The following is a 144179-nucleotide window of genomic DNA, read 5'->3' as shown; positions in this document are numbered from 1 at the left end:
AGTCTGCATTTCCTTTCTTCTGCTGGAAAAACAGAGACTTAACAAAAACAAAAAAGCATTTGCATATTATGCTCAACAAAGTACATTTTGTGAAGTCATTCATACAGTTCAGAGAATAATAGCATCAGATGGAACTGTACTCCAAATTTCAAGTCCTGCAAAACAATTTAGTTTGGGTTTTGTCCTGCAAAACAATTTAGTTTGGGTTTTCCCTCCTAACACTTCCCCGTGGCTGGAAGGAAAACAGACTCCCTACATCAAAAAATGCTAATTTGGTTAAAGGGACTAGAACATATAGAAACCTGGGGCTAATCCCCAGCCATTGCAGGAGATGTACTTGGACAGCAGATTGCTGTTCCCTCCTGCTAATGGAAGTGCTAATTCAGAGTGCTCTGAGCGAGCATCCTCTGCCAGCACAGCCCCAGCCCAGCAGCCCCCGCACCTGAGCAGAGCAGTTGCACTGCGTGTGCTGCAGAGGCAATTGGCAGACGTGTCACAAACCTGATGTATCACAGCTCTGTCAAAATTTGAGGCAATTATCAACTGGAGACACAAAATAGATCTGACTGGCAGGAGCGTTACCCCCGCACTTTCACACCTGCCAGCAGCAGCAGCTCTTTGCCACGCCGTGCTTCCCACCACACCGGGGTGCAAAGCAGAATTCAGTGATCAAATGCAAAGTGCTTTGTTACACACAAAAGTCAATAAGCTGCGCAGAATCCTTTAAAACCTACACAAACAAATTGCATTTCATAACTGCAAATCCTCTGCGCAGAGGATATTTTCTAAACCTGTGTGTGGTTCTATTTAGAGTTCTTTCTTCTCTCACATTCTTTGATCTGCTTATCACACCTTTTTTAAAAATAAAAAATGAGGTTTGGGATCAGTATGAGACTCTGCTGACAGTCACAACCAAAGCACTCTGTACAATGCAAAAAAAAATTACTCCCTCAGAATAGTTGTTTATAATGTTTACACAGTAATCATTGCTGGAATTTCAGCATTATGGTATATTCATCATAGCCTGACTTAAATTCTTAGACCTCTTACCCTAGGAAGAGCCAGGCTGTTGATTTGCTTTTTGGCATTTCAGAAAGCAGCCTCACAATACAGAATTTGTTTCCTGTTATTTAGCTATTGTTGAGAAGTCTGAGAGACGATGAATAAGGGGAAAGAATAGCTTTTTGCAAGGTGTTGGTTTTCTCCTGTTGGGAACTGAGGTCTTTTCTCTCCTCACTGTATCTGTGGCAGGTGCCAATCACACTCAGTCAGACTCACAGGATTCATTTTAAAACTCACATTCCCAAGTACAAAACTAGGGAGAGGGGCCTGGGGCTTTTTTTAGCAACCAACTCCTTTTTCCATTGCAGTTGTCAAAGAGCCCATCAGAAGGGAGGGATCCAAGAGTGGCCATTCCAGATGCTAGAGGGAAAACCAGTATACCCATTTTTAAGTAAGAAATTGTTCTCTCTATTGCTTGAAGTGTCTACCACCGTGGGAAGTAGAAGAGTAATGATCTTTTTGTGGAGAAGGCTGTGCTAACACCTAGAGTATGTGATGGCAGCTTGCTGTCCTTAATCATAGAGCAACCTTGAATATTATATATCCTCTACCACTTCCACTCCTAAGCAGCCAATATTTTTTAGAAGCACAAGTTTCAGAAATTAAATTAGCAATGGAGTGTGGAGAGATATGGCCAATATCCTCTGAGTGACTAAAGCCGTTTAGCACCCGGGTTTCATTTCAAAGTAGGTTAAATAAAAAGGTACCCAGCACTATCCTCATCCCTGTGCCTTTACAGTCTGATATGTTCTTTGAAAAATAGCATTGCATCAGAAGAATGCAGCATTTCTCTGTGCTCCGTGCACGTCGGCAATTCAGAAGGAATTACTAAATATAACATGTAGGAAGACAGCACTAAAGGGATGTACAGGTCAAGGAGCTCTGTCCCTTGATATCAGAGACAACCACATCATACAATCACATTAATAAATTGATTAAGATCCTTCTGCAAAATAGGTGGGGTTTTGCCCCCAAAATCCCAGTGAAAGGCTTTCCAGAACCTCACCTTTTAACTGATTAGAAAGCTGCTTCTAATTTCCATCTCAAATTTATTCACAGCCAGTTTATTACCAATTTGTTCTCGTGCCAGCACTGTCCTCTAGCTGAACCAGCTCCTTTCCCTTCTCTCCCTGGTATTTACTTCTCCGATGTATTTATAGACAGAAATTCACATCCCCTCTCCACTTTCACTATGCTGGGATAAGTATGGAGGCAGTCCTGATGCTCTGATGTAACCATCACTGTGTCCACCCTGACATCATTTCCATGGGGGATGGTTTATTGAATCCCCCAAAGTCACCACCACACTCCAGAGAAAAGCCCACTGGTACAAAAAGTGACCATTTTTCCAATTTCTTGGGAACACTCATCTTGTATCACATTTGCTTTTTCACTCAGAAGCCTGAAGGAAACCCCTGAGGCTCTAGGAAGCTCCTCTGCAGTTCTACCTTCTACAAGTCATGGGATTCTGGCAGAGATATTTTGTCTTGGACCCCTCTATTTTCTCAGTGTAAGAACCAAGTGCTCAATTTAAATACGAAATTTTATTTCCTAAAGATTGTGTCTGTCAGACTTTTACCCAAAAAGTCCTGGAAGAGCTGCAAGTAAAGGCCTCTCAAGCCTCTGTCACTCAATGCACAGGAGCTGCAAAGCTCACCTGGCATGGGGAGACACCAAGGGACATCACACATGGGAGCACTTGGGGCACCATGGGTTCACCTTGACTCTCTGGTCTGAAATGAGCTGGGCTCATATCCAGGGACTCATTTCCTTCAGCACCCAGGATGGGGCTCTTTCTTTCACCCAGAATCCTCTAAGGAGGTGAGTACCAAAGAACACATAACCCTTGGTGCCTCAAAAACCACAGTGCCACATTTTTCCAGGTCTCACTGAAGGGAAGTTGGAAAAATCAAGAACTGCAGTAAAACCATTTCTCCTCTGCCTGGTTGTGCAGTGGATCTAGGACTGGCTGGAATATGACATTCCCTCAGTTAATTGTGGGGTTTCCAGCTCACAGCACTGCCATGGGGAAGCTAAACCCACACACAAACCTTTCCAAGCTGAGTTTCTACACAAACCAGGCCTCAGGCAGATGAGATCCAGCAGGGCAGGAGAGCTGCAGGAGGAGGAGGAGGATGGGCTTGGCCCTGTGGCTCGTGTTTACCAGGATTCAGTCACAGCTTGTGGCTGATGCTTCTGTATTATTAGATATAAAAGGGTGTTGATTGTTATCAGACATCAAAGGATGCAGCACAAATCATCCCATCAAAGCGTCCAATCTGAGCATTACCATCTGCACTGCCACTGCTTGCAAATCAAACAGGCTGTTTTCAGCCCTGTCACGACTACCACCTATATTCATTTCTCTCCCAGAGATTCCTGTAATTCTGCACGTGCTTTTTACTCCACGGAGAAGTACTGTAAAACTTCAAGAAGTCCACCTAATTTCACTCTTATTGCTCGTTTCCCTGCTGGGAAAAGGGGGAAAAAAGGAAAAAGGAGGAAACTGCCTCTCTGATCTTTACAGATCCTCAATGACACCCTTTGTGTCATGTCACTTTCTCTTTTCTTTAAATCTTTAATATTTATAGTTTCTACCATTGCAGTCTTTTACAAAAATAAAGCCAAGCTTGATCAAATGAAGTCAGTGACCAAGACAAAAGGGTCATGCACAGTTTAAATGGACTCTTAGACTCCTTCCAGTGCTTGTAACTGAAGAGGCCTTCAGTGGCCTTAGGACAAATTTATGCTATAACCTCCAGGCCAACAGATAAATAGGAAAAAAATGAGCTGAAAGATTTAATGGGTTTGGGCCACATCCTCACACACTGGGAAATAGCTGCTGTGCTGCACCTGAGGGGACTGCAGCCTCTCATGGAGGCTGTGCAGGTGAAAGATTAGACAGTGGAAATTGGTACAGTGACAGCAGAGACAGCTACTCCTGGCAAGATTCCCTCCACTCCCCCTGTTTTTAGTAATTCAGCCCCATAAATGTGAAGGGCAGCAGAGCTCACCTGCACACGAATGCTACAATTCATGGGTGACACCTTTAAAATCACCATTCTCTGAAATACTGTCTGTTATCCACACATTGGTTGTCTGAGGTGGTCTGGATTTGGGTTTTTCTTTTTTCCCATTTCTCAGTGGTATTTCAGACTTGTAACTAACCGAGTAAGCAACAAAATAAGTTGTTTAAAGTATTATAATAAAAATCACATTCTCTGAAAATAACCTAGGCCCCAAGGGACCAAAACTCCAGAGGATTCTCTATCTGAGGTCTGTTTTCTCCTCTCCTGACCTTGGCAAATGCATGCATTCAATGTAAGTTTTTATAGAAATATGTGAATAGTTTTAAATGAAACTTTCTCCAGGAAAAGATTGTCCAGTCACAGGGGAAATTTCTGATGTAGCCAGAGAGACTCAACCTCAAAATAGCCAATAATGTGGGAGTTCAGACTAGGTCACAGCCTTTGCTGTTTGTCTTCAACAATACCCCCATCATCAAATTACTCATAGAGGAGGATTTCTTTTAGGGGAGTAAGAAGGGGGGGATGTGGAGAGAGCTCATCCTAGTGCAGAAGAGGAGAAAAGCACTGATATTTTGAAATAGAAGGCAGAAGGCAAAAAGGTTTTTAATCTAGCTACACCTCATGTAGAAGGTGTAGCTAGATTAAAAGGTGTAGCCTGCTTTAGAACTGAGTTAAGTTTCTAAGCTTCAATCAAGCACCCAGGTCTGAAAAGGAATGTTCACATAAAAACATGTGTCATTTGGTCTTCCTGTCCCAATTCCACGTCTGTCACGGAGCACTGCTGACAATCAAACACACCACAGTGTCACGTGCTGTACCAGAGCTGTCTGCTGAAGTCTCTGTGTTCACTTTCTTCTCAAGCACAGACACTACTGCTGCATATTAATAGCTCCAAATATGCAAAATTCTCTTTTCTTTTGAATAAATTATTTTTCAAGCCTTGTTTTTCTATTCCCCTCAATTTATTTCGTCTAGATAAAGATGAGACAACTACAACTTCTAATTCATGTCCCTTCCTACTTTGAATAAAAGCATTCAGAAGTAAAATTTCAGTCTTAACAACTCGCTCTAAGAAGTTGACCACAGCAGGAATTTTGTGAGCACAGCAGCTGACCCTGCACACTGCTGGTGAACTCCACAGTGCCTTCAGGAAATGCTACCTGTGCAGGAGGCCAAACAGCAAAATTGCAGGGAAAACATTAAAATATTCACCTCGCAGCTATTAACATCAAAGGCATTTCAGTGTCAGAGCCTGGCGTTTCTCAATAATGAGGGAAAAAATCAGAAAACGTTCCTGTTGGTAGATGGACACCAGCAGCAGCCGTTTGAGGCAGTGTGCCAGCTGGACTGAATTCAACTCTCAGCAATGTACTCAAAAGAAAAGTAAGATTTTAAAAATGATGGGTTTTCTTTTTGCATTTCTATGCATTTAAAAACAAAAACCAAAACCGAAAAAGCCCACAACAACACAAGTTGAAAGACAACTGAGGTTTCATTTTCTACTTCCTCACAGCTGTCTCCACTAGGCAGAGCCCATCAGCCCTCTGGAAACACTTCATGTCTCTGATTGGACTGGAGGAACTGTCTCCTAGATTTGTACAAATAAATAAAGATTAAGCATTTGGTACTTTCCAGCAATGTCCCCTAAGAACATGTTTTCCAAAACCTGTAATATGCACCCCTAGATTAAACATGTCCCATCTAGATGTCCCTCACCAGCCAGGATGTGGGAATAGAAACTGAAACATCCTTCCATCAGCCCCAAAAGCAAGCTACAACAAAGATTATAATATCAATATTGAACTTCACAGACTGCCATGAAAATTCCAGAGCATGACCCCAAATTCTGGATGAGAACTTTGATACAGAGAGTCTACTCTTAGTCAAGAGAGATAATATCAGGTTTGATGTTTGCATGCTAACACCTTTTGTAAGCACTTAAATAGTGCTTAAAATCAATGCTTAGCATGCACAGGGAGGAATCTGCCTGGGAAAACTTCCAGTCGAGGTTTGGGGTTTTTTCTTCCTAGCTAGAATCACTTTAAGTAACTTTGATGCTTCAACAATGCATTTTCTAAACAATTTGCTTGATCTAAATTGGAGGCATTATGTTACAAACGAACCCAGTGATTCTGATGTAACTGATACAGTTTTCAGGCATTTAGCTTTGTTAAAGCCCAACTCCCTCCATGAAGCAATTAAGGCCATTTGTAAACCTGAAGAGCTAATGTAGAAATTATAAAATTAAGGCTAATGGACTCAATTATAATAAATGCATGGGTCAGCGATTGCAGCAATTTCTCAGCCCTTTCTTTATGCCTAGGTTCAGCTTAATAACACACTCCATCTCACAGAGCTGATGGCATGGCAGAATCTGAGCTCCAGAGTGGCTGAGAGGGCTGGGAGAGACTGGATGGCTCCCTGTGCCTCTGGAGATCACCTGCAAGCCTCACCCAGGGAGGGTCCCAGGACCCAGCAGCAGCCCCCATCCCCAGCTGCAGGAGCTGCAGGAGCTGCTCCCTGGAGGAGAAACTCCTCACAGCACACACAGACCTCCTCTCCCTCACCTCCTGCTAATTTTAGAGCATGTCCACTTACATTGACTAGGGTTGCATTTTTTTCATTTCTTCTCCTTCTCTTGCCTGCCGTTTCTTTGTAGTTCCAAAGACCTTGGTGATTTCATTCTCCTAAACACATCTGCTATTTCCCAGACTGAAGTCCTCAAAATCCTTTTCGCAATGTCACACTTGGTTACTGAGAGTGTTTTGAAGTGAATAGAGGGGTTTAGCTTCAGAGACTGAACAGCAGGGGATGATTAACACTTAGGGAGCAAAGCTGTTTATTGTGTTTTAAATAGTGCAGAAGAGTTTGGTTTTCAAATTGGCTCTAATTAGTGTAATGTACTTGGGCATGTGCACACCTGATCTCTACTTCACGAGCACCGAGGTCCTTACCAGACTACAGAACAAAAGCACCAAAATCCACAGCACGAAAGAGCAGCTGCTTTTTCCTTCTACAAAAGCCTGCTCAGGTGGTTTGCATGGGTGAGGAGGACACAGGCACTGAGCTACCCTCACCAGCTCTCAACAGTCATCCTCAAAGTGTGAGTCAGGCAGGCAGCAGGCTAAATCTCCAGTGGGTGCTGGCAATAGCACAAAAACATTGATCGAGCCTGGCTCTTCCATCCTGCTCTTCACACTTGCTCCTGAGGTGCTTTCCTCCTGGGATTTCGAAGCACTATTTGCCTCTTGCTGCTCTTAGTAACACATGATGCAGCAAAAGAAAAGCAAAGCTGGGGGCTTCAGTGCTCCCATCTTCTCCAGCTGCCTCCAGGAAAGACATTTCAGGATGCAATTTGCTTGCAAAAGGTGGCCCTGGCTGAGGAGACAGGCAGGTGAGAGCAGGCAGCTGGGACACCTGATGGTCACACCCAGTTCTTACCTCATCTCCTCTGCTCAAGAAGGGATGCTCTGTCTGAATTCACAGCTGAGACTGCACACCACAAATACCCCCAGAATCCCCCACGTGAAGGTGACTGAGGCACCCTTGGCGTTACTCAAGAGGCACTTGCTCTACATGTTCATCCAATCCTTTCCTTACATTTCAAAGAAGTTTCTGGAAGAAGACTCAGAAGCAAAACCCTTACCCAAAACAGCTGCAGGTTGTTTGTTAGCAACAACATCTCTAACCTACACCACCACAGCCATAATGAGAGGAATATTGCAATATCTCACCAACAATAATCCATGGAGTTTAAATAAGATCTGTCCGTAAGCAGCACACCATCAACTGTATCTATTAGCCCTACAGGTACCTGATAAGAAGCAAATTAAAATAGTGGAGATCAAAGAAATGGGAAATTATATTTAGCTGGCTCATATTAAATAAATTTCTTTACTCAGGCTCACTGGAGACTGATGCTTAAATTGCTACAAATGGAACTGCCATAAAGACAAAAGAGATTATTAAATCTTTGTGCCAATCATGGGGATATAGGGCCAGAGTTCTGCATTTTGAAAGCATCTTTCAAGCCAGGGAGAGAGTGAGTGAAAGATATGAACTAAATCTAACATTAAGACTTAAAATACCTTTTGGTGTCCATTCAAATCATCTGGAGATCTATTTCAGACGTGCTGTCTAAAATGGCAACAACCTTAAAATATACCTTTGAGAGAAGGAGGCAAAATCCACACAGTGCAATCTAAAATTATGTAACATGACAAAGCAGCCATGATTCTTTAAAAAAAAACCCAACATGAATTGCATTGAATGAGTTGAATGAAATCCCCAGCCCCTAGATTTATCCAGGACTGTCAGGGGTCATGAGATATAACTCTCACTGAAAATGGGACCGTGTGGTGGGGACAGCTGTCCCAGCCTGGAGGTGTGGGTGTGCAAGGTCAGTCCCAGTGTCACAGGTGCCACACATGGGAACAGCTGCACAGAGCCATCCCTTCCATTCCCTGGAGTAAAATATGACAGGTTAGACAGGCTTGTGTAATTCAGGACTGACGACCACAGGCTGAATAAATGTAAGAGACAAAAAGCCAAGTTGAAATTCAGTGAGAAATAACAACTGGCAAGAGCTCATGGTTTTATACCTCTGAGTCCAAATACTGGGAGGAGGTAATGGAGCAAGAGAAAAATTACTGATTTTTTACAAGAAAATACTTTTTTTTACTTGAAAACAAGGAAGGAAAAGATATTCTGAATCTGGCTTAATGAATCCCTCCAAGCTTCCTGTATGCTACAGGAATAAAGTAGACATTGCAGATAGGACTTGACATATGTTAAATTTCCTCCTTTGACAGAGACCTGAAAAATACAGAACATCTGCACAGCTTTATAGTGATATTATCCTATACTCCTAATGGCTGCTAATTATCCTAATGATCCAGTCCTCTCTGTAGATTAGAGATGCACTACGTGATTAAGGTATGGCTGAAAAAGCCATCCTAAATTGAAATTAAAAGCCAAAAATAATGCAGCGTATCTCATTTCACCATCACCACTGCCCAGCACAAATACAAAAAAGGCAGCTTTTAAACCTGAGCACTTTTATTGGGGAAATCTTGTCCCTGGACTCTCGCTCTGGTGGCCAACAGGGAAAGATTGTGGAGGTGACTTCTCTTGAAAGAAAATAACTGTAAAATCCTGATTGAGCCTTTTCTGTCATTCTGATGGAGCTGAAACCTGGCATTCCTTGGTCCCTTCTCCCCACCCTCAGCCTTTCATGGCTCAGCATCTCCCCATGGTGGGAGCACACCCATATTTTTTGGAAACTCAAATCACGCCATCACGCACACGGCTTCTGGGATGGTGAGCACAGCAATTATTTATCCTGTGGGCCCTAAATGATGTACAGAGCAGCACAGAGTGCGTCATACAGTGCAGCACTAATCATAAATCAGACTAAAATAAATTAGTGCTATCTTTTCAACTGTATCAAATGTGTAGTTATTCCTTTCAGATACATCGTAGGTCTTTTATCCAGGGTAGCATCAAGGTTAAAATGATTAAGTAAGTAATTTCATTAGCAATGATAAATGTTAACGATGATAGAGAGTGATTTTGGATGCATTTCACAGAATCACAGGATGGTTTGGGTTGGAAAGGACCTTAAAGATCATCGTGTTCCAAATCCCCTGCCACGGGCACCTTTCTCTAGACCAGGGTGCTCCAAATCCCATCTAACCTGGCCTTGAAGCCAGGGATGGGGCATCCACCTGTGCCTCTGCCTCATCCCTTCCCAGTGAAGAAGTTTTCCCTTCTATCTAATCTGAACCTGTCCTTTGTCACTTTGCACAGAAGCAGGTGATGTTTATGTGCTATCAAAAACTGCTGTTATGTGCAAGTAACAAATACACCCAGCACAACTTCAACACAAACATCTTTCCAAGCCAAAGTTCAACTCTCAGATTTCACATTAGAGATGCAGCACGTTAACACAGCACAAAATTAAATTACTTTCTGGACATGCAAATGCAGTCACTTGAGTTAAACTCTGTAGAATAAAGATGTTTCCCCAGGGATTGGGAGCAGGTGCTGAAGTGTGCATGGACATGCTGTGCTGTCCAGCATCCATTGCATGCCCTCTGTTCCCCACAAATCCTGAGCTTCAGTCTCCCTGGGATGTGTCTTTGCTCTTACAGGGGTTTTCATCAGCTGCCTCAAGCCTGGCATTCCTTTTCCTCTGCCAGCAGTAATGCTTCCCCCTTTCCTCACCCCTTCCTTTGGGGAGCAAAGGGGCAGGGCCAGGCATCAGGGCTTCCACTCAATGTCTGGCACAGAGCAGTGAGGTGAGGAAGAGAGAAAGAGCCTTGAGCTCCTTTGCTTGCCACCTCTCTGGTGAAAACACCTCTGAGTTGTTTTGTGCCATTAGAAGTCCCTATCAAATTTTGTACCACCTCCTGCTTGCACTGCAGCACAGACAGGGATCAGCTTAAACAGAGGAAGGAGGAAATAATGTGTGCAGACATAAATAAGGAGGTGCTAACATTCAGAAGATTGTTCTCCTGAAGCCCAATGATCCCTCTGGAAGAGGCAGTGCTGGCTGGGAGGGGCAGAGCACAGCCTCAGGAGGAGCCAGCTCTTCACCCCAGCAAAGCTCTTTGGAAGCAAGGAGGCCAGGAAATGCTAAAACCCTGCATGGGGGATTTATAGTTAGGTTAATTTGCTTATTTTTAGCCCTCCCAGAGTTAACATCAGACAACACTTGTCCAAAGCAGGATCTGTACCAACAGTGAGCCCCAGTCCTGAGGCAAAGCAGCAGGGTCTGAGCTGTGGCCAGGCTGCTGCTGCAGGGACAAATTCAGCCCCAGGGACAGGCAGGGGGCTGGTACCCACAGGGTTTTCCCAAAATCATGCAGGCACAACAGGGTGGAGTGCATCACTGCATTGAAAGCACTTACAGGTTACTCTGCACCTGTTTGATGCCGTGTGCTACAGAGCATAACAACATTTAGCAGCTGCTGTAAACACTGTGGTAGAGGTCTTTGAAACAAGTCCAAACCTTCTGAAAACTCACCATTTCCCATGGTTAACACTGCATTAGAGACACTAGGCTTGCATTATTCAAGATTCCCCGCTGCATTTTGGTTCTTATACACATTTATTTAGAAGGAAGAAAAGCGTGCTACTCTCTGCACCCATGTGTGACCAAAGTGCTTTAGCACTTCAACAGAATGTAAGAGTCTCCTAGCAATGCACGCTTAAAGGCTCAGAGCTGATTCAGGTTAAAAGCATCAGGGGAAGGAGAAAAAAATCAAACAAACCCCACCTAATGTGTGTACATGAAAGCGCTGACTTCCAGAGCATTCAGAACTCAAAAGCACGGAACCAATTTTCTCCAAAAACTTGGAACTCCCCAGTGAGAGCTATAAACAAGCTAATTTGACATTGCTAGCTCCAGCCAGCTTAGACTTATGAGTGTGCACATATTTTATTCTGAAGTTATGGGAAAAACATATTTTCCCCATGCTTGCATAAATCAAAAACAGCTGAACCAATTTAGCTTAAATTAGAAAGAGGGGGGTGGGGAAGGTGAAGAAGGAAGAAAGAAAAGGAGGGGGGGAAAAGGAAAGACTAAATACAAAATCTTCCACCTATGGGGGAGGGTGAAAAAAGAAATCCCTAATAATCAGGAAACATTCAAGATACACTCAACAGCTCTGTCTGCAGTCCCACAGAGCTGGCAATTGAATGTCACTGCACAGTACCTGGTGATGGGGATTTTTTATGCTCATTTTAAATGAAAGATCCCATTAGTGCTGTAACTCCAATGCTAGCTGGAAAGCAACAGCAGGGAGAGGCTGAGCTTTCCACAGGGATGTGTATGCTGGCCAGGGCAGCACTCAAACCACACACTGCTGCCTGCAGGGATCTTGGAGCATCAGGGACAATGTCCTCTCAGGAATTTCAATTTTTCTTCCCCTAATTTTGGTGTTGTGTTCCCACTCCCACCTCAGGCCCTCTGCCCATCAGCTCACCCAGCACATCCTCCTTCCCCCAGCAGAGCCACTGCAAACTCCAAAGGAGTAAACACTGAGGATGAACTGCAGAGAAGTGCAGAGCTCAGAAAGAACCAAAATAAAGTTTAAAGATTATCAAGCCACTGCCCTGTCCCAGCACAGCCCCCACCAGCAGGTGTTACAGCCAATTTCAAGTTTCTGAGATGCTCCCTGTGTGGCTGTGCCCTCTTCACTCCCTGTATAGCTTCTCCATAAAAGTCTGCAGTGCTGCTTCCAACTCTGACTCCTGACCTTCCCTGAGCCCTGCCCAGCTCCCTGAGGGACGTGGGGATGCTGCTTGCTGTGGTCTGCCAGTAGCACTGAGCACCCTGGTGCCCTGCAGCAGCTCTGGCTCTGCACAGCACATGCACAGGAACAGCCTCTGGCATGTCAGCCCAACAGTTATGGTCATTTATAGTGCATGTCTACAGCATCTGTTTAGCTAGTTTGCTTATAAATAAATTTGGAATATCCACACTGCAATAATCCGCCCAGATTTGAAGGAATTTAATACACAAAATGCAAATCAGAGAGTAAATGAAAAATTAAGTGACCGTGAGAATCGGTTTTTACCATGCAGAGCCAGCTTCAAAATAAAAATGAGAATCATAATCCTACTTTACATATAATTTTCTGCAGGGTTGTGTAATTTACAACTTACACAAAGCAACAGGAAGATTAAAGACATCTTTTGAATTAAAACTAAAGCACTGGGTAGACTCCCTGCAGTAAGAGTTTATTGCACCCTATGCAGCTCTGAGGAAGCTGAAGTGTGTTTGTCCAGGGAGCCGAGGGTGGTATTTCCAACCCATTTCCTTGGGGGAAGCACAAGCAGCAGGTATAACCCATTCCCACTGATCCCCCTGCAGTCTGGGTGCCTTCCAGGAGGATTCCTGGGGAGGAGCTGCTGGCTCTTGCCCACCCTGGACCTCTCTCCTTACAGGCTCTGTGCCTCCTCCCCTTTCTCTGCTCCCTTACCCACCTGCCCCAGCTGGGAAGGAGGGGCACCCACAGCACCTTGTGGGTTGGAAATGCCCCCATCCCAGTCCTGGGAATGCCCTAAAGCAGCTGCTCTGCAGAGAGCTCTTCTCCCACTGCGCTCTTACACAGCTGTCAAGAGGAAAGAGGCACTTTTCAAAAATTCCAAAACAATCTATTAATGTTTCTGGAAAAAGTATGACTATGTGAGATCACGTAGCAGAGAACAGCTTCCGTTGGGGCTTGGGTAATTTCTCTTGGTTAATGTTTTTGTTTTTTTTCTTTTCATAAACAGATGTTTAGAACAAAACCATAAGAATAAAGCACCATCAAGATGGCAAACTCCTCTGACTTATGAGTTAGGGGATGCCCCAATTCTTTCCCCACCAATGCCTTCAAAAAGCTGAAAGAGAAAGAAGTCCAAAAGAGAAGTCCACATCTGGACATAAACCACACACAGTTTTATTTTTAGCAGTATTGTGACTACTCGTTGTAAAAGAAAGCAAAGCATTAAACAATTAGTTAAGAATATTAATCCATACAATGAGCAAGATGTACATCACAGATCTCCAGTGATCCAGGAAAGATTGCCCAGGATGCAGTCTTCATTCTACTGGATAACCTAGTTTCCATTCTCCATAGCCCTTTTATCTCAACTCCAACTTTAGGAGTCCTCACAAAAATGCCTGGGTCTGCACATATATGTAAAAACTTGTTTCCAGTCTAATTCCTACTCTTGGTGGAGCAAAGCATTGGAAATAAGAAGACTTCCCACTACTTTTGAGGGCAAAGCACAGCACTGGAAAAGGATCACCGAGGTATTCTGTGCAAACTCATTTTCTCTTCCCATGTTTTGCTCCTCACAGCAGCAGGTTTATCAGCCTGTGCCACATAAACTTGATTGCTGTTATTTCTCTGGGTTCAGAGTCCTTAAACTATACTTTAAACCTACTGTCAATGATTTCACTGTATTGCTATTCCATAAGCCATTAATCACTGGCAATGGCAGTCTGTTTGATGGAGTGAAATGCCTGCAGACAGTTCTCTCTGTGCAGCTTGCACCTCTGCTTTTCCAGGCTTTTTCCAGGCTTTCCACTCTTCCAGCTGGTGCCTCTGCAGCCCAGCTCCCCAGGGCAGGACAGAAGAAGGGGGTCCCAGCTCCTACTGCTCAGCCCCAGCTCCAGCAGCAGATTTGGCATTTCCCTGCCACCTCTAACAGCCCACAGGTTCTGGGAGCACAGCACAGAAATACACACATATTAGGATACTTTTCTGTGGGCAAGCTGTACTGGAGGAGGAAACCAAACCATTTACCAGCAGTTCAGTTCCAGCACAAATCATAGTCCAGTAAAAAAGTTTTACTGGACACAGCAATTTAAAAACATTGCTTGGATACAGAGAGTGAAGGTGCTGTTGCTAAGCCCTTTATTTCCTTGGGCTGGCAAAAATCCACATCATCCTCCTCATCAAAAACTGGGGATGAGGAGGAGGGAGGGAGGGAAAACTAATAAATACATTGAGACAGGCCATTCAGCGTTTGGGCCTTCAGTCCTCATCATTTATTACACTTTTTTCGCCAGTCTGAGTACTGGATACAATCTGTAGCTCAGGCAGAACACTTGAAATTACACCTATTCTGTACCTACTTCATTTTCCCCTGTCCCTTGCAAAAGTACTCCATTCCTAAGGAAGCATCTCATAAAAGACAGGCACAGTCCTTAATTCAAACACGGTGCAATTGTAACAGCTCTTTAGTATTCATAATTAATTTTTGGGGAAAAAAAATCATTCTATTATAGATGTACACAGAAGAGTAAAACCTATAATATGAATGAGGACACAGCACATTAAAAATGTAAATTAAGAATTAAATAGCAAAACAATGGAACACTGCCAATATTTTTATAACCATACAAATTGCTCATCAGTATCCAGTGTCATGTTGGCAGATTTGTTAAACAGGGAGTATAAAGCCAGAGACAAGATGATAGACTATCCTTTCTAAAGGATGTGCTCTCAGTGCTGTCCTGCCTGTTGTGCATTCTGTGCTTTAAAATAGAGAGGTGAATGCACTTGGAGCATGAGTGATGTGTTAGGAGAAGGAGGCTTTTTTCCCTAAGTTGTGAAAAATTAGGCTGTCCTACTTCATGCACATTCATCTCTAAGCTTTTTTCATCACAAAGTAACACTCCCTGTTACAAAGCTTCCCAAAAAGCACTGTTGTCAAAACATAACTATACAGTCCTTTTTGTTTCAAACCATGTGGAGTGTAGTGAATGCAGTATTTTTATGCCACCACCATCATGCAGAGCACTTAATTTTCTACACCAGAAGGTCAGAGTTCACCAGTAAGATCTCTATGTGGTGTATTCCTGCTTCCAGTTCTCCCCAAGGAATGTTTGGACACACAGCGTTTTGACAGTTTGAGTGAAACTCTTTGCTCTGAGACTGTAAGGGGGATGATCACCTCAGGAGGAAGGCCACCCTCCTCCCCATCACAGTGACACAGGCTGGGACTGCAGCTCCAAGGAAACCAAAGAGAGAAAAGGAAGCATTTATGTCTAAAGATTTCTACTAATAAAGCAGGAATTTGCTTAGCACCCTGAAATATTTTGCCTCCATATCACTGGTATAACCAAAATCCCATTCTTTTGGAGAGCAGAAAGTTTGGGATTTCAGCTGTGTAACTGGAGCCCTCACATGACACAGCTCTGCACACATGTGCCCATTTCCCCTTATCTAGGAATGAACAGCAGAAAACTATTTTATGACCCAGACACTTTCTGATCAGCACTTTTTCACAAGGGTCAGCACTCAGTCCTAAGGGCACAGTGAATCCTTGTCATGTAGGATGATATCCTGATTACAGTGAAAAAACAGCCTTGTTTTAATAAATTAAGTAAATTTTAATGTGAACTACACCACATATCCAGGTGACCAGTATAGATTCAATGTTTTAGTGCTGACTGTCACCAATTTACTGAGCAGCCATGTATTCCTAACCACAGCAATGGCCATGTGAAGAAAAAAAATGGGATGGATCCCAGTACTGCTGGAGTCCTTCCATCCATCTCCCTTCAAAGTGTAATGCTGTTAGTCAGTGACAGCATGCAGAGGCCTCACCCTGCCCTGGGGGATGTCACTTTCTGACAGATGTCCCTCCCTGGGACCCCTCCTAGCCCCCCATCTCTCAGCACCCCTGGCACACCCAGGCAGAAGGAGTTTGTACCCAACCAGCCCACTGTGACTGATCAGTAGAGAGGGAAATATCAGGTGTTCATAATGTGAGACTGATAAACAATTCTCTGAGATATACACTGATGGCATTTTAAACCCCAATGCAAACACTACAAAATTCACAATTCTCACTATATCAAAGCACACCGGAAAATGGATGTATTGCTTTTCTCTTGGAACTCAAATTTCTATATTATTAAAACAGTTTGGGAGATGGGAGGAGGAACCTGATAGATTTAAGGTTTATACTTTTCTCCTAGTACATTGCCAGGAAGATAAAATATTTAGTGGCTTCATATTCCCTAACCATATTTTTGACAATATGCTTCATGCTCTATTTGCCACAAAAGTTGTGACACTGCAGTCAGTCTTCAAAGAATAAAGTATGCATTTGTCATGGCAAAAGATCCAAAAATCTCATTTTTTATTACCCTGCCATTGGTTAAGTCAAGCTCTGATAATTAGGATATTGGATATTTATGAGGAGCTATTCTGCCTTTATTACTGCTTTAGGTGCCTGTTGACAGATGCAGCAAGACAATTTACATTGATGTGTGAATTTGCCAGTATTTCAGTAATAATATCCAAGTCAAAGTCTATTAGAAAAAAGGTCTATATCTCACTCTTGGAATATATATTTCCAATTAATTCTGGTTTTGTAGCATTTCCTCTGGCATGCTGTCATTGAGGGTTTCTATCATTTGTTTGCTCTCTGATCGAATAGTAGCTCAAAATAAAGTCCAGAGGGTAACTGGATAAAAGCAGGTTATTAGATTAGCAAGGCAGAATGAACCACTACAATCTCCTGATACGACCTGCTCAATAAACACGGGCTGGAGGACTCTCCCTCTGAATTGATCCCTGCTGCCATTACAGCATGGAGGAAGGAGGGGAGGGAAACTCCTTCCCTGCACCAAACCGGGCCTTGGTAGAGACTTGGTGACAGAGACCAAGTCAGCAGGGCCTGGGCAGGTGAGAGGGAAAGAGCAGCCCAGTGCCGGCCTCTTTTCCCAATGCACTGCCTCAGTGAGTATTTCTGAAATTTCACATAAACTAGGACTGAACTCTGCTTTCAAACATTCCCTCCAGTTTAGAGGATGCAGGCTGCTGTACCTCTCACACCATGCTCTCTCAAGCTGCCCCTCATCTCCTTGCAAATGCAAACAATTATTTTTCTCCTTTATCCCAAAGATTCAGTCTTACTATTGATGCTCTGTGATAAAAGAGCACTGATCCGTTCCCAGTTAATCTATGTCTATTCTACAAGCAAATGGTTCAATACTTCCTCTAATGATCTGCACATTTCAAATTTTTGAATGCCTGAGAAAGCTCCAGCACAAGTTTATGGTAGCAGAACCATAAAATCAAGCATGGAGCAATATATAATTGCAGGAGACTATATGCTTGAGACCACTGATTTAGGCAGAACCGAGTAAAACCTCAGTGCCTTCAATTACTCAGGCACTTGAAATGTCCTGCCTGTCTCAAGCATTTCCAGGGAGGAATGAGGCAGAAGGGAAGCTTTATCACTACAGCCTTGGCATTTACTCACAACAACATCCTACACCTCTCCTGCTTATTGCCAACAACACTTCAGTGGCTTCTGGAAGTGTTGCACCCCCAGAGACAAAAGGGAAATTTGACCCTCACAGCTGAAATCACTCAAGGACCTCATATCACTCAAAAAGAGTCTGGGAAAAAAAAAAAAGGAGTAAAAAGCAGCTTACTCTTGGTGCTGAGCCCTCAATGAACCTCTGGAGGGTTTCTTTGTGCTAAGGAGGAAAGGGTGCTGCAAAAGGAAGGTGAAAAGCAGCAGTGCTGACTCCTAAAGTGGGAAGCTCAGGGTAATTTATTCTAGCAACAGCCTCTCTCTCCTCTTCTCCCCTTCACCAGCTCACCATTAATCCGCCAGGTCCTCCTTAGTCAAGGTGACAGAGGGAAAAGAAAGTTTTAAATCACATGTCCTTCCCCCAGCAAGGCAAATGAAGGCCGACCACTCTAAATAATTGTGTTTTATTAATAGGATATTTACAGCATTTAATGATGCTTTGGCATTTTCGGTAATAGTCAACACATTTTTTTCCCTAGAAGACTTTTAAATTAAGCCACATTTTTTGTTTTGCTCTGGCTTCCACTTGAAACACTCCTCTGGGTCAGAGATATTTACAACATGGATGGTTAGAAAACAGCTTAGAAGGAATAGGCAGGTGAAGAATAACACTGCTTCTAACCTGAGCTTTAATAGGTTTTCAGAGGGCTTTAATACATTTTTCCAAGTGTGATAGTGAGTATGCTCCTTTGGCCTCGCTGACACCGTGCTCTGTCAGGCGAGGCAGGTGAAGGGGAGCAGAGACATAGAGAAAGCAAAGAGCACCCTTTAACCCGGCCATACAAGTCATATTTGAATAAGCTTTCCTCAGCTCTCAAGCTCTATCAAGTCCTCAAAGATTCTCCAAGCAAGAGAAAGAACAGAGAATGTAGGAAAGGAAGACCCACCAGGAGAAAGCCCCACTTTAAGTGATTTGGTTTATTCATAACAGCCAGCCCTACCCTGGCCACACAAAGGACAATGCAAGGGCTCTGTTATTGCTGCCTCTCTGTAATATATTTATTTTTGATTAATTTTACTGATCACATAAGTTATCATAGCAAGAGAACAGATTTTGTTCTTATGCTGTCTCTTCACCTTCCATTGACAGGAATAAGATGGGCAAGCCAGAAGCTGTGGCCAGCGTCAGAAAGTGTAGTCCTTAACCAAGAAAACATCACAAAACTAGTGACAAAAGCAGATTTCATGTGGGAGCTTCTAGAACCCAACGATAGTGCAGCAAATGCATTGCAGAGATCAATAAGGAGCAAATAAAGGTGACACAAAGCAAAGCATCACCACTGGGACTCCACCTGCCTCCTCAAGGCTGAAGCACCCATCAATTGCAGGGCATCAGGAAGATGCCCAAATAACTTTCCAGTGAGTTACTGCTTCCCGAGGTCCATGATATTACACATTAGGTGCCCAAATTGAAGGAAGACTGGAATGAGGTTAAAGCTATTAAGCTTCAAAGACATGGGAAAGTCTATTCCCAAATCTGGAGGAAGAGCAGGAGAAATTAAAAGGAATAGAGTAGAAGTTGTTTCCTATGAGTTTCTCTCCTGCAGAAGTACCTGTGGAAGGTGAGGTTGTAAAGGCTCCTTCTAGTTGGCAGACAGGATTTTTCTCCTAGTATGAGAAAAACCAATATAAGACGTGTTTTTAAATGAAGTAATTGATTAAAGTTAGTTTTTCTTTTACACCTGATTAGACCAAAAAGCCACATCTGATAGAGGTTTGACAGCACTTGGATCTCATGAGCAGCACATCGATCGGCTGCATGTTAAATTTAACAAAATAAAGCCAAGTTCAGAGCTCTGCAGACATGCACAGCAAGGAGCAGGGCTGCCAGAACACCACCTGTGGGTGAGCAGTCCATGGGGACCACATCCCTGTGCTCACACATCCCTCCCACACCTGGGAGCCCCAGCAGCCCTCTGCTCTGCTGAGCTGCAGCACGTGCAGCCCACAGTGCTGGTTTTGTTGCTTTTATGCAGGCAAAGATATACGTGGCACTAATAGCTAAAGATTAGCATAATTTCTCAGTATTCAAGATTGCTGTCTTATGGCTCCCAGCTTCCAGAGGGAAACTCAGCCTGCAGCCATGAGATACGCCAGGAGCAGTGGATTTTGATAACATTCCCAGTATTCAGGCATGAAGCACTAATGTCTTCTTATTCGGTGATTATGCCATCTTTTGTTGTAAAATCCTAGCTTGCACTTACTCAGCACATCTGTTGGACAGTTTGTGCCCTGCCTGAGCCCACCCAGTGGGAGCACCAAGGCCACTGTAAGCCCTGAAGAGCTCATGCATAAGAGATTTTGTCCCTAGTTTTGTGATGTTTTCTTGGTTAAGGGCTTGCCTGGCTGTGACTACACTTCCTAACACTGGCCACAGCTTCTGACTTGCCCATCTTTTCCTGTCAATGGGAGGAGAAGGAACAGCATTAGAGCACAGGGCATGAGCCATCAGGTGCCTCCTGCAGGCCCCCAGGCTCTGCAGAGCTGCAGTGGTGACAGTGATGGACCAAGGTCTCCAAGGCAAGCCAAACATCCACCCGTTCCTCCAGCAGGAAATTTGCAATCCACCCCACGAGGCATGGGGCAGAAACTGCTTAATTCTGCAAGGAGACTCAATCATTGCTGGGAGGTGCCAAAATTGAGCAGACACAAGCTCCTGCAGCCCAGGACTCAGGCTGGCTGCTGCTGGAGGCATTGGAGGGAGGGAGAAGCAGGCAGCACCGGCTCAGGCTTTGCCTGGAATAATGTCAGCGTTTGCATTTAACCCCTTTCTGACCTCTGTGTAAAATGAAGGTGCCTGGAAGCAAAGCAGAAATAGTAATGAAACAGTTCATTGCTCAGTTCACACTAAGCAAGGACATCAGAAACTTCCACTACAGAAGGCAGCAGCTACAGTCAGATCAGTCTGTTTGATGTTTGAATTAGAGGTTAAGGGCGGAGGAAAAGGAGACTCTCGTTGTTTGTGATAAAACTCATCCTTCTCTCTGGATACTGCTAAGCCATCCCTGGCAGGGATGGACTTTCATCCCTGGCTCAGACTTCTGAAGAACAAATCTTTTTGCATTTTGAATGCACCAGATGGTATGCCTTTACAAAAGTGGCCTCCAGGGAAGATACCTCTAAAATCCCTTCCTGCAAGGACTTCGCTCTCTCCCGCCTCCCCCCCAAATCACTCAGTCCAGGCTCTGTGTAATGTGGGACAGAAGCATCTGCCTTTCCTTTGGCAATTGCATTGTGTTATGCTATTAAGAAATATGCCCAATCTGCCTGCTTTTCAGCTCAGTGTATTGTACTTCTCCTAGATTGATGGATACCTCAGACCAAATAGTTCTGCATGGCCTAGGCTGGGGTAATTGGATTACATTTATGTGAAACCCAGACATTCTCAGGGGTGATTTTCTTTTTCAGACTGCCATTAGAGTCCCAAGGAAACAAGTACAAAAGCCTAAACTAATCTCACATTAAACAGGATTTTTTTTTCTGATCGAGTTGCGCAGGGCAGTTGACTTTTAATAGGAATTCCACATCTAAGAGACTAAAAAAATCCCCAAACTCCTAACCTCAAGGAAAGGACTTCAAACCATGAGAAATGAGGAAATCTGCATTAATGCCCACACAAGTGCTCGGGCTCACCCTGCTGTGCCCATGGGTGCTGGCAGCTGGTAATTCACAGAGTGGCAAAATCCAGGGTCATTGACTCTACTGTAACAAATAAAACACGCTTACAAAGAGTCTGCAATTATTATCACAATGACGTGTAAGTGTCTGAGGCACAGGGAGAAGGCACAGCTTGAAGAAGGTCACTCAGTGAGGCCACAGAGGAGCTGGGATCAGAGCCTGAGTCTCAGACCCTGAGGCCAAGGGCAAATGCATTTATGGCTGGCAGGATGTGCTGGGAAGATAAGCTGGCAAGTTACTGGCAAACTCCCTGCTCTAACTTTGCTGTGGCAGTGGAAGAAGGAAAAGCCTCAATCTTGACCATAAAAAACAAATATATTATTTTATGTTTGTTTGTTTGTTGTGTTTGTTTATGTTTGTTATGTTATTTCACTCACATTTTGAGTGAAATATTTTGTATGGCTGCTGTGGCCAAGGGTTCATTTGGATGGGGCTGCAAGGACACACAGGGCACAACCAAACCTCCCCAGTGAGAAAGTGCAGCAATCACTCCTCACTCCCAGCAGAGGGACATCCTCACAGCACCTGCGTCTGCACCCTGTGCCTGGCCCAGGAACAAGGGGATTTCTTTGAACTCTGTGATTTCCAAAATGTAAATAACCATTTTGTCCTCTGACAGGATTTTGTTAGTATTTCCCAAGGGAGAAGATATTCTTGCTTGAAAATACAATTCAGAAAACAGTTTCAAGGCTACTCTGAAGCAGAGGGGAGAACATTCTTTCACAGACATGAGGGGTATTAACTATTTTCCATTATCTTACTAATTGTCTCATAACATCCCAGCAGTGTTTATTTTTCTTAGTGCAATGCAACTGAATTACATCTGAATGGGGAGTAATTAAACTAGTTAGCTCTTTTTATTTTGTCTCCCTTGCAGACACAGACCTAATTTGGGTTCATCTTGAATGCTGTTGCTATAATATGAGCTGTACTTGGAGCTGAACAACAGAGGACGTGGAGTAGTTTAACCTGCAGGGCAATCTGGGAAAAGAAACACAGAAAAATCCCAGATAAATGGAATCAGAAAGGCTCCTCTGATTGGATTAGTAACTTTTCCTTCGAGCACAAAACCTTCAGCAGGGAAACTATGGATTGTGTCTCAGAAATTAGCTAATTTGTAGGGTTTTTTTTGCCTGTGCTCACAGCCTAGACCAGAAGCAGTGATGTAGCCTGCAAAGAGGGTGATCGGGGGGGGGGGGATGGACCCAGAAATGGATGCAGGGATCTCACAGAGGTGTCACAGAAGGCAGCAGGCTGAGGGCAGCTCCAAGTCCCCACTGCAAGGCACTCTGCACAGCCTCCTGCTGGGTGCAGGCAGCACCAGCCACCAGAGCTCAGCTCGGATCAAGCCACAAAGAGGTGTTGATGAACCAGGGCTGACACTGCAGTGGAAGCTCACTCTGCCCCAGTGCTGGGAAAACTTCTCCTTCATCTCCCCTCTCCACAGAGGCGCTTTCTGGGTGTGCCAAGGACAAAGGATCACTCAGTGAGTGCCTGTGCTGGCTGAGCTGCCCCACTGGCACACACTCAGTTTGCCTGCTGTGCCTTGGGGCACCCCCAGCACTCTCCCAGACTTTTCCTTGTGAGGGTGTGACATCTTTCAGCCTTTTGCCTCTTGGCATCACCGAGTTTGTCACTCAGTCAATGGCTGATGTCATTTTTATGTTTGGGGAGGAAATTAGTCAGAGCTCAAGAATAACACAGCAGTGATTTCTGGTACCCCACATGTACCAGAGAAATGACATTATTGTGTGTTTGTGGGAGTTAAAATGTGTCACCACAGACGTGCCACAACCCTGAGAGCCCCAAAACTGGGCTGTGCCCTCAGTTCTCCCTTCTCTCTGCCCTAGATGGGTTTGCTATTTATGGGGTGGGAGGAGCAGGGCACACCTCGATTGTAGATTCTGCCGATAAGAAAATACCTTTTGGCTTTATCTTCTAGACATACTTGAGGCTTCCTTTTCCCAAGTGATGAACTATTTTGTGACAAATCTTTGTGACCAAAATAGCTAAACAACAAAATGGTTGGTATAAATACCTCTTGTTTGATGAGGAAAGAAACCCACTCCCCACCCCCCATCCCTTTACTTCCTTCTCCCTCTCTATAAATTCCTGATCACTCCACACTCAGCCCCACTTCAGATAGTAACAGGGAATAGAGAAACACAGGAGGAAGGACAGGATGAGAGCTAAAACACTGAAGAAATGGAAGAAATTACTTCTTTCGTAGGGAGATTTTTCTACCAAAAACAGACAGAGATTTTTTTTTCTTTTTTTGGGTTTTAAGGACAGCCCTTGAGCTCAAGCCTAGAGCTTAAATGAGAATCAAGGAGAGCTGGTTTTAAATCAATCTGTTAAAATCCCTTCCAGAATAAGCTGCTTACATGGTTTGTACAAGTCAGGTATAAATGGGAAGAAGGAAAATCTAGCACTGGAAGTCATAGGAAGAAGCTTGTTGGACCGTGCATACCTTATTAAAAAAACAGGATGTAGAAAGTAACTAGCCCAGCAAATTGCTTTTGGTTTAAAAGTGGTTTTCTAAATTTGCTCCAAACTGAAAAACCCCAGTTAATTTAAAACATTCTTCTTCAAACCGAGCAACTAAACAAACTCAGTCTTACATGGTAAAGATATATAGCTTGGTATCATTAAGAATATTTTCTGTAAGAAATAGAGCAATATGACAGTGAATCATTGACAAATTTACCTATAGATCTGTATTATGACAAGCATAAAAATCTATCTACACTACAATACAGCCCTTCATAATAGGTTTTGATAGCTGAATATATAGAAGCTGTCATGAATACAAATGGAGGGAAACCTGCTTTCCAGCTATTCTGCAACACAAATCTTTTTGTGTGGCACTGAAATAATTTCTGCTGCTTTTTAAAAGAAAAGAAAAAGATACTGGGAATGTACTTCTTTTTCCAGCTAAACCATTTGAAGCTGTCATCCAATTTTTCTATAGCAAAAGCACAGAGAACCTGAGGGCAGAGTCCCTGAGTATAAGGGCTACAAATTTAGCAAAGTTATTGCTAGGAAACATGTTTATTTCACAGGTGTAAAGAACAAAACTTATATTGTTAAATATAATTGTAGTGATGGTGTCATTGGGACAGAACAACTTAAGGTAGGGGTTGGGGGAATTAAATTTAATCCTATTTAATTTTATTTTGGGTGAAGAAGGAAGAAAAGAGTTTGCTACTACTGAGCACTGAGAAAACTGCTGTTCCATAACTGTGAAGGGCTAAAAGTAGCTATCATTTTAGAGCCCTAATTACAAGCAAGTTAAATAAAAAATAAGCCTGGTCATACTGTAAGCAAAATATATACATACACTTTGGTGTGTGGTGGTGAGGCATGGAAAAAGTGTTTTAAAAAGGAAAATCTCCACTGGTTCCCCCAAAGAAACAGAGGCAGCTGGACAGCAGGATAAAACTCTGAAGTTGTAAAAGCTTTAGTTGAACTCAAGATCCAGACTTATGAAAGGAATAAAATCTTTACTATGCTGTGGACGGGCAATTTCCCATAAAGAAAATCTTCTCCTGTCCAGTGCTTTAATACTTACTGTGTTTCAGATTATCTTCATCTGTAACCCTTTAGAAGTAATACAGCTTTATGAAGCTGGCACCTCTTTCTCTAACCAGAGAATTAAAAATTCCTCTTAGGCTGGGCTCCAAAACCAGGGTGCTGACAATATTGGCCCTTCCTCCATCACACTGTGCACCTGACACCTCTGGTCAACAGACTTGGGGCTTTTTCAGCCTGCTGAAACTGTCCTGCCTGCTGGAGGAAGAGCACAAGAGCCATAAAAAACCCTGTTACGGCTGGGATGTAAGAGAGAGCCATAGATTTCATGCACATAATACATTCCTGGCTTATGGAGCTTTATAAGCTACAAAGAGGATGCTGTCTTTGGAGCATAAAGTGGTGGCAGTCACTTTTGGTCTTACGGGCATCCAAGGGGAAAACAACCTCTGTCAAATTGAGTTGGCTGTCAATTGGCTGATGAGAAGCTCAAAATTACCCAAAATGTGAACTTCCAGCCCAGAAAGGCCAAACCACATCCTGGGCTGCATCAAAAGAAACATGACCAGCAGGGCAAGGGAGGTGATCCTGCCCCTCCACTCCACTCCTGAGACCCCCCCTGGAGCTCTGTGGCCCCATCCCCATCCCAGATGTGGATGAAGTCCTTGCAGTGATTCCAGGGAAATACACAGAAAATCAAAGCATTTTGGTTTTCTTTGTAACTTGGTTTAGTGCTGGGTGTCCCTGCCCATAGCAGACAGTTGAAGAGAGATTGTCTTTAAGGTTCATTACAACCCAAAACATTCCACAATTCTATGAAACCACAGCTTATATAATCACATTTTCCACAACTAAACTATTAAATTAAAGGCAAGGAAGACTTCAAAGAAATTCTCTGTATTATCTCCAGGTACATACCCATACACTGCTGTTCAGCCAGCTGGGGAGAAATAGAGTGCAGGTAGGGAAAAAGGAAGACCAGTCTTCAAAAACTGTTTAATTACTCATTTTTGGACTCAAATCAAGTGCCATGAGTAAACTGCATGCCTTTATCCCATTTAGAGATCCCACGTGTTTGTTCATTGCTGATTGACCCAGAACTGACATATTGGTGGGAGACAAAGAAAGGAGGGGAAAGGAGAGAGAGGTTTCAGCTTAATTTCTTCACATATGGATATCATGGGCTCAGAAACACTGCACTATTAGCATCAGATGATGGTCTTTTCAAAGGTTCAAAATATCTGCAGCAAGCATTAAAGTCACACACCACTCCCAGAAGTGGCTGTTCCTGTGAAGAGAGGTGTGCCTGAATTAAACTGTGTGGTTTCTTCATTCTCTTAATTCCATCACGTTCCTTTGCACATGAAACTGCATATTAGGAATTATCCAACTCAGGATACTCTATGATTCCATAAGGCCTACCCTCCACATGCCACAAGATGTTTACCCTCCTAAATGCATCAAGTTTAATGCTCCAGTGTGTCAGAATGTGCAGCTCTATGAGCAAACAAAGCTGCAGGCTCTCCCTGTGTTACTCCAAGACACAATCAGACAAAACAGACTCGCCCAGGAGAGCTGCAGTCAGTCCATTTGGAAATGCGACTGCCCATCAATGACAAACCAGGGACTCCATAAAGCAAACAGTTGGGCTCAAGATGGAAAAAAAAAAAGCCTCCCAACAGCTCCATGCTCAAATGAAAGAGAGGAAGTGCTTAAAACGGAAGAGTCTCATATCTAAAAGAGATAAAAATGAAGAGTCTTCAAATGCAGATCAGGGAGATGAGGTTTTGTAACACTGCCAAGGGAAAAATACAAACGGGCTGCACTTCAGAGCCTCAGCGCAGTTCTATTAAGGAGTTTTCTTCTGAGAAGCAAAGCCTTTGTCTAGTCTAATCTGCAAATACACAGAAGTTATTTTTCCTCTGAGCAGCTACAGGCTGGTGCAAATAATCCTCTTCATCTTCCAACACCAGCATCAGAGGTGGCTGACAATGAATGTCTACCAGCAGCATTCCTTGCTACTCCAATCCATCTGCCTTTGACAGCTTACTGCAGCTCATTTTCATCTAGTAACCCATGATCAACATCTTAAAAACTGCAACACATGTTGGAGCTCCTGGTAATCATGAACTCTTCAGACATAAATAATTGTTGTTACAATGAAGATTCTTGCATGTTCATTTTCAGGAAATGCTAAAACTCGCTACACAGTTTTCATGGAGCCTCTGGTTCTCTGAAGCAGCTGGGGCACTTTTCTATTGTAAATAAACATTTCTTATCTAGTTTCAAAATATTTGGTACATGCACTTAAAATGTAACTGCTCTGTTAATAAACATTAGAGGAGATCAGCTTTATATGTCAAATTTCCTTCTCACCATTCTTTCTGGCTTTATGTAGATTTTGTACATTTTGACATAGAAATTATTTGTTCCTGCCTGCACAGTGCATAGACAGCCCCTGGTCTCAGACTGGGCTCCAAAACACTGTTTTGTGATAAATAAACTTCAGTTACATCACTGAAATACCCACATTTATATAACTCAGTACTGCTCCTGCTAATTCAGGAGAGACTGCCCTATGTCATTGTTCTCAAAATCTGGTGGTTCTAAATGAGGAGCATACAGGTGCTTTGAATTTTTTTAGACTTGTTATTATGGCATAATAGGTTGTTTGCAGATTTAAATTTTATTCACGAATTTTCTGCACACCTGCAAAATGCAGAAGATTTATTTTAGCTTGTCTTTTTACAAGTGGTCTGAGGATGAAATGCAACTTTGCCATAAAGTTCACCAGCTGCAGAATTTTTCTTCTTCTGTCCCATAATACTCCTTAGATGAAGTTCAAGTGCATTAGCAGGGAAGTTTCAGAGCAGATTCTTTTTTTATTTTCCCCCAGCTTTTAAGTGGTGTATGTTCCTCCCTGGGTACCTACACAGAACTTGCAAATAATAATGAGAAGCTGTGTGTGTCTGTTCCTGTGGGAAGGTAAACCTGATACTGAAACTCTGCTCTGCTAGGTGCTCACATCAACAGTTTCATTTGTTTTGGCTAGAGGTGTCTATGATTTAGTCATTAATCCCAAAATAGAATTTTTGTACTGAAGTGATAGTTAATCTAAAACGGTGCTACTACATTTAAAATAATAATATTGTGTTTAAGAATCTCATAGTTTGTTTTCCTCCACACAAAATTTTACATGCCTTTGGGGACAGCTACCAAGCATGAGGAAATAAAGTGCTCCCAGCCCAAAGAATACTCCAATTATACCTTAAATTACGTAACCTAGTGAGTAACTTCTATCCAGGTTAAAGGTATTGCTGTCCGACAGCCAGCTCATTAAAGAAGACACAACAAGGAACAAGCCTGAAAAATCTCCACACCCTCACAGCTCCTGAACACCTCCAACTGCAGCCACAGTCAGTTCACCTTCCTGCCTCTCTTTCCACACCCTGAGTATGGGTGGTTGGAGAGAAAAGATGCAATTTTTGCAAGGATAGACCTAGAGAGAGCAACTTAACCTGCTTGGCATTGCTAACAGCACAGCCTCTGCAGGCAAGTGGGGAATAAATTCTCATTAGCCCAACATAACAGGTAAGGCTAAAGCATACAAGTCACTTTACAATGATCTGCTGGAAAATAACTGTCAGCCAAAGCACCCTGATCCAGCTGGTGTCACTATACAGCCAAGTGGCTTCACCCGTGTTAAATTTTATATGAAAAACTGTTTTGTTTTGCTCAAGCTATCAATTTCTAATTTAATTATGCTGAATATTGAATTCTACTTGTGTAAACACAAATTGTCAATACGTTATTTCGTGCCTAAGGATTTTAGGTCCTTTCCTGTAAGACGATGCATCACGGTTTATTGAATATCTATAGCATTGACCAATTTTTCTTCTTTGCCTGTATACCAGAATTACTTATTGTAAAAAACTTAATTTAAAACTCAGATGATGACAAAGATATGTCCTCAATGTTATTTCAAGGATATGCTTAAAAAGCCCCCAAACTTTTAGCAATAAATAAGTTGCATGTTCATGGGATAGAAAGCAGAATAATTACTCAACTGCTTTAAATAAATTGTGGTACCCTAATGCTAATCAGCTTTAGTAACCTCAAAAAAAGGGAAGTGAATGTACATTCATTTATATTCATTAACTAGGCAGGTTTTCTATTTCAGGAAAGCAGAAGGGTTATCATGAGACTTTTGTTTCTATTCCTCCCATAGAATATCAGTCTTTGGATCAAAAGCATGATGTTTCACTTTAAACAGATTTTTTCATGCCTCAGAATTTTCTCCTCAAAACCACATTGAGCAAAAATGATCAGAACCATCGATACATTAAAATAGTAGGAAAATTAAATAAAGAAGATTTGAACCCTAGGGACACTTGGCTTTCTCAGTGCTGCTTCAAGGGATAAAGAATTTGAAAATCATGATGTAAAGATGGCAATTATTCCTGACCTGAAATGACTTGAAAGCAGAGTTCAGTAGAGTTCAGTCAGCAAGGTTTTTGTCACCCAAAGTCTGAAATGCTTCCAGCCCTACTGAATTCAGTGTGATGCTCTCCAGTGAACACTGACAAGCATGGTGTTTGCCCCACTCTCCAGACTCTTGGGGCATTTGCTGGGCAGATCTCTTCCCAAAAGGTGCTTGATTCTGCTTAAAGACTAAACCAAACAAGGCAAAAACCCAAAAACCCACCCTGCTGCTCAGTGAGAGCAATGTGGCCTGAGACATGGCAAGGTAATTGGTGAGAATGGCAACTCCTAATCAGTCAAATAATGTAAATATATAATACATCATGTAAATATGTTCATATACACACATCCGGGGTATCTGAAGACACAGACCATTTCAGCACTCCCTGGTGCCAAAAAATCACATTTTGTGGCCACGTGAACCCTGAGACATGCCAAGGTCAAATACCACAACTTGTACAGACTTAGGGAGGGTTTGCTAATCAGTGCCACTCAGAGAGTAAAATATTCCTTCAATAAGGGAAAAACTCAGGTCATCTTGGCTTCTCTTGAGCCATTCCATTCTGACCAACTGCTTTCTTCTGCAGGACAGGCTAGTGGGCAGGAGAGGCAGGAACACACCATAAATTTACTTTCAGAGTGAGAAAAAACCCTTCCCAATGACTGCTTTGTGTTCTAAGGCAAAGGGAATGAGAAAACGAAGCATCACAAGATGTAATAGAAAAACACATATTTTCCTCTTGTCTTTGCGGTTCTTAATTTGGGGGGTGGAGGGGTGCTGTGTTTTGGTTGGTTCGTTTGGTTTCATTTGGTTCAGGTTTTGGGGTTTTTTTTTTGTTATTTTTAAGGCAGTTCTTCATTATAATGTAGCAGAGCATCCTGCTATGGATGAAGCCCAGTGGGCAAGGGGTCAGGCTATCAGTTTCAAGTAATATAAGACAATTCAAGTGAAAAGTGATATATCTGAAAGACAGAAAATAAAATGCAGAGCTTTATTACCAAGAAGGTGAACCAGAAAATAGCATACAAAGAAATACAGGCAATTCTGTAGTAAGAAGAAAGGGAAATTCACCTAAGCACTGCCATGGACAGGAGTCCCAGCAGGGGCTCAGACTACATAATGAGAAGGACTGTTCCCTAAGACTACTTGGACCAACATCAAATACCTTTAATTTCCACTGATGCCTATTAAATTGAATTAATGCAGTGGAGCTGTCTCATACCCCAAGAGGCCCCTGGCACAGGTGCCAGCTCCAAGAGCAGAGCATTCCTGTCTGATTTCCACTGCCAAGCAGAAACATCAGTTTCTGGCAGGCTTGCAGGAGCCCACTGACACTGGCCACGCAGTGTGGGCAAGCTGCTTTCCTCCTGACATCTTAACAAATTCAGGAGCAATTCTTCACCTTGATTGTTAAAGACTAAAACCAAAACAACCGTAATCAATTACAGCATTCAAGGCCCAGGAGGAAATTTAAAAACGAGCTCTCAAGGTCAGGGATTCAGTGGAAATAGATCCTTGCTGACAAGAGGCAGAGCTTCCCTGAGCTGGTGGCTACATTTGCAGGACAGCTGCACCATGTGCATTTTCAGCATGTCAGAGAAGCAAACAGGAACACATGGAGCTGATTGGCAGCAAACAGAAGGGTTAACCCTCAATGCCATGACAGGACTTAACCCAAATAAGGTCTATGATATTGAGTCTGAAGGGAAAAGAAATCAATTCTGGTTCCCACGAGTAGGATTTCACCACTTGATTAGAGAAAGAAATGAATCTTTAAAGCATACTTACAGGAAAGGTATTTTCCATTTGCATGAAAGATGGGGATGGCTGCATCCCAAGTTAATGAAATCTAGTCTTCTGTGCCTGTTTGAGGATTTCATCTATTTGAATTATGCAAATATCAAATATACCTTCGTTGTATAAAACTTCAAAATGAGAACGCTATCCATAATATCCACAGGGGCCAAAATTATATCCCCACTTCCCAAACTTAACATTGTTTCATTGAAGGCCAGAAAGAGGTTGTGAGTCTGTCCTGCAGCATTGTGTTCCAGCTATGACAGTCAATTTAGAGGACATTCCTGCCTGTCAGCAAATAAACATTAAAGTCATTTCAAATTTCACCTCCATTTGATAAGGTTAAAGCAATTCTCTGGTGGAGATAGGGGCTCAGAGGCAGGGTTTTGAATGGTAGTCATCAGGCACAGGGAGGCTGGCAGCCACGTGGGCTTGGAGGAGGGCACCAGGGCAGCCTGGCACAGTGCAGCAAGAGGAGGAGCAGCACAGGGATATCTTACCCCTGATTCAGAGACCAGAACATGCAGGAAATGCTTCCTTCACCTACAGGCTGAGATCTGGATGTGCACCAAGGGGGACCTGTGTGGTCCCAGCCCACCTTTCCAAAGTTTCCTTTTGGCAAAAGGTATTTGAAAGATATCTGAAATGTTCAGCTTGCTTAGGCTTGCTGGACCTTGCAAACCTCAGCAGTCTTCCAAAGGAGGATACAGGGTCACACAGGCCACACCAAGGAGCACCAAACATGACTTTTCCATTCCAACCTTTTCCTTCCAAACCAGCAGAGTCCTTGGCTTTATGGCCAGAAATGTGTCTCCACTCCTACACAGGCAGCCACACCACAGACCTGCAGAAATGATCACATTCTGTACCCCAGAAACTGAATGAGTTCAGGCTCAGTCTCTGCTTGGAAAACTGTCCCTGGCCGTGTCCTCCTCATGATTAGAAATTTTCTCATTTCTGTCTGTACTCATTCATGGCCCCTATAGACCTATTAGTTCTTGTGCCAATGCTCTCATTTAGATCAATGCAGAGAACATGGCAGTATTTTGTAATATCAGAGTGTTTGCACTGTAGGACAATGTTTCCTAAATTGTCAATATGTTCTTAGTAATAGAAAAGAATGCATTCAGATGTTGGCTTGGACCAGGAGACAAATAGAAAGGGGACATTTGAATTCCAAGTCGCTATCAAAAAGCTTTTTAGAATTCAGTAGACGTGTCTCTGAGCAGGAGGCAGGAAAAGGGAAGGGAATCCAGCCAATGGAAAGCTTCAGTCTCCAGACATTAACTTTAAACAATGAGTTCCCAAGGCTGCCTCCAAGTACACCAGGTGGGGAAAAATTTCCAAGAAAGGGCACAAGGGGAGCACTGAAGGCAAGAAAAGGGAATGCAGTCACAAACCTGCACAGGCACAGACACTGCTCCAGCTGAGGGGGGATGGCTCTTTGTGCCCACCAGACCAGCAGTTTCAGAAGAACTTCCTCATTTTGCTCTTCTATTGCTGCGTTTTGGTTGGTTCTTTTTATAGCAAATCTATAGTCAGCATGCATTTAAAGCTCTTTAAATGTGGATTTAACCAAGTGTACTACAACTTTCAGACTCCAGTCTCTAAGCTGAAGAGGAGGGTGTGCAGGCTGGAGGGAACATTCTTGCTCTGCAACTGTAGGCAATTGCAAACTGCTTGACATAACCTGACTTAAACAGGCTGGGCTCCTTGGGCAGAGTCTGAACATGCTCAGCCTGCCAGGCTTAACCCACTGCACAGTGAGATCAGGCTGATTGTGCCCAGAGTCACTCTGCACACATCTGTTTTTGAATCCCTTTTGCACGGTTTTCTAACCAGGGTACAAACCAGATCTTCCTCTTTCCTTGGCACTCACTGCCCCACTGTACTTAGAGATAAAGCCAGCTGTATTCTTCTGTTTGCTACATTAAACAATGCAACCTCTTTTTAGCTTCTGTGAAAGATCTGTCTCTCCATGCTCCAGCCACCTTGGTAGCTTTTTTCCCTCCAACCTCAATATGGGTAGTTACACATTGCATTTTTTTCAAAAGTTCAAGTTTAAAAATAAATCTATTCTAAACCATTAAACTTCTGTAGCTAAGTTACTCCTCTAGAATCATCATCTAAGATTTCAAAAGTTTGTGTATGTCTGAAAATGCCAATATATGCTTTTACACACTTTGGCAGAAGCTGATGCCATCATTACTACCACTAAGGCTTAGGTGTTTTGGCTTTCAAGACAAAACAACCCCTTAAACACCATCTTATGAGCACCTGTGACAACCCATTTCACCCATTTTAGACAAGCATTTCTTTCAAGCAATCAGAAAGGTCTGTTGAGTAAACCTGTGACAGAAAGTCAGAAGGCTTTTAGCAATTTCACTGTCTGAAGGACAAGGGCAAGCATCAGCGTGCTTTGCTTTTGACTTCTGTTTGACCTTCATCATACAGTGCTGGTTCTTATCTCTTGGTTAAAACCTGACATGTTAAAAGTTGTGTTCACAAGAAAGACTGTTTGAATATCTGTGTACTCTGGTGCTGACATACTGCAGCCTTTAGCTACCTTCAAAGTTTTATTCTGATTTTTGGTTCAGTCTTAGCAGATTTAAGAATTCTCCTCTATAGATGTCTTTAAGCATTACTAAGAGATTCAGCTGGTGAGGACCTTCATTCTCAGTGTCTTTATGGGACAAATGTCAGCATTCTTTTCGAACTTAGGGAGATCAAAAGTTGTCTTTATTGGAGAGAGGGACAATGTGAGGCACAGGAATTATAGCATCAGCAAGTACTAGAGCTTATCAAACAAAACACACTTTGGTATACACATAACAGAGGTAAGTAACACACCCAGAAATTAACACCTTTTTTTCTGGAAAAGTTTACATTTTAGGGACAGAAAGATGAGGGAGAAAATAGCCAAAATTTGAAGGAGAGCATTTCAATTCCTTTTTTTTTCTTGTCTGCACAAAATGTTTGTTCTACCATCTTAAAAAGCTCATGTTCCTGTTCCTGGCTGAAGGCAGACAGATGACATGCCTGGTTTTGCATATACAGAAAGTTTCATATTGAAAGCAGACATACTGGGACAGACCTAGGACTCATCTGCCCATTTATTTCTCTCTGTGATGATCCCACATAGAGATCTACAGGAGAAGGAACCAGGGATTTTTCTGTTCTATTCACACCAAGGTCTTGGCAGCCAGCAGTATCAGGAGTTTCTAGAGTGGAGATTATGTCTTGTTCTTGTCAGCACTATCCTTCAAGGTTATATTTAACCTCTTTTAGGATCTCATTTTTACACCTGGCTTCCACAACAGCGGGCTTCACAATTTAAATTTTGTGCCTTAGGGTAAAAGGACTATAACAATTGCAGTTACAGCACTCTAATAGAAGGCACAGGTATAAACTGAACTCCAGGGATTTGGGTATGAAGGAGCAATCAAGAAAGTCTTCTAATATTTCTTCAAATCAAAATCTTCTTCAGCAGCACCATAGCAGACATACCACAAAAAGTCTGGGCATGAGGTGGCTGCTCATTTAGCTGTGTAAGACAATCATTACACTGAACAAAAAGCAAGCTGGCAATAATATATGGAGGAGCAAATCAAGGTGGATTTGCAGAAATGCTGCATGAGCAGGGACAGAATATTTACACTACAGTCTGAAAGGGGCTGAGCTCTTTTGCAAGGTTCAGCTAGAGATTGGAGCAGATGCTGCCTAATCAAACATGGGGAAAGAAAGCCATTTACACTGAGGACAAGGATGGATGGCTAAGAAATGTTATCTTCTCTAATGAACCCCTGTTGTTTTTATACTGATGATTAAAGTTTAGTTTCCTGCTAATTGTTACACATGTGCCCCTGTTTGCAGGTGGTTGTAAAGCGCTTTCGGAGCACTCACAGAACTCTCCCTGCATCTTTCTGTAACAACATCCACCTGCTGATGGATCCCCAACTCTAACCTCATATCTGCATTTCAACTTAAAATCCTTATTCTAAAAACTGATAAGAACAAAAATGCTGGGAGCTTTTAAGAGGGAATTAATGCAACAATGAGGAGCTTACAGACAGCTTAAGAGGAAATATGGAAAAGTTAGCTCATCACAATACCAGACCTCTTTCTCAGTTTCACCTTTCCTTGAAAGTCACAATTCACAAGATTAAAAGGTTCTTGGCAGACTCATTTAATCCATAATATTCTGGCCTTGATATTAATCATCCATGAATAGCAGAGATCAGAAGGATAACTGCTTTCTCACCTAAGCAGTATGAGCTTATGATACCCTCAAAAAAGGCTGAAAAACTGCTACAGCACATTGTGCCAAACAGAATCTGAAATCTTTGTTTATCTTCAGTGGTTTAGGAGCTCACCTGCTACAATGAAAGGGAAGAAGTCTTTAAGATACTGGTCAGTTCTCAGTTTCTTACACAAATGTTGCCTCCAGTAAACCAAGAAGTTATGTGGGATAATCACAGAACCATGGAATTATTTGGGTTGGAAGGGACTGTGAAGCTCATCTTGCTTCAACCCCCTGCCATGGACAGGGACACATTCCATCAGACCAGGCTGCTCCAAGCCCTGTCTAACCTGGCCTTGGACACTTGTCCAAGTCCCTTTGGAAGGCATCCTGTCCTCCAGGTGTGCCAACCACACCACTCAGCTTGGTGTCACCTGCAGATGTGCTGAGGGTGCACTCAGTGTGACACTCTGTGTCATCAAGATAATAAATCACAAAATTGAAAGCTTTGCTAACAAATGCACAGATATTAAAGTTCTTCCCCATTAAAATTCACAGGCTTGCAATCATTGTTAAAAGATAATGGCCCCAACATCAGATAGGAAAACAAAAGATTTAATTACAGGAACCGTGGTATAATTTGAATATGAAACAACAGAGGATTAGATAACACATTTAGCTTTCACAGGTGAAGATTCCAATAAATTATCTGTGAACTTCCCACAAACAACTCCTACCTACTGGAACTGGGGAGTTGCAAGAGCCATCTACATTTGAGATAGCATCATGCTCAGAAGAGAGAGCAAGAAAAGAGAGAAAAACTAGGAAATTAATGCTTAAGACAGTATTCCCTTGACCAAAGAATAAGGGCAGTAGAAGTCAATCCACTTCATAGCTGTAGCAACATCTGTGTTTCTCCACTTTGAGAGAAATAAATCTTCCTGCTTTCTTATCCACTCTGAAGAAAAAGACATTTCCCAAGGCTTCTACTTGTAAGAAAACGTGTCTTGGGGAGTTTGCCACGATACAGAGTGTATTTTTCAGAAGCCGAGGTGACACAGCCTGTCCTCAACTCCAAAGGCAGCAGTCCCCTGCCTGTTTCTTGGCTCAGGTTGCACAGTGAGGAATATTGCCTGAACTTCCCTAATTCCTTCTCTTAGCATTTACCTAGGAGTGCCAGAAGAGCCGAGGGCCACTAGGTTTATTAACTACAGCTTGTAAGAACAAGAGAGAGAGATTAATAACATTAAGTTTAAGGTCAACATGGGTAATGGTCCTTAATGAGGCTTAAAGACTTTGAAGTACTCCAGGAATCTTAGCTGGGCACTTATTCCCTGGGCAGCACAGATGCTGAAGCATAAAGAATCAAAAGCTGTAAGTCTCCACAGACCAGGTGAAATCCCAGCTTCAGATCAGGTAGAATCCCAGCTTCAGATCAGGTAGAATCCCAGCTTCAGACCAGTGGAATCCCAGCTTCCATGTAGGCATCAGGTGAAAGACAGAAGTGTGACCACAACTCTAACAAAGCACCAGTAAAGCACTCTTTGTCCTCATGGGCTTCGCAGGCAAAACCAGCACTCAGGTGTCCCGAGAGACCCTCTCTGCCAAGGTATCACACAAGGGGAATTATGGAATTATGTGAATTACATTAGCAGTGAATCTGCTCCTCTGACTACAGTGAGGTTGTTTTCAAAGCTGCAGACTTTTCATGCTGAAGCAATTTTTAAGTACTCTAATGTAAAGTGTAATCACACATTGATTTTTCCATTAAAACTACAAAAATCTTAAATACCTTGGGGGTGCTGGCCTCAATTAGTCCCTATTCTTCGATTCTATTTCTCTTGGTGTTGTTTTGCCATCCCTCTGTGTAGGAGGAAAGGAAGAGTGTCCACTTATGCTGAAAGCACAATCTCCTATTACATGAGTCCAGTTAAAAGCAGGAGTAGATAAATTGCTTTCTGTACAATAGGGAGGAAAATTATGCTGGGCTCTCCCCATGTTCCTTTTTAAATTGCTGTGTGGGAAACCTGAACATACAGATGTCTGGATTTTGGAAGTTTGCATTGAGTCTATTTTACTGTGTTTTTTGGTTTGTTTTTGGTTGTTTTTTTTTTTTAACTGACAGAAATTCCCCTGCTCTTCAGAGGAGCTTATTTGTACACAATTGCCCTGAGAAGCCATCATCCCTCAGTGCAGCCTTCCCATTGTCACCTGTTGAATAGCTGAGCTTCAGTTTTGTGCTACCAGCATTCAACAGCACTGACTGGTTTTGCCACTGACACCAGGTTAATGCTTTTGCAGAGAAGAGGAAGACGAATTTTACCAAACACCAGCAGGAGAATAATTTGCTTTTATCACTTTTCCAAGAAGCAGGACCTAAAAGAAAAAACTCACTAGTTACAGGGGGTGGATGGCCCATACACCAGAGTGGACAGGCCCTGGTCTGTTGGTCTAAGTGTCCACCCATTTCAGTGCACTGAGCACTTGTCTTGTGGAATTCAAAGCCCTGCTCAGGAAAACATATGGATGGAATGACCATACAAAACACAGAGAGATTAAAATCATATCCAGTGTACTCATCTTCAGACATGTCTGCAGCCTGAAGAAAGGCAGCTCGATGGAATGATTAAAGAAATGAACCAAGAGGAGTGAATGAAAATGCGTTTAAAGAATGTGGGCTGGAGCTGTGTTCTGGAATATCATAAATTAGGTTATTCTTTTCATTTTTGTTCTATCCCTTTAGCTTTTTTAGTAGGGAAAAACCCAGCCAAATTCCAGCCTATGAAGAAGCATCTAATTTTCCTGTAACAGAAGTCTATTGCCAAATTACCCTGTGCCTGAGTCATATCTAGATGACAACCATGCATTTCTCACAACTACTTGAAGTACTCTGAAGTAATTTGCTTCCTGAAATTTGCCAAGTGCCTTACAAAGTACACTTCTTCAGTGATCTTTGGAGAGGCTATTCCTACACATAATACCTTTATTCTGAGCAGAGCATTAAACTGCCACCAGCAGTACATGGGAAGAAAATGGTGCTCCATCTGAAGTTCTAAGAGATCCTTTGAAGCTCTGAGTCAAGGTTTCATCTAGATTCAGCTAACGGCTCAGTAAAGCTGGTCATGGTGTTTACAGAGGCTTTGGTGCTGTTATAGAATAGCCTGGCATTGCTTTAACAACAGCCACCAAAAAAGTGCCATGGCCTTGCTCAGGTCTGACTTCCTCCTGCCTAGCTTTTCCAGCCCTTCCCTTCTGCCCATTTTCTTTTTCTTTTTTTTCTTTTCCACTTAGAGAGAGGGTCTCTCTTTCATTCCATGGCTCTCACCAGAGTGCCAGTAAAGCCTCTGGCTGCTCTTGCCCTGTAAAGCAGACGTGCCCTGAAGCTGGCTGTACCACACCCACATTTCAGGAAACACCACTGCCACTGCCTTCAGGTTGACACTCAGTGTATTTGACACACTTAAATGTTACACCACATAAAAAAAAATTAAAAACCACTACACTGCCTTTCTCAGATGAAGGCACTGCTGTAAGTTACAACAAATTCCCTTGCCTGCTTATTAAAAGAGCTGTAGGATATCTGCTGTCCAGGCAAAATTCATCCTACATCAGATAGTTCCAAAGCAGAAAAGTTGCAGTTCTGTAGAGATGGGAAAGGGAGAGCAGTGGGAATTTCCTGCCTCACATGTCCCAGGGGGGCTGATGGTGCTGGGGGGTACCAACAGGGCCTCCAGCTGGGCAGGTCCAGCACCAGCTCTGGCTCCTGCAGACTGCTGCAGCTACAGCACTGCTTTAATGCACCTCCACCAACACTTCCATAGCAGCCAGACCACTTTGATATTTCTCTTTTCTGGATGGACCATCTCAGGAAGGACAGATGTTTCATCATAAATGGGAGATTAAAAAAAATGCTCCCCAGATGTCAACTGGCAAAGCCCCCACCATGCCCAGCAGCCCCACTCAGCAGATCTGTGGAAACAGAGGAGTGCTGCTCCAAAGGGTCAGTTGGAAGTGTATGATACCAAGAAAGAGGATGTAGCAGCACAAATGGACTCTTATTTCAATGTCTGTACTGTGGTAGGCTTGAGGCTGCTTTATGCAAACTGATCAAGGCTTTTAGCAGAAGCTCAAACTGAAGCTGCCAAGGGAAACATGACAGAAGCTTTAGAACTGACCCCATTTTCAGCTGGGATCATCAGAACTCACTTTGTTGTAGAGTCAGGCCCAGTGTGATGGCAAACCACACAGCTGGTTTTGTACAAATGTGCTCCTGGACAATGACCAGATTGGTGCAGCCATGGCCAGTGACCAGGCTCTGCTGCTGGTCCTTTCCCTCCAGCACTTTGTGTAGAGGCCCATCCCATACTGCCAACACTTCCTAAAGACTCTTAACTTACTTTCCTAAAGATTCTTAACTTACTTTCAGCTATGGAAGCATTCTTTTTTTTAATATTTATAATTATTGCACTAGTTGGAGCTGACTTTTACAGAATCCTTCCTTTACATTTCCTTTCTGTGTTTGCTACAATCCACTTATAACCTTTATAAGATATATGCCCTCCAAACCCACCCTTTCTTGAGAGCTCTCTGCCACAGTTCAGGGGCCTCAGCTCAGGTGTTGGAGCAGCAAGAGGTGCCCAGTGACACCATTTAGATGGCCACTGCCTTCATGGCCATAGGAGAAAAACAAGATCAAGTATCCACAAAGACTAAATTGATCCCTGTCAGGGTGGGTCAAGCATATTAAGAGGTTTTAATCACTGTTAAAAGCTTGCATTTCATGAAGGAGCCAAGTGTTTTCAGACTCAGTTCAGCTACCCAATTTCTGCCGTGGTGTCATCCCATCTAGAGCCCCTCCTGCAAGCATCAATACCATCTATGGCAAGTAATCTTTCACTTTCCACATTTACAATTAATTTCCATCAATGTTCTCGAGTGCCACGCAATAACATGACACTAAAAAAACATTAGTTCCTCCTGGTGTCATCCTCTACTTAGCTTTTTCTCATAGTCAGATTTATGATTTTAATCTCTGTTTTATAGAACTTATCACTTTTAACAACCAGAAGAAAATGCTAAATTGTTTTTATTGCTGTTAGATGTACAAAGACGTGATGCTATACACTGTCATTTACATTTCACATTAAAAGTGAAATATGCTCTGAATGTGCAAGTATTGGTTTTAATTTGACCCATCTGTTAAATGAAAAACAAAGAGGACTTCTAAATCACAATATTTAAATTCAGCAATTTGTAAACAATTTATATGTTCATTTCTTCTGGGTTAAAACTGCCCTAAAGCATCACTATTATGAAATCTCCAAATTAAATTGCTTTGCATTGTTCTCAGAAATGCATGCCAGAGTTTCTTCCTCCTCAGTATATTAATTTATTCCTCAAGCCAAGTAAATTACCAAGACTTGTATTAAGAGTCTTGCCACTGAAGTAATTTTGGGGAATTCACACAAGTATCTCCTGCCTCCAGAAACTGAGAATACAGTGGAAGCGTCAGATACACAAGAAAGGGAGGAAAAGTCATGGCAATTTATCTTCTCCTCTCAACCTAGCCAGGATTTGGGTCTTAGGTTTGGCTTTAATGCTGCTGTGGTAATGTACAAGGGGAGGGAGAGCCACACATATCTAAGGATCCCCCAGGCAGCACTTTAAGAGCAGATCCCTTTTTCTGCTTTGTGCCACAGATGTGTTCAGCTCCACTGCTGAGCCTGAACCCCAGAAATCTGTACTGTCACTAGAGTGAGGGACAGAGAGCTCTTAACAAACCACCAATGGGGCCTCTCCACTCTTGTGAGAGGAGATGATTTCTTCATTTCATGGCCTGACACAGACCATGGCAAAAGCAGGACTAGATGAGGAACCAGAGGATTCTCGGGGGGAAAAAATATTAAAAACGAGGAAAAAGTAATACAAAATCTAATCTACTTAAAGTTGTAGAAGTGGACAGATGCACGAATTTCAAGTCCCTCTCTGCCATATCAGTCAGAGCACCAAAAAGCAACACAGAAATACTGGGTGTACTGTGCATTCCTACCCTAGATAGTTCATTTGTTATATCCAGCATCACAATAAGCGACCCAACAAAACAGGAACTAACAGTAATGCAGCCAGGACATGATTAAGGGTGCCTATAAGACTATCAACAAACGTGGAGACTGCATGGATCACTGCCCAGAAAGATTCCAAGCTGGTGGAATGACAGCTCGATTAGTTTTTTGTCTGATGAATGTGGCGAGAGAGATCAGAATCAAACATAATTTCAGGGTTACAGGCCTTCAAATAAAACCAGAGGGAAAAAAAAATTCAAAGAGGGCAATGGCAATTTGTGAGACCAAATCAACTCTCCAGTCCAGCCTCCTTAATGCTGAAATGCAACACAGCCACAACTGCTGAGGCTGAGAACTCTCCAAGGAGCATCCTGAATTAACAGGGAAATGCCTTCAGAGAGAGACAAGCTTGAGATCTTGCAGGACAGTCTTCCCTCCCTCCCATCAGCAGCCTTACTAAATACACTCATATTTGTAACTTAGTGGGAAAACATCCAAGTAGAGCTATTTTATATCCAGGCAACTGTTGCCTATTGCTACCCCAAAGGTCAAGCTGCAACAGCCTGTCACCCATATTGCTGCATGTAGGCATGTAATAAAATCCAACAGAAATAGTAGACAGCAAGTGGATTTTTCCTTCTTTTTCCCTCCCACCTGTTCTAATGGCAAAAAGAACCAAAAACACACAGAAACATCAGGATTCTTGAAATGTATCATCGCAACCAAAAGTATCATCCCTCATTTTGTACCACTTTCAAACCCTTTGGGAGAGCTTGGTGAGAAAAAACCTGAGGTTTCTGGGCTTTCTTCCTAAGTGGAAAGGGGGTAGGGGAGGTAGAGCAGGACATGGTTCTTACCCAGGAATAAAGTGATCTGTCTCCTGGAGCTCTTGCCCTCCGAACTTTCACTCTTCCTTAGGAACTGCTCCTGGTGCTTTGGTCCACCCTCCACTGCCAGAGCCCCCTTCTTGTGGATCATCAGGGCTTTCATCATGCTGTGGCACATGAAGGTGACAGAGCCCAGCACGACGATGTACACAGCAAAGGCGCTGAAGACGCTGGCTTGAAACAGAGCCCACTTGGAGGAGAGGCAGGTGCAGATGGTCATGTTGTGCTTCAGCTCAGGAATGTAGTGCCTGGGAGTAGGCTTGACACAGGAACTCGTTCCCTGGTAGCCCTCGATGGTCTCCAGGGGGTACTCCGTGCCCATGGCGAAGGGCAGGGGCAGAGCCACGATAAGAGATGTGCCCCAGACAAAGGCGATGAGCAGCTTCACCGTGCGGGGTCCGGACACGGCCTTGAAGCGGAAGGGGTGGCAGATGGCCACGTACCTCTCAAAGCTGAGCGTGGCCACGTGCAGCACGGTGGCATAGCTGCAGGCCTCGAAGAGGAAGTAGTAGAGCTTGCAGGCAATGTTGCCATTGGGCGTGGAAAAGGGGCTCCAGATGGCACTGAAGAACTCCACGGGCATGCCCAGCAGGATGACCAGCAGGTCGGAGCAGGCCAGGCTCACCATGTGGTCAGTGACCTCCTTCTGCAGGTAGCCTTTCCTCTGCAGGATCCTGGTGACTTTGATGGTGATGCTGTTGCCCAAGAGGCCCGCGACAAAGATGCAGATATAGATTAAGGCCAAGGTGATCTTGACCCACAGAGCCACCTCAAACTCCGGGACATGGCTGTGGTCAATGAGAGAAGAACAGTCTGAAGAGGGAGTCTCTCCTGCCATGAGCAGTCCCAGGGTGGAGGAGGTGCTCTCCTGCCCTCTCCAAGTTTCAAGCTCACAGCAGACAGATCCTTCCTCACCTTGCCCCTCTCCCCGAGCCACACATGTCCGAGCAGTCAGGTACAAGGAGTGTGTCTCAACCAGCCACACCTGTGGGGTTTGTTGGTTTGTGAGCAACAGCCTCTGAGTCAGTAAGTTAAACAGGAAAGTGTTTCAGCTCTTACCTTTCTTTATGGCAAACACCTCTTTCTCTTTTTGTATTCTCCTCCTCCTTTCTCCACAGGGTGAAGCCTCTGTTCCCCAGCCCTTCACTGTGAGAGCTGCTCTGCTTTCCGTGCTTGCCTGTTCCCCAGCAAGCAAATCAGCTTTTGGTGCTGGCCCCAGCAGAAGTCAGAGTCTGCGTGGTTATCTCTGTTAACCATTAACCAAAATCTTGGCTATCCTTAGTCACTGGCAGCACAGCAGGTTTCGAGAGAGGAAAAAAATAAAAAAAGCAAGCCCCTCATATCTGAAAGTCACTTCCTGTCACAGGAAGAAGTGCTTCTCCTAAAACTGTGGTTTGGTTGTCAGTCTGAGTGTGTGAATGGTGCTGAGGAGAAAGTATCTCCTCATGAGTTTAACATTCCCTGGGCTTCAGAATTCACTGCTGTGTGTGTTACTGCCCACATGCTTCACTTCTTCACATTTCCTTTAATGAAGACCTCGCATCTGCAGTGCTGGTTATGGAGCCTGTGCAGCCACAGACTGATTTACATCAACAGGAGCTTCTGGTTTTCAGCTGCTGCTAATGAACTGGTAGCTTCTTAAAATAACTGCTTAGACAGACTCTAAAGAGGCTTCTCGGAAGTTATAAAATAAGATGAGCTCTAGATTTAGGCACGTGGATTGTTTCCCTTCAAATTTCCATCTTCTCATGTAAGATAACAGAAATAACCAAGTCGGTAATCCCAGCTGTGCCAATGCTTTCAAATAATCTGCAGTGGCAGGGATGCAAATGTTCTTCCCCCTCCTGTGTCTCACCCCAGGGGGAAAGAATTTAATGCAGTTTTTAGTTTTAGTTTCAAACCATAGCACTGAAGGCTGCCGAGGTAACCCCTGGAAATATTTAATTAGAGGATGTGTATATAGATTAGGAAACCTTTAAATTACAATGCAAAATGACAGTACAGTTTTTGCAGCTGTAATAGAAAGAGGCCCAGTACAGTGATCCACTCCAGTGCCAAATCTAAGAGCAGTGGGCTCACAAAGTGATTTTTATTAACTAGACAAGCTCATGTGACCCTTGCAGCTCATGATAAAAGAGAAACATTAGGAAATTGTTATTAAACAGTCTCCTCACATCCAGTGGTTATCACTGTACCTCAGCAGCCCAAGCACACAATGAACAAAAAGATGCCCCAAACAGGATAATCAGCACCTGTTTCTGTGCATCATTTATGCACTTCTGTTTCCGAAAAATCACCTCAAACCTGGCAGAACTTCAAGCTGTGTAGTCCCAACCATCTTTCCTTACGTTTGATAATTCACATTTGTTCTGCTCAGACAAGCTTTCTATTATTACCCCATTTCTTTCACTTAATTTTACTTTATAAAAGTGTGAACAAAGATTACATATGCATGACTGAATTGTGGAAATGAAGCTAATTAAAATTTGCTGCTTACCATCAAAAGGGAAAAGGGAGAGAGAGAGCAAAAGAGAAGGCCCAATAGGATTAGATCTTCCCCTTTTTTCCACACCAATTATAAAATGCAGAACACAATTTTACGTTTTCAATATTATCTTTAGAACATACACAAAGTTTATTAAGTTTCTCATAAAGAGCTGGTGCCACAAAGGGGATAGGAAGGAAAGAGACAATTGTGGATAATCATAGATGGAAACCATTAAAAATCAAAAAATCCTCCATGGGTTACTGGACTAGATAAACCAGGAGTGAATATTCCAGGGTAAAATGCCTATTGTGGGTGATTACAGAAAGATATATCTTCCTGGAGAGAGGCATTTCTCCACAACTAAATAATCTTAATGCCTCTTTGTGGCGTGAAGGTTCAGCTCTCACAGTCTTTACCCTGGTGGATCTCATACTGGTTTATAAATTTAGCATTTTTGTAATGGTCCCAGCTTAGGCAATTCATTAAGTTTTCCGTGAGATTTTGTAGCAGTGAATACCATGAGTTAATTTCTGTGTTGTTGCCTTTCCCATAGTAGTTTTGAAGGTGAATGTGGAGTTGTACCTGGGAGAACACTCCAGGGAGTCCCTCCTGACTCCATCTGTTGCAATTGCACACCATGACTTCAGCTGCTGAGGAAGAGGAAGCAAGAGCATTACAGAGAAAACCCACTGTATTTCCTTCTCAAATCATCACCCATGGATGCAGAACTCTGCCAATCACTTGTCAGCCCCTTGGTGAGAGAGCTGAGCCTCCTGGGGATGCAGATCTCACAGGCTCGGGCTGCAGCTGGCTCTGTGTGCCTCTCACTCAGCCACTCCACGCTCACACAAGTGTTTGCAGTGATGCAGTTGTTGGTAAGAGATCACCGAGAATGGAGCACAGAGAATCACTGAGATGGAGCACAGATTGTTGCTGCTGTAGTGCAAAAGGTGATTTTTCACCTTCAGAGATAACAAAGCTGCTGTGATGGCCAGCCCCAGTCTGTTATCCAGCAGAGTGTACAAGGTTTCTCAGAGGGTTTTTTGCTTTCTTGCCTGGTCTTTGGACACCACCATGGTGAAAAGCCTTTTGGGGCAAAGAAAGCAGAGCTTTGCCACCCATCCACTGTGTGAAGCTCCCTTGTGCACCTTGCAAAGCTCACCCACCACCTTACCCCCACCGTGCCCGGGGACCAGGCATCTCAAACTCCTGCAGAGGTAAAAACCGTCAGGTAGCAAAAAATCCTAGCTGGATTGAGCGTCAGAAAAACAAACCCGTTGGGCAGGTGCTGTTGCATTTGGGTAAGCAGATTAACCCTTTCCAGCCTGCAGGGCCAGGCTGCTCCTGCCTGCCCAGAGCCCTTCCCTGCCCTGTGCAGCATCATCACCCCTGGTTACTGCTTAAGAACCGCCCAGCACAGCGCAGGGCTGCTCTGACTGGCACACAGGCACTGCCACACTCCCGTTATCTCTGCAGAATTGTTTCTCGATAGCTGCGTTGTGAATATGCAAATCCACCTTAATTGGCTACGCTAATCACACTGCTCCTACTGGTTTCTGTTCTCGAACTGTTCAAGCTACTTGACAGGAACAAAGGAAATATCTCGGTTTCTTGCTTCCCTTAGCTTAAAAACTCTAAAACCTAAATGAAAAATGAGAGCTAGCTCAAAAGCAAAGAAAATGAGGCTGTGAAAAGGATTAACTTTTTTTCAGATAAAAACACATTGACTGTTTTTTTCTTGCCAGTCTTTACCATTTCCCATCTCAGCGAACCTCTTGTCCCCAGAATAGCTGTGATACCTTTGTCTTGCCAGTATTTGTTTAGAGAAAGTGAATCCTGGGCTTGTTCGATTCCCTTTGAAACACAAAGTAAACAAAATGAGATTGCTGTTCTGCAGTGACAGCTACTGTGATCTGCACAGGCAGAGGGGAGAGTGCTGCGGGAATGAAAGGAAGAAGCAACACAGACAAAAGTGAAATGTCCGAGTGATTTGAAATGTTTTAAGAAATCAATTTGCTTAAGACAGCCCATGTTGGCTTTGTAAATGATTTTTCATTAGAAATTTAAATAATTAAAGACAGCTCTCAAATAACTTGTGGCTTCTTTCTGTTTTCTGGAATCTAAAAAGCCTCTTTACCCTTAAGATCCCTTCCTATTCTTCTGGTGAGTTATTCTTGAATAATATTTTTCTCATTTGGAAGATTATTTTGATGGTTAATAATATAAATAAATACAAGCTTTTTGTGAAATTAATTTCTTATTAATTTCCCTGTGAGTCTGGGTTTGGGTGAAACAGTTTAATGACCATTGTGCTGCTAACTGTTTGGCTCCTTTTCTTCTGGCAGCATGAGAGGCTGGGTTATGTGAGCTGGGCAGTGGATCTTCCACGTAACCGGAACATCCATAATGAATTCTGATGGAATTAGATTACCTCTACAAAGATGGCACGTGGAAAGTTGGCATCTTTTATTCAGCCATGTGCAGTGCTACCTGCTGTAATGCCATCCTCTTGGAGCAGTGTATTGTGAGTGTTTGCTTATTTGGAGGACAGAGATGGGATTTCAAGAGTGCTTCCAGGATACACAGTGAAAAAGACCTCTGCTCCAAATAATTCCATCTAAATAAAATAGATGAAAGCACTTCTCTGCTTGCAGTGTATTTTACAAATTGGCAAGCAACATGAGAAGAAACTGGGCACAGTGAGAATGAATGGTTTCTCAAAGATACAGAAAATCTGTGCAACACTTGAGCCTCCTCACCAATACACTGGATTCCTGCTAACTTCCTCTCATGACCTGCAGCCCCCAGACTGCTGAGCAAGAAATGCACTTCCACAGGTATTCACTGGCTGCTCTGGTGCTTTTAACTGATGTTAATTCATGGTAATTAAAGAGTACAGCACCAAAACACATAACACAGTCATATCTGGAACTGTTGAACAATGCACCACCTGCTGTCTGATCTCCCTGGTAAATTAAAGGCAATAAAGCTGTTCCAAATCTTCACTCAATTGCAATGCTGTCTGAAGTAAACCAAATGCACCAGGAGGTCTGTGCTTTGCTGTGATTAGGTGGAAGAGCACTTTGCCTGGCAAGGAAGTGAAAGGGTCAATGTTCCACTCTTGGAGTAAGGGAAGAGATGCCCTCCTCTGTCCCTTGACACAGCAGGAGGTGTTAGAGCCTGAGGAGAGGCCACCAGTCCTGGCCCCAGCTGGAGAGCAGCTGGTTAGACAGGCTGGAAAATGCAGGTAAATCTGGAGTGAGATGGTCATTTTTGCATCATTTGGGCATAAGGCAGCAAAGGAAATGAGTTTATTTATATCCCAGGCCTGACAAAGGAGCTGTAACTTACAACCAAAACAAATACATACATTAAACCCAGATCCCAATAATCACAAATCAACTGTATTGAACTCATATTCTGAAATATCAGTCAGATATTTCTGACTGATATTTCAGTCTGAAATATCTGACTGAAGCAGATATTTCTGAAGCACAGTGGCACCAAACCACAACATTTGGTTCAACAAATCTCAGTCTTGGGGCACAATCCCCAGCACACTGAATCAAATCCCATTCTTCTCTGTGTAACTTCTAAACTGCCACCTTGTCCAGGTAGATATTAATGGCTGCAAAATACAACTCAAAGCTTCTATTTGAGAACATACTCAGTTCCTTATGCCATATTTTAAGTGAAATTCTTCTGTGCAGTTTACTTTTCCAGTTCAACTTTTAACAGAGGTTCACACTTTTGGATGCTGCTATGCTACTGCCCTAGAAAAAAATCTTGAGATTTTCTTCTCTGAATGTGGCTCATTGCTGAAAGCGACAAGACAGAGAGAACTTCTGGAAAAATGTGTCTCACATCCTGAATTCTCCATAATTTTTAAAAAAATCTGCAAGGTTGATAATCCATGGAAATGGTTGTTACATGCAGGCACCAAAACACTGCAGTTCAAAGCTCATGCTTTTTTTTTCTCTACCAAACCAACAGAGAATCTTCTTTAAAATGTTGATGGTTTAATCCCAGTCTCCTGAAAAAAATCTCTTTACAGAAATACTAAGCCTTATCATTGAAAAAAAAAAGTAAAAATTATCTCCTTGCTTGCTCCTTGTGCTTGCCATTTTGTCACTGTCAGGACTTGCACTCACACGCCCAGCTGAGCTATTATGGAATAATTTTACCTCTTTTCAGAGCTCAGCTGATGAGGTTTAGCCTGAAGTAAACCAATGGCAGCTTTTTGACCTGATTCAAAGGAGTCCTAGCAGCACATCACCACAGCAAGGGCACTCCTGCCACCCTGCTCCTTCTCATCCACAATACATATAATTCAAAATATCCAACTTGTCATTTTAAGGATCTTGTGTTTTACCGTTATGTAGCTCATTCCCTTACAGAAACATCAACAAATTCAATTTTAAATAGCTTGTAAGAAAAAAGGCAGAGTGTTTCACCTGTTGCTGTGATCTGGGCTACAACAGGTACCAGCAATCACTGGATACAGCAGGAAAATTAATATTATACAGTAATTTATGCACCTATATTATACAGTAATTTATGCACCTAGAAGATGCCACACATAGGTTTCTATAAATAAAACATGTAAATTCTTACAGAGATGAAATCTGGCCAGAATGCAGGGCTTCAGTTCTTGTTCTCAGCAAAAACATGAGGTGAATTTGGCTCCAGGATATTCTATCACCACCAGCTCAGTGTTGACTCATGGAGGATTGCATTTTTTCTTCAGTGCATTTTAGCTGTCATTGAAATGCAGAGGCAAATATTAACAGTGTAATGGGACTGTTTGGCAATTTAGCACAATATTGATAAATGCAAATCAAGCAAGGAAAATATAAAACAAACAAACGTGCAAGTGAGGTTATCTAAATTTAGAGCACACACTTTACCTCGGAGTTAAGGCTTGTATTGCTTGCAGTGCTTATTTCTGGTGGCCCTGCACAGTGTGTGTGTGGCTCATCATTTATGCTTTGGGCATGCACTTATGCTCACTTTATCCGTGTAACTTCCTTTATTCTGGAAATGCTTCTATTCAACAATGACATGGGAAGTGGCTGCTCACTACAGATCTAAATCCTGAAGCTGAACAGGGAAAACAGGAAATGGGATCCCAAACTGTTTATTTCACCTGCGTTTATGTGGTCCTGCATTCCCTGCAAGCGGTTGTTTAAGCACAACAGGACATACCTACGATCAATAAATTGTTATGACTCCACACACCAGGTAAGTAGAGCTCTTCTGTTTGGGAAAAATACAAAAACACCTTTGTCTCTAGCGAACTGAGTGCTTTTATATAAATTTTGAAGCATGAATTATTAAGTTAACGTGAAAATATTTAGTTAAGCCTTTTTTTTTTCTCTCTGAATCTCTAATTCTCTCCCCCTCATCCCCACCCCTGTTGACAATAGTTTCTATCTTTGTTCCATGCCATGCTATTCCCACTAAGAAAACATATGCTTTGAACAGCTGGAAGTGCCAACCTGCTGCCACAAGGCCTGTTGTGACACCTGACACTGTCACCCCAGGACTGCCTGTTGGCACTGAAGATCTTCCTCAGCGGAACCAAGGCCTGATTGATGCCATGCTAAAGAAAATGTGCAAAATATTCCTGTTGCCCTGGGAGTCTCTCTTTTCTCTGTTGACAAGAAGGGCTCCCAGCACAAGCACAGCATGGAGGCAGCATGTAAAAATCTTTGTGAGTGCATCAGCTGACATATCCCACACATTTTGTGAATGTTTCTTTGATTGCCCAACTGTTGGGTGACTTTTCTTTGTTATTGTAGCTCCCAGTCTTAATTTCTCTTTGATTTAAGAGCCATCAGGAAGAATCACTGCATGCAGAAGCCAGCTAGCAATACAGACTGCTCAAGAGTCATTACAGGCCATCCATTCAGATGAAGAAAGGGCTCGGGTCTAGGTCAAAGGAAATAACTCTTCCAGAATGGACTCGCCTGGTTTCCTCCTAAATAAACATTTGATAAGGAATAGAAATTATGCGGAGACACTGTCCACAGTCCACAGATAGTCTCTCCAGATGCTACCCAGAAAGAAGGAACTGGAATTTGTAAAAATATAAAGTTTTAACTCAGACTTGTGTATTACCTACAAGAAGGAAAGGCTTTCTAGGGCAAAAAAAGAAACCTGGAACTGTCAAACATCAACCAAAATCCTAAAGGGACAGTAAGTCATGAAGGTCTTCTAGAAAATGTTTTGTGTGTGTTTGCAAGATTGGAGTTGGTCTTGGGTTTTGTCTGCATGTCTACATAAGCAAAGTTTAAAAATGCATTTGCAAGCTCTGTGTGAGGCTTGCATGGAGCTCTGCAGGTGGGTGACTGACTCAGGAACTCTGCAGCTCCACTGCAGCTCCACTGCAGCTCTGGAGGCTGCACAGGACTTACAACAGACCCCACTCCAATTCTCAGCACTGGTCTCCAAAACAAATTCGTGGTAGAGGACCTGCACCCAAGAGTACACTTAGAGAGACAGAGCTGAAGGGCACCTTCCACACAGGAGACCTGGAGTGGGCAGGAGAGTGCAGGTACATCAACATCCTCCTCTCCTCCATGGGGTATATGTACACAGCTTGGCAAAGGAAAGGAAATAAGGGAGCAAACCAAGAGACAGGACTGAGGACTGGTGAGTGCCAGAGGATAATTGTTCTTTTATTTAGATCAGGCTCCACAGCCATGCAGTGAGAAACTCCTGCCTGCTGAGGCTTCTCTCTCCTCTTTTGGCCCTGAATTGACAAAGTCTCCTTCTACCAACACTGAGGTCAAGTCTGACTGCAGGGCTTGTAGGAAGCCCCAGACTGGGGACTGCTGCTCTGAAAATTATGTAGTGCTACCATAAAAATAAATGTCAGTCTGAAATCTAAGTACTTTACATCTTTAACTCCACTGTGTGAGGAATTCAGTGAGAAGGAGCTGAGGAACCACTAAATGTGATCAAAACAGCCATTTTGCTCTGTTAAGTGAAAATACAAGCTCCTTTATTTGCTCCCTTTGTTACTGGCAGAGATAATTTGCCTCCCACTCTGAAACATTTTGGAATAGAGTATCACACCCATTGTCTGTGCTGTGTAAAGCACCATTGTTTCACTCCCTCTCTGATTGCAGCATCACTTGTGCAGACTGCTGTTTCCAAGGCATTGCAGCTCTTTCCTGGAAGCTGTGAGAAATGACAGACCCAGCTTCTCAAACTGAGGGTGTCACATCCTTCCCAGGGAACTTGGGATGTGTCCCTGGGAACTGCTCCTCTTTGCTCTGTGTGAAACAGAAGGAAGCACCTCCCATGAGCATGGAGATTTCCCTCTCCCTGAGCTCTTCCCCCTTTTATCCATACTGATAATTCCCGACTATTCTAACCTTCCAAAATATTTTCAAGTAGTCCAACCCTTGGGAAACAAGTTATTACAGATTTCTACAGTATGCAAGCTCCAGCAAGTTGTTGCTCTATTTTTCAGTCATATGCTTTTTGAGACCATTTACATCTCTACTATGTTACAAATTGCTTAATAATTGTTTTTGACAGGTTAAACTGGTAGTGAGTATAAAAGAAAATAATCCCAAGATAGCAAGCTGAACAGTTCAGTTCTCTAACACATTACACTACTGGAAAGCCTTAAGGAGCAAACAAGATGGGAATCCCACAGACCAGGATTAGATATAACACAGATAAAAAATGAACATTATTCCCTAACCTTCTAGCACCCATAGGAACCCAAAACTCTTGTGCAGAATTTTAGATTTACAACATTAATAGAATAACTGCATTAGAATGCCATGATTTGTGTTACTAGTTCATGGAAACACTTTAATTCCTTTTTATCTCCAATGAGATCCTTCCCATAAGGATTCCTCTAAATTATACCTTCTGTCCTTCAGTGTTGTGGATTAATAATGCTTCGCTAATGAGGATTAAATAGCTCAAGAACTCTGTGATGTGTGCAAACAGCAACACTGTAAGGCAAGATTTGTATTCAGAACCAAGAACTTTGTTCAATTTTCAAAAACCTGGAATTATGCTGCAGAACTTCTTTAGGCAAAATTTAACTGCCTTCAATAAAAGCTGTGCTTTTTCACTCTTAGGCTCATTACATTGAAGACCAGAAGGGAACAGGCTGGTCAGATCCCATGACAATCCCCCAGTCCCCCAACAGTGAGCACATTTGCTTCTGTTTGGCTGAGATATCTGTACCCTTTTTCACCCAGAGACCTCGAGAGATGGAGGAATCATCTTTTTTTTTTTGTAGTTCCTTAAAATGTGAGTACAGTTTCTTATTTGCACTTGTTTGATTTCTGCCTGCCAATTCTATCTCTTGTTGTGACTCTAATTTTCAAACAGCCCTTAAGAAGGGTCTTACAGTCTCTGCCAGTCACCCATGCACTGTCACCTGTGCATGGTCTTCCTGATTATTTCTTCCTTATACCAAGATATCTGGCCCTGGTCATGTTGGTTTATTTTCCACCTGGAATCCAGCTTTTACACCTCCCAGGTCAGGGTCTCCCATGAAAGGCATTACTGCCTTTGGCCCCACCAGGGTGGGACACCTGGGAGATACCTTCCCACTCCTATCAGATATTCCTCAGCTAATGCTTCATTCTTCCTCCTCCTTTCTGCTCCAGAATCACCTTGGCAAATGGCACTGAGTTTCAATTAAGCTCCTAGAACATCCTTCAAGCTGCTGTTTTCCAGGGAATTCTCTCTTCTGCAGAAGCATCCCTTGCAGGTTGTCTTCTGGTTGCATTTTGTGCATGGGCTCAGATTTATCAAATAAACTGTAGAGCAAACTGGGACACCCTGCCCTCATGCTGACCACTGCCCCAGGCTTTAATCCATGTGCTTGCAGCTGGATCATTGATGAAAACGCTCAGTAGTTTCAGATGCTGTTTGAACTGTCTGAAGTACATCCAGGGTTTTCTGTTTCCCAGAGGGGATGCCCAGCTCCAGCCCATGATTAGCCCCAGCTCATCAGTCGATCTGCTGCATTTTGTTTAATGTTCCCCCAGCCAACCTCCCTGGAGCAGTTTAAGAGTTCTGGAATAATTGCCAATGAGATCTCATTTTTGAGATCTGCTCATTTTCAAGGCATGTTTCACTGAAGCTGCAGAATGCAAAATTTTTCAACAGAATATAAGAAAAATATTATCAATATCTATACAACAGCCATTATCAATACATGTGTAATCTCATTCAAAATCAGGCTTCCTGTATAAACTATATTTTTCAGAAAAACTCTGCTGATTAACATTTATTATATTTCTGTCCTTTGAATCCCTATCATTTAAATTTCTTATTAACTTTTCCATTATTTTGCCAACATAAGGTGCAGTTTCTTACCCATGTCAAGTTTTTGAAATCTTTGGAAAATACTATTACATTAGCTATTTTGCTCCACATTTCATCAATTTAAAAGAGCATCACAAGGCCGGAGATGCCATTTAAAAAATCCTCTTTTCGGTTTTGTGAAGTGCAAGACAACCAGGTCTGCTGCTTTGCTTAAATCTTCCTGCTGTGATATCAACCAAGAAACTTCACTGAACATTTCTGAATCACTACAGACAATTTTGCTGTCTTCACCTGGAAACAGCCTAACACTTCAGTGGTGTCTGAAGGATTAGGCTGTGATTTGACTGGAATATTCCATTACATCACATGGCTGTATTTAATTTCTAAGCTCTGCTGAAAAGTCAATTTACTATGGTCTGCCTACATAGTAAATGTCTGGATGCCACAATCCTACTGCAATCAACTGCAATAGTTTTTCAACAGGTTTGGGTCCAACTCCAAGTGAATTATGAATGAAGAAAGCTGCTGAGGTGAGCTTTCCAGCTCCCCCACATCTCCTTGCTATTCCTGACCTAACAGTAGGGAGCTAGTGTGTGGAAAAGATGAATCACTTCCATTTGCAATTTGAGCAAACTGGTGTATAAGCTGTGCTGAAGGCTTTTTGGGAGTTGGGCATGTGTGAATCTGTTTTCCTGGGGTTTGGTAGGAATGCAAAGAGAGAAAAGCAGGTTGCAGATGGCAGATTTCTACTTTGTGTTACTAAAGTCCTCCAAGTTCAGCAACATCTGTATAAATAAACACACACTGGGGCACACGTGGGTAACCTGCTACCAGCACTGCAGTGACTCTGTGTGGAAGGATTCTTCTCTGAGCTCTGTTGTCCTGGCTTAGGCTGCTCATAAGAACAGTTGTTTGCTTTTGCAGCAATAAGGGATTAAGACTTTCATGTTCTGCTGCAATAGTCCTCCAGTCTTTATGCTGCAATGCCAGAGCTCTTCATCAGAGCTCTTTATCAGAAGATAACACAATATACGTGTTATCAGTTTTACCTTATCAGAAAAGTTAACATGAGCACACTGCTAGGAAAAATGTGTCTGGTTTTAGTGGTACATGGACTGTGTTTTCAGCATCAATTCTGATCCTGAAGTATTCTCCAGTGCCCAAAAGGATGGCATGTAAGTATCTCATTTATGATAAAGAAGTGTCAGTATAAATTCTGAAGCCAAAATTGCAAAGCTGGATTTCTTGTCTGACAGCAGATTTCCAAACAATCTTTGTACCATGGTCATGTTTCAGTGGTGAGCTGTACAATTTATGCTAGGGATGTCATTGCACACCCTCAGATTACTGTGAACTTCAGACATTGGTATAAACATTTTATTAAGTTGTTCTAACACGTTGCTGCCATGACGAAGGTCTGGAAACTGATATGGCTTGAATGTTTGAGTAAGATATTCCTCAATGGCCTCAGAGGTAAAAATACTGTGAAAAAGATAGCTTTCAAAAGCCAGCCTTTAAGGGGAAATGAAAGTTCTGTGGGGATTTTAGACTCAAAGCTAGTCATGCTAGAGCTGAAATTCCCTGCCACGCTGGGACAAACAGCAAACCCCGAGACACAAGCTCCTGGCCCCAGGCAGCTCCCTGCCAACAGGGCTGGGCTGGAGCTCCTGCCCTGCCACTAAACATCAGAGAGGCAAGAACCAGAGGCAATCACCTGAGGCAATCCCCTGCCCCTTGGACTCGCTGCAAGACACAGACTAAAGCTGCTCTTGAGCAAGATTCACCAGGAAGCCAGCTAGGGCAGGAGGAGTGTTGGAGCAATGACCTCCTTGCTTTTAAGGCCACATTGTCACAGCTTCCTTAAACTGCTGTGAAAGTCGATTCCACCCTTGGCAGCACCAAAAACTTTTGAGATCCACCCTGTTCCCCAGGCTCCAGTCCCAGCCTGGGCTCTCCTGCCCCACAGGCAGGACTGGGGTTAAACAAGGTTAAACCAAGGGGTTAAACCAAAATCACTGCATCTGGTGCTGGTTAGCACAGGGCAGTCACAGGCATAGGTTTAGGTCTGGCTTAAGTGGGTTACACTCTTAGAATAAGGTACCTTACCTAAGTGGTGACTGAGCCTCAGCCTTGCAGAAGGCTGAAAAAGTGGCAGACCCATCACTGAGCTCTTTCTTCCAGCTCCAGGAGTGATCCTGGCCATTCCACAGCACTCAGCTTCCTCTCAGATTAAAGCAGAAGCAGAAAGGAAGAGCTGGCACTGTCCTCTAGGGACATTTGGCTTCTTATGTTAATGCTGACAATTTTAATTACTCTTATCTTTTTTATTCCTCTCTCCCACATTGCAGAAACTGTAGCCAGCTCGGTGGAGAAGCAGCAGCAGACTGGGAGCAGCAGACACCTGCTTTTCCTGGAGGTGATGAAGAATATTATTTACCTATTGAACACAAATTTGATCTTAAGTAAGGATATGCAGATTCCATTTAATAACCAGCTAGGAAAATGCACACTGTCTGTGCTTGGGATTGGATCCACAGGGCCACAGAAGAGTTTGACAAATGGCTTTTTCCACATTTTGGTGTGGATATATATCAGTGGCCAGCTCCATACAGGTTTTCTAAGGCTACTGTTCATTTCAGATAGCTCTTGCCATTTCAGCTCTGGAAAAAAATCTTGGTTTTTGTACCTCTATGAAGTATTATTTAAAAGTCAAAGACTTATGGTTACCTGGCAACCTATAAACGATGTCCTTGGAAAAGGAACCTGGAAGAAGGGACCTATTGAGTATCAGTCATCTTTCTACATTGTAAATGAAGCTCTTTCACAAAAGATGTTAAGTGCAAATGGGTATTTCCACTCTGGGACTAGTTTAAAGTCAGAATTAATAGCAAAATACAAAAATATAGATATGTTTATATGAATAAACAAGGATGGTAAAACCGCTTGCCTGTCCTGACCTTTTTACTCTCCTAGCCTAGCCTGTAGCTTCACCTGAGCTGAAAAAAGGTTCAGCCTTTTTGCAGGTGCAAGTGTTTAATTAATTAGTTCATTTAACCATAAGACCATCAGAGGAGTATGCCTGAGTAGCTGGTACAGGCAGGGCATTGCAGTTTTCTCCATTTCAGGCCTCAAGCCTGCACAGAAAGGCTGCCCTTGCCCATCCCATCAGGACCTCTGTGCTGGTGCCTGTCCAGCTAACAACAGACTGAGAAAACCTTTTCTCTTCCATTGCCACTGCAATTCCACAATGCCTCTAGATGTGAGCTGGAGTTCATTACAAGAGTTAGAGAAAGCAGGATGGACACTGAGGGGTGAAATGCCCAATTTCAGAGCTTTCTGAACCCCGTGGAGAGCTGGGGCACCAGGGCTGCTCTTCCCTCGTGCCACTCCTTGCTGAGCACAGGAGGAGCTCAGGCTGTTCTCTGCAGATGCAGCAGCAGCAGCAGCACTCTCCCAGCAGCTGAACACATCCAGCACACAGATGTCTGGTTTGGTATTAATATCATTTCAGATGTACATTAGAGGGGCAGATGTACAATCTGGGACTACATCCAAATTGTCATTTGAGGCAGTAAGATAATCAGTAAGAATTTCTCCCCTTTTATTGTTGCTCATTCTTCCTCCTGCAAGGAGGAAGCAAGGAAAACAAAGAAAATTAAAAATAACAACCTCTAAAAAAATACAAAACGGAAAAAATCTAAACAAAAAAGACTGAAGCATTACAGTGGATACAGTTATATGAAACATTATCAAAGACTTGATTATCTCTGGAAGTGCAATGCACTTTGAAGTAAACAAACATTTAAACCTGCCACGTTGTAAAATCATTTTATTTAACTGAGGTTCAGACTGCACTTAACAGATAGGGGCTATGAAGAAGAGAAAGGGCTTAAATTGTGTTTAAATGTTTATTTTCACAGTTCCTATCAGCAGTTACCCCTAGCTACCACAGAGGTGTCTGTTCCCTGCCCTCTGGGCTGAGAGCACTGTGGAAGGCAGATGTCAGGCAGGACATGGTGTTTGTACAGTTATTTCCCACTCATGCAAGTAGTGAAGCAGAAATGATAAAAGTTCACTTCCCTGGTAAAATTCAGAGTAGGTGGGATGCCAGTGATCCTGAATGGTTCCTGAATGCACACTCTTATGAAAAGAGCTCTGAGACTCTTAGAGAATTTTTAACATTCTCTTTGTGAATTGCATAGATCACCAGGAATAACTGTAGGAAATAGTCTGGAAGAGGGGAATAATCCCTTCCTGGCTTAACCCCAGCTGAAACAATATTCTTCAGATTGTCTTGGATACAGAATAGTCATTTAAAAAAAAATGGAGTTTCTTCCTGCTACTTCACTTCTACTATACAAACAAGAACAATAAAAGGCTTTGCAGTGGTGCAATCAGCATTCATTCTTCCTGGCCCTTGCTCTTTGAGGCCAGAAGCTGCTGTGCTGGAAGATGCTAACAAGAAAGAGGGTTATTGTGAGGTTTGTTATCTACATTATAGCAATGGCAAGTTCATCAGCACAGACAGGAAAAGGATCTGCCAGAGCTACTGTTTGTTACACAGGACTTTCATCCCGGGAGAGGCGGGAGAACTGCAGAATCTTGTGGTAGAATAATGACAATAATATCAGACTCTGTTTTTTCATCCCCCAAAAACCCAAGCTCCAAACCCAAAGCTGTTTTTTTCCCATAGAAATGTCACATCCTAGAAACATCATAAAGCCCTTTTGATGGCTGAGAGCTGTGAAACTGAATTCAGGAGAGCAGCAGAGTGCTGGCCTGGGCTCCATTGCTGGTGAAATGCTGGGAAACAATCAGATCACTGCTGACAACTTAAAACCTCAGCAGGAGAAATAAGAAAGTACAACAGGATTTCACAAATCACTAGGTCCTTAGTGATAAAAATGTTTTACTTACTTGTAGAGGAGGAAATAAAATTTTCCTAATCCCGAGGCACAGGCTGTGTTGTAGGTGGGTGCATTTGTCAGATCCAGCAGACATAAAACACTCAAGGAAGAAAAATAATCAAATTGGAAACAGCTGCAGATTACAGAAGTAACAAGATGAAAGTCTACCAAGTATCATTCAGCCTTTAGAATGTGCAGATGGATGTAAAATCCCTGAACCCTGTCCTAGTCTGTATTATTTAAAGTTACACTCCTAAACCCAAAGACCTTTTGTAAGATTCTTGCAGCTGAAATCAGAAATAAGACTCCAGTTAATTTCAGCAGATGCCCACAGGTATCCCATAATTAGTCATCTGGAAAATGGAGGGGAGGGAGGAAATATTTTCTATTATAATTATTTTCATTTTTCTAAGACAAAAAAGAGCACGAGCACATTAAAGAAACATATATCAAATAACATCAGGTACACTTCTTCAGAGATTTCAATAAAAACATCTAACAGAATGCAGCTGAATGCCTACAGTATAGTATCTGCACCATGCAGTGCAATAATTATGCACAATTAAAGCCTACTGTGCAATTTTGTTGCCATAAAAGCTCTCTGACTCACACCAATTGAAAGATCTAAAACGACCTACTACAGAATCACTTCCCACAATTAAATGCCAATTCACAATTTCATGTTTATGGCCAAAATACATTTCCCACTTCGGTCTGATCTTTTCGCAGTTGTGGTGTTTAAAGCTCAGGCTCTGAAAAAGTGAACAAGAATTAGCATTAAAATAGCTTGGAGAACACTTCCATGTTTCATTTCTAGGAAACACAGCTCTCATTCCCATCTTGGAGGCTCGTAATAGGTACTGAATAATTAAGACCATCGTGAAATTTTCCAAAAATCTTAGAAATGTAGGAAAGCTGTGTTCCCACTCTTTGAGAATGTAAAGTGCATGCTCATTTATTTGTATGACATCCACAGTAAGTACAGATTTGTGTTTATTATTGGGTGCCTGACAATGCTTATGGCCTCTCTGCAGAATACATTACAAAGTGTAAGAAATTTAAGACTTCAAAGTCTTAAATTAAAAGTGAAAGCACTTCCAGGAGTCAGAAATTTCCACAGATCCCAAAACTTACTAAAAGGCCCTATAATGGGAGCTGGAAAGGGAGAAATCCCAGGAGAACATAACAGGTATTTTAGCCTCTTTTAGTGGAGAGCATCTTAGATTTAAAGTGATGTATAAAAAGAGACATAATAGATGCACTTCTATTTATGGATGTCCAGCATTTCCCCCAAAAGTGTTTTTTTATCTCCATCACCAAAAAAGGTGTTCTCCTGCTGCCTTCAGTGAGGTCATAATTTCTTTCTTGGTAAAATTGCACAACCAGGCCTCAAGGGATCCTGAACAACACAGCTCTTGCACAGGAAAAAAGCTCACAAAGGGTCAGCTACCAGTGATGATAAAAGCATCAAATTTTTACTACAAAAAATATTATCTGGTCCAAATTTATACAAACAAATAACTATTACCGAGAAGGGTGTTCTGATCATGAGTAAAAAAAACCAAAAGAAGAATCAACTAGAAAATCAGTGAAACAAAGAAGATATGCTGAGACTAAAACAGATCCTTAAAAAGTATTTAGATGTGGTGGTTGGTTATTTACCTATCACTTTGGGGTAACTGTGTTCCATTTTTTTTAGGCACCCATATAAAGAAGGACTCAAAACAATTTGCTTCTTCTCCTGACTTGCCTTCCTCAAGGGCTCCCAAGATAGTGGGACAACACCCAGATCTCATCAAGCTCACATTTGCAGAAATCCTGACCAGACACAGAAGCAAAGATAAAGAAATCTGAAATACTATCTCCATCAGCTTGAGACTCCTACACACACCAGGCAAGATCTGTAATTCCCGATGGCATCCTGTCCCTGATAAGTTTCCTTTTCCTTCTGTAAACTGCTCCTTACTGTTATCCCTTTTCTCCCAAGAGAACCTGGCTTAGGCAGCTAAGCCAGTGGCTTTGGGAGCTGAGGAGCTCCAAAAGCAGCAGTTTAAAGCAGCCTGGCTCTCCTGCAGGCTTGCAGTCTCAGAGTGGCTCAGGGTATCTTCTGTCACTGTAATTCTTCAGCTGTCAGGCTGCAAGCAAAAATTACCTCTAGACAAGGATTTATTTTTTCCCTGTTATTTTCTTTATGTTTTATTTAGTTCTCAAAAAAGAAAATATTTGGGGAAACAGCAACTTTGGCTGTTTGAATTTACTTGCTTTATTATACAGAAGAGCAGTTTATACTACTAGTAGTACTACCTGAAAGACTAACGTATGTGATGGATGGAACTGACTACATATGTTATTGTTAATTTTTTTTAAATTCAATACTTTATATTTCAGGTTATTTAGCTCCCCATTCTATATCTTAATTTTTTTATGGGAATAAAAATTTGCTGTGCTTATACAAAAGAACCAGGCTCTCTTGGAAAACTAGGAGCTGTTAGCTTTGCTTCACTTTCAGAGAGCACCTATTCCATCAAAAATCACAAAGTGCTATCACATTCAGCCACCTCAGGCCTGGCTTGCAAAACACCATGTCCTGCAAGAAAGGACAATAAAGGTTTTGAATTTTAAAATTCAGTGCACAGAATTTCAAATCGGAGAGCACAGCAGACAAGAAGACCTTGTCTGCTGTTCCAAAAAGGCAGGATTTAAGGCAGGATTTTAGGCAGGAGCTCTGCCCAGACAGACACACTGCAGGAGCAGCTGCAGAGGACAGACAGATCTGTCACCCATTAGCTCAGGCTGATTGCTGGGGAAGGAGTGGAGGCAACACCTTTCCTCCTACACCCCTGCAAGCAGCTGAACCCCCTGAGGAGTTACCGCCCCAACCCAGGCTCAGGCTGGACAGGGACAGAGCCAACCTCTCAACCTGCAGCTTTCAGCCTGAGCCTCAAAACCTTCCCAGCACAGGGACAAGCCCAACCCAACACCTGCCCAAGCCCAGCAAAGCTGTCAGCAGCACAGCAAGAGGTGCTGGGGGGGAATTCTCAGGTTTCCCAAGGAACCTGCCACCTCCAGCGCCAGGAGGAGCTCCCAAGAAGCTGCTCCATGCCCCAGGCACTGCAGGATGTGTGGGAGCAGAGCAGCTCCCAGCCTGCCAAGGCACACGTGGGCCCAGCACCCAAAGTAGAAATCTCTGCAGCATTTTTCTGACCTTGTCTACATGATCATGTTTTGGGGCACAGGGGGTCAGCTCTGTCCCTGCTAAAGCCAGGGGTAAGAGAAATTTAGCAGGAACCTGTGGAGGGCACACTGCAATGTCCAGATGAGCCAAAGTCAATTGTTAAAGTGATCTCTGGAGACCACATAAGTAGATCAGCATGAAAGAGCACCAATATGAGCTTATGTTAGTAAGATTATGATTTCAAGGGCATATTTCGGCAGCTCCCTGAGAGCCCAGGGAGGGCAGCAGCAGGAGGAGGACCTCACAGAGGAGGACATAGTACAAAATCAGCCAGGAGATGAACACAGCCCTAAAACTGTGTGAATTCAGCAAGAGCTCCTCTGAACTAAGTGCCTGAGGTGATCAGAAAGGGTGTCAGGTTTTAGCAGCTAAGGGCTGTATGGGATAACTATGCAAATATACTCACTGGGGTCTGGTTTTACCATAATCTTTTTTATTAGTTTCTATCATGCCATGCAGAATTGTAAATTCTGTGCATTAAAGTCTTTCAACATCAGTAAATATTACATGTGATTACTTTGTTATTGCACCTTACACACCTGAACCTATTTCCTAAAGTGGGTTTGAATGACACATTTCACTGTGATGATCCATTCTTGCAACATGTACAACCTCTCCCTTTGTCCCTGGCCATGTCTGTAAGACTAAGGAGCAATACTGAGCTGAACACCAGATATTGTGGGAGCTATCAGCTTCAGCTTCCTGCCTTAATTGTGCAATTGGCTGGATATATTAATAATTTGGATATTTTAATAATTGTCCATATTACTATTTAGATCACTCATACAGTGTATATTTGACAACATGATCTCTGGTTGATAATTAAGTCCTGAAGAGTGAATCAGTTTCCTAGTTCTTGAAGCATCCTTCCCAGAAGGTGTCTTCACCTTCCCTTCACTTGGGATGAGTGATAATCTCACTGGGTGAATAAAACTTGACTCTGCATGCCAGAGCAGCCTGCTGGTCTGGAAAATTCTATACAGCTGTTTGAGCAAGATGGACACTCACAGGCCATGGACCACAGCCAGGCAGTTCAATTAGTTGTATAATCTTCCTCTCAAGCAACTGCAGGCAAAGAAATTTTGCCAGACCTGGATTTGAAATAGCAGAACAGATGACCAGTAAAGGAAGCCATGAATAAAACTATCACGCTAATTAAGAGTAAATAATTATTGCAGTATACATAAATGATTCTTAAAAGGATGTTCTGCAGACAGAAAATTGCAGCAAGGATGTACTTTGCAAAAGGATCAAGACTAATGACAAGACTAGAGACTAGAACTCTCTTCAGAAAAGTCATTATAGGGTCAAGGACAGTCTGCCCTTCTGTTCTCTTGGCACAATTTGTTAAACCCGACCCAGAAATTTATAACCAGCACCTAGCCATGAAATCACTAACCCCAAGATCTGCACTTTAGTAACTGTTAGTAATAACATTAATATCATTCCAAAACGAAACAATTTTGGGAAATAATATTGAAAAACTCCATTCCAAGTACAGTGCAGAGAAGAACTGAAGCAGTAACTAAGAGAGAAATGGAAAGACAAAATTTAAAACTCTGCAATGCTCTTAGGGTGAGGGACAACAAAAAAGTTACATTGAATATAAAGAATTCATTCATGTGATCCACATTGGCTCATGCAATCAGCAAGGAGCAAGACATTCCTGTTGTTCCTCCTCTCACTTTTACTGTAACAAGCCTCAGGTGTATCTCTTTCTTCTAGTCACATACATTTCAATTTGCTACCAAAAAATCCACAGAAAAGTTACAAAATCAATTAAACAGAAAATAAGCAGCCTAAGGATGGCTTTTAGAGACAGTTATTTACCCACTGCAGGGATTAACTGCAGATTATCCATTAAAATCAGATTTTTTCATTGATGTAAATTAGCACAGCTCCTTCCAAATAAATGGGGCCATGCCTTTGACTCCCAGTTGATGATCCAGCCTGTAGCAGCCTCAGAAGTGGGATTCTGTTCACCTGAGCAGAGACTCAGTGGGATGCCTCCGAGCAGAAAGTTGTAAGTCAGTGTTCACAGCAAGCCCAGTTTCACAGCACACCTGCTGAGATGTTTTAGCTCTCCTGAATTCTCCAAAAGGCTGCTTTGTCTGCAAAGGAAGGTAAAAACCCCTTCCAATACAGCAGCAAATTAAGAAGGGGGAAAGGGACACCCTTTATTTAAAGCCCATAAAGCACAGAGCAAGCTCAGCTCAGTGGGACAGTGAACATGTGGGCGAGGGGTAATTTTTTAGATGTTTCTTCAGAGGGTTACAATTTACATGTAAGTATGTATACTTTTTGTAACAGACACACATTTCAGACTCCCAGTTTCTGGAAGCCAGACTATCTCCAAGGAGTAACTTGGTGCATATGAAGATGGGAAAAAGCAAAACACAGTAGGTTTGTGGGAGTACCAGGTGATTAAAAACCAAGCAAAAAGCACACCAGAGTACCACTAACCAGCAGAGTCCATTTACCAGCAGAAGAATTTCTCCTACATAACCTGAGTTTGGTGATTTGCAGAATGCAGGAAAAGCATTTTTAGAGGTCCATGAATAGGTTTAGAGGCAGCAAGGTAGCTCAGAGGAAGTAAATGTTCAGACTCAATAGATTGTGGGTGGAGAGTGATGAAATTATCTCTAGCAGGATGTTTTCAAAATGTTTTTCACTATGTACAGATTTTTCTAAGACAGAAAAATAAATATGCAAATGTCTCTTGGGCATTTCAATGCTGCAAGGTATGTCTGGTCTAAGGGGACATAACATAAAAATTATTTCACTGCTGAAAGAAGGAATAGCTTAAAGAACAGTAAACATGGAAAAGGTTTGATCTTCCAGAGTTTTGGGAATTACTGATAACTACTTTAAGGGGCAGAACTGGAGATGGAGGGAGAGGATTTGCACAGCCTTCACCCTCCTCTTACCAACTCTCTTCTTACTCTCTCCTTCTGGGCTTAGTCCTTTCCCTGGTCTCCTACAGATGTGAATTTTGGGGGGCCTGGGCCAATTCCTCAAATACTGAATCTCAGCCATAGTTTCTAACATTTCTACATCTCCATTATGATGGCTCTGCACCCTTTGATACAGGCACAGCTTCTTCAACAGCAGCAGTTGAGATAAACTGACATTTGTTACATTAAAGAAAAGAGATTTTTAGGTGTTTGGAGCCATCCCCACACTCTTTTGAAACTGTTAAAAGATTTCCTTTAAAAAGGTAACAAATAGTTCATCTTCACTGGTGTCTCTCTGGTGGCATCCACAATAAAGTTCCTGGCCCAGCACTGATCTCTCAGTGCTGGCACCTTTAGTGGGGACTGATTAAGGACTTTGGGAAGTGAACTGACTGCTCAAGTGGCACAGGTCAGGCAGGGCAGGAGGAATTAGGGAGATTTAAGGGAATATGAGAGACAAGATGGCAATGATTGCTGCAGGGCCTGGGCTGAAAGCTGTAGCTATTGCTTCCTTAAGAAATGAGGCAATAGTTCTTAATAGGAACTGCAGTTCTTAATGGGAACTACAGCTTTCTGCCTAGGCCCTGAAGCAACTGTGCCAACAATTTGTTATCTTGTTTTCACCTCCTAAAACAGAAATTGTAATCATTTCCATGATTTTAGGAAGGGGAAAACCCAAACCACTGGAAGGCGAAGAAACTTTCCCAAGTATGATCAATATTGTGTCTACTCACAACACTCAAAGCAGTACATAAAAGACTGGATCCTTAGAACAGGTCAAATTCAGAAGGACACTATGGAATTGACTGTAGGAGTCTACAGTTTCTCTGATAGTTCATTCTGTTTTGAGTTTACACCCAGCAACCTTTACCTTGAAACTATAATCATCTCCTGAAAAGCCAAGCCAAGCAAGAAGCACAGTGTTTTCTAAACATATAACAAAATATTGTTATGTGGAACAAGCAGCTTTGTTAAAGAGTTCTCTTGAAGATACACTTCAAGGCCAACATACACTTTAGATTTAAATAGCCTGGTATGTGAGGAGAAATTCACAAAACCAGGATTCTCAACTCCTCTGTACTTGTGCCTCTTTGCTATTCTGCTAGGGTGACTCTGCTGCCAATTTTTCAAACAATTTAGAATTGAACTGTCTTTTTTTAAACCTGTGAGAGGAGAGGGGGAAAAAAAGGGGAAAAAATGAAGAATTTATAAAGGGAGACATAAATGTGTCAGTTTTAGAAATCATCTGCAAAGGGAGGAGGTAGGTTGGCAAGTATAATGGCAGACCAGAGCCAGAAAGCAGAGATACATCATTAAAAGCATTAACTAAGTGTTTTGAGGAATTACTTTGTCGGGGTGCCAATATGAAATTACTATTATTTCATGGCAAACCTGATGTGTCACCAAACCTTTATATCGTTTAGACCCCTAAAAGCAAATTAGTGGTTTTTTAAATAATTAAACACTTCAGTTTTTGAGTGTTTTCAAACTTTTAATCCATGACAATCTGAAGGTGATTCATCCACTATTCACAGAACAGTTGAGGGTCTCACAAAATTGCTCTGTCTTGAAGCTATAACAAGAGCTCACCATCTTACCCTACCCTTGAGTACAAAAGGAGCAGACAAGGAGAGGAATAATTTCAGCTCAGGCTGACTCCTTTTGCAAGAGCTCAGGTACATCTCATTTACTGGAAATCCATTATGCATCTAATTCCAAGGGGCTGCTCATTCCCTTCCATGGCTCTCCATCAGCTCCTGACAGATCATCCCTTTGTTCTTTTCTTCTCTAGGTTAGGCTGGTCCTGATTGTCCCTTTGCATCTCAGACAGGACACTGGCTTAGTCCATCACCATTTCCTTGAGAACAATATTTCAATGAGACTCTGTTTTAGCTTAGGAACACATTTTCCAGGAGCTTCTCTTCCTACACTTGAAACTCACTATGGCCAACACATTCCTGTAGGAAGAGTAATGAATCCAACTCCATTTTTAAGCACTGGGGGAAAAATCACATGCAAAAGAGTGACAGATGGAGCTGTATCAGCTTTTACCTCACAGTGAAAGGGGAGGTAGAAGTCAGTCTCAGCACTTTTGTCAAAATGTGTTTTTAACAAAAGACATGTGTTAAATTACTAACACATATCCATAATATTTTAAATATTTATACTACAAACTAATGACACCTCTCAATTAATGAAAAGTTGCTGTACATTCCTCTGTGAGGAGGGAAATAAATAAAAAGGCAAGGAGGACTTGGGGAGAGGTGTGCACGAGACCCACCCCCATCCATCACAGTCCTTGCATCAGATTTCCTCTTTATCTCCCTTTGCTCTAAGACCACCACATGTCCCATGGTCAGAAGCCTCTCATGGGTTCACTTTCCTGTTTGCCTGCAATACCACAGCCACAACAGCCATCTGCTTATAACTAAACTTTTTTTTTCCTTCCAAGGGATTAAAAAAAAAAAAAAAAGTAGATCTACTGGCAGATGAGCTTCTTTCTAAGTGGGAGCACTATTACAGATAGGCAGAATGTTCCTTTATGTTTATGCAGCTTCTCTAGTGCTGTGTAAATGCACACTCTGCAGTGTAGTCATGAGTTTTCTATCACCATTAGCAGCAGGACCCCAGCAGCTAAATCAAAGAAGCCTAGAAAATGCCCCAACACTGGAAGATTCCCACAAAGAAAAGCCTATTTAGATAATTAAGGAATCTTTATGATATGAAGATTTTCATCTCCCAGCAAATTTTAACACATTAGGTAATGCTGCCAAAAAAAGTCCTGAAAGCTTGCAAAGCCACAAACTAGAACTGGCTTTTCTTTCACATGATCTTGAAGTAGTGGCTGTGGGCAAGATGTGGGGAAAGAGGAGGAAAGGGGAAGAAGAGCTCACATTGAGGTAGTAAACTATTGTTTCTTTGGAAACCTTAAGTTTTGTCCAAGTTTTTGAAAAAATCAATATAAATGGAATATACTCGGGTTGCAGATATAAATAAAACCCAAGAAGGTCTCCCACATGCATACTGTTGATAGAAAAAGAAGTCTGAAAATGGGGTTTAAATCATCCTTCTCAGAAGCTTTAAACCTCCCCTTGTAGCAAGTGACACTGAGCTTCTGGCAAGTGGCAGTTTCATGTATGCAATGTGTCTCCTAACACTGAAGAGCATACAGAGTAGAACAAGATAATGTGTCAACAAATTACATCCTAAAGACTGAAAGCAATCCAGAGAGCCTGACTGATTCCTTTGTACACAGAGAAGTACCGGGTGGCAGGATATCACAGAGGACAGCGTAGATCTTAACAGCCTACAGAAAATAACAATACATCGATTCACGCTGTGGATAAGGAAAAACAAACGAACAAATACCCACAAAACAACAAAAAAACCCCAACCAAACCACAGAACAAGTTCTCACCTCAGTCGTTTCCCAGGAAGCAACTCCTGGGCTCCCCCCCATCTCTATCAAAGCCTCCACTGCAAAACCTTCTCCCTGTGCTTCTGCCACCACCTGCCCCAGTCATTTATGCAGCCAGCTGTCCCCCCAGCACAAGCCATCAAGTACTGACAGAGCCTAAGAAAGCGATGCATTTTAGGGTTTTTTGGCAGAACCTGCCAAAAATTATTCCACATTTTACTTTATCTCTATGATTTAAAAGGGAGGAATCACACAATCACTGGGATTCCAGCCATCAGTTAGGACACTAGAAAAAGAACAGGATTGTTATTGCCAACTTGCTTTTGAAAGTATATAGAAACTTTCTAAGTAAAGTTGCTTCAAATTCTTCATTTGAGCTCCAGAATTCCTGTTGCTTGTCAGGGAATATGAGATTAGCTCCTTAGTTAGTTAGTGGCAAAGCAAGTATCCCCTTGTTTTAGTGTAAAAAGCTGCTTCCTGCTATAGCCGTGCAGTAATATTTAGGATCTCGGTAAAATAATTCAGCTGTAGTTAATCCAAAAAAACTCAGAAAAGCCCATGGTAGAATTTTTTTTATTATTTTTAATGAAGTATTTAGGCAAATGCCTATCATCCCCGAGGTTTTAATTATTAAAGACGCTGAAAGTTCAGCTGCAAGAAGAAAGGTCAGTGTCTAGCCCTGGTTAACTGCGGGAATCAGGGATGATAAACAGGTAAATTAATTATCTTTTCACCACTTGTGCAATAATTGCGAGCCGGAGCCGCGGGATGGGCACGGCCGGAGCTCCCCCTGCTGCTCGCAGGCTGCGCGCACTTTGCCATTCGGGTGCCCGCAGATAAAACCCACCAAAAATCGGTGTTTGACCCGTAAATTATGCACTGTGGGGGTCTAACCCCAGCGAACAACCCAGCCCCACAGCCACATCGGGGAGGGCAAAAGCGAGAAGTCCCGTGGCTGGGATAAAGGCAGGAAAACAGGGAATGCCAAGCGTGGCAGCAAGCACAAACCAAAGGGGAATTTCTGCTCCCAGGGCTCTGCCAGTGCAGTGGGGACTTGGGGGGACAGACACCATCGCTCCCAATGTCCCCTCTTCTTCCTTCCTACAGACGGGCTCAGCAGCTAGTCTGCAAGCCAAACTGAGTTAGCAGCAGCAGAAATTGATGAAATATGAGTTTATCTATAACAAAGAGGAAAGCAAAGCCATCAGCATGGAAACTGATAAAATAAACACATAAAAGATACTTGCAGTTAGAAGATACATGCCTTAGTGAGCAGTGCATGTGGATTAATAATTTCTTGTAAAGTCTCACCAATTAATTATTGACGTTAATTACTTTATACCAATAAAACACAATAAGCTGTTGCTTTGTCCAATGAATACAATGAGCTGTTTTGATGTAACTAATGACTAAGATCATGCTTTGTTAAGGGTATAAAAACTTAGGAACAACTTGTAATAAAGAAACAGCCATTGTTGCCTCCACACAAGTGTGTATGTACATCGTGTATCCCTCCCAACAGTGGCACTTCCTCCCCCACGTTGGGTACTGAGCACGCTGTCCCAGGGTCTGGAATGTCCCCTGGTGCCCCTTCCCAGCTGTGTCCCCTCCCGTGCACCCCAAACTCCTCCCCAGAGCGGCAGCAGGAAAAGCAGCAAGGCCCCGGCTCTGTGCAAGCCCCGCTCAGTGGGAGCAGCAGAAACATCTCTGCATTACCCCACTGTGCTCAGCACAGACCCAAACCAGCCCTGGGCAAGAAAATCAACCCTGCCCCAGCCAAAACCTGCACTCACACCAAGCTGACACCAAATTACAGCCTTGCACATCCTGGCTGACTTCAGGTAACATGAGACATCCCAAAACTCACTTTTAACCCCAGCCCCAGTGACCTTTTTTTCTTAACTGATGATATAGAACATGTTAAGCAGTAACCCCAACCAAATACCAATTCCTGTTAAGAAAATAAGATTTATAATCTTTATTGTTTACTTACATATAATAAATATAATACAGAACAAAAACATCACACCCATTGATTGTATTACACAGGCTGTTAATCAGAATACATTACATTTTCTTTTCATTAGCCCTTTTATAGGGTTTTGGTACTGGATATCAAGAATTTCAATTTATAAACCTTTTAACATAAAAACAATCTTCCAATTTCCACCTTCATGCATGTTTCAAATATTCATATATATACTGGTTTTGTTAAAAATATATAAGCACTGTTCAGTATTTGCAATATAGGACTTCAATTTTCATTCATTAGATCTCTACTAATATAGAGAATTTCAAAATAATTAATAGCTTAAATCTGATTTTAATTAAAAATACTTATTCTATATTTTTTATTTAACTGACCTCCCATCAGAAAATGAAGTGACTGGACAAAGACACCCCAGGCAAAAGCCACTGTTCACTTTTAGAGAACAAAGGGTAAAAGCTCTGCTTCTTGCTTCAGCTGCATTATCCTGGAATAATGGAGACACAATTTGGTATAAAGAGGGCAGGAGGAAACCAGAGTTTCTGAAGAGATATGCATCTCCATTTCAGATTTACCACTGCCATCCTGCTGTTTTCTTGGCTTAAAAATCACTGCATCAAACCCTGATATATGTTTTTCTCTGCATGAATATCCTTGCCATTAAATGGAAATTAGATTAAAATGCTACATTTCTTTTTTATCAAAAATAGATCAAGGTTTAACACACTCTGAAATCAGGTTTTCAAGTGCAAATGCAACACACATCAGCAATTCAGGTTCTGCTTTCACCAAGGAAAATGGTTAGAAGATGATGCATAAAGATGTTTCATAGAGGATACTTGGATATCTGGAACTTGCTGTGCTCCAAGAACATCTGAATTATCAGCAAACTGTACAGACTTCAGGGGAAAAAAAAAAAACGTTTTCTTCAGGTGAAAGCTCTTCAGTTAAAGCAGCTTCCCCTTTAAAAGTGTAACTGAGAATTCCCTGAAAGTCAGTACAAAATGCAACACCAGAACAACCACCAAAAAACTACGACTGGTTTTGTGCATCCGCTCAGATGTCAGGAGTTTCCCAGCTCCAAGTTTCAAAAGCAGTTTTGTTTTACTAATATCTACTCCAAAGAGACCTTACACGAATTTTTAATCATAACAAACTTCCCTTCAGCTCTACAATGCTGAAGTTGTACCTCAGAGTACATTTCTCTAATTCCATTCAGGTAATGTCAACTCCAACACCTGGCTGCACTTTCCACGTAGCCCTGTGTAAACAGCCTCTCATGAGTGCCAGCTGACAGAGCATTCCTTTGTAACTGCATTGGATGGACTTCAAAAAAACCAAACCACAAACAAAAAATCTAAGTCTCCACATACAATTGTTTTCTATGTTTTTTTTTTTTTTTTTTTTTTTTTTAACAATCACAGGGCTTAATTTAAGCTTTCAGCTTCAATATGAAATGATTATTTAAAATACCCAGCCAGAGATAAATCCAATAAACTACTGCCTATGTGGAATTTAGCTATGCAAGAAATTACCCCAATGATTTTACAGCATATGCTTCCTATTTTCCTAATATTCTTGATTTTCAATTAACATTTCTGTCTAAAATCCTGAATATTTTTAGATATTTTTTTCTTTTTCTTCAATAGGAAAGTGACATTGGTTGGAAAGCCTCTGCTGTTCTCCTAGCAGGAAGAAAAAGTAGACTCTAAAATATTTTAGAAATTACTCATTCTGGCAGCAGAACTAACTTAACTGGTATGCAAGAGGTCAGATTTAGGCAGAAGAGAAGCATCACCTGTGACACACATAAGGAAGACTTGTGGAGTGACCACATCAGTAACACATTGACTGGTATCACTGATAAAAATACAGTCATTTGCATATAATAAAATCAGTTCTGTGCTAAATGGCTAATTCCCCTCAGCTTGATAAGTATGGGAGTTTGACTGGTTTTATTTGGTTGGATTTCTTAAATAAATTTTAAAAGTGGGTAAAAAAGGAACCTATGTGAAGAACTATAGAATAAACAGCCCTGATTATTTTTTTTTCTGAGACCATTTCAGTATCCAGTCATATTTCTTTTGTGGAACATGAAGAAAGTTTGTGCATCTTCCCTGAAAAAATCTTCAGAAGTTCATTAATAAAAGAAAGGGAATATTGGATGCAACTTCATAAATTGAGATGCAGTTAAAGGACTCTGAACTTGTAGAACTAAACAGCTGCTTTCTACAAAAATCCCCAGAGAAAAGCCCTTTATGCTTTTTAAAAGTAGGAAGTGAAAGCCAGATGAAATTCTGGATGCATTCCACATTGTGACAGGCATATCCAGAAAAAGTCTGGTTACCTACTAACACCAGATGTAATGACAAGAGTGAGAACACAGATCTCTAAGTAGTCACATCACATGTCAGATTTACGGTTTATGTCAGATTTCTAACACCACAGAGGACTAGGGCAGTTAAAATACAATTACACTGGCTTTACCTAGAGAGGAAATTCACTTTGCAATGAATGCAACAGGGCATGGAAATGGAAATGTCAAAGCAGAAATCATCAAGAGGAAGCTGATGCTCAAGGCTGATGACTATGATGACATGTTCTCACTGTGGACAAAAGAAGTACACAGCAAAGTGCAGGGGTTAACATTTCTCATGCTGCTGATTTTAAACAAAAGTCACTTAGCAAGACAAATTCACCTTCTAAATAATTAAGCTGCACACTGGCTATGTGGAAATATCTTTTGTGACCAGTAACAGTAGTGTGTTTACCATCTTTACCAGCACTAAAACACCTCCATTTATATTACTGAGGTCTTAAAGCAAACCACTCCAAACACATGCTGCAGACAGAAATACTGCAAAGGCATAAAGGTCAACCTGACTGCAGAGTACTTTTCAATAAAGTTTTACTTTATTAATGCTGGCTATGACTCTTGTGGGCTTTGGATCAGGTCCCATTCTGGCCAAAGTAAGTTTACTGGAAAAACAAAAAATCCCCGAAAGTGATGACACTTTTTAAAAATTTAATGATATAAATTAATATATTTATGTTAGAGATTTATACTGATCTATCCCAGAATCAGATAATGTATTATTACAGCACTGCCTAACCCTGAAAGTTAATGGCACTGTCACGCCAGAAATGCAGCTTCAAAATCAGCAGAGTAACTATTCATTTCTATGGCAAAGAGGACAATTAAGGAGAAAATCACACACATTTCATCACCTTAGAATGTTACTCTTTGGAGAAACATCCAAAGTGTTGGGCAGAGTAAATTTTATTGACATCTTTAAATGCTCTTAACATTCTCATCATGATTTGCCTGATAAGCCTAAGGAAATTCAACATGGAAGTTACATGATGTGAAATGTTTGAGTGAAACCTGGAAATGTTTGTGATTGTAAAAGCAAGAATTAATTATTGGCTCTCACAACATATGGTATCATCCATATTTCCCTGAGAAATCATGCCCTGAAATGATCATGTAAAACAAAATACAACATTAATGAAATTGTGGATTAGACAGGGAAAAATGCATAACAACAGTTTATGAATCACATAAATGCTACTGGAGTTATAACTATTAAATCACAGGTTACATGTGACAGCCAGAAGAGAAATGGTAACTAACTCAGAACTTACACCAAGTAAAGGAAACTGATTTAAAGTACCATCCTACAGTTAGCCATATAACCCAACACTGTGCTATTAACATGAATTTGTTGATTTTTGAGCATGCCAGTTCTTCACTTTATTTACACTCTGCCTTTCTGAAGCCTAGTTCCATAAGAAATTCAAAGTGTGTCCATAAACTCAGCCTATCCCCAAAATTTAACTGGTTTTCCCTGTCCTCTGATAGCTCAGTTTAGCTCAGTAACATAATTTCCCTAAAACAGGAGGATCTTCAGTAGGGAATAGAAAAGACAACATTCAAGATTAAGAAAAATGGAACCAAGAATTACAAAGAAATCATTTTGCCACCTTATTTAAAGCCATCACAGCTGTGAATAGCAGTACCTAGGCAGGAGTATTGTCACAGGAATGACAAAATACAGCAGCACACACCAAGAAAAGCAATTTGCAAGCCCTCCTGTTTTTGTTAGTACATTCCAAGGAGGTCTGCCATGAACAGACCAAGAATCCCCTGCAGTTCCCTGGGTTGAACAACAGCCCTGCTCAACACCCACTGTCCACAAATATCCACAGGGACACCCAGGCTGTGCCTCAGCCTCCAGCTTCTGAGTTTGTGTGCAGTCCCTGCAGCCCAGCCACACCAGTCCTGTCCTACAGCCCCTACAGCATTCCCAGAGGCCAGAAGCCAAGAGGCAGGATGCAGTAAACACTGGGAAAGCCAAAGAGCAAGGCCTCAGTCCCTTCAGGAGCACTGATGTGCCCCAGACTTTGTTACAGAGGTGGCATTTCCATCCCTTGCTGAACCAGCACTACATCTGCAGCAGCCCCTTGCAGGGAACACATTGTCAGTATGACTGAACCCCAACACAAAGTGGCCAGAAAAACTGAAATCCTTTTCTGCCTTTGAAGTGCAGCACACTGCTTATCAAACTAGGCAAGACTCACCAAAACCCTAAAAGCAAAGCCATGCTCTGTAGCTTTTGGCAAATTATCATAATTTCCTTCATATATAAAAACCAAACAGCTCCAAAACCTCAACTGCACACAGAAGAAATTGCTGGTTGTCTCAAAGGATTACAGGAATGAATTCAACTGTTTGACAGAGCAACATGTAGCATTCATTCCCCATTTTGCAGGCCTGGGAAATCACTGTTCCTTAACCACTGAATGACAATCAGAGAAATGCTCAACATTATTTTTCTAAAGCATATGTGGTTCCTACAAGAAGTAAGTCAGAATGAAGCCATTCCCAAATTGAAACAGTAAGAGCAATGAAAATATACCCTACCACACAGAGGTAAAGTATTCATGAGAGAGCTCCTTCACATTCCAGTTGTGCCACAGGGAAGAAAAACCCAGCACATCTCCATTGCATCACAGGTACCTGAGAATCAAAGCTAAATCTCTTGTGCATTTACCAAGCATCCATTAGAGAGCTATGCAATTTACATTTCAAATCAGACATTTATCTTTATAAAATATCATTGTACTAAAAATTGCAAGGTTTTGTAGAAAAAACTCCATCACATTCTATTAAATGCAGGAACAATGTTATATGTCATAGCTTCTGTAATTAAAAGTGTAACACGTTTCCTGTAACTACAGGGCACCACTGTTTAAAAATCCTTTCAGCAAGGACAGTTTGTTTTGTTCCTACTATTTAAAGAATTGTAATTTAATGCAAAAACACAGCTTAAGCTACCTAGTGCCACAAGATAAAAATATCTCATATCTTATTAAAAAAAATAACACATTTTTGTGAAAAACATTTGGAAAGCCCTGACTGAATGTACTGAATGTTCTTCAACATTCCTGGGGTCAGAGACAGAAGAATATTCTCTCAGTACTTCTTTTCTTAACCTCTCAAACTAATGAATAATGAAAATTAACAGTCATATACATGGGAGGCTGTGATGATCTTTAAGCCATGAACATAAGGGCAAATATAAATAACAAATGTATATTTGACATTACAGATCCAATCCTGTTTGCATGACCAATTGCAAAAAACAGTCATAGAAAATTGTGCTACAAATACTGCCATTGCCCCTCTGAAAGCAAACTCGGTTTTCCCAGGCTTAATGCACTGATGCCACAAGTCCCAGCTGATTCAAATTTGGAGTTAATGCCTGGTATCAAATATTCTGCAGTATCTTATTAAACATTTCACTAACTGAAAAGAAACTTTTTTTTAATTGTGAGTAGGCATTAATGATACTTCTTGAAAAAATGTTAAAGTAAACATCCTCTAATTTTGTCATAATTTTGAAGGACAAATCCAAAACCCAAGGAAACTCCACTGATCAAAAGCTGCCTGAAAATGCTACCAAAATAAAATTAGTTCAACATACTGCATTTGCGACCCCTCTGCTTGTGGGGTTTGGAAATTAAACTGTGAAATCTAATTGACTTTCTTGTCTCTTTTGGGTTTGGGATTTTGTTGTGGTTGTTTTGGGATTTTTTAAATTCCTATTTAGGGTCCAAAAATTACTTACTATCTCATCTTAAAGACATGCCACAGATCACCAAAGTTTGTAGTGCAATCCAGTATTAAAAACAAGAAAGAACAACTTGATAAAGGTAAAATATGTGAACAGAATAGCCCCAGGTTCATTTTGTCTTCCTACTCTACACACATTTCTTATATTAAATTCCAGCTGCTGCCTTGAATTCTTCTATAAATGTAGAGCTCAAGCATGTTGCTTTCCTGCATTACCTCTTAAATAATAGTTTTATTACCAAAACACCAAAATTGCTTTTGGGAGGATCATTACTGAGTGCCAAAACATGAACAAGCATTTCTGCTATGTCATCCTTCTATATTTGTGTGGAAGGACAGTAGAAATACCCTACATTATTAATAACCTTGTTATGTGGAAGAAAATACTCCTGGCTAAAAATCCATCTTACATTCATTATAAAAAAACTCAAATCCATCAAAAACCAAAATTAACTTTGATCTAAGTGTCTTATAGGCCAGAAGCTGAAAAATGGCATTGACTAATTTCAAATATTCCTGAATATAATTATAATAGCTTCTCTGGATTCAAAAGGATTGAACACTGCAGTGGAAGGAAGATAATTATCAGTTTTAGAATAAATTTATTAATACAGCTGGGGGGAAAGAAAAATCAATGCAAACACCTTTCCTCTTCATATTTCTTAGCAGATTAGTGTAGTGCCAACCCACTGATTGAGAACTTTCACAATTAATTTGATCTCTTTCATAATGTGGCAGCTACACCTGAAAATTTTCATGTCTCAGAGACAACTGGGATTGAGAGTGGGTTACAGAACCAGTCTGTTTTAAACCATGTATAAGAATGTATACCCAAATGTACTGTAATTAGAAATATTTTACTATTCACTGGAATTTTAGGCATTCCTGATTGTTGGGCAATTTTTTTGATTTTTAAACATCAGCACCCATTGCCATTACAAGGCTACTCAAAATGGCCTAAGACATTATATATGTAGTGTTCTAGGACCATACAAAGATCCTGCCTCGGTAATTATAGGAATGCACTTAATAAATTATTTTTCTATTTTCATCTATTAATATGCAAATAGTTTATACAACATAAAAAATTTAATTTGTACCTACTACAGGTAACATATCTATTTAGCTTTTCATCTGAAAGCCTGTAAGACTTGATGACCTGCAAACTTATTTACAAAACTCATTTTAAAGTATCTTTTAAAAATAATATTGTCCAGCATTTAACAAAATTGTGACTTAAAAAAAGAAAGAAATCACTTAACAGCATTTGCTTTCTTGATTTTGTCAAGTAATGTCACCAGCTCAAGTGTTATAAGGCAGGTTGGTTGCTCAGATGGACTAAGACTCCCTTGGTGACAGGCATGTAAGAGATCTATTCATTTATAAAATCAGATGAAAGCAAGAAAGAGAAAAAGTTTAGAGTTTCAAAAGAACTGAAACTTCTTATTTTTACTACAAATTCAGAATAGGCACTGAAACATGATTCCTTAGGGACTCTTCCAGAAGATTGTCTCTTCGCTGGGCATCATTCCATTTTTAAACTAAGAAGAAGAAGAAAAAAATTATCAGGGGTGCATAACTCAGGATTACAAATGAGAAATTACCATAAGTATTTGTTTTCATCTTACTAACAAACAAAATAAACTCCATGTCTTAAGATACCACAATTACTGTTTTGGTTAGAATATTTTTAATTATTTATTATTTATTTATTTTTAATTATTATTATTTATTTATTAGATTAAAGCAACATTGGAAAATAAAAAATTCTGCACACATTATTGAAAACCCTGAAGTGCAGGGCTAGGAGAGTTCTAAACTTTGTCTGCTTTAATGCTCCAGGCCAGTACTGACAAACCATGTAATGTTCCTTTTAGTATTTGTGCAACCTCCTATTAAAAGTGGGGTATTTTGCAAACTCTTTAGCTAGTCTAGTCTACTTTCCCTATGCTTACCATGAGAAATATTTAGTCTAATATTTAATGGAATTTACCAACTTAATTCTTGTCATCCACAAACACAAGGGCTCCTTTCCACTTTCTGGACCAGTAATGATAAAGGCTGGTGTTCTTTAAACTTCCCTGAATGGTTGGTGTTTTTCATGAGCTGCAGCAGCCCAAAATGAGACCCCAACAGCATTAAAGAGTGAATTAATTACTTCAGATGTCTTCCAAACACACCACCCATGCCAAGAAGTAGTATGGCTCTTCTGGTGTACTGAATCACATCCAGTTTTGGATGAACTTTGTAATACTCTTTAGTAAAAAACTACATTTCAAATCCATTGACCAAGAACTGTGAGAATAATGCTTGGCAACAAGTAGTAATAACAACTTTGAAGATACACTTCAAAACTCTGCCCATCAATACAGAACAAGACTGACTGCATGCTCTTTAAAGTGTCCTTGCATAACACAAATGCCCCCACAAATACCAATCCTCACCTTTCTGTGCACTGTTTGAGGTTTATTAATGTTTTACCTTTTGCCTACGAACAGCAGCCATCTCCTTCCTGTGAAACACTATGCATAGGGATGAGGCTTTCACACTGCTCACTTTCTTCAGGCATTCTTAAAAGAAAGACATTTATTTAAGGTCATACAGTGATATTAAATTGGTTGTTATGAAGCCAACATAATATGCAGCTGTTTGAATTTTAGCCATTAAAACAATGCAAAGACTCCTTAAATTTATCAGGTGTACTCAAGTTTGCACAATTTTTACTGCATGTGCTGGGTACAGAAATTATTACAGATGCATTAAGGAAAATATTGTGACAACCACTAGAAAACTTCTTTTAAAAGGTAAACAGACTTCACATCTTTCCATTTTCTGAGCATTGAATAGGTTAATTGTATGAATGGATTGGCAACTAGTGCTATTAAGAAATTAGTACACCTGAATATAAATTCAGGTGAAAATAAACAGAGCATGAGTACTGTAGCTTATAAAGTAATATAGGATTACAGGATATTGGAAAGGTTAAAGAGATAGGATTATAGTTTGTGACTGCCCTACCTCTGAATTCGATGTTTTCTACAAATAAATGCAAAAATTCTTCTGATTCCCACCATTACTGGATCCCAGTTGTTATAGTGACACAAGAGAGTTGCAATGAAAAATGAAAAAAAGACAGGTACTGCTCCTGCAAAAAATAACCAGGAAAACTGCACCTGGAATTGAAACACAAATATCATTCACTAGATAACTTAAAAAAGAATTGACATGCTGTATATTTGGAATGATTATTATTGAAAGTTTGAGATGCAGTTTGAGTTATTTTAAACAGTGTGAGTTATTTTGCACAATTTCTACAGTTATTGGTTCTTCTAAGAACTGCATAAACCTGTCCCACTGATCCATTCTTTACAATGGAATGTTCTGTTTGCACTGGGAGCTGAATGAAGACTGCTATTTTCAAATAGTCTCAGGTTTAGGTTTTTAGTTGTGTTTCTGGTAACAAGGAGAGTCTCCTAGACATTCCCTGGGCTGGAAAGCAATGATCTTTACAGCCCATTCCAACCCAAACCATTCCATGGTTCTGTAACTCCAAACCAAGGGCACAAGGACAGAAGAGCCTGGGACCTGCCTCTCAGGATGACAGAGCCATGAGCCGTGGGCACAGCCCCCCCGTGTGGAGAAAAGAGCCAAAACTGAAGACTTTGGAGAACACGGATTCAGCTTTGGCACCTGGCACTGATGATCCCCCTCAAAGATCTCAATTGCAGTTGTTAAGCCCTGTGTTTCCCAATTGATTCCTAATGGAATTCAGGACACGTAAGCTGCCAAAAGGATTTAGTCATTACAAACCTAGTTGTAATTTCCTAAAATTCAGATTTATGTTAGAAAATTACAGAAAAATAAATACCCAGAAAGTTAGTAATTATGAATATTGTATAATTACCATCCCATTTGACAGTCATATGAAGGCTGAATGTATCTGTATTTTCATCTTTACACTACATGGTGTGATTCTTGGGGTGTCCTGTGCAGAGCCAGGAGCTGCACTGGGTGATCCTGACGGGTCCCATTCCAATTCAGCACATGCTAGGATTCCATGATTATTAGCCATGCCAGTGGCATTCCTGTGCAGGGTTCTTTTAAGTAAAAACAAGGCTGGCCAGAGGCAGGGCAGCTAAAATTTCTGTCAGATTATCTGAGATGTGGACACCTGAGACTTCAGTGAGCACAGGGCTTTGCTTAGGATAATCTGATGTCTGTATGACAGAGACAGACTTGCACAAATACACCTGTGCAAAAAACTTCAAACTCTGCAGCACTTTGCCTTCAATCAGGGTCCCTCACTTGTGCTTCTAATACTAGTAATTTATTTTCTAAAATGTAAGACAGAAAGCATTTGCTTCCCACAATGTGAGTTAAAAAGGTAATTTGCCCTTTTGTTACCAATGTCAGCTGAAAGTCATCCAAGACAGCTTGAGAGATCTTTCTGCTATTTGAAATGCCTCCACATTGCATTAGTACATGAAGAATAAATTAATTTTACAAGATCTGGACTCTGTGTTTATTCAGAATAAACAGTCTAGAGATTAGGCTGTTTACTGAGAATTAGAAAAGTATAGCCCATTTTTCAGTGCATCCCAGATGAAAGTTTAGATGAATCACTTCAGAAGACAACCTAAAATTTTCATATATTGATATACGTAACTATATATACACACCTCTACCAATGTACTTGCACATACCCACACATCTGTGTATATCTAAAATGTGTACTGACACACAAACCTAGACATAAAATTCTTATTTTTTACTACCAGCATTAGCTCACATGTATTAACCTCATAAAAGTGGATTTTGGGGGTAGGAGTCTACAGATGTTTTATTCCTTGTTTCATTTAGTTACCACAAGTTATTTACCATCCCATAACAATTTATGCCTCAAATGTGTATTGTGGATACTTTAAGAGCAACACAAATACAACTGTCTTACTAACAAAAGTTTTATTATTGTTGGAACCACTTCAGTGTTTGCTTTATTTCCATGCTGGAATACGCAGGTAAGATGAACACAAAATATAATGCCTATCACATGTTCATTACAAAAGTATTTAATTAGGATCTGACTCTTTTTTGACTTTTCTTATATTTATCCTTTTATTTTTCTGATTTATTTTCCAAAATCCATGCTGACATGAAGTAAAAGCAAAATACAAGTTGTGTTTGGGTTTTTTTGACTTCATTTTTACACGCACAAAGTTTCAGAAGTCCAAATTGTACTCATTACAATTTACACTTTGCTTGCAAAAGCATTGAACAGCAAAGCTTCTTTTTGGCTGGAAACATTCCAAGTGCCAAACTTGACTAATTTATTGTACCAAATAAACAAATACAAGCCTAAAAGAATTTAATTAGAAGAAATTCTGTAAACAATTATCACAACTTAGTAGGACCTTACCTTTTGCATGCACATGTCAGCTATTATGGACAGAGGTATTGTAAGGCTTAGGGCAAGTGTGCCTATCAATGATGAGGTAAGAAAGCAGCCCCTAAAAGACAATAAAATCATAACAATTATACAGTTTAATGACAATAAATAATAATTATAATAATGAGGTGTTACTTAAAAGTTAAAAGACAACCAAAGTAATACATCAAAGAGGAAGACATTTGATGAACTGTTAGTTACTGTTTAATAATCAAAAATTAACTCACACCATCACACTCCATCATAAATCTGTGAAAGTGCATAGAATTCTTAACTAGGGAATGGATGTCCTCTGGGCTGCAGCTTAATTCCCATACCAATCTTTTGAGGTGATGGAAATTTCCCTATTTCACATGTACTAACTTCATCTAGAAAAATCTGCATTTTGTTTCCATACCCTGATTCTCTAGAGCATAAGAGACTGCTTCTGAATTACAACCAACATGTCCACAGAAAACTGTAAATGCATAAATGGAACAGAATCCAATAAAAATTTATCAGCAGGTTAAAAAATAAAAACAAAGTCATATCTATCCCTACATTATTTAGTTGGTAATATGTGCTTGGGTGGAGTAAACAAGTAGGTTAAATGATATTATTTAGTTCCAAAAAAAGTAAAGAAGACTATAGTAGTGGCACACTGGACTAGTAAAGAATAATATCAGCACAAACTCTGTAATTAGTCTCAATCCAAAACTCTAAGGAAAAGGAACTGGAAGTAAAACTTGCTCTTAAATTGACTGGGATATCATTCTGAGTAATTAAACAAACATCAGGTATGTAAAAAAGTCTGTGCACACTCATGTACTTTACCCTAATACTAATACTTGCTAATACTTGATTTTGGGACAAGAGACAATGTTTGAGGTTCGGGGGGGTTAATGTATTTGTTATTTTGCCTACATTAAAATTACACTTAAACTGACACTGATACTGAGCTGCAGTTTAATCTTTCAGGGTGGCATTAACACCACAAAAATATTCTATCAACAAACAAGTTCAACTGCAAAGAAACATATGCTACAATGTATTTATACCTAGGACTGGTACAAAAGTTTGCCAATAAACAAAAAATTATTAAAATTCATACATAATTTAGACTTGAAAAAACAAACAAAAATCCATACCCCCTAAAAAACCAAAAGTTTTTTGCGGAATTCCATCTACTCCACCTTGATCTTTTGTTTCAGTATTGCCACAGAACTGTTATGACAGAATTCATACTCTTTTGATACTGCAACTGCACAAAGTCTTTTAGTCTCAAATGTTAATTCTGCAATAAGCTAAGCACACAGTATTTTAATTACTACAAGCACACATCAGCTACTTTTAAAGTTAGCTGTTGTCTTCACAGGACATTGTGACACAAGGCTAAAACTGCACATGTGGACAGAAAAAAAAAAGCAAAAGAAAAGGGCACAAAGCCCAACCTAGACAATTTTACATCTCAACATAGGAAAGATAATTCATGTGAAATACATTCAATGTATGGAGTACCTACCACAGCCAGAGGAACTCTGACAAAACTGTTCCAATAAGGCCATTTATGACAATGCACATCCATATCAGTTTATTGGGAAACTCAAATGCTTCAAACCCAGTATAGTGAAGCAGGAAGAACCCTGGCCACAGCAGCAACAGATTAAACAGTCCTACAAAACCTGGATATAAAAACAGTATTAAGTAAATTTTCTTCAACATAACCAAAATCTCAGCTAAAATCAGCTATTTTGACAATATGCATATAGAAAAGCAGCCATGAAGCAATATTTTAAATGTTTCAAAGGAAACAAATGTAAGAAGTTGAACCTGAAATTCACAAACTAAATTTGCCTCAAATACTTACAGGTTTGAAACTGAAAAGAAAATGAAACTTAGGAATTTCATTAAGTCAGTGGGGCTGTCTGCACACCTACATGAAATTCTTCTTGTTAAGGCTCAAAACAAGAAACAATTCACACAAGCAGTCTCTGAAGGACTCCTAACCATGAGAGTAAGAGGCTTTCTCTACTTCCTTGGCTTTTTTAAGCCCCTTTACCACTCAGAGTTCAGTGCCTGAAAGCATATCATTTAATCACACACTGAATTAAAACTTTTAACAGAGTAACTTTTGGTCTTACCAAAGAACATTGGTATGTCAAGTTTATCTTCTCTATCTACCTTCCTTTTTATCATGACTATGTAGACAGCATACAGCATTGCTCCTACAAGAGACCAAATGGAACCTGGAAAAATGAAAAAAATACTCCACTGAGATATGCCAAACATGTTATGCACAGTAGGATCAACTCTCCTAAACCTCTGTTGATTACAGAATCCATTACTAAATTAAAAATATGGGAAAATGGAGAAAGCTCTAGAATTAAATCAATTAAATAAATACTTTCCCAATATACACATAGGGTGAAAAATTATCATAAATGGCAAATTTTAGAAGTTGAAACTAAAAAGCCAGATTGTGAAATGTTACATGAATAAGAGATATAGAGCTTGCTATATGACTACTTAGTACTGTCAGAAGATGGTACTGATCACTACACATTCCAGGATTAAAACCCATAAGTAAATACCTATTGTATCTTTTCCAGCAGATTTTTCAGATCCAGAAAGGTTAACAAGTACCACACCACCAATGCTAGCAAAAAAAAAGAAGAAATGCAAAACATTGCTTGAAGTCAGGAATTTCTTTACAAAAACAGATAAAAGAAAGAGAAAAACAAATATAGTTCTATCTTTAGGCATTTTTAGTTAACCAAAACCCACATCTGGAAAGTCAAAAGAAGTTCTCAACTGCTAAGGCATGATCCCAAGTTAAAACCAACCAACCTCACTTTTAACTTCCCAGAACAATGCACCAGGCATTTAATGGAACAGGCTGACAACACTGAGTGTCAAACTTTTTCACCATTACACAAAAAAAAAAAAACACAAATAAACAACAAGAAAATAAGTTAATCTATTTCCAACAGAAATGAATCTAATTTTCTACAGGTTTGGAAATGGTTCATGATATGAAGCATTTAAGAATCCTTAATTCAGTTGCTCAATTCATCTGTGAAACAAGGATTTTTGAAAAGTGGTGGGTATAATTTATTGTCACAGATAGCACAGGTACAGCAGGTACAGTTGTCCTCTCACTGTACCAGGGAGTTTTGGACCAAATGTTCCCTCCCATTATCTTACCTTAAAATAACAGCTAATAATTTGGACAGGGTAAACCGATCTCCACTGTTACTGGGAAAGACTGCAGCTAAGATTAAAGTAAAAAGCCCTGCAAGAGAAATTCAGAGGAGTTTATACAACCAAGTTTTGCCAGTATTTTGCTCAGAAAACTACACAGCTTCAAAGCTATTATACTCCAAATATATTTCCTTAATGTACAGATGTAGCTGCAAAAGTACACACACATAAAGCAGAAATATGAAGGTACTTTAAAAAACCTCTGCAAATACAAAATGAATTTTCTAAACACACATATTCAATGCCTTTAGGTCAAATCCACAGGTAAAAATGTTACACAAATCCATTGTAATAAGATTTCTATGTTATAAACAGCCTTCTAACACACATCTGGTGTGTAAATAAAACTTACCAGAGGTTGATGACAAAATATTAACTATGGCAACTTGGGTATCTGACAGAGCTTCTTGGTATGAGAAATTTGCCAAGAACCACTGGGGAAAAAGAAAAATAATTTTGCTATTATATGGGTAGCACAGCTTAAGTTTCTCAGTGCAATAAAATCCTACTTAAAAAAAAACCAAAACAACCAAAACCTCCATTTATTTAAAAAATAAAATCAGAACTAGATTTTTAGCTTAAAGAGATTTCTAACTTCTATTAAAGTGGAAGGCACATTAAAAGACAGCAGCAAACTTAGAACTGGCCCAAACCAACCACATTCAACCAACAACCAACCACATGTTTAATAATGAAATACCATACTTCAGAACTTAAAAGAATTAAAATGACATTATAATAGCTAGTCTGTAGTAACTAAAGGTACTTTTAACTTGTTTTGGAGTGCTTGAAGATGATAACTGCACAAGGGCTGCAAAGAATTTCAGTAATGCATGTGACATTAGTCAGCCTAATGAGGTTTTTTTAGAGTACTTAAAACCAGCACAGATCTCCACTGTTAAAAACAAGCATCTCTTATATTGAATGCCTAAAAAATACTTAATTCCTCCATAAAGGAATAAAATGGCAAAATGTTTTCTCACTTCTTGATTGAGATGTCACTAGTAAGATCTCAGATATATTCTAAGGGAAGTACCCACTCTCTAGTCTTATGTAGAAAGATTCATAAAGTCCAAGAAAAAATACATGTACATGCCAGTAGCACCCATGAACAGAATAAACAGGATTTGTTTTGGACACGAGGACACTATCCCAGAAAAAATTACACCACTATTTTCTGGTACATGCATCAGTTGTAGTATTATTGTTTATGATAATAATAATAACAATAATGCTAAAATAGCTCTACTTCCTGAGGAAAAGCCATGATGAGTCCACACTACATAGAATCCATTTGGCAGCAGCAGTAAAGGTGCTTCTAGACAAGGCATCACTGATCTGCCCTCTACATTTTTCTGTCTCAAAAATCCTGCCACTGGAATCTCTCTCTCCCTCCAGAATTGAGGCAGGATGCAGCAACAGCATGTACCAGCAGATCCATAATTAAATCTTGCACCAGGAAAATTTTACTTCTTATAGTACATTTATAAAATAAGGTTTAAAGAATACAAGTCATCTCAATACTTATTCACTATTATTATATAAGTTTTAAATGCATCTTTACTCAAGTTTTCTGAAAGAATGGAGCACATACCACGAAGCAAAAGAAAAAGCTAATTTTTGCTACTTGGCTTGCAGTGAGTTTTCCCACAGTTTTTAAGATGGACTCCTGCTCCTTCACTGTTGGGTATGACATGCGGGACAGCTTTGCCTCCAGAGCATGGCTTGATGGCAGCTGCCGGATCTCCATGATGTTACTGAACCTCACACGAGGCTTCTTGGGTGCTTGAGACAGAAAAAAAAACAGAAAAAAAAATTAAAAAAGAAAAATATTCATATTATTATTAAACTTTTGGAGCCAACACAATATGCAAATAAAACGACGATATTGTAACACACCATTGATTAAAATACTGCACAAATAGCAGGTTCCTATCCAATTAGAAGACATGCCATCATGATTTATTAAACTAATATTTTGCTATTCAGGAGGCTACTAATAAGACACAGCACAATTACTGTTTTCAATCAGTAAGTTGTCCACCACGAAAACCTCATTGAAAAGCACCACCCCTGCTCCCTGTCAAAAATATCAACAAAAGTAACAACACAGTTTTAGACACCTTAAAAAAACACTATATATATAAGATTTTATTTAATTGTCCAATAGCCAAACAGCCAACACCTGCACACAATTATACCTAACTGCAAGGACAATGTTTCATTTAGAAGATTAAAGTCCAACAGACCTCAGAGCTTAGCAAAGACCATAGAGTCACTTGCCCTTTGAAATCCACTCTCTAACTAATCTTGCAAACTAGGATCAGGTTTTATTTAGAAGGTTATTTTAGTATCATTAGGTTCCTCCATAAAGAAAACATTACACTAAACACTACGGGCAAATATCAGCTTAAATGAATGTGAAACAATACCTAATTTCCTAAAAAAATGTAAAGGGAAAGCTGCAGCTGGAACAGTTCTGAAGTGATTGGTGCATGTTGCACAGGAAGCAGAGCCTACCAAAGTGGCTCCTAATGTGTGCCATGGATAAATTAAGAGAGCTTCCCTTTGATAAGCAGGGACTCTTTTGCTGAGGATTGGCTAACTGGATGCTCTGAAGGCACCCTTTCCAAAATTGTCTGGGACAGTCAGGCCTGTTTCAGGTACTATCACAGGATAGTGAGGCTTAAATTAAACCAGAATGCACATAGACTGTTAAAATTCTTACTTTGACTGCTTTGCTCCTGCTCTAAAAAGGACAATAGCTTGTTTTTCCAGAGGCTGACCCACTGCTGCTGGTCTTACAAGCCCAGAAGGAAAGAATCACAAGTACTGAACCCAGTTGGTCCCTTGAGATAAACATAGGCTGCATCTGTAGTGACCAAGAAAGGTAAAACTGAACGACAGGCCTATGTTTTCTCTACCTGAAAGTAAATATATGAGACTGCAATTCATGCAAGAAGAGATTTCAGAAAGGAGAAAAAGGGAAAAAAAAAAAACAAAAAAAAAAAGAGGGGAGGAAAGGGAAGCACATCCTGCAACGTGACAGCAGTTATACTAAACAAAAAGGAAAGTAACTCCTTCAAAGAACTAACATTACAGCATTCCAAAAGGCTTTACTCACTTTTCTCTGCATCACTACTATTACTGCCATTTTTTTCAGTTGGCAAATCATGAAACTTTACAGGAACATATAAAGGTTCACTCTGCAATGAATCAGTATAGGTAAAAATACAGTTAAGCAGGATATTTAAATTATTACCAGTAGAATTTTTTTAGTGAATTAGAAAAATAAAAACTTGGTGAATAGCAAGAGAATCAGACTTTAAGCAGGTCTGCACACAGTGGATAGACTTATATATTCATGTAGATTCATGCATACTGTATGTTACACATATTGGTAAAACACATTACTAAAAGAGAACTGTACCCTTTTGTGTGTATTCTCATGAACACAAAACTTATGGCCAGCCTACTGATTTAAAATTACAAAATAAATCATCAATATTACAGATATTTCATTAGCCATAGCTTCTGTCCAAATTATAAACTAGAAACATGAAATACAGACTTTATGGAGAAAACTTCATGTACTCATTTTCTTCCCATGACCCTAACAGCCCTTATTTTCTTCCCTAGACCTAAATATCAAAAAACTTTGGGAAATATCTACAATACATAAGGCACTTACAAGTATTTCAAGCACTTAAAACTTTTGCTAACAAGACAAGTTTTAAGCTACTTGTTTAGATGCAATTGATAAACTCTAAGAGTGAAGTCATTAAAAAGATCTGGTAGTTGGATTTTCATTTTGTTTAGGATTTTCAGGCTTGTTTAGGATAAAAATTTTGGTGGATGTTTAAATTAATGCAAAATTGCCCAATATTCTAGAGTCACGTGTTCTTAGTGAATAGAGAAGGTCAAGAAGATTTTATTCTTAAATACAGATAGCTAACGTTTAAAATCCCCCCAAAATTAAATGAAGAATACCTCAGAAAAAAGTCTCTTTATGTAATGCTGTATGAAATACCCATACAGTAATTTGCAATACTTGATTCCTTCCCCCACTCTATTACAGACATGGTACTGAGTTGAGTATGTAAAGGTTTTCTCTGTAGAAGATAATATTTCTTTGACAAACTACTACAGAAGCATTCAATTAAGTGCTTTATTGAGCTGAGAATCCATATTTCTTATAGTAAGCAACACCATTATTTGCAGTACTTATTAGTAACATATAAGCATGTAAGTTGCCAATCCTCTTTGACAAAACCTATTACATTTAAAACTGCCATTTTTTAAACAGTAAGTGAAAACAGTTGTGCCATGTTATTGTAAAGCATCAACTTCTATAAATTAAGGCACTTACCAGAGAACTGTTCACAGTGGTATCTGTTGTACAAGCAGCAAAATAACCTTCAGCATCTGCAAACTAATTACAGAAATTTTCATGTAGTAAACTACCAACGCAAAGTTGTTATTAATTGAAATTTTTTTTCCATCATTCTGTCACAATTCCCTCTCTCCTCTCAGCCCTCCTCCCCAATACCAAGAGGGCTTACAAGTTCAGTAAATAATTTCAGTACTTCCTTGTACCTCTTGAACGCCACTGAATTCAACCACCCAGGTATGAATGCAGGATAAGGGTCTTAGGTACAGAAAACCTGCAAAATTCAGTCTTAGGGACACAATGACCACTCAATGATTGTGCATCTGTTAACAACAAGATGCTTCTTTCTTCATTTTATTGAGGCAAAGTTCCTTTCCCTCCTCTTTTCTGCACCTTATAAAACCCATATTCCCTGACCTGCAGCTTGCTGTTCTACCATGATGGTAGCAAGCCTATTAAAGAAAGCCTCTAATGTGGAAGAGAACTTAAAAGTAAGGTGTGAGTGTTTCTCCAAGCAATCATTGAAATAAACCATATAAATGGCTGTGCTGTCCAGACTAATAAACACAAGACACTTTAAAGGCACTTGTGATAATTACAGAGTTGAATATTTAACCTATATTTATTTAGTATTTTTAAATATTTATTTAATATTTCCCCTTGAAGGGGAAAGGAATTTTCTAACAGCATATTACAATACTGTCTGCACTGCTCTTTTGAAAGGGGAAAATAATGGGATTCCAGCAGCAGTGTCATGAGTGCCACACACAACATGTGACAGACTGGGCACTCTTAGTCATTGCTTTCCAGTTCGTATTTCATTATTGTCAGCAAAGAAACTAACTTCTGCTTATTCCCAAATTATCTTATGGAGATTCTGAATGACATCAAGTCTAACATATGCCATATTACACACAAACACTTGGTATTAAAGGCTGATCTAGGAAAAACTGTATCAAGATACCAGTCAACTTTAAACACTCTATGTGTTTAAATCAATAATTTAAAAAAAAAATTAGTTATTGTCTTTTCTTTAAAAAAATTCAGATAAAAATCACATAACACTTTAAATATGTTATGCCTGCAACTGTCACTATCAGTGAAGTCTAACATATCCAGAAAATTTAAGTCAGTTTCTTTCACACAAGCTATTTTCTATAAAGACATGTTGATTAGCAGCATGTTCTTGGATCACATTTTCTAGGTTTTTTTTAGTGTGATATTAGTATCAGGCCAAATGCCTTCCTGCTTCCTGAGTGCTGCTGTTCAGCATCTTGAAACACTGGCACAGAACAACTGCTCTTCCCAGCATCTCTTGGAAAAAAACCCAGTATTTCTGTCATATAACAACAATTTTAGGTTCTAGCACAAACTATGCCTAACTCTGGAATGGGCATCAGAAGGTCACTCATACATAAAAGCTATATAAAACAACATTAACAATAACAAAAACATAATTCTACCACCCTAACTAAATGTAACTTTAAACCCCTCAAAGCAGTCAGCAAACAGTTCATGGTTGTGCCAGAGACTAAAAGAATCAGTGCTAAAAATCAGCTACAAAGTTCAAGTTCTGATTCCATTGGTTACAGATGTTGGGGGAGTGAAAGGGAACCAAGAGCCAACAGTGACTTCCATAAGCTCTTGTTAAGAGGAATTATCCTCTGCAATTGCCCAGGATACCAAAGCAGGCTGTAGGGACCAATGGTCCGGCCCAGCAGAGCATTTCTTACAACTCCTGACACATCTCCAATTGCTTTTTCTTGCCCTCATCCTTTCACATGACAAATGTTATGGCTGCCATGTCTTCCTGTGGCATGATTCAGTTTATATGTCAAATATGCAACCTTTGCTCTTCTCTAATCTCTATTGTAAGGTTTTTGGTTTTTTTTCTGTACAAACTTAGACAAATATCACAACATCTACAGAGTTATAATACTTACAAAAGCTGCATGTCTTCCACGAAACCCACGAGTACATTGTTGCCTCCATGGCTTCCAAACAATAAATCCCAAGAGGTATAGAACAAACATGGATGTCTTTGCAAATGTACTGAAAAAGGGTTTGTTGTACCTTGTAAAAACATACTGTGGAAAGAAAATAATTGCAAATAATTACCAAATAGGTAAGAGTTCACAAAATGAATGATCAGGTGTAAATATACAGTCCAGAACAGTCTGGTTCCCAAAATACCAGAGATGTGAATATTGGCATGGGTGACCAAAGGAACCAAGTGGCCCTGCCTGTTCTGAGGGAACCCTCTCCCAAACTACCTCCAATGCCAACAAAAAGGAGTTTTTGTAAGAAACAATGCCACAGAAGGAAAACTACTTGTTGCTTGTATCTCACTAAGCAACACATTTATATGCTACTAAACTGAAATAGCACTGAAAATACATTTACAAATATTTTCTAAATTGAAGAACACTTTTATAAGCAATAATATATTAATCATAAATTAGAGAAGATTACTTTGGCTAAATAACATTTCAGTATCAAAAGCGACTCCACCAGCTCATTCCAAAAAATATTTTATTAAAATCACATGATAAGGACAAACATTTGTAGATGCTTAGTTTCAAAACTGATATACAACATATTGACAGTTCAAAAAACTGAATTTAGGAATTTATTAAAAACTCCATTTCCATTGCTAAAGCTCTGGTTTAAGTCCTAAAACTTAACATGAAATAACATGACAGTTTCAATGTGGCTAATATATGAACTAGATGAAATTACAGGGTTCAACTTTATGACTTGAGCCCCTTCATCCTGAATTTCTGGATGTTCTGAACTACAATTCACCACATAATCAGCCAGCCATGTTACAGCCCATTTACAAATTTTCGGGAACCATATGGGCATTTTAATTAACACAGCAATAACAAAATGAACTCCCTGATTACAGTACACAGTGATGAGTTTATGCTGTTTAATTTTAAAGTCGTCAGTAACACCTTCTGCCTCAAAAGCAACAGGCACTGAATTGAACTTATCTGTAAGTTTTAGTGGATTCAGGCTGGTGAAACACCAAGCATTTGATAACTATGTTTCTGCTGCATTTTCTCATTTATTTTCTCTTTAAAATGTGTGGAACAATACTCACAGAAGTGAGCTCTGAAGAGGCCACCCAGATGACATCAACCAGGAGGAGAATGACAATTCCTAGAGCCATTCGCCTGCGCTGAGCAGATGAGCTGCTCTGGGAGCTCATCCGGTTCATGATAAAAACCCACACCATTTGGAACCTGGGCAAGGGGGACACACAAATAAAACACAAAAGCTTACAGTGACACACAAAAGAAATAAACATTGGGGGCAACTGTTTCATACATATGAACAGGACCTGATATGCAAGGACATAGTTGTGTTGTTAAAAACCAGATCTTCAACAGATCAGGCAGGAAATTTTCAGAGATATTAGGGACAATTAGAAAGTAAATCTTGACTTTGCAAAAATTTATCATCTGCTTTAGGAATGAAATAAGAAAAAGTAGGTAAGACAATTTGGAATTTACACTCCAAGTTCTACAAACAGTATAAATTAGATTAATGTGTTGTGACAAATGTCAGAAATGTGTTTAAACTTAGAGGCATTCAACAAATGTTTCAGAAGACATAGGAAAACATTTGGGTAAATTATAAACCCTTACAACAAGAGGTGATTCAAGAAAAAAATAGAATAATTAATTGTAAAATTAAAAAAGTAGACTACACATGTAGTTGTATTTAAAAAAATATATAGCTATTTGGTAATTTATGAAATACAGGCACAAACCAATTCTAGTGAAAATTTATCAAAAATTCATTAATGCTACTGCAAAGGAATTCAGATTTGTGACACAGCTTTACAGCTGCCCATTGGATGGCCCAAATTTATGGAAGGCCTAAATTTAGGAAAACTTTCAATTATATTACTAAAAAGCTTCAAATACAATTGACAAAGACTGATGGCTCATTCTTGTACCACAATCCATTATGTCAGCCAGACATGTATGTGGTATTTCCATTATTAACCTTCACTTATTTATGTATAAATTTTAAGAACCAATTTATTAAGAGTTCATTAACTACAGATGGCACAGTATACCATAAACACAAACATCATCTCTGAGAGAACTGCTCAAGGAACTGCAATCTAAGTCATCTTTAGGGAGGAGCTTCTGACTTCACAGTAAACAGAGGTCATCTGCTTTGCTAATATGGTCTGATAAATTTAAATTGAACTTCATTTTTTCCACATGTGCCAACATACAAATACTTGCTGTCTTTTCATTATTTACAAATGATTTGTGAAAGAGACAGTGCAATAACGTCCTCAGTAAGTGAGGAAGGCACATTACTTTTTTCCAGAGTAGTCTGCTCCTCAGATTAAGGATTTAAATGCCCAGATATGCACAAGCACATTGGAGACCACAGCACTCTTTTCTGCATTGACTCATATTCTATACAGTCTCTGCCATGTTCAAATCTTGATACTTTTTCCTCCATTTCTCAAAGGGCTTCTTTCAAAAGGAAAATGAACAGGCAGAGTTCCTGAAGTATAATTATACCACTAGATCTATGCCAATATATTCCATGTGTGGGCATCAGTTCTGGGTAATTACTCTGCTTTTCTGATAAAATGGTGGGACTGACAAAGAAAGCAGAAATCTTTAAGTAGAGAGAGGCAAAGTTATGAAAGACTCAGCAAGGAGTTATAGTTTCTACTTGATACAGAATAAAAGAGAAAACATTTGTTCTCAAAGAGAGAGCAAATAAATGTATTATCTTAAACTTGAAGAAACTAATATAAATGTTTTCAAGCTTGAAAACTTATAAAGGTTTTTCAGTTTTTAGAAATTGGTTTAACACATACTACATATTATACTCTATAAACTTTGCCTTCATTTTATTATGACTAAAAGCCTACAAGCCATTACATGAAGTTATATTATATATAGCCTAAAAATTGCTCGTGTGTTTGCATAATATGCAGCTAATGTGAAAGCTGGGCATAGAAGAGTTCAGACAAACTGGAAGGAAGAAATCTCATTCCTGTCAGGCTATAGCACAACTCATGGGCAGTGGGAAATTATCCTAGGAACAGAAAGCATTGCAGGCTTCCACCAGCTCTGTGCTGCAGGCAGGAGGGGAGAGGGAGCTGGGGAGACAGGAGGGAATGGCAGCAGCCTGATCAACTGGACATCTCCACATCAGATGCTCCCTCACACCTACAGCTCTGCTGCTCTCACCACAGGCTGCTTCAAAGCACACTGTGTGAACAGAGATCATGCACAGATAACATTCACATCCTGCAGCTGTTTAATCTGTACTCAGCTTGTCTACGTTAGGCTTGAACAAATCCTTCACTTTAAAATTCTTCAACAAGAGCAAAGTAAAGGATGATGGAACATCCAGCACTTCTCAGATAAGAGGTTACACATAAAGTTATTCAGTCTATGCAAATTTTACACCATTTCTTCTGTAACTTTGATAAGTAGATGCTAAAATTCTAAATAAAGAACTGATAATTATGCCTTGGAAGTTGAAGTTTTTTATATGTTGGAGTAAGAGCAGCTATTACTTTCTCATCTGACTACCAAGTATCTGTTTAACATTTCTGTGTGCCTAATTTAGCATTTGCTTGATCCTTCCCTAACAAGGCAAAAAGCTTAACAAGAAAAGGTAACTATGAAGTGCAGCTAAGAGTTGACTAAAAAATCTACCAAGCAGCAATACTAAAATGCTTGTAAAGTTCAGCAGAAATTCAAAAGCCTACTGAAACCTAAATCCTAAGTTTTAGAACAGAATTAAAACCCTGTAAAACATCACACAAAGTGCAAAAATACAAAGACAGATTGAAACTACTATTTTGAGAAGTTTTAGACAGACACATTGTCCCACTTATTGTCAGTACTCATAAACTTGCAATGAAATACAATTCTACACTTTTATGTTTGGCTTCTGTACATTGAGGGTAATATGCTCAGATAGAAGTGAACACACAAGAACAAGACTTTTCTCTTATTACCTTCCACAATAACTGTAAAAAAGAAACAAAAGTGGTGACTAACAAACTTCACACTTCATGTCAAAGTGAAGATAGTCTCCTAAAAAAAAAAAACAAAAAAAGCAAAGTGTGAAACATCATGTGCATTGGTACATTAAGCATTTATCTTTGCAAAATACTGTCTAAAATTTCAAGTTCTACAAGTGTCTTGTGCAGCTCAAGTCCTAACTGTTGGGGACATACAGAACTAGAAATTTAAGAATTGGTCTGCATCAAAAATGCCAGCAAGGCAGCCCTGACTTGCAAGAAAACAGGATCCTTATCTACTTTTAATATTACAAAGAACACAACCCCTTCCTTATTAACTGACTATAGGAGGTTCACATGAGGAACAAGAGCCTGATGATGTTAAATTCTGATTTTCTAAGCTGTGCAGAGAAAGGCACTATTTCTTCAGTGCACATTCCTAAGGAAAGAATTTAAACATTAGAACTAGGAAGGTAACGGAAGAACATACAGGCTTGTTGGCCTTAAAATAATCTAAAAAGATAAGGTTCCTCCATGTTATGTCTTGTGAAAGCCCAGTGTCTTCCTTAAATGGATACAGCATTATTATTGTATTAAAACAAAACATCATCTTACATAAAACTTATTTATCACTTTTAAACTCAGATCCTACAAACGCATTCAATAAAATCCACTGTTATATAGGAAAAGGAATATTATACAAAACAGAGCCGTAAGTTTTATTGCCTGGAAGTGATAGAATTATTATTATTATTATTATTAATGTGAAACGTTGCTACACTCTGTTTTAGGGATATCCTGAATCAACAGGAGTCACACACTATGCTTAGGAGTCTCAAATTAGCCTACTCAACAGAAGTGGCAGCAAGGGCAGAACTAAATGCTTACCCAAAATTAGCTTTTGATCACCTGTCAAGCATGGCTGAGAGTCTGTACACTGTTAACAGGGAGCAATAGCTAAATTCATGCTTTTCACCTCTTTGATTAAGAGGTAACTCATTAAGAGGGATCCCACAAGCCTCCACTGAACTCAACATTTACACACAGCAAGTTCAAACCTTTTCCACAGTTTACCACATGATCATAACTGCTTAAGATGACCCAACAAACTGAAAGATGCATTCTTTAAGACAATAGCACATGATTATCCATTCCACAAAGACAATGCTCACTGTAGGTCCTGCACATCAAGGTAATTACTCACAAAATCACAGAGTATTTGGAGTTGGAAGGGACCCACAAGCATCATAAAGTCCAACTCTTAAGTGAATGGCCCAGGGATTACAGCCACAACCTTGGCATTATTATTGTAGGGTTTTACCCTACAATAATACCCAGAACATTTAATTTATCAAGTGCAAAAAGTTATGATAACTTTAAGTCACCAGAAGACACAGAGAGTGCAATAAAAATTATGGATTAAAAGTAAATATCATATTCTACTCTATTAATAGAGCAGGAACTCAAGCATGTTTGCCCTTTGTTTCCATTATTAGGAAATATACAAGCATTCCACATAGTGTAACTTTAAACATACAAGCTCAAATCTGACATTTAAAGGAATATTAATTTAAGAGACTTTTCTTAATATCATTACAATTTTCAGCAAACAGCACTGAGACCTTTTAAAGTCTCCTTTTAAAAATTTATTTACCATTCCAACAGTCTTAGAGTTGGTGCTGTCATCTTGCAGAACCATTTTTCAACCAGTTACACGAAGATCTTCTGAAAAACAAACATTAAAAATTCTTATTATGACACTGTACTTTGATTTTAAAATGCTCCAGTACCCTAGATCATGTAAGAAGTGCCACCACTTCAATTTATGATATCAAAATATACAAAAAGCAGTCTCACTGTGTAGTCTACAGTGCATGTTCAGACAGCTGGCTGCACTGAAGCCAACAGGCTCAGCAGCCTGTCCAACTCTCCTCTTCTGAATATGCAACAGGCAACTTCTGAGGGCAGGAAATAAAACTGCACCATTGATACTTCATGTGCATGGGACAGCATCAAATAGCTCTTTGTGCAGATTATTTCCACATTACTAGCTCCGCCCAAGAAGAGAAAATCATGTGAAATTCTCAAACTTTTACTGCACTGACAATTAGGGAAGAGAACATCATAGGCCAAAGAATTGCCAAATCATTGCAAAACAGAAGTATTGCTGTTCTGGCTGCTCCAGGAGGAAAACACACAGCCTGTCTCTCCTCTCCACCACCAAAAAATAGAAAAAAAGGACATAGCAAGAATGCCAAAAGACAGAGAACAGCATCTCAGTCACAAGCCATGGTGCAAGCAAGTCAGCTGGAAATTCTTCCTGTATTTACTCAAGATTATTTCATACACAATGTGAAAGACAACATACCAAGATAAGGCTTGCAGGCAAAATAAATGGGTTTAGTTTTTCCAGTTATACCAGCTGCTCCAACATTACAAGTTCTGGGATACAACCTCCGCCCCCTTTTAACATGTTCTGTCATCAGTTGATTCTTGTTTCATATTGGATTGCTTTTGAGATAAGAGAAACAGAGACCCTGCTTTCACTTTAACCCGAAAAAAAACCTGAAAGTAAAATGATTTACACATTTTTATGTCACAATCTGTAAGCCTGCATTAAAGCAACATTAATCTAACACAAATCTGACATTCACTCAACCTCCAAAGAGTACCATGAGATCACAGCAAAGGCAAGGATATTCAGAAGAGATGGAAAAGTGAGCCTTATGCAACATGACTATTACATTCACTACAGCCCTGTCATTTTTACTCAGAGAACGTTTCCTGAAGAATCTTAGAATATAGCAATGCAAAAGATCCAAAAGAGCAACCAAGTCTTCCATATCAGTACAGAGTTCTGCAAGTGGAGACCACTGCTCCCATCTGCAGAGGAAGTTACACAAGACCAAATCTGCACAGAAAATACATTAATTTTACTACCAAAATAAGAGAATTTGGCTTAATCAAAAGCATGTTTTAGGAATGTAACAGCCATGCTGTCAAACTGTCATGGCACAGCCGGATATGGGGATTTAAGGAATAAAAACACCAAGAATGTCTGAATGCTTCCATGAATGAAATGAAAGCTTCCTATTCAGCACTTACTCAAAATTCATGAAACAACTCTTCAAAGAAATTTTCCTATATAAAACTAGTAGTGCACAGTATTAATCTGCTTTATATCTCAGAGTCCTTTCCAGCTACCAGCCCTCGGTTACTCCTGCAGCACCCCCAGCAAGGCTGTGACCCTGCTGGGCTTGAAGTCTGACTGAAGGATTAGAAACACCCCAGTTTCAGGTCAGCAGAGTGAAAGCTGACAAGCAGAACCAACACTGACCTCCTTGTTATTCCTGTCCAACAACACCAAGAGAAAAAAAACTCCATGTCAAGCTGCCAAGGCCTCTCTAAGCTTCACCACGTACACAGCAATCCCAGCCACCAGTAGCTCCACATTTAACATCAGCTAAGGATTACAAATGACATCCATTTCACATGCTGCAGATCTAATCTGGTCTAGTGCAAGGACTAAACATATCGTGCTTTGTCACTGGATATACAGACACAGATTCCTGATAAGAACCAGCAGGGCAGCTTGCAGGGAGACACCCCGGCAGCTGGAAGCTGAGCCTTCCAGGCAAGGTAGAAATCCATGAAATCACAGCACGTGGAGTGAGCAGGGGTCTCCTTCCTGCCCACAGATATCTCTGGGGAAAAGTAGCAGGAACAAAGGGAAGGAAATGAGTAACTCGTGTTAATGCACTCAGAGAAAAGTGAATGCCTAAGAGAAAAGATACATGGGGAGAAAAGGGAGAAAAGCCCTGGGGACCTCGGGGGAGGAAGAATGCCTAGAATCTCACAACTAGAACAGGGGGAAAGGAAAGGGAGCTGCAGCCAAGCAGGGGAAGCACGTACCCCTCACAGCCCAGCGAGGCAGGACAGTGTGCCAGCTCAGAACACTGAATCAGGCTGGAAAAGAGCTCTGAGATCATCGAATCCAGCCCATAACCAAACACCACCCTGTCAACCAGACCATGGCACAGGCTTTCCTCAAACACCTCCAGGGGTGGCAACTCCACCACAGCCCCGGGCAGCCCATTTCAGTGTTCAAACACCCCCTCTGTACAGGAATTCTTCCAGATGTCCCACCTGTACCTCCCCTGGCACAGTTCAGCCGTGTGTGCTCTTGCCCTGTCACTGCTGCCTGGGGACTCGACCAAAGCCTCCTTTACTCCCGGCTAAACTCCCTCAGCTCGCTCTGACCCTGCGTACAGTGTGGGCCTGAGCTCCACACCCCTCAGCAGCTGCTCCTCCGGACACGCTCCAGCGCCTCCAGGTCGTTCCCGCAGCGAGCGCCCAGCCCCGGGCACGGCAGCCGAGGGCGGCCCCGGCACTTCCCCGGCACAGGCTCGCCCTGGGCACAGCGGGACCCCTCCGCACAGCCCCAGCCCGCCCGGGGGCGCTCCCCGCACCGCTGTCACGGCGGGACGCGGGGCACTCGCACAGCCCCGGCCCCCCGCGCGCACCAAGGGACAAAGTTCCCTTCGGGGCTCGGCCCCGCTCAGCCCTGCGGCGCCTCTCGCCCGCGGCAGCCCCGGCAGCGGCGGGACCCGCCCGCTCCGGCCCCGCTCCCGCTCCCGGTACCTGAGGCCGCGCCGGGCCCGGCGCCCCCCGCGCTCCGTCCGGCGGCGGCACCGCCCGCCCGCGCCGGACAGCCGCAATCCATCCCCGAGCCCGCGAGCGACCGCCCCGCCCGCGGGCCGGCCCCATCGACCCGCTCGGCCAGCAGCTCCACACCCCTGTCCTGCTGCCCGCCCCCCGCCCGGCGGCGGGAGGGGCGCGGGGGGAGCGGGGCGGGGGCCGACACAGCGGCATTCCCGGGCCCAGCGCCGACCCAGCGGCATCCCTGTGCACTGCCCGGGCCCGGCGCCGACCCACCGCCATCGCTGTGCACTGCCCGGGCCCGGCGCCGACCCACCGCCATCCCTGTGCACTGCCCGGGCCCGGCGCCGACCCACCGCCATTCCCGAATACAGCCCTGTCCCCATCACCATCCCCGTCCACTTCCCTGTCCCCACCGCCGTCATTATCATCATCGCCATTCACATCCACATCCCTGTCCCCACAACACTCATCGTCATCATCTCCATCCCTGTCCCCATTCCCGTCTCCATCCCCATCCCTGTTCCCACCACGTCACCATCCCCATCCCTGTCCCCATTCCCGTCTCCATCCCCGTCCCTGTCCCCGTGCCTGCCCCCATTACGATCCCTGTCCCCATCACTGTCTCCATCCCCATCCTTATCCCCGTCCCCATTGCCATGACCGACCCCATTCCTATCAGCGTTCCCTTCAGCGCCCCCATCCCCACCTCCACCCCGGGCCAAATCCCTTCACCTTTCCTTGTCCTTATCCCTATCCCCGTGTCCATCCCCGTTCCCATCCCCGTTCCCATCCCGTTCCCATCCGGTCCCCAGCCCAAGGCTGCCCGCTCGGCCCCGTGTCCCGCCGGGAAGCCCGGCTCTGGGCAGGGCTCCGGGGCCGCTCCCGGCTCCTTCCCGGGGGAAAGGGGAGGCGGAGGGAGCGCTCCGCACGGCCGGAGAGCCCGAGCGGGCTGCTGAGCCCGGGCTCCTGCTGGACATCCTCCGGGAGATCGAGCGTCTCCAACGAGGGAGATGGAGCAGAGCCTGCTCCGGAGGCACGGGCATTCATACAGCCTCTTCCAAAACTTTAAGATAAGCAAGTCAAAAAAAAAGAAAAAAAAAATCACCCACAAAAAAATCCCCAAAAAACTAAAATATGGAGGAACAGAGAAGGCAGAGGAAGAGAGCACGGAGTGAAGAACTAGAGATGGAGAAGTGGGATGGAGCTCGAAACTAGTCTGTCAAAAGAAAAAGAAAAAAAGGGGAAGAAGCAAAACCGAAGTGGGCAAGACCCTTGAGAAATGTCCTAAAATGCAGTGAGGTGGTGGAACCTTAGTTTCATAGTTGCCATAATCTTTACGCTCCGTGATACGAAATCTCACAGCACCTGAAAGTAGTGGCAATTAATTAAATTTTTGCTTCAACACACTTTTAAGAGCATAAAAAGTGGTATTGTGTAGACATACAGGCTAAATTAAAGCAAAATTTCAAGATGTATATGTTAGTGACTAACAAGCTGCAAAAGGAAATGCTAGACAAAGTCTGTCAAAAATATTGAATTAAATGAACTTCCATAGGCTTAGATGAAATTGCAAAAATCAGATTCTGGTCCTGTTTGGTTTTGTAGTCAATGTGTTAGTAGTCTCTAGTCAGTGTTGATTACTATTTAAGAATTAAGCTCATAGTATGAACCTAAAGATAACTACGTGTATGTCACATCTTGCAGATTATTCAGTATTCACCTGCTAACAGAAATAAAGCTTTTGGCAAAATTTAGCTATTACATATTTTGGAAATTTTACAGCAAAAACTGTTAGGAAACAAGAGTAAGCAATGTATACACGAATAAAAAGGTGTTTAATTGTTATTAGGGGATATATATGATATAGCTGTGAAGTTATTTTAAATGCTACTCACACTTACAAACTCTTGAAATCAAACATAATATTTCACCCTTTCTATAGGCTAGTGATTGAAAAAAAATCCATTCCCTCTCATATAAAAATGTGATAGCTTATCATCATATATCTGGGTGAGTTTTACTGTTGGGCTTGAGTAATTTCCTGTAGATAAACAAAAGTTACTTATTTAAACAAACAAACAAGCAAGCAAACAAAAAAAAAAATACCCCACAACCAAACTTGAAGAACTTTTAGTGTGAAACTGGTTTGGGCTTTTTTTGTGAGCCTGAATTTCATAATCCAGCTGTATTTTAATTTGCATGCAGTAGCACTAAGAGACATCCAACAAGTTTGATGCCCCATAAAACTGGTTGTTACAAGTAGTAAGATACAATCCCTACCCCGAAGCATTTATAGCATAAATGGCACAAGGACATGCAGTGAATTATACTCTTGGTTCAAACTGTCCTATTTTTATATACTCTGAGTGTACATCATAAATAAAGTATTGATTTGTTGTTCTTCTGGCCTCACTATCACTATTGGCCAAAATGAAATTGCGAAAATGTGCAACATGGTGCTTTCACATGAAATTGTGACTTTACAACTGTCTAAAGAGATTTTAGGTAAACTGAATTTCTCAGACAAAGCTTCAGGAAAAAGCAGTCCTCTGGAAATGGTGTATTCTGTGGAATTCAGAGCAGTTGAATATATACAATGTAACAGAAAAAACCTGTGTGCATCTCACAGCCTCTAATTTTCTTGGGTCTAGCAGATCTTTGTTTAGTATTTATACAGAGACTCAGTAAACTTACAGAGCTTATCCAAGGTCAGTCAGTTCATCAGCAGCAAAACCTGAAGAGAAAACCAAAGAGTTATGACTACAGTACTGTGACAGAGAAACTGCATGTAATACTTTCCTATATCTAATAATGCCTTTACTAAATAATGTATTGAAAAATATTATACATAATTTATATTAAAATGGGAGGAATGTTTTATATTAAAAAAACACCCTGCTGCATTTGAACAGGGAAAATATATAAGGTAGCAGGGAAGGGTGAGATTCCCAGGCTCTTCTATCTTACCTAATTAAGAGAAAAAACTTGGTTTGCTGCCCTAGAAAATGCTTTCCCACAGTGATCAGCAGTAGTGATGACAAAATATCTGTGACATGCAGATTTTCTCTCTTTTTATGCTTTAGTCTCCTTTGACAGTGGAAAGCACATGACATCCCACCTGAATTAAGAGCAGCTTTCTGGGTGTAGCTCCATGTGGCCTCTCACGTGTATGAGTTTTCTTCTTTAGGAGGCAATGCAGCAATTTGCACCTCAACATGGCAGCACAGTTAAATCCACCTTGTTAAGGTTCTGATTTTAAGCATTTTGACTGGGCACTGCTGTCCTTCAGGTAGAGTGCCAAGATTTCTTCATGACAGGATGAAGCACTTACACTGTGGTTCCTGGGGAATTTTGAGAGAAACAGGTCAGCATTGTCAAAAGCCTAGAAGTTTGTAGCTATTACCCTTAAATTATTATATTAAAATATTACCCTTTGTATTTTTAGCTCTTAAGTAATTTGTAAAATTCACGTGATGATCTTGTGTCTTCTCCGAAACTATTATGAGAATGATTTGTCTTTTATTTTTACTGAGCTTTTTTCAGGAATTAGATTTTAGTAAACACATGTAATAAAACAATAAGTACCTTGAAAGTGTACACACACTGCATATTTATTTTTCTTGCTGTGAATATTTTAGTTACATGCATTTTTGTAGGCAAAGCAAAATTCTATCTATTTCCCAGCATCACTGTAATATTTTCATAAGATAAAACATCCACATAACATGCAAACCTTCTAAATTGCACTTATCAAGAAAATTTGAATTTAGTTTCTGCTCATATATGTTCTATTTACAAGAACATAAAAGCTGATTTGGAAGAAATAGATCAGATCCCAACAATGAAATTTAATACTCTGTTCATCTCAGAGCTCTACAAAGGAATTGAATTTACTTATTTTAGAGAAATGCCTCCTTCAAAAATCCTTCAAAAGGATTTGGAACGGATCTTTGATGAACAAAATGTTCATGTTGATGAACAAGGCAAAGAGGCAGAAGAAACTCTATTAAAAATTCAAACTGACAAAGTCAGTTTTGATGAACCTCTGCTGTGGGATTTGTTTCCATGGCACATCCTTCTAGTTTTTAGAAACAAATGGGTACCAGCATCCTTACCTGGAAGGATGTAATTCAGCCAATGCATGTAATAGCTCTGATGGACCCATGAATTTGGCAAATCCCTTTCATGAACCCAGGAACGCCAGAGCTGTTATGGATTTACTGAGGCAGAGTCTTGTGACAGAACAGAAAATGTTTGTTTTCCTTGGGTTTAGGCCACTGGATAATAATCTTGTCACACAACTTGTAATCCTTGTTCCATTTCACCTTCTTCGCATTATTTGAGTTTTAACTGCCTTATATTTGTCCTCAGCTGTCTTTGAGGTGTTCTCATATCCTAAGTCCAGCTTTGTAAGAAGCCTCTTGTGACTGAGGGAGTGATTTTATTGCTCAGTTATCCTCACTGCCTTCCTCTCCTTCTGGTCCAGTTCTTGAGAGGCTGAAATGAAAACATTCATATGACTACATGAAATATACTTAGACTGTTAAAGTTACAATTTCCAATCTGTTCTCAGTCCCTTTTTGTGTATTTACAAACATTTGTGTTTTTGACCTTGCTGAGCTGTTACATGGCTGTTTTCTTAATGTTTTACCTGATGACAAGGCTCTAAGAAATCTTAGTGCTTAAAAATTTATTATTTTGAATAAAATCTATGCTGTTCACTATGAGAACTACTGGTACTTACAGGAAAAGTGTTACTCTGCAGATGTAATAAAAGAAAAAAACACAATAATTTTTGTAAATTTTTTTATCAACCATTCCTTTTAATAGCTGTAGAAAATTAATTGGAACTGAGAGCTTTTTCTGCTTCCTACTGAACACTACTTGCAAATATTAGCTAGTAATAAAATTACAGATGAGTAAAACAACTCATTTGGGGAACTTGCCATCACTAACTTCAGTCTCTTTACTCTGCTGATTTATAACAGGACAGAAAACAGGAAGCTTAATTGGCAATGGGATTTCCCAGACTGAAAATTATTAAATTGCTATCACTCAATTATTTTCGGCAGATGAGTTGTGATCATTAATTGTTATTTAAAAAGACAATTTTAAAAACCATTTGAAAACCTATTCAAGCAAACCAAAAAGTAAATGGAAAGTAAACCTTTTGGAAGTGTTCTGAATTACTGAAATACCATGCCATTGAGAGAAATCACATGTAGGAGTGGACTGCAGGTGTAGTCTTGATGCATGTTGACAACCAGAGAGCCATTTGAACCCCAGGGCTGGCAGAAATGCATGTGTGAGCATGAATACCTGTCCTGCTGGAGATGTGAGCCAAAAACACCAAACAGGCCTTAACAGAGAGCCAAAAGTGAATTTTATTTACACTGAATATCCCCATGAAAGCAACTCTTCTAAAGGTCAAGTCAAGCAGTTCTCTCAGCACAAGTCTAACCAGATGGAGCTGCTGATAATGTGACCCCGCATGTTCAGAACACAGAGCAGATTTTTACATTTGTGCTTTTGCACATTCCTGGGTGAATAATCACAATGATTCAGGGAGGCACATTGCAACATAAGGTGGTATTCAAAGGGAATGGAAGCATTGCCCAATACGGCAATAGGGAACTGATCCCTTGCTGGGAATGCATAATGCTCCAGAGAGGGCAGGGATTCTCTGGGAAGGGCCTGAAGCAAAGGAATCAATGTCCCACGTGGATTCTTACCCCATTAGCAAGGGAGACCTCCTGAGTATGTGTGGGTTCTGCAGAGAGAGCCACAAATAGATTAAACTGGAAGCTGTTCTGCAGGGAAACACAGGAGGGAAAGTTTTGTTTTTCATATCTTCTAGTTTTAACATCACTGGTCTTCCCAGTGCAGATGCTCTAAAACTGCACAAAAAATGAAATTTTATCAGGTGAGGAATGGCATGGACAGAGCTACTGGTTTGGGGCTTTGCTGGTGCATTATTTTTAGATCAAAAGGTTTCAAACTGTATTCTTCACAAAGGTCAAGTCTGCTGGCCTGTTAGGATGGCACACCAAATTGAACAGGCATGTAGTGCTCCAAATAGAGATTTTAATGCCACTATTCTCACAGTAAGGACTAACATAATTAATGTAATCTGTTTGTCTAGAAGATTTTGTTCAATTTACATATCATTAGCATAATTTACCAGAGTGTTTGCTTTTAATACTGTTTTTTAAAGCAGCAGAGTGAGAGAAACACTTGGATACAATGTGTTAGTTTTTATATATTTTTGATACTGGACATGTGAAGACCACATCATTAAAAATTGGCTGTGGCCTTCTTCAAAGACATCCACATGATCAATGTCAGACACAGCACTGCAGAACCACAAATCAGCTTTTATACTTTTTGGTGATTCATTAAGGTATTATTTCAGGAAAATTTCCTACAGTCTTTGAGCAGGACAAGCAATTTTACAGAAATGAGTTAACAGTTTCTTTATATACTAGCAAACAGAAACAATAAACCCTGTATGGAGGCACCCAGCATTTCGAAATAGCGCTTTGAAATTGTTTCCATTTTGTATGCAAGCAGCATTGTCACTAGAAATAGATTGAGTTATACACTTATCGAAGAACACAGTACTTTTAAAGTGTTCCACTGCTGACTAACTTAAGTGGTATTGTATATTGTTTCTAAATAAATCATACATCTTAATAAGAAACTTGGACTGCAGATAGCTGTGATAATTGAAAAAGATGTTGCACGAGCTGTTCACTGCCTTCCCCCAGCTCTGGTGGAGGGAACGTTCCCTATTCTGTGAGAGAACATTCCCCATCCTGCTAGAAAGAAGGCAGCCAAACAATTTAACCCATCAGAAGGAGTATTTTTAATTATGTCCCATTTTGTCTAGAGACAACTGGAGAGTCCTCATCCATGCTTCTCTGATAGAGCTGTGGGTGCTATAATATCCAGATGACTGATATCATATATTCAAGCAGCACTCTGCTACATCCAGAGAAGGACACCTGTCCATGTGAGTTCCAAATTCTCCTCCTAGCCCTCCTCTCCTCCCTTCATTGTCTTAAAGTAAATACAATAACAGTAATGTGCCACAATGACCGTAGATGTGATGTAATGACCTTATCACATCTATTGTCTTCTGAAAGCTAATCTGAGGAGTCAACAGCTTGGGTCAGCTGAAGAGAATATCTTTTTATCAAAAGTCACACACCAAGGAGAAATACAAACACATAACATATGAGTGTTTCTAAACAATCCTCTTATGAAAAGCCATTAAGAATGAGAAGTCAAATATTAGCAGCCAAACCCTCTCAAAAGTTGATAAGCAACGGTGAAAGCCAGAAAAATGTCTCAGAACAGAAACCCATTTGTTTACTTGTCACACATTCAATTACTTGCAGTTTCAAATGGTTGGGTAGCAAAAAAAACCCATGATGCCACTGCACTCTCTATGACTCTTCATGCTACTTCTCTTGTGAAATCACCCACTAGGTTCACCTTGATCCTCTTTTCCAATTCAGTTTTTCTTGCTCTGGTACTTGCCACTGTTTTAAGGCTCAGTTTTACCCTTGTGGGCTTCTGTGCTCTGCTGAAAAGCTCACATAACAGTTAAACACCTGCTAAACTGCAAACTGGTGACACACTGGTTTTATTTAGCACATTGCTGACATATTTGAAAAAAAAAAAATAAAGGACCACTAAATTAAAAACGGTGGTTTTACATAAATTTTCGAGTTATCATGGCTTTTACCCAAATTAATGTTCATGACACAGTGAGAGTGGAAGTTGATGCAGGTCAGGCATGCACAGCTGTGATTGATTCAGGTCCTCAGTTCAGCTGAAGTGCATAAGTCACACGAAAAAGGCAGCAAGCCACATTTGTTCCAGCCAAGGAAATAAATAGGTGCAACTGAGAACATATCATAATGTTTCTATTACTCAAGGAAGGCCAGACTTTCTGATCATGGGCGAACTATGCACTGCTTTTCCTTGGCTCCCAGGTGTGACTGTGTGGAGCCTGTGCAGTGCAGATACACCTCCGGGGCAGAGGTTTGTGCCCTGCTTTGCAGTTGTAGGGATTCTGCTGCCATCCTTCTGCTAGTTCACTTACAGTGGCAATATAAAGGATTAAGATGTTATGAAAAAGAAGAGAATAACAGCATGCAGATAACCAATTTTGAATGGAAAAGCCAGCTGTAAATAGGAATGCAGTTTCCCTCAATTTCTGCAGATTTTGCCTCAGCCCAGAACATCAAGTTCTTAAGGCATCATATTTTCAGACAAATTCTTTTTCTAGGTTTGTCTTTTGACACACAATTTGCCGTTATTCCTACCAAATAAAATAGGCAATAGTGGTGTTATCATCATAATAGTCCAAGGACATAAACAAGCCCCAGTTTATAAGTTTCTCTCTTCCTTACACACCTTGTTTCAGTGTACCAAGAATTATAGCTGGGTTTTTTCCCATCCTCCATTTAGAAAAAAATATGGACTAATTATATTTTGAAAGTTAATGGTTTTAGTTGATCTACATTGAGCTCTTGGAGAGCAGCCACATCAAATGAGCTCCTGGTAATTTGCCACGACTTCACCATGTGCAGCTCCATGAAATTACATGCCTCCCATATGGCTGTTGCTATAGCTATGCCAAAATCAACCAATAACACTGTAATCTTGCTTGTGGCCCTTCTTGGAGGAAATCTACACACATCCTTTATCTGGGTAGATAAAATGTTTTGGGTATTTTTAGCTCTCTGTAGTATTCTCTCAACTACTGGAGAACTTATTTATATTAAGATACTCAGAACATGATGGTTAAGTGATTAAGCAGTGTACTTTATAATAAATACTTAACAAAATTCTCTAATAGATAACCTAGACATGATTTCTCTTGGCTGTTTCTTTAGGTTTTATTGTCATGTTTACCTGGGCTTAAGGGCTGTCCAATGTGATGTACTGGATATTAAGGTGCCTTTTAAATTCAGTTTATACCAATCTGAATGGCAACAGGCTGATCCAGGCATCATTCTCAGCCCTCCTGGGCATTTCTAAAATCCTTCTACCCTGGAACTTACTTTTTTTTTTTTTTTTTTTTTTTTTTTTTTTTTTCACTTGCACTTTACTGCACTTCCCAGGCCTGGATCTATATATGGATTCACAGCGTTGTTCTTTCTGCATGTTCAAGGGCAGGCCATTAATTGCATGAAAATGATTCAGAGTGAGCAGGATGCTGAAAAGCTTCCCACACAGCTCAGCAAGGGATTTGTAATGCTTTTGTCTAGGTACAAACCTCTTCAGGCTGAGGTACTTGTGTGAAATTTTAATACTTAGCATTGCTGTAGCTGGTAAACCACACAAAACATCCTGGAAATCTGTGGAGCCCCACAACTGATTTGTGTAACACTTGCAGAAAGCTGTCTGCAAATTCCTTCCATCTGAATCAAACTGTTAGACTGCATCTCTGTTTACCTGTTGATTAATAGAAATACTTTCCTCCTGACTTTAATCCTCTCATTCCTTATCCATTTGTATTCATCTGCATTCCCTTGCTCTGTGTTTACATTGCAAACTCCCTGGAGGCAGATGGCAACAGAAGGAGGATGCTCTGCAGTGGTAATTACTTCTGTTATCATGGATGTTTAGGAGAAGATCACCTGCAATCCAACAATGCTTACAAACGCTGGACTTGGTGCATCATTGAAGGATGCTGTTGCTGGATTATGTGTGCTGTATAGGATTTCACAGAATCATGAAGGTTGGAAAAGACCTCTGAGACCAGCCCAGCACCACCATGCCCACAGCTAAACCATGTCCCCAAGTGCCACATCCACATGCTTTTTGAACTCTTTTCAGAGATGGTACCAGATAAAGGCAATTCAGGCTTTTGTTCACTCCCATTCCATTGGTAAGATTGAGAATATACTAAGACATTTCTTCTACACATTAAAAATGTTGTTTCTGGTACACCCTGAAACAATGAAAAGCTTTTCATAACACAGGAACTGACTTCTGGCCAAATAAGGATGAAAAGATTCAGAAAATTACACCATGAAAACTGACTGTAGGCTTTTCTACTGCTCTTGTACCGAAAGGTTGGAAGTAAAGCTTGGAAAATCTTTCCATGAAAGAAATATGCCAATCAGCACAGCAGTCCTGCTGGATCTAGCTGAATTTCAGCTTTATAAGCTCAATTTTGTAATTTAAGAACAAGACCTCTGTGCTAAAAATATCCACCAAGATAATCTAGATGCAAATGCATAAAACTACAAAAGGTTTATACAGAAGCCAGTATTGAAACTTAGATTGATCTATTTGATTTTGGATGAGTTAATATATCAAACTTGTGTTTATGGTCCAACAATGTGAGATACTATTGCTTAAAGAGAAATCTTGCCCCTTTATTTTATTGGGCTGGTGCCTAAGTCCACAGCCATCTGAAAACTGCATCTGGCAAGGCTAATAAAAGGAAACATGAGATCTCATGGCCAGGGTCTTTCAACCCCTTCCCTTGCAAAACTGTGATTCATTTGGCACCTTGATACTGAGAGAAATCCTATGCTTTTTGGTCCTCAAATGTAAATTCCACTGTAATTCAGTACATTAAAATGCACCAGCACTGCTCTTTTTCAATGCCATTCTTCATGCAGACTCAGGAAGAACACACACTGGTAGCAAGAGATTGCAAAGGAGTTGCTTAACAGAGTTGTTTCACTTTCCATATGACCTGAAGCACTTTTTTGTTCTGCTCAACCCTTTTGTTCTGCTCAGTGCCGCCATTTCCCAGAAAACACTTGTACTCACAGGGAGGAAAAGATAAATTCAGCAACGGGATATTTTCTGTAGAGTGCATTACACTAAGTGCTTTTGGGTGTGATTTAAAGTTTTATAGTGAAATGATGCTTCTGCTAGCAGAAAGTCTCCAGCACACTATTACAGCCTACAGTTCTACTCTCTGCCCTTTGGCTTTGCTATTAAGGTTAATAAGACTAATCAAGAGCATTATTTGGAAATATTAGATAATAAAGGCTGGCCAGCAATGGAACATTAATGATTGTTCTGTTTAAATCTCACTGCAGCTGGGTAAATTAACTCTGGTCCTGATCCTCTCTGTGCTGTATGGCCTGGACAGGACCTGCCAGCTCCATCGTCTCCACATGCCTCAGGTTTTTGGACCTTATTTTGTGCTCCTCTGGGAGGATACTTTAACTCTGGCAGCTGGAGCCCAAAGCTGCTCTCTCATTCCGTGATTCCATCTGCCAGATGCAGCAGTTGAACCTGCTGCATGTATAATCCTGACTACCACGTAATAAAACTGAGAGGAGAGTGAAAAGTCCACATGGTAGTTTATATCCTAACTGTATTTATTTTAGATAAATATTTACCTATGCACATACAAAGAAAAGGCCTATTTGCACTTTCTCTGAAAAGCTTTCAGAGATATCCATCTTTAATATTCTAGCTCAGCACAGCTCACAAGCTACACAATATCCTGCAGAAATCCCTTTCATTATCTCTAAAATGTCTCATAATGTTCTAGTCATAATTTGCTTTGACATTAAAATAAAAATGTTAATATTCTCAATATCTCTTTTCCTTGCTTCTGTTCCTCAGGAAGATCTGGCAGCCCACAGAAGCCAGATGGTGACTTGAACTTCCCAAACGAACTGCCTGGCTGCTGCTACTGAAAGGGATGGTTTTGCTCTCTCCTATCTCATCCTGAAGGGCATCTACCGAGTCCTTCCTTTGCTTTGGCACTCACCCTAATCTATCCCTCCAGTGAAAAGGGGCTAAGAGGCTATTAATTAGAGACAGCTGAAACCAGGTGAGGAGAACGTGCTTGAAGGAAGCAAGACCAGCGTGAGAATACTTGGAGGGTTCCCTAAGGGACACCTGCAGCCACACAGCTCCGAGGTGAAGTCAGGATGTCAGACCAGGACTAGGAACAGTGTGGAGGCTACCAGAGGGACAAGGCAAGTCTGATATCAAGGCATCAAGCAAGGCGAGGACAGCACAAACCTACAGCTTAGCTCACACAAAATGTGAAGGGCCAGAGCTGAGCTTAATTGGGTCTCCAGTTCTCTGGGACGAGGACTGCAGGGTGGAGACCCCTGGTGATGCTTATTAGAGCCATTAAGATCCATTAGTACCCACTGACAATTACTCATTTTGATCTACTACCAAGTTTGTTCACAGCTTGACATCCGATTATACCATGAAGCTCACATCTTCTCATTGCCAAGGCAGGAGCAGCAAGCAAAGGATTGAAAATACCTGAAATACCCAATATGAGAACTGTTAAAACACTAAGATACTTTAAAAACAAACAAAAAGTGATGTGTGGCTGCAGTACACTACAGGGCAAGGACTGGGCCAGACCTGGCGTGCTCAGCACTCTGTCCTTCAAAGCCTGAAGGGTTGTGGAAGGTGGAAAGAGAGAGAAAAAGAGTACAGACTATATTTTGTCCACCTGAATATCTGACCCAAACAGCGCATTGTCTCCTGCCCTCTTTGGGACAAAGATGATGGGGGGAGTCTGTTGCATCTCTCTTACAAGGACGGACTGTGGGAGCTGGGCCTGTTTATTCTGGAGAAGACTGAGAGGGGATGTCATTATTGTGTATAAATATCTCAAAGACATGTGCCAAGAGGATGGTGCCAGACTCGTTTCAGTGGTGCCCAGGGACAGGACGAAGAGCACTGGCCAAAGTTTGATCTCAGCATGAGGAGAATTTCTTTACTGAAGGTGGCAGCGCCCTGCAACAGCTGCCTGGGGAGGGCGCGGAGTCTCCCACACTGGAGACATTCCGAGCCCACCTGCATGCATTCCTGTGTCACTGCTCCAGGTGACCCTGCGTGGGCATGGGGAATGGACCGAATGATCTCCACAGGTCTCTAACAGTTCTGTGATTGCTCATGGAGGTGGTGGAGCCACGTCCCTGGAGGTGTTTAAGGAAAGCCTGGACACGGCACATGCTCTGTTTGACACGGTGCTGTTCGGTCACTGGCCGAACCCGGTGACCTCGGGGGTGATCTCCAGCCCGACGGAGCCCGTGCTACACCCACGATAACCAGCAACCGAGCAGCTCCCGCCGCCCTGAGGGCGCTCGGCCGCTCCGCCCGGCGGGCGAGGCCGCGCCACCGCACGTCACGGGGCGGGGCGGGTCAGCCATCTTGGGCTCGCCGGGCAGCGAGCGAGCGGGCGGGGGCGGAGGCAGTGCCCGCCCTGCGGAAGTCCCTCGGTGCCGCCGAGCGCAGCCCGCCGAGCCCCGCCGGAGCCCAGGGCTGCCCGCCGTCCCCAGCACCGCCGCTACCGACCAGCATGGCAGGGCGGCTCCCGGCCTGCGTGGTGGACTGCGGCACGGGGTGAGACACGGCCGCTGACAGCTCGGGGCCGCCCGGGGCGGGGCCGGGCGGGTTCCGCCGCCGATGCTGCTGCAGATGGCGGCGGGGGTCGCGTTGCCGGGCCGGGCAGCCGCGCCCGAGCCGCCGCGGGGCCGGTGCTGGGAGGGATGGACCGGGCCGGGCTGGGCCGGGGGGAGCATCCAACCGCCTTCCCTTCCCCGCCCTTCGCTCTCCGCCCGGCAGGAGCCGTGGCCCGGCCCGGCCCCGGGCTGGCCGGAGCCGGTCGGGGCCGCCCCCATCGGTCCCGGGCCGGGGTGCGGGACCTTGTGCGGCGGCCGGGGCCGGGGCAGGCGAGCGGGGACGCGGCTGCCGCGGCTGCCCCGGGCCTCTGGGATGCCCCGGCTCGGGGGAGTCGCCGCTCTGCCCGGCGCCGGCTTGGGGGGATCGTGTGTATTCATTTTTTGTTTTAACGTGCGGATAATGTCATTTATTCTGTGCTACTTCTCTCTGTGGAAGAAAAAAAACCCCTCCCCTTCCATCGAGCAGGCGCAGAGGAACTTCCTTAGTTTTGTCAAAGCCTCTTCCTGCTTTCGGGCTTTTATACCTTATAAGGCAGTTTTCAGTGTCAAACCTGAAGAAATCCGCTCTGGAAACGCTTCTTTTCGTTCAGCAGCTGCCAGGCGGTGGAGGGAGCGCGGTGCCAGTGGCCCGTGGCACCGGGAGCGGGGCGGGAGGAGGCCGCGGGAGCGGGGCCGGGGCCGGGCGGCCGCCCCGGAGGTGCCGCGGGCAGCGCGGCCGGGCGGGCCCGGCGGTGCCGCTGGCGGGGCAGTGCCCAGCGCGCCGTGACCCGCGCGGCCGTCGGAAAGAGGAAGCGTCTCCGCCGGGCCTCAGTTTTTCACGGGAATGGGAAGGCGCTGCTGTGTTTTCAAAGCGCTGCTGTGTTTTCAAAGCTCTTCGGCCTGCCGCTGATGGCATGCTGCTTGTTTAACTCGTTTCTTACTTTTGTTTCGCTTCTCGTCCCTCTTGCTAAAAATAAAGGAGATTTTCAGTGAGTGCTCTGTGGATGCAGATATTTATCGTGCTTTCTTCGAAGTGTGTGTTCTTCTGCAGCCTGAGCAGTTGTTTCTGAAAGCACGTGCTCATCATCCCCTCAAGAGAATCTGTGTGGTGTAGGACATGAATAAATCAGTCTTTAGGAAGAGCAGGTATCTGAATGTGAGTGTCTGATACCTACATGTCTTAACAGTTGTATGAAGAAGTCACTCCTGTAGTGAAAGCAGAATTAAAACCTTCAGTTCTGTGGGACGGAGGAAAGTTAGCACAGTGTGAATGACGGTGTTTAGCTCAGTGTAGTAGAAGTATATTTGAGTTTAACATGTGTATGTGTGCTGTTTGTCTTTCAGAGCAAAAGATCTCTACCTACTCTTCCACGTGCCACCAGAGGCTTTTCCCATCCCACATGTTTGTGTATCACTGGTAGTCCCATTAAAGGCAATAATTATGTCTTTATAGGTTTGTAAAGTACAGGTTGTGACCACTGAATTAGAAATTTGCTTAAGGCTTTCAGCAGTGCCCCACAGGAGCAGCATGCAGACTCAGGGCAGTGTAAGAAATAACTTAGTCTTATTGATGTGAGAGGTGTACCAAGGGACATGAGTGTTAAAGCAAATGTTCCTGGGGAAGATGTGTGTGCAAGTACACCATTAATCAGCTTCTCTTCAGATGGTGTACTCTGTAATGTTCTTGAACATGATGTAATCCAAGTCTTGCTCCCGTTATATTTATTTCCCTACAAATCTTTAAAAAATGTTCTAAGATGCTGTTTTATTATGCACCATATATTTTTTTAATGGAGCCCATCCTATTGTGCTCTTCAGGCTTTTCATTTCAGGTGCATTTCATTATCCAAGGTTGTTCTTCTGTAAAATTCTGCTTCAAGCAAGTGGGGCAAAGATTTGTAGCACTGTAAAGATTATAGTGTGTTGGGCTGGTTTGAATTCAATAATTTTAGTAGACAAAAATATAAAGTGGTGAATTTACAAATGAAAAATATGACAGTTGAGATGAATAAGAAATGGGTGGGTAATAGTGCAGTGGGTTATGATAGCGTGATCATGCTCTTGGCTTCTATTTTTTATTTGGTGTAGCCCTCCCAGTCCATCTCAGTTTTTGTGTGAGAGCACAAACTGTGTCAGCCTAGTCAGATCAGCTGAGGTTTCAGTGTTCTGTCCTGTCTGTCAAAATGACAGAAAGCAGACAAATTAAATATAGCCCCCAGAAAGAGGAAAAGAGGTTTTGAAAATACAGCTGAAAACAGACAGGGTGGAAGGAGCTGCCTTGCTTAGAACAGACTTTAAATGTGCACTGGTTTTCCAGTAAGTAGGGTTTTTTTAGAGGAAAGGGTTGCTAGTTTGTAATGTCAGGAGAATTGACCTCAATCAGCAAAAGGTCAGGTGTAGAAGTGGTATTGGAGAGTGTCTTCCTATGTCTTGTGCTTGTAGCCACAGTTCATTTTGTTTATCTGAGTGGTAAATTTGTTTTTTTTTTTTTAAATGTGTGTGTGCATTTTTGCCAGCTAAGACGGAGGGATGAGAAAGGCAGCAGAGTTGTGCTTTTCAGCATCAGATTATGCAAATGATAAGGACTTCTTTCAAAGCATAAAGAGACAAAAAACACAGAAGAGATTGGGGAGATAATATGATGACTGTTACTTGAGGTTTTAACGTCTCAGTCAAACTTTTTAGGGGTCATCTGAGTACGTGTCATACAGCTGGAGCTGGGAAATGGGTTTAATCAGTGACATGGCAATCAGATGCAGCTGAAATTCTTCCAGTGTTACATTTGTACACTGAAATTTGCATTCTTTGCTTAAGCAAACTTGATACCTAGAAAATAAGGTAATTGATAGCTAGTAAGAGCAAGTAAATACTCGTGGTTTTAGAAGCTGCTTGTCTGAAGCACTGTCCTTTTAATTGTACAGTGTTTGTACATTATATGAAAAATCTGAAGAGTCCAGTTAGTTTAACATAACTGCTGACCCCAGTATTACTTATTTCTGTAACTGATAGCCTTGTCTGGTTTAGTTTTAAGTATATTGTTGTTTTGTTGGGTAAGCTGTAGAACAGCACCTTAGGACCTTATTGTCAGGAAGTTTTTGTCCGTGTTAGTAGTGAATTTGACTTCACTTGGCTGCTGGGAGCCCCTCTCTTTCTCTCCTTTCCACAAAAGATAGGCACCAGGTCCATGAGCAATGAGCTATGAACCTATGTGCTGTTCTGTTTATATCCTTCAAACGCTGTCAAATTTTTGATTTTCCTGAAGCCAGTAGATATGCTGTGAATGAGATTTACTTCATACTTTGGTGTATCTAAGAAATACATGCATTTTAAAACAAAAATTAAAAATAGAAAAATGAGATGGAGTTCTTCCCATAAAGTATGTGAGCAATGTACCAAAGAAAGGAAAAGGCTCTTAGTCATTTTTTAATCACAGTAGGCTGCAGTCTTTTGCTCTGTGCCTTTTGGGTATTTGAATTGTTCTTGCTGCCTCTTCTACAGGCGAGCACAGCACTGCCTGCAAGTCATGATTAAAAGCTCTTCCTACGCCACTTTGGAATTTAGCTTGATTAGGTTGACAAGTAGATTTTAACTGTGTCTTTCTGTGTGAATGCACTTTTTTCCTTCAGTGTGACTTGTATAACACTGAATTAGCTCATTTGGGATGGCAGATAATTGCAAGTGTTCAAATTAATGGCTCTTCAGCTGAGCTGCAGTAAGTGGCTATGCAACTATTGCACTTCTAAAATGAGAATTTAATTATAGCACTGAAAGGGATTTACAGACTATTATTTGTATTTTCTATACCTGGGCTTTGTTTTCTGCAGGTTTGTGTGCCATTTTTCAGTGGCTGCCAGGTGGATCCATTTGATACTTGAGTGTCAGTTGTGGCCAGCTTCTCTAATGTACCCAAGAGTCTTTTGTTGGGAGGGTCATGTCTATTGGTAACCTTTTTCTTGAGTAAATTGGTTATGTGATTGTGTGGAAAACCCCAACCTGTTGTCATGGATCTTGTTTTCTGCCTCCTCCTCTGCCAAGATTTTTATTTCCCTTTTTTATTTCCCATGCACAGGTTGCAAAAAGTGATGTATTTTTTTTAAACTTCTTTCTTGCATACTAGGGGTGAATTAAAGGTTTTAGGGTTGACTGGAGAAAGATTTCCTGTTCTTGATGGGAACTCAGGATTTCTTGGACCACCTCCTGGCAGTCTGGGTTCCTGCTGAGCCGAGAGCCAGGAGGATTGAGGCTGCTCAGGATTTCCAGGGTTTCTTGATGTGGAGTTGCAAGCTGTTATTTGGAATGAGTCACATATATCTCAGAGTTTCTTGGCTATTTGGTCTCTCTAACCAGTGCTGTGAATGGAGGAAGAGTAAATTTAGGCACACAGAACCTCAGAGAAGCAGAAGCTGGCTTGAGTGAGCTTTCCTTTGGGGAAATTCTCTACAAACCCTACTGCTCTAGTTAATCTTCATGCAACACCTTTGTAGCTGTAAGGAGAGCAAAGTGTTTGTGGGTTCAGTGTCTTCTGATGTGATAAAGTATGACAGGATAATTGTCATTCTGTTTCTCTTCTGGGTTTTGACCTGAGAGTGTAAATGAGTACAAGATCCATGAAAAGCAATAATCTTCCATAGGCAGCAATAATCTTCCATAGGCAGCAAAATCTGTGAGGTGAGAAATCCAGTGCTATAAAATCAAGGTGGGGAGAAGTAACAGTCTGTTTTGTGAGCTCTTGAACTTTTTAGTATCTTATATGGTGCCTTGAAATTATTTTTTTTTCCTAATGTTCCAGGCATGGTTTATTTCTGCAGGTTTTTCCAGGCCTAACTTATGTATAGTATAAAGATTTCAGCACCATGATATTTCTGCAGTTTATACTTCAACTGGATAACTTGTCATGACCTTCTATGGGCTTCAGTCTTCATGAAAATTTACTCTTTTGGGCTGAATTTTCTCTGTGTTGTGTCATCCCAGAAGTCATTTTTCAATACGGAAAGCATGGAAAAAATATTTCCTTGATGGCATTTGGAAAAAATCCTCTTCCAGGGTTTTAAGAGTATCTTTTGCTTGCCAGTGGCTAAAGTGTGGTTAGGGAGGGAGGGGAAAATGTCTCATCCTTCACGTGGAAAAAGGAATTGTACTAGGTTAAGAATTGATTTGATACATTCAAAAAACCTTTGCAAGGACACTTTGAAGGCTGATGATGACCTGTGGTGTCTCTTGGATGATCCTAATACATCACAGTCAGTGTTGCAACACCAAATGGCTCAGAGTGTGCAATATAATTAGGAATAATAGGAGTTCAGTTAGGAGTACATATATTTCTACTGACACATGCTTTTTAAAGATTTTATTTAGTGCATTCCAGAAGCCATTCAAGATGCATGGCACCTTGCAATCCTTCAGTTTCTGCTCCTCTTTTCCTGTGTCTCACTTGTGCTCGATACAGAGGAAAGGGTAGAGCACAAACCCACTTGCATCCCTGGGCTGGATCTGTAAAGTTAAAGATTAATGAACCTCCCTGTGTAAACTGCAGGGCTCCTGGGCAGGGTTTGAGGTGTATCTGGGATGGGCAGGTTCCATTCCTGTCCCTTGGTCTGTTTAGTACCTGGCTTGGACTTTCTGCCCAGCAAGTGTGTTGATTGCATTACTCCTAGGGATATTTACTAGTCTAAATTAATTGTAAATACAGTTTTTATGAGTTCAGAAATATTGTGCCAGTTCTGAGTAGTAATCCATGCTCTGTATTGTTTTGTAGGCGCGTCTAAGAAATTTGCAGTAGGTCTGTTAGTTCATGCAGTTGGAAAGTTTCAACATAATGTCTCAACGTTTAGTTTCATCATTGCAGACTTTCTTTGGAACATGCTAAAAGGTTTTAACAATTTCAAACAAATTCTTTTAAAAGAACTTTATATGAATGCTTGTCCAAAATTAGAAGACTTTAGGGAGACAAAGTTAATTTCAAAGGTGAAATAAATAAAAACATACTTGGGTTTGTCCCCAAGGAAATTCCAAGTTCTTTTCTGCTTTATGTAAGAAAAGGGATCTCTATTACTTTAATCTTCAATTTTTGGTTTTGGTCACTGAACTAAAATACATTTGGGTGCACCAGTCTAACAGAAATCATCCTTGGGTAGATGTTTAAAAATACCATTTGGATTGCAAATTAGTTAGTACCCATAGCAGGATTATTTAACCATCAAAATGAAGCATCAATCCTTTCCAAGTGCTACTAGTGATGTATTGCTGAGTTTTGTTTATTCAGTTATATCCAAAATTGAAAAAATAATCATTTTATCCACTGACTTAATGTAGGGTATAATATGATTCATATATTTTTATTTTTGTTCTGATCATGGGTTTGCATTTTTAAGACTAGACGGAAAAACTCTAGATGAATGTACGGTTTTAATTTTTTCTGGGATTTCCTTTTTCTCTTTATTATTCTCTTGTGGTCAGTGCAAATGTTTGCAGCTGTGCACAGGATGTGTTTTGGCATGCTCAAGCTGTAGAGAGCAAGATGCAGACAGGAGGTTGATAGTTTATTTTGATAAATAAATGCTATCAATGGATGAATCCAGATTGTAATTCTTATCACCATACCTATTATCTAGGTTTTCAGTATTAGTATTTTTTTTGTCATGACTTGCCTTAGATACAGAACATTGTTTATCATCTGCAGGAGCTTTCACAATACAACTGCTTGCATATTTACTGTCAGACTGCAGAATCTCTGTGATCCTGTTAAATGAGACCTGCTTTTTATATTAAACAAGATTTACTGGTACGTTTTGGTCCACAGCTGAGTTTTTTTTCTACAAGCAACTGTTTGTAATCGAAACAATCTTTTATTACAAGTGTGGTGTAACATGACAAATATGTAATCTGTGCTTTAGTGCAAGTCTGCTGTTGATGGAGCATTTGGTTACCTGCTGAAAGGCTGAAGTGGTAATGGGGCAGATGGGGAATGCTGGGGCAGTCCCCTGGTGCTTGCTGGGTGCTCCTGCCCTCCATCCCCATTCTCCCAGGCCATTCAGTCTCATCCTGCCCTCTGCACAGCTCTTGGGTCAAAGCTGGAGCTCTCAAGTGCTGAAACTGTGCAAATAGCAACCACAAAAACTCAACTTTTTTTCCTTTTTTTATTTTTTAATGTGGAAGAACTGTACAGTTTTAGCCCCTTATTACATTTGCTTGAAGAAACTTTCAAGTCAGGCTTTTTCTGCATCATAAGATTTAGATTTTACCTGTTTAATTTCTTCAAGTGCAGGATTTTGTTTACTTGCAGGTTATGTATGTGTTCATTCAGTTGATCCCTCCTTGATTTATCTGTTGAAAAATATGTAGAATTCATTTATTTTCTTGGATTTTTTTCTTTCTGATAAATGTCTGTGCAGTCATAGAATATTCCGAGTTGGAAAGGACCCACAAAGATAATTGAGTCCAACTCCTGATGTTCAGCTTATTTTGGGTAAATGATGTAGAAAGTTGCCAAATAAATCTCCCCCTCATACTAAATAACTTACACTGTTAAGTAATTATTCATGTAAGACTGCCAAACTTTTGGGCATTCTTTCCTCAGTATTTGGAAATACTGCATGGAGTAGGCAGGCTGTGAAAAATGCTCAGAAAGCCGGGAAAAATGGAATACACATTTATTAAAAAGCCTATCAGTATAGGTGAGTGCTGTGTGGGTGCGGTGTAACACAGAGGCACTGTTAAGACACTTGTTAAAATGAATTAGTCTAGAAGTCTCAAAGGAAGCAGTGAGTAGAAAGGAAGCATTTTGCCTTTGCCAACACAAACTGCTCTACTCTCATTGTACAAAGATAATATCCAAAGCCATTTTGCTCTTTTTATTTTGAGGAAAATGCAGTCAGAGAAAAGCTTTAACTTTTGTGTTAAAGTATGTGCCAGCATTAAATATTAGAAATGGGTTTACAAATACAGATAAAATTGACAAAGACTACAAATACAGGTGGTAGTATCATCAGGGTGCCAGAATTTGGGTTTTGTTAGTTGAAAACACTTTAAGTATGGGCTGGTTTCAAGTCTGCTTTTTGTGGCTCAATTATAAGCCACTTTTTTGGACATAAATGCATCTTATCTTCCTCTTTACTTTCAGGAGAACTTCTCCAGAGTCAGCTTACCAATGTTGTTCATTTTTGGTGGGTTGGTTGATTTTCAGAGATTTGGTGGTAGTAAACATAAAGCAAAATTTCAAGTTGTTGCTCTTCTACTCCATCCAAAGGGTAGTAAAATTAGAAGCAGCACAATGCAGTAGCTTCCTCTGTTCTCCAGACTGGTGTTAAAAATGTCACCTGGAGACCTGGGTTGAAGTGCATGTGTAATTTATTCTGAGTGCTTGCAGCACAGGCTGCTTTTGTCCCCATGTTCCTCTTGGTCATTCTGGTCTGGCTCTGTGCAGCTGTGACTTTGTGGTTTTCACTCCCCATTTTAGCTGGACTTTACTAGCAAGCAGTGCACTTGTCTGTGCTCTGAGTTGTAAAGGTAGCTGCTGATGAAAAGCAGCACTGGATAAATTTCCACCCAAAAATACAGATGCCTTTGGAGATAAATCAGCCTTTTTTAAAGGTAGTTTTTATCTATTTAGGAAATAAACCTTTGCTAGAAGCATTTCTCTTTGAAGATGCTTTTAAGCTCATTTATTAAATTGCTCACCAATTTTCTTATGGTTTGTTTTACTGTGATAGTTTCAGTGTGCGACATAGAAGTATTTGTTGCCAAGGTGAAGGCCCTTCCTTGAGTGGGCTGATATTTTTGGGGGGAAATACTGTAAAATAATAGTTACAAACACACAGTAGTACAGTTAATTCCAAGGTCAAGCTTGTAGATGGTGAAATTTTTAACACCTCTGCTACCTAGAGGTCCCATAGGTCACTGAAATACTATACTCCCTTTTACCATCCCTTCATGTAACTTATCTACAATTTAAGAAAGTTCTCTTTACCTGAGAATGCTTCTAATCTTGTGGATTTTTTCCATTTATACAGCAAATTCTTTGGTTTTCACTACTTAAAACACTTGTTGATCAAAAACGCTTTAAAATTTGACAGAAGCAGCTGCTATTTAAAAATGTAAACTAGTAATGTGTGAAAGGTAAACTATATTAACTAAAGATGTAAAATACAGAAAACATGGCTAATTTCAAAATCTTGCTGCTGTATGTTTCATGAAGGACATTTAAAAAGAGATAGTAAACTAATTTATTAATACAAGTCCCATTTTTCCTAGTGTAATCAGTCCTTCAGGGACTTCTGCTGCTGCTTGACCAGTTTGCACCTGATGCTAGAGCTGGGATCTTTTTTAAAGGGGCAAGACAGCTTTCCTGTTTCACTGGAGTTTTCTCATAATTTCTCTTTACAAGATTTGAAAAGTAAATACTTCCCATATGGAAGATCAGTCCCATCTGGATGGGAGAACAGTCCTGATACAAGTAGGATCATAGAAGAAAAGCAACAAATAAAAACAGAAGGGCTTGTTCAGGCTTTTCAGTTCTATGAGGCTCTGTGTATAATGACAAGGAATTCATCCATGTTTGAAAAATGTTCCACTTCTTTTTAAGGTAGCTGTTATCAGAAGACATCAGACAGTAAAAGCATGGTATCTATTTTATAATCCCTGTCTATGCCAGTTAAAACAAGAAATCCCTTTTTGATAAAGTCTTTGATGGACAGACCATGTGTAAGGAGCTGATGTTGAAGAGTAGAATCCCTTTCCATTCTGTTTAAAAACTTGGAGTTTTTGCCATGAGATTTATTTAATGCCCTTTTGAATATATTACCAGGTGCATGTTCTCCTTAGAATCTCCACTTCTTTTCTGTAGTGACTTCCATACCCTGCTTTACTTGATTACAATTTTTTGAGTTAAGGTCATTTAGCCAGCAATGAACGAGTGTTGAATGATGAGTGTTGCAATCCTCTTGTTTTCTGTCTTTGGCCCTTGTTTCCTGGAGCCTTTTTTCCACATAGTTTCAGTAAAGAAATGCAAAGCACTCCTTCCTTAGGAGAGTTCATAAACACATGGAAAAGGCTCACAAGAGAAATGGGAGATTGGCTCCAGACCCATTTGCATGGAAGGGGATATGGAGCAGAGATCTCCTGCTGCCTGAGCAAGTGTGGCACCTTGCAAAAAGGCAGTATCAGCTTACATGTAAGAATAAATGCATTTAACTGTGGAAAGCCTAATGTAATCACTGGATGTTAGACTTGCTTGGAGCATCACCACTTGGATGTGTTCTGCATGGGAGTTGAGGTATGTTTGATGGGCTTGATGTATGGGCTGTGGTACACATCAAAGCAGAATTTTAGCAGTTACACACGTGTACTGTGCAGGCTGTGGTGCCTGGGAAACCCATTACATCTGCAGGGTGAGATACAGGTATTTGGAGTGAGAACTTGTACAGAACTGTGGCTCGGACAGTGAACAGTAATTCAGAACCATCAGGAAGAGAGCAGTTTGAACAACAGGGAAAAAAATAGCTCTGACCAAAATGCCCTTGTTTTGCTAATGATGCACCCTGAAGCTAAACCAGCACATTTTGATTTCCTTCACTTTTGGGTTTTTTACTCCCACTTGCTTTACTTTTCCCACAGAAAATTTTTTTTTTCTTTTGTTTGTTTTTCATGTTGCTTTGTATCTTTCCAGTGGGACCAGCATTGCTGGTACATCTTACTTATGTTTGTGTGTGCATTTTGAATGCATGACATTTCTGTTAGCCCAGGTCTTTAGGAGCAGCTGAGGAATAGGCTGCAACCCAGATTTGCTCTAGGAGTTGGAGATCAGGTGATGCTTGTCCTCGAGTGCTCCTGTCTGCTTGTGCTTGGTTAACTCCTGCCTTTGTGTGGAGCTGTCAGAGAAATGACACAATTTGTGTTGGACCCCCCAGCTCTGTGGTACTTCAGGAGCAGCTGGACAGCTGCATTGCCCACAAAGCAGTTGTCCCCCTGTTCCTCACTTTTGTTAGAATTGCAGTTGTGCTTGAACTAGGGTCTATAACTCGGGAGAATGACTTCTGTTGTGGGTAGGAAAGCAGGTAGCAAAGGCATGTGGTCATAGTTTGTGGTTTGCAGATGGAGGTTCTGGTAATGACATCCTTGTTGCAAGTTCTTACCCTCAGCACTGTTTCCTCTTGGCTTTAAAATTGTCTGGTGACTAATGCACAAGTAACCTTCCAGTGACATTGCTTTTGTGTCATAGCCTCAGAAACATCTATTCTAGGTGAGAGAGCACATGTAAGAAATCCCATTAGTGCTCCTGAGAACATTGTGGGAAGCCCTTTGGCTGTCCTTCCAGAGAGCTTTTGGGCAGAGAGTGCAGAGCTGCTGTGCAGTTTCAGGATGTGAGTTTTTGAGGGTGATCACATGCTCAAGATATTTCTTCACTAATAGGTGAGGGGTTAGTAGAGTTAACTCAGAAGTAGCCTTCATTACTTGCCCTCCCAAACCTGTTTGTGCTATGAATGTCCATTACAAAAATGTAAATATATATGTGTGTTTCTATATATATATATATATAATGTATGCTGAGAGAAAGTGTGGGAGGGAGTGTATATGGTTCTCCAAATACATATATGTATAGAGAATGTGTACTGCTCTTGGATACTCTGTAGCTGATTTTTTGAGCTAAAGGCCATGATTTTCCAACAACTTTTTGCCTGTTTTTTAAGGTTTTTTTCCTTTTTTTCTTTTTTAATGAGCTATTAGGCCTACAGAAACACTTCAGGGAACTGAACACAGAGAAATAGGAGGGAAACACCCGAACAATCCAGGCTTTCACCTTTGGGATTTTGTAAATCAGTTCTGTGTTACAGATTTTAATAGAAGTCAGCTTATACCATTACACTCCTGCGTGCAGTGCCTTGTGCCCTTACTGCTGAATGCCCCAAATTCCATGTGGGATGGCTGAGTCCATGTCTCATTAATGGGGTGTGCCTGCCTGTCTCCATGCAGGTCCCTGCTGCCACTCTTCAGTTCTGAGCAAGACCAGAGGTGATTTACGGAAAATCCAGTGTTGGTACTGCCTTTTGATATCTCTACTATCAGGATTCTTTTTCTGTAGCAGCAGTAATTCCTGTCCTGGAGAAGCTGGGGTGTGCCTTGTTCCTCTGTGAATCATTGATTAGTCAGACACACGTTGCTATGTAGGAACTCCTTATGGAAACTGTATACTTGTGGAATCTGGATTGCCTATAGTATCCTTCTTTTCATGTGATTTAAATATTTCAAGTGACAGTGATAGATCTGATCAGTCTGAATAAAGTCTTGCATAAAGAATCCCACAGTCACTGGATTGTGCATTAAGATGTTTATCGACTTTCATTCAGTTTTACCGTAGCTTTTTGCCTCACCTATCACATTTTTAGACTTCATTTTAACTAAAGAATATCTCTATATGCATTTAGTTACGAAAATCAGGTTTAGTGTTTATAATGTGTGGTGCCATGGTCCCTGGCTGTGCTGTGGGCCTGAGGCTCCCAGGGCAGCAGGGGTCCATGCCTGGCCCATGTGCCAGCAATGCTGGAGTTCCAGGGATGCAGGGAAGTCTTGTACATGAGAGATGTGAAGTGTTGGGTAGGACGCTGCACAGGAGACTTGCTGGTACAATGCTCTAATTCTCAGAGACATCATGCAGGTTTTTTTCCCCTTTCTTTTCTTGGAAGCCTAAAAATGCAACATTTTTTTTTCCTTGAATCAGTACACTTCTTGCTGAGTAGGCCATAGTATTTTTATATACGCTGATTTTATGTCTGAATACGCTCTTTTTATGTAAAATGCATCTTTCATGAGATTATTTTTCTTTCAGTCTTCCTGGCTGTGTGTGTGCTGGGCAAACTCCCACCCACAAGCAACTAAGCTGCCAGTTACCTGCAACAGTTGAGTTTTTGCTTTCTTTGGAATACTGAGTTTAATAATCAAACAGTTTTAACTTTCTGAACTGTTAAAAAACACTTCTAATCTAGTTGTAGCTTTACGCAGCATTCAGGCTCCAAAGTTCTTGTGTGGATTTAGCTTTACAACCTCCATGCCACAGTTCTGGTTTGCAGGGGAAGGTAGAGGGAGTGAGTCAGTATTTGCTGGTTTGCTTAGTAAAAATTACTAAATTACTTAGTAATTGTGGCACTAAAAGCCTCTTAAAACACTATAAATACAGTGAACAGTTGTGATAGGTTAAAGAAGCACCAGTTTGTGAAATTCTTGATATTTCTTTCGGGAAGTAGATCTTTAAGAAGAAAATCAAACTTCAATGAGCAAAATCCAAGTTGTGTGTCCTGAGTTGAGGCACATAAAGTGCCTAATGTCTTCATGAGGTGTGAAGTTCTTTCTGATATTTAGTTGCTTTTTTCATTATTTGTCGTCTTCTGCCTGCAAAGTTTTTTTTGTCATGAAACATTCCTGTTGATTGGTATGAAGTCAAGTTTCTGTACATGGTTACTCACAACTGTTACAGTGTGTTACACACAAGATCGGGTTTACAGCTTTGAAAATACATCTCCTGCAAAGCATTTGTGGTGTGAGATGAGGTCCTGTGCTAACCACTTTGTTATTCAGAGAGCAGCCCACCTTCCCTGTGAGGATCTGGTCTCTTGCCGGTGCTGATGGGTGCAATTAGCATCAGTGATGGAAATTGTGTGGGTGCTGCTGCTCACTGCTGTGTGAGCCATGGCACCCAGAGCTGCTGCAGCAGCACTCCCCTCCCAGCCTGGGCAGCCCAGCCTCCTCCTCTGTCACTGCCTTGAATTTATGCTTTGGGAGAGTTACTGCTGCCTTACACTTCCTCAGATCTTCCAGCTTTACGTCAGAGTGCTGAAAGCTGTGGAGGTGCTACTACAGCCTTCATGCCTTTGCTGATGGTGCTAATTCAGTGCAGCTGCACTCAAATAAAATGAGAACTTTGTCACGTCTGTGTTTGTTAGAAACATGTGGGTAAGCTCTAACTCTTGAGCTAGAGCTGTGCATTTTGGTCTGCACGGTTTAGAATTTGCCTGTGCTGCTTTGGTGACAGCATTTCTAGCAGCTGGTTTTGGTACCCTGAGTTTTGAAGTTATTGTTCATTAATACTTTGTTAATTTCTTCAGTTTTCTTGAATCGTGATAATGAAGATAATGTATATAACCATAGCACATTCTGGAGACTGGGTGAAGGCATGGAGTTATTTTCCCCTTGCTTTCTTTACTCTTGTAAGACACATTTTGAGACTTGTTTTCCATTTGTGAAATGGAATGGCTTTTGCCAGGACTTGGCATTATCAGCTGCTTGTGACACGAGGATGACCAGCCTGCCTCATGCCCTGCTGGCAGTCCATGGGCAGGGCAGCTTTTCCCCCTATAGTGGAGTTACAAAAGCACTTTTACCACCAGCATTAGCTATATGAAAATATTTCAATGGAGATGCTCGCTGCTGAGCAGGGAGGACCAAAAATTACACTCCTAAACATTGATAGATGGAATTACATACTTTGTGTTCCTTAGTAAAATGTTATTAGAGTGGAAGTTAGCAGTGATGCTTGATCTGTGGCAGGGAGCATTGTTTTATACTTTAAAAGAAAGAAATTCTTATTTGCCTTGTTTATTTTTATAGGAAAGTCAGTGTGGTGTCCTTCTGATGTGGGAACAGGGGTCTGTTCATTAAAAAAGCAGGTATCTTTGTTATTTGTGGTATTAAATATCGCAACCAAATCTTTTTTTGCCTCAACAGGTATACAAAGCTTGGATATGCGGGTAATACTGAACCCCAGTTCATTATCCCTTCATGTAAGTATTTGTTACTTGTGTATCAATGCTAAAGTTACTCTTGCACATTCTGTAACATGCCATAAAAAAACAAGCAAACAAAAAAAAAACCAACAGAAAAAACAATATTAAAAGATTATTACTTGATCTCTTGAGTGATGACACAGAGAATGTGGCTTTTTTGTTTTGCTACAGATACTCAGTTTAGATATATATTTATTAAAAAAGGATACTAATAGTTGAAGCTAATTTTTTTTTTTACATTGAAATAATGTAAAAATCCAGTAGCATGGCTACATCTGCCTTTTAATAGTTTTTTTCCTTGTTTAGTGATTTATCTAGTAAAACGTTGAGTTGATTATAACTGGAAAAAAATTAAAATTGTATGATTTAATATCTCTAGGGTTTAAAATGGTCTGCTTGCCTGGAAGTTGTCAGTATTACAGCGATGTTAATTTACTGTATTTTGCAAATGTCACAAGAAACCGTGTCAGTTTTTCCCCCCACGTAGAACAGCTTATAGATTTGCTCCCTGGCTCCTGAACTGTTTCTCCCACTTGAAGAGATTCAGTTCTGCTCCAGAGAGCGGAGCTCACTCGGCTTCCCTTAGCAATGCTTCACCTTTTGACCTCCTGCACCACTTGGCAGTTCCTCATTGTTCATCTGTGCCAAAGTAATCATGGATTACATCCTGGTGAAAAGGAATAATTAGCACGCCCAGTTTTCCTTGCAAATACAACAGGAAGAGTAATACTACTTCAGTGCAGTCGCTGTGAAATAAACTTGGAAGTTCAGGCTCTGTGCTGATTTTTCAATGAAACGTGCTTCAAAAAGTAATTTTCATAAAAAGATAAGGCTAATTCACTTCTATGAGAACAGGAGAATGCATTCAGAGAGTCCATTCTGTATCTTCTATTTTGGCTTCTAATAATTATTTCTTAGATTATTTAGTTTTCCAAATTAACTTCATTAAGTTTATTTCAGCGTCATATAAAACACAACAGTTTTGCTTTTCACACAAAAGCTAGTTTAAGATTAGATACTAGAAGTTTCTAAATGTTGAAAAAATGCTTACAGTGCTCTTTAAACTTTGTATCACTTCTTAAAATATAAATGGGCAAGTAGTTATTTAATTTCAGAAACAAAGTTTATATACTTTTTCTGCATGTTTAGATTTGGTTATTTAATCTGAAAACCACTTTTTTGTTTCAAAAAAGAAGAAAGATCATATTTTAAAGATTGAAAATTAAATGACCTGTCAGATCATTAAGCAGAGAAATTTGTCCAACAGGGATGTTATTAAAGTTGAAGAGAAAGGGATGAAATGAGGTTTTTTTTGATGGCCTTTTAATGCAGTGTGGGATATGGAAAAAAGGATGCTCAGTCTTGATGCTCCTGCAGCTGAAATGACCCTTGGCTGCAATTCTCTCAATAAAAAAAGGCATTTTTCTCATTTGTGCTGCAATCCAAACTAGATAATTACAGTAACAGCATGAGTTTGTGTTAATCCTCTGCCTGGAATGAAACAAAATAGCGCCGGGTTAATCCACATTAGAGAAACAAAAATAGGGTACAGCAGTACCTAGTTTCAAAGTAAAATGTTACAAAAAAGCACTTTGGTGTCTATAATTTCCTTAATGTTATTCCCTGTGGAAAAATGGTTTGGTTTCTCCTTGGACTTCCAGCAGTGGCATTTTATCAGTTTGATTCTCTAAAATTAATGTTTGCTGTTAAACAGGTCTGAGCAGCATTCCTTGTGCCTTGTTCACTTGTAGCTTATCTTATTCACTCCTGCTCTTAACAAATTTTTATCTCCTTATGAGGTGTTCTTGATTTTATTCTGAATATGCTTCTGTAGGGATGAGAAATGCTTACATGAAAATGAAGTAAATGAGAATATACTGAGCCAATTTTTTGATGCTGCTTGGGTTCACTGCTTTCTTCCCTGGCTGCTTTTTAGATCTTAGATTATTAATTTTATTTGATTTTTATTCACTTAAGCAGGTTTTTCCTGCTGTTTGTTAAAATGGGAGTCACCTTCTTTCCCTTACCCTGTAGTTCCCTTGATTTTTCTTTATTTCAGTTTATCTGTGATAGCTGATGGCTTTTTTTTTTTTACTTCTAAAAGAAAAAACTGGCTTGAGTAGTGTCAGCACAAAAATTGATTCAATGCAAGGATGTTATTTTTTTTTTCCTAAAAGCTCTTAATTCTTGTGCCAAGCAAACCAAAGGCAATTGCTCTGAGTATTGCTGGGGTGCTGCCCATCCTCAGGCACATCAGCTGAGGTTTCAGCAAGATTTATGTTCTTGTTTATGTTTTCAGGATATGATTCAGGTTGTTTGTTCCTAGTTTCTACCTTTCAAAAGCAGCGCTGAACAAGCTGGCCTTGAGGGAAGCAAAATATTGGAGACCTCCCATCTTGTTTTAGGCTTGTAACAGGATGAAACCAGTCGGGTTTGAAAGTTGGTATAATCCTGTGGCAAGTGCTGGATTTTACTTGAAAGTTCTTGAGGATAAGACACATCTGGACAAAATAATTCCCCCAGATGTGTTAGCTCTGTAACAGTGACCTGAAAATATTTGTCAAGGTTCCTCTCTTCACTTGCAGCAAGCACCTGCCTTGCGACATTTCCTTCCCTGTGATTTTAGCTTCTGCTTCTCATCTACCCCCCTTCTGTTTGGCTTCCCCCAGCCTTCTGCTTCCTCTCTGCTCTCCTGTAAGCAGCTACAGAAGTTGCAGTATGATTCAGTTTTCTTCCTGAGGAGCTCAAAATAATGACTTCTGTTCCATCCTGTTCAGTCTTTCACAACGCTCAGCTTGTTGGTTCCTCTGGCCCTGCCTGTGTTGCTCAGCGTGGGAAGGGAAGGGAGGGGGATCCCTGAGCTCGGGGTGCTTTATCCCTTCTCCAGCTGCTGATTTCCAGGTCCTGTAGCTGTGCTGCCCTGGCTGCTGGGCTTGAGACTGCAGCTGTTTTCATAACTTTTAAAATCTTTAATTATGACCAAACATAACTTCTTGCTGAAGGTGAGAACTAGAAAAAATATTTCTGCCATTGAACGAGCTTTTGGAGCACAGCCTTAGGACAGTTGAGGCTGATTTAATGCTGCTTGGATATATGAATTTCCTCATCTGTGTAAAGGATTCCATTTAAAGATTTTAAATAATACAGCAGATATTGCTGGATCTGCAGCCCTGATGGCTGGGGAGTGATTCTTTTAAAAATAATAACAACACTAATAATAATACTTAAAATGGTTATTGTTATTGGAGTGTTCAGAAAATGACATATTTGTTGAATGAAAAGACGTGTAGGGATATCCTATTTTAGTGTTTCAGAGTATGTTTTATTTTCTGATTGCATGTTGGGTGTCTAATAATTAAATTTGTATTTAAGTCTGTTACTGTGTTACTTTTTAAGTCCTTACCATGCTTACCCATTACTGGAGGTCAAATTATCTACATTCTATGTAGCTTTTCTGAGTTACACTTGAAACAAAGGATGATTGTGATCAGTGTGTCTGTTTTTCCAGTGTAGGTTTTCTTTTTTTAGTGCAGGATATAGGACTTCAAATAATGTTTGTGTTCTCTGTTGAAGGTATTGCTATCAAAGAGTCAGCAAAAGTGGTGGATCAAGCACAAAGGAGGGTTTTGAAAGGTGTGGATGATTTAGACTTCTTCATTGGGGATGAAGCAATAGAAAAACCAACTTATGCAACCAAGGTATTAAGAAAAATTTTAAAGATAATTTTTTAATCCTGTTTAGCAAGCGTCACATGTACACTAAATATAATGTTAAGAATGCTTTTTGAATAACTTAAATCGTACTTATTTATTAACTCTGTTTAAATAGAAAACAAGCTTTGGTATTAGTTTTGTGATTTTGGGGAGCCTGTGGGAATTTGCAAAACACTGGTTTTTATATATATAACATAAATATATTCCTTCATAAGTGAAAGGAGGCTGAGTGGGTGTTAAATGGAAATACCACATTCCCTTGTTCCTTGGCAGCTTCTGTCAGCAGCATCAGAGTGGGACACTGGGCTGGAGAACTTTTGGTTTATCCCAGTGCCACCATTCTGCTGTACTGGGAAAAATGCATTGTGTTGTCTCTGCTACTCAGGGTTGGAATCAGAGTTTTGAAAAGGTGTTACATAGGAATAGGGGAAGCCTAAATCAAGGTTTATTGCCTATGTAGATCATATACTTTTAATGCAGTTGAAAACAGATTTTTTTGTTTGGTTCTGGGGTTGTTTCTTTTTTTTTTTTCTTTTTGTTTCCAATTATAATTTGGTATTTTTCTCAACCAGTGGCCTATCCGCCATGGTATAGTTGAAGACTGGGACTTGATGGAGAGGTTTATGGAGCAAGTAATCTTTAAGTATTTAAGGGCAGAACCTGAGGACCATTATTTTCTTTTGGTAGGTAAATTTATGCCTTGCTTAAGACTGTACGATGAATAACAATGTGTTGATTTATGTAAATTCTTAAATATAAATATGCATGTTCTGAAAGCAAAAGTAAATAAATTACCTGGAGCTTTCTTGACCTGCCTTAAGCCATCCAGGTTCTTTAATTTTCTGAAAATGCCAGTGTGTATGAACAGCAAACATTTTTCTGTTCTCTTGTCATTTCCCTCCAAATTGTCTGATGCATCACTTTATTTTCCTTCTCCACTGAATTCAATAATCTCAAGTTTATATGTTTGAGATAAAAACAATACTTGTGTTTTGACTTTACATAATTGCAATTATTTTGTTTTTACAGTACTGCCATCTGGATGAAGTATCTAGAGAGTAAATTTCTGTCTTTTATTTTCTGTGAAACTGGAAGGGTTCATTGTCATATTTGGGCTGATTAGATCTCAATTAAGGTCAATGTTACTCTGAAGCATCTGCTATTCCTTAGTATTTTATTTAGGGTCATTGAAATAGGCAGTTTGGTTTAGTGTGATATTTATAGACCAAGTTTGGAATTAGGGGTGTTGGCCATACCCATTTAAATTTCTCCTTCTTGAAGCAATAATTAGGTCCAGTTGCTCAAGGCTGTGTCCAGCCAAGCTGTGACTATTTCCAAGGATCAAAATGCCATTACAACCTTGGGCCCCTTTCCAGTATTTGACCCCCTATAAATTACCTTTTTTCCTTCTAATGCCTACTTAGGATTTCCCAAGTTGAGTTTTGTGTCCCTGGCCCCTTGTCCCAGCACCTTTGTGAGGAATCTGATTCCCTCCTCTTTTTACCCTCCTGTTACACAGTTGCTGCAATGGAAGAATGATGTTTTGTTTTCTCAAGTATTCTTTAGCACTACCCAAAATCTCCTTCAGAGTAGAGCCTTGAGTATGTTTGATATTTCAATGAGAGCTATAGGACACTATTATGGCATGGTTTATGTTCAGCTTTTCTCACTTGAGTACATTCCTATAGCTGAGCTTATCAACTTGTGTTACAGTGGCTGCCTTCTGAAGGAAAACAGCTCTTTTCACTGAGAAATCTAAAAAATGTCATTCTTTAAGTGTGCTAAACTGCATCCTTTGCCATATTTTGATAGTCCTTGATTCTTTCAAGTGAAATCAAAAGTTGTAATGTGCTAACCAGCCCACAAAGGACGTAATTTCTTAAGCAGTAACTGATGCAGTTTTTATTGCCCTTTTGTTTTTCTTTCTTTTAATGCAATTTGCTTAAATTCTTAAAAGCACCCTTGGTCCATTACTATTTTTACATGCTGTTCTTGTTGAATGATTCATCCTAAAACTTAGGAGTTGGTGGTTCTTTTTTTTTTAAAGTTAAATGTTTGTTTTGAATGTAAGTTAACATTTTATTTTTGTGTGTGTGTATGTGTGTTTTTTTTTTTTGTGTCTCACAGACTGAGCCTCCATTAAATACTCCAGAAAATAGAGAATATACTGCTGAAATCATGTTTGAGTCTTTCAACGTTCCAGGGCTATATATTGCTGTTCAGGTAAGGGGAGGGCTGTGGAAAGACACAGCTGCAGTATTTTTCCTTGGGCTAAAGCTAATTTCACTGTGCAGAAACTGTGTAAGTGGTGTTTGGATTATGTTTATGTCCTTCTGGTTGGCAGTTCCAGCACTGCATGTTTGACATGCTTTGATTCTGTGGGTGGTTAGTGGATACTGTTCCTCTGTTGCCTCTGCAGCAGAGTATGGTATCTGTTGCATCATAAGTAAATAAAAAAACCACACCACATCATAATAATTCTATTAATCCAAGAACTGAATCCCTTTCAGTATGAAGTAATGAAAAACTATGTTTGAGCATGGCTGAAAAAATACCAGGCAAGTATCAAAAATTAAATTTTTCAGCCTCTTTTTTCCAAGCTGTTGTATAGACATATATAATATTATTAAATCAGTTTCCATGCTGTAAATTACCGTGGGGGTGCCAGTCTCTGTCCTTGGGAGGAGTGATGGGAAGTGAGGTCTGCAGGCAGATGTTTTGCCAATATTTGATTTTAGTGTATTTTTTTTTCCCCAAGGCTGTCCTTGCCTTAGCTGCCTCCTGGACATCGAGGCAAGTAGGAGAGCGAACACTGACTGGCACAGTTATAGACAGTGGAGATGGTGTCACTCATGTGATTCCTGTGGTAAGTGTGCCTCAAAGCTACCCTACAGCTTCAGTGCAGAATTACTTGTCCTCTAAGTTCTCTAAGTGTCCACCTACGCACACTGAAGTATAGACAGGAGTCTTCAAAAATGCCAGATAATTCCCAGGGCTGTGGGTGTGAGTTTTGGTTAATTTTGTAGTGCAGAAACTCTTTAACTTCTCTGTAACCCTGAGTTTGGCAGGGCTAATTGTCTTTCAGTGACTTACCTAAAAGGTGAACTGCCAAGGCCATGCTAAGTGATGAGTGAAATTGCTTTAGCACATTTACATTTTGGCTTGCTGGTAAGAATGAATAGGCTCTTTACAGTAGTCAGTACAAAAAGTTTGACTTCTTATTTTCATTTAGCTCAGTCCATTATATATAAAGTAGAAATAATGCAAAGTATTAGAGGGCAGATGTAGTATTGTTTATAGTTTTTCTTTATCTGTTCCCAGTATTTAGTAGTGCTTCAGCCATACAAGCAAAGGCAAAGTTCCTGCTTGACTGGATGAAAACAACCCCTAGGGTTGTTTAGTGTTGAATATCTGTTCCAATACATCAAGTTGCTAAAGCAGAAACTTGGATGATTGTGTGATGTTTTGTTAAATAATGAACACCTAGAACTGCAGTAATTTTCCTTACTGTCAAATTGTTGCCCATCTTTCTTGGGGGAATTAAATTCATGTCTGTGTACCAGATATATTTGTATTTTCAGAATGAAGTTAGATTACAATTTTTAAGACAAAAATCTATACAAAGCTTTATCATGCCACAGTAACATTAATTTTTTAAATCACTGGCATTGATGGTGGTCAAATATGCACTGTCATGTAGCATTTTCTTACTAACTTTGGGGGAATATAGTGGCTAAATTTTTGTTCATACTGTTCATCCAAGTTAGTGCATTTTTAATAAGACTTAGGAAACAATTGACATCTCAGACCTTCTATAGAACATCTTTTAAGAGTTGAACTTTTCCTGATTTGTGGGTTAGATTTTTTTTAGTTGAAATAAGAGTAGGTAGTCTATATCATTTGAAGCATTAACCTCTTTTACAGAATGTCATTTACTTCTGAAATTTTTAAACATCTTGAACAAATTGTCAACAATGTTCTACCATTTCTGTTATAAAATAAATAAAAAGGAATTAACAAACACTTCTCTGTAGTGAAGTAGTGGTAGATTTTTTTTTTTATGACACTATTTTCTGTGTTAGTAAGACATTTTTGTATGAACATGAGATATGAAAATTTAAGCATTTTATGATTGTGATATCTCTTTGGATTTAGCAGGTCTGCTGGGTTGAAGGCCAACCTTGCACACTTGGTTTCTTTGTTTAGACCAGATGTTTTTAATACATTCATACTGGTCCCCAGGATGTCCCCAGGGCTTGTGAAGGTACAAGGATGAGGATGGGCCAGTCTGATGTTCTGAGCAGCCTCAATTAATGTCCTGAAATGATGCATTTTCTCCCTGCTTTCAGAAAATTAATTTTGGTTCTTGTGGATTATAACATCTTACATCAGTGGCTGTGACTGCAGGGCCACATCAGTTATTCTAAAATAATATTTCACCAGAAAAGGTTCCTTGACCTTTTTGGTAAGAGTAACCTCATTTTGAAGAGAAAATAAAGGCCAAGGAATAGTGAGTATAGTGATTTGTCTGCCTTATGTACTAGTGACCTTTCTGTTCCTTCTAACCCTGTAAGAATTATGAACCAATGCTGTGCAAAGTAAAGTAAGGCTATACTGTGAAGAATTGGATTTGTGGTAATTAACTGAGCCAGTTTTAAAGGGCTTTAGCCTCAGAATCACAGGTAGTGGGTAGGAGTTGAGACTCCACGCCTTTCTCTTTCCCTCTGAGCTTTGGTGAAAATAGTTCTTATCAGTACCTTTGTCCCCATTAATTCTGTGTACAGGCTGAAGGATATGTGATTGGCAGCTGTATCAAACACATTCCAATTGCTGGCAGAGATATCACATACTTCATTCAGCAGTTGCTGAGGGAGAGAGAAGTAGGAATTCCTCCTGAACAATCCTTGGAAACAGCTAAAGCAGTGAAGGTAATGTGAACATTGCAGGTCTTAAAGTTATTTTATATCACAACTTGGTATCTGGTTTTAAAGTACATGACTATCTGAAAGTAATTGTGCTTCTGAGCAATGGGGCTCTGATTCTAAGTAATGTAAAAATGTGTTAATGTAATAACATGAAATAACAGGGTTTACAGTTGGGTTATACTCGCTCAGTCTGGCCTGGAATTTCACTCTTCACCTGTTGTCTCCCCTTTCTCTTCTCCTCCATTATCGTTATTGTTGTTATTATCCTGTTGCTATTATTATTGCAATGTTCTGTAGGAAATACTGTTGGCTGGATGTGTCATATAAAGAGCTGTAATTGCTCTTATATTCTTTCTGAATATTAATGTATTCTTTTTTGTAATACACATTACACAGAGAACAAAGCTATTCTGAAAGACATTCAGCTTAAAGTACACTTCAATTTTGTTTCTCTGGCAGTTCTTCAATGTATTTCAGAATTAATTTCTTACAATCTTGGAAGTTTAGGGGAAAAGTAGAAGAAAAGTAATTTAGCTCAGCCAGAGTCTTCAGTACTGCACAGAAATGATCTGTAGTAGCAGAGCCATTATCTACCTGTGTACAGTAAATGTCAGTTCAGCTGTTTTGAGGCCTATTCTTTATCTGCCAATTTAATACTTACTCTTAAAAGTTTAAATTACTACATTTTTTTAAAATTTCTTACCAGTTTTCTATACTTTTGCTAGTTCTAACTGTATCTGTTCAATTTTCAGGAGCGCTTTAGTTATGTTTGCCCTGACTTAGTAAAAGAATTTAACAAGTATGACACAGATGGTACAAAGTGGATTAAACAATATACTGGAATTAATGCTATCTCAAAGAAAGAATTTACCATTGATGTTGGTTACGAGAGATTCCTGGGGCCAGAGATTTTCTTCCATCCTGAGGTAAGTTGATTTGAAATGTCTAGACTTTTAGATGATAGCAGAGAAATCCTATTTGCAAAATTGTAAAGAAGTGATAATCTTTACTTATTTTTCTTCTTATTTATTAATAGATACTAGCTGCTGTTGTATGTCAGTGTGCTTTGATTCTTGATTGCTACTAATGTTTATACAAATCCAGGTTAAAACACAAAGCACCTAAAATGGCAGCAAAAATATTTCACAACTGTTTCCATTATTAGTTTTTGTGATATCTCTAGTATAACATAATGGTTCTTTTCTTTTTTTCCTCTTTTCCTTTGCAATGTGTGGTCCTCCACAGTGACCTGACTTGATTTTATTCCTGATTGCAGTTTGCTAATCCTGACTTCACACAACCAATCTCAGAAGTAGTAGATGAAGTTATTCAGAATTGTCCCATTGATGTTAGACGTCCTCTATATAAGGTCAGTAGAGATAATGTTTATTTTTTTATATATGGGTTTTAGAAGAATTGTTATTTTTATCAAGGTACATACATGAAACTCTTAAAAACCAATCCCAAGTGAGCAAAATTAACTGTTTTCTTAGAAATTAATCCAATATGCAGAAGGGTTTATTGTTCACTTAGACGTTTTCAGAATGTGCTTTTTCATTAGGGAAACAAAAAACTGAGCAAAAATAGTGAGATGTAATAAGATATAAATGGATTTTAAAGACAATTTTAATGTGTCAAACTCTTGGTGAGTTCATGTTGTGTCATGCTTGTATGCTAGATAATTTAGAGTAAAAGCATATCTGCTAACTAACTTTTAAAACTGTATTTAGATATTTGGAATTTAGGAACTAGGTAATGTGGAGACTTGCATTTTCAGACGTGGTTAACAATTTTTTTTAATTAAAAACAGAATATTGTCCTCTCTGGAGGCTCAACCATGTTCAGGGACTTCGGGCGCCGTTTACAGCGAGACTTGAAAAGGACTGTTGATGCCAGGCTGAAACTTAGTGAAGAACTTAGTGGTGGCAGACTGAAGGTTGGTTTGTGCAGCTCTTGCACCTAACAAGCATCTGTTACCTGGAAAATGTGCAAATAACATCTTGCAACGCGTGCTCTTTGTTGAAATGGCTTTATCTTACTTGATATTCTTACAGAGGCTGTTCAGAGGTTCGTCCATTACACTGATCACATACCAGCAGTGAGCCACTCCAGCTGTCTTTGTGCTTGGTGTTTATTGATCAGTTACAGCTCATTGTGCTCAGTCTCTTGAGCCTGAAGATAAGAGAAATGAATTGAGCTCATTGTTGAGCCACCAGGAGAGTCAGGAGCACGTGTCCTGTGAGGAATGAGGGAGCCTTGATTAGAGAGGGGAAGGCTTTGGGACTCCTGATAGCGCCTCAGTACATGTGGGGAGATTACTGATCTTGAGGTTCAGCTGGATAAAACCCTAAATACCTTCCTCTGGCTTTGTAGCTTACCCTGCTTGAGCAGGAGGCCAGTCCAGAGACATGATGTGGTCCCTTCCCACCTCAATTATCTTACAATCCTATAAGGGACTTCATGTTTTTACTAAACTGCATCATCCTTAATTTGTGCTCTTTCCACTGCAGACCTCTGACCTAACTGTTGCATCTTTCTCTTGTCTCTGCATGAAGAAAAGACCTGCAGAGAAAAAAAAATTGTGGGTTTTTTTTCCTTTTAAAGGAAATTGATTTTCCTCATTTATTTTGTAGTAGAAATCTAGCTAGGTGAGCTCAAACAATCCTTTAAAACCCCAGCAGGGCTTTATGATATGTTGTGTAAAGAACTCTTAAATTTCAGTAATACACAATTCTCTGGCCCAAGAAGTATCATTTAGTGTCTATTTTCTTCACTAGGCTTGTACCACTTAAGGAAATGGGGTGTGATTCTTCTGTTCTAAGTACCAGGCATGGCAAAGAATCACTGGCAGGAGTTTTGCAAAGGTGTTACAGAACATCTTTAGATACTGTTTCAAATTTCTGCAGGTTGGGCTGAAAAAATAAATTGTGAAACTGTTACACTGGTAACGTTGATTGGCATGAGTAAGGAATAGCTTGTGTGCCTATGGGAAGAAAGGGAATGGCTGACTGGAATGAGTGCTGTAGTTTGGAAAAGCATGACTGACTGTATTGATCCTGGGTAAACTTCCAATCTGCAACTGATGCTTTGTTAGAATAATCACATGAAACTTGGAAATTACCTTCCTAAAGTGTGGCTTTTTAAAAAGTTTAGGTAGTATGGGTCAGTGCTTATAAATGCATAAATAAATAGAAATTAATCTATCCATTAAGAAATTAATCAGAACATAGTGAGAAAATAAATGGGTGTGAATGGAAGTATTTCTGATAAAGCAGGTAACTTATCCATAAGCAGGAGCTGTTTCTTATTCTTCATTGTACAAGGGGAAGTCTGGTGCCATAAATGTAAATTTACATGCACAGCCTTTATGAAAAGTAAACTTGGTATATACACTCCTGTAAAACTAGATCTGTTTCTTACCAGCAGAAGTGACTTTTAATGTGTTGCTTTTCTCTCCTCTTTTCTGCAGCCGAAGCCCATTGATGTCCAGGTCATTACACACCATATGCAGAGATATGCAGTCTGGTTTGGAGGATCAATGCTGGCTTCCACAGTGAGTTTAGCTGTAAAGCTGAGCATGTTTGAGCCATTCTGATTTGGCTTTTGGAGCTCTCATCTCACCTTCACTGTATATGAAATGTGATTGGGGAATATCTGATAGGCTTCAGGTGGTAAATATATCTTCCCTGTTTTTGCATTAGACCTTAAAGACTTGGAAGAGCAAAAGAAATCTGAATGAAAGCTTTGTGTGAGTTGTTAAATAGTGCAATATTAGTTTTGTGGCAGAATATATTCTTTGCATTGGTGTTTAGCCACGCATGATGTAAGTTTATTTTAGGATTTCTGTGCTCTGATTTTTACCACTAGCTACATAAAAGTTAATATTGTTAAAATAAGGTGTCTATACCATACACTAATGTTTTTTTCCTTCCCTTTACAGCCTGAATTCTACCAAGTATGCCATACCAAAAAAGATTATGAAGAGATTGGCCCTAGCATCTGTCGTCACAACCCTGTGTTTGGAGTCATGTCTTAAAGCTGACCCTGCAGGGGTCAGGGATGGGGAAGTGGGGAGGAGGAAAAGTCTTTTCTGATTACTTGTTTGTCTGATGGCTGGTATTAAGATAACAAACATGACTTGACAATAAGAAAAAGACCAAACACAATTAAGCAGGATCATTTTAATAAGTGTCTCAACATGCGGATGTAGTGGAAAGCCAAAATGATCACGTTTTTTCTTTAGATTGATTATTTGAACCTGTGCGTAACAAAACAAAAACAAAGTGGATTTTAGTTCTTTCTGTGCCCTGATATTTTGTATATTAATGAATTATCCAAGATTTGATGGGATTTGATGGTGTGTAGATAGTCAGCTCTCTAATGCTTCCATTGTACCCCTTCATGGGTGCAATACAGGAGCTTGTTTATATTTCATACTTTTTTATACTTTGAGGAAAAATATGAATAAAAGAAACTGTAATATTTGAGGAAAAAAAATTTACCAGTGACCAACTTTAAATTAAAAAAAAGAAAAAAAAGTCATGACTCATGCAACTAGCTCTTGCAAATCATGACCAGTCTAAATCCTGGGTTCCATACAATGCGAGTGCTTTTGGAACTAAGAAGCTACTATCTTGGATTAACCAATGCCTGCTAGTGCTTTCTGATTACTTGGTGCATTTTCATACTATCTCTTGCTTTAAAAGAAAAAAAAAGAAGTAAAGACAAGACTGTTGGACCAGTATTGCAGTTCTGTAGTGTCATTTCTAATTAAACCAAATAATCAGGTTATCAAAATTTGGTGTATTTAAAGCCTAACACCATTCCAATAAAGGCACAAAATTTCTTTTTATGTTGGTGTCAGACTTGTTAATCTCATGACACGGGAAGTTCTGAGCATGGGTCCCTACATATCCGCTGTGGCTTTTGAGGAGTGAGGTTGGTCTGTGAGGTAGAGATGTAATGTGCTTTGTGTAACTCAAGTGTGAGCATTTTAGAGCTGCAGTTTGTGTGTTCAGCTAGCTAGCACTTACCTAGAGAAGCCTGACAGCTGCTCCACTGTTGGGTTTGTTCATCTACTTTGTTCTGTAACTTTTTTCCCCCCACTTTCTTGCAGGTGGTGCTATTCAGGAGTCAGCACTGCGTTTTCAGTCTCTGTGGTTTTTCTGCAAGAAAATACCATGTAGATAAAAATAAAGTGAAAACAATCTCTTTCTCATTCTTTCTAGGAAGAACACTTTCTGTAGTGACTGGAATTACTTAAAATTTGTTGATATTTGAGAGAAAACACTTCTTTAGGCACTTCTGAGCCCACAGAGGGAGTCGAGGCTGTTTGCCTAGGAAACCACAAGAGGGAGATATCCTGGTTTCTTCTGAGTTGCAGAGATGCCTCACATTTTCATCAGAGAAGCTTATCTATTGCCAGAGCTTCAAAACTTGGTAAATGTAACTCCAAAACAAGGATAAATGTGGGAAAGTGTTTTTACAGTAAGCATTGTAAAAAATTTACATGCTGGAATCAAACAGAACATGATGCAAGCAACACAATTTTGAAGAATTTTATTACAAAACTATTAGTGACATCTCCCTAACAGTAATGCAGTATTTCAGTTTTTTATTATTATTATTTATTTCACTTTTTAACTCAGTTTGAGTCATAGCTGTACACTGATTCATGTGGTAAGAAAGGCCAATAGGGCAAACACATAAAAAATTAAATTAGAGTTGTGCTTTTCCAGCAGTCTTGGTTCTGCCACTGTATCATACTCTAGTGACAGGATATTTTGATACACAGCAGTGGTGTGAAGATAAGGCAAGGATCTTTTTCCTCTCTAGAAAAAAAGTCTTAAAAATTCACTTGAAAAACTTAAATTCCTGACACACAGATACATAACTGAGCAATTGCAAAGAGAAGGAGTGAATTTCTCTTCCTGTCACACACAGCTGTAGGGAGACCTTGAGTGTTACACCAATTCTGGGTTCATCTTCCTGAGGCCCCAGGGAAGCTGCTCTAAGCTGCTTTTTGTTGTTTGTGTAGAAGAGAATGGAAGGCAACCATACCCTAGACACAACCATTGATTTTTTTTTTTTAAAATTTTATTTTATTTTTTTTTTTGGTAGGGGTGATCTAAAATTATGTTAATTTTCTCACAGGATTAAGTAAGTGGTAGGTTGTTTTTTTTTAAGCAAAATACTGTAGATGTACTTTTGGAGAAGTTACACAGCCCCAGCTGATTTTGAGTATGTTAAAAGAATTTTAAAAAGTGAGCAGCTCTTGTTAATGACTTGGACTGCATGTAGAGTCATCAATACTTAAACACACCTAACAATACTAAATTCAGTCTTGTACAATGGGAATAACTGTCTGGAAATGGCTCACATCAGTGTTCTGCACCCGTAACGCCAGATTCAAATCAGATCTGCTGGTGAGTGTGAAGGGCTCAGCATCCTGTGGGTCAGTCACCCCAGAGATTGTGTAAAGCACACACTGTACAATGTGGAACACAGGCAATTCCAGGCAAACCCTCTGTAATCTTGAAACGTGGATTTCCCATTGGGCTTAAAGCATCCAAAAGGTTCA

General features: G+C 40.6%; 3 protein-coding genes and 2 long non-coding RNA genes across 7 annotated transcripts; 1 reads left to right on the top strand and 4 right to left on the bottom strand.

Annotated features, from left to right (window-relative positions):
• Positions 1-42454: 42454 nt before the first annotated feature.
• GPR39 (G protein-coupled receptor 39) lies at positions 42455-43839 on the bottom strand. Its single transcript, XM_064435188.1, is given in 3 exon segments — positions 42455-42564; positions 42567-43587; positions 43662-43839. Coding segments are annotated over 2 exon segments (969 nt in total). The 5' UTR covers positions 43441-43587; positions 43662-43839; the 3' UTR covers positions 42455-42469.
• A 5847-nt stretch (positions 43840-49686) lies between these two features.
• Positions 49687-59407, bottom strand: LOC135309475 (uncharacterized). Its single transcript, XR_010369732.1, has 3 exons — positions 59314-59407; positions 56503-56806; positions 49687-49847 (listed from the first exon to the last, which is right to left on the bottom strand). It is a non-coding gene; the product is annotated as an uncharacterized LOC135309475 (long non-coding RNA).
• Positions 59408-70873: 11466 nt separating this feature from the next.
• Positions 70874-100849, bottom strand: SLC35F5 (solute carrier family 35 member F5). Of its 3 annotated transcripts, none has more exons than XM_064435162.1 (17): positions 100770-100849; positions 97783-97853; positions 96123-96201; positions 93216-93357; positions 92053-92196; positions 90089-90151; positions 88844-88925; positions 87314-87504; positions 86072-86153; positions 85663-85750; positions 85050-85114; positions 84600-84704; positions 83981-84140; positions 82450-82540; positions 80052-80206; positions 79515-79603; positions 70874-78574 (listed from the first exon to the last, which is right to left on the bottom strand). In XM_064435162.1, exons 4-16 carry the CDS (start codon positions 93348-93350, stop codon positions 79522-79524), a joined length of 1443 nt encoding a protein of 480 aa, XP_064291232.1. In that variant the 5' UTR covers positions 93351-93357; positions 96123-96201; positions 97783-97853; positions 100770-100849; the 3' UTR covers positions 70874-78574; positions 79515-79521. The 3 variants fall into 3 exon arrangements, with proteins under 3 accessions (XP_064291232.1, XP_064291234.1, XP_064291233.1); XM_064435164.1 differs by lacking the exon at positions 100770-100849 and adding an exon at positions 100275-100733; XM_064435163.1 differs by lacking the exon at positions 100770-100849 and adding an exon at positions 98497-99435.
• A 2702-nt stretch (positions 100850-103551) lies between these two features.
• On the bottom strand, positions 103552-115145 carry LOC135309193 (uncharacterized). The gene is made up of 3 exons (XR_010369490.1): positions 114736-115145; positions 104906-105287; positions 103552-104131 (listed from the first exon to the last, which is right to left on the bottom strand). It is a non-coding gene; the product is annotated as an uncharacterized LOC135309193 (long non-coding RNA).
• On the top strand, positions 113955-142451 carry ACTR3 (actin related protein 3). Its single transcript, XM_064435165.1, has 12 exons — positions 113955-114152; positions 128903-128958; positions 132535-132659; positions 133247-133357; positions 134802-134897; positions 135433-135540; positions 137459-137602; positions 138352-138525; positions 138876-138968; positions 139410-139535; positions 141069-141152; positions 141540-142451. The coding sequence occupies exons 1-12, from the start codon at positions 114109-114111 to the stop codon at positions 141633-141635; spliced, it is 1257 nt and encodes a 418-aa protein (XP_064291235.1). The 5' UTR covers positions 113955-114108; the 3' UTR covers positions 141636-142451.
• The last annotated feature ends 1728 nt before the right edge of the window (positions 142452-144179 follow it).

The sequence above is a fragment of the Passer domesticus genome, chromosome 10, assembly GCF_036417665.1.
Source record: "Passer domesticus isolate bPasDom1 chromosome 10, bPasDom1.hap1, whole genome shotgun sequence".
Taxonomy (NCBI): domain Eukaryota; kingdom Metazoa; phylum Chordata; class Aves; order Passeriformes; family Passeridae; genus Passer; species Passer domesticus.
This window is presented reverse-complemented; position numbering and strand designations above follow the sequence as displayed.

Bases quoted from the DNA above. Each gene is read 5' to 3' on its own strand.
- SLC35F5 (XM_064435162.1), bottom strand. From the start codon at position 93,350: ATGGTGTGGGTTTTTATCATGAACCGGATGAGCTCCCAGAGCAGCTCA. The intron at 92,197-93,215 runs GTGAGTATTGTT...TTCTTTCCACAG, and splicing joins CCTCTTCAGAGCTCACTTCT to TATGTTTTTACAAGGTACAA. The intron at 79,604-80,051 runs GTAGGGCAGTCA...CTTTCTTTTAAG, and splicing joins AGAAAACATCGAATTCAGAG to AATGCCTGAAGAAAGTGAGC.
- ACTR3 (XM_064435165.1), top strand. From the start codon at position 114,109: ATGGCAGGGCGGCTCCCGGCCTGCGTGGTGGACTGCGGCACGGG. The intron at 134,898-135,432 runs GTAAGGGGAGGG...TTTTTCCCCAAG, and splicing joins GGCTATATATTGCTGTTCAG to GCTGTCCTTGCCTTAGCTGC. The intron at 138,526-138,875 runs GTAAGTTGATTT...TCCTGATTGCAG, and splicing joins AGATTTTCTTCCATCCTGAG to TTTGCTAATCCTGACTTCAC.